Source organism: Musca domestica, unplaced genomic scaffold, assembly GCF_030504385.1.
Source record: "Musca domestica strain aabys unplaced genomic scaffold, Musca_domestica.polishedcontigs.V.1.1 5, whole genome shotgun sequence".
Taxonomy (NCBI): domain Eukaryota; kingdom Metazoa; phylum Arthropoda; class Insecta; order Diptera; family Muscidae; genus Musca; species Musca domestica.
Window position 1 is genome coordinate 13,053,335 of NW_026712346.1, and position 144,179 is coordinate 13,197,513.

At 35.9% G+C, this 144,179-nt stretch overlaps 6 protein-coding genes and 1 long non-coding RNA gene across 7 annotated transcripts in view; 3 read left to right on the forward strand and 4 right to left on the reverse strand.

Annotated features, from left to right (window-relative positions):
* LOC101890872 (protein daughterless) overlaps positions 1-10,398 on the reverse strand; it is a 12,107-nt gene extending 1,709 nt beyond the window's left edge. Inside the window, exons 1-2 of the mRNA XM_005177992.4 lie at positions 9,274-10,398; positions 1-3,725 (exon numbers count right to left, since the gene is read on the reverse strand). The exon at positions 1-3,725 is cut by the window's left edge and continues 1,709 nt beyond it. Of these exons, the coding sequence (XP_005178049.2) occupies positions 1,457-3,589 (2,133 nt within the window). The 5' untranslated portion in view covers positions 3,590-3,725; positions 9,274-10,398 and the 3' untranslated portion in view covers positions 1-1,456. The remainder of the gene's footprint in view (positions 3,726-9,273) is intronic.
* A 5,559-nt stretch (positions 10,399-15,957) lies between these two features.
* Positions 15,958-17,522, forward strand: LOC101891913 (active regulator of SIRT1). The gene is made up of 3 exons (XM_005177997.3): positions 15,958-16,130; positions 16,196-16,395; positions 17,312-17,522. The coding sequence occupies exons 1-3, from the start codon at positions 16,076-16,078 to the stop codon at positions 17,429-17,431; spliced, it is 375 nt and encodes a 124-aa protein (XP_005178054.1). The 5' UTR covers positions 15,958-16,075; the 3' UTR covers positions 17,432-17,522.
* A 9,574-nt stretch (positions 17,523-27,096) lies between these two features.
* On the reverse strand, positions 27,097-28,440 carry LOC131804825 (uncharacterized). Its single transcript, XR_009343301.1, has 4 exons — positions 27,756-28,440; positions 27,517-27,634; positions 27,302-27,451; positions 27,097-27,235 (listed from the first exon to the last, which is right to left on the reverse strand). It is a non-coding gene; the product is annotated as an uncharacterized LOC131804825 (long non-coding RNA).
* Positions 28,441-28,662: 222 nt separating this feature from the next.
* LOC101891214 (histone-lysine N-methyltransferase set1) lies at positions 28,663-78,552 on the forward strand. Its single transcript, XM_005177993.4, has 10 exons — positions 28,663-28,823; positions 44,834-45,306; positions 45,375-45,702; positions 45,781-46,712; positions 46,783-47,431; positions 47,496-47,584; positions 71,952-72,069; positions 72,131-72,522; positions 77,549-77,823; positions 77,897-78,552. Exons 2-10 carry the CDS (start codon positions 44,845-44,847, stop codon positions 77,958-77,960), a joined length of 3,309 nt encoding a protein of 1,102 aa, XP_005178050.2. The 5' UTR covers positions 28,663-28,823; positions 44,834-44,844; the 3' UTR covers positions 77,961-78,552.
* A 7,696-nt stretch (positions 78,553-86,248) lies between these two features.
* Positions 86,249-90,788, forward strand: LOC101891391 (tetraspanin-6). Its single transcript, XM_005177994.4, has 5 exons — positions 86,249-86,490; positions 86,551-86,739; positions 86,849-87,019; positions 90,394-90,513; positions 90,575-90,788. Exons 1-5 carry the CDS (start codon positions 86,395-86,397, stop codon positions 90,728-90,730), a joined length of 732 nt encoding a protein of 243 aa, XP_005178051.1. The 5' UTR covers positions 86,249-86,394; the 3' UTR covers positions 90,731-90,788.
* Positions 90,789-97,156: 6,368 nt separating this feature from the next.
* Positions 97,157-137,198, reverse strand: LOC101892089 (G-protein coupled receptor Mth2). The gene is made up of 7 exons (XM_005177998.4): positions 135,589-137,198; positions 112,882-113,066; positions 112,553-112,808; positions 112,288-112,366; positions 98,150-98,328; positions 97,701-98,087; positions 97,157-97,634 (listed from the first exon to the last, which is right to left on the reverse strand). The coding sequence occupies exons 1-7, from the start codon at positions 136,532-136,534 to the stop codon at positions 97,483-97,485; spliced, it is 2,184 nt and encodes a 727-aa protein (XP_005178055.1). The 5' UTR covers positions 136,535-137,198; the 3' UTR covers positions 97,157-97,482.
* LOC131804930 (uncharacterized) lies at positions 133,464-135,579 on the reverse strand. Its single transcript, XM_059128162.1, has 2 exons — positions 133,670-135,579; positions 133,464-133,590 (listed from the first exon to the last, which is right to left on the reverse strand). Exon 1 carries the CDS (start codon positions 134,798-134,800, stop codon positions 133,754-133,756), a length of 1,047 nt encoding a protein of 348 aa, XP_058984145.1. The 5' UTR covers positions 134,801-135,579; the 3' UTR covers positions 133,464-133,590; positions 133,670-133,753.
* Positions 137,199-144,179: the final 6,981 nt, after the last annotated feature.

Genomic DNA, 144,179 nt, shown 5'->3' on the forward strand with positions numbered 1-144,179 from the left:
ACTATAAATATCTATATATAGTATTTTTGTATATAATTTAGCTTAATAATTTGTGTCGATTTATTTGTGTAATAATGAATATTTTATTTATTTGATTACATTCTTTCAAGGACCTTAACATTATTTCCTTATTTTTATTATTTTAATTATTACAACAAACAATTCCTTTTTATGTACGGATGCGTGTATATGGCCCTTTACTTAATTTTAGATAAAACCATCTCTTGCCGAGATAGGTTTTAATCCAATCTCACATTTTATACTAACTGGTTGGGGGTAGACGTTAACTCTGCACCGAACTTCAAATTGTATATGATTACAATTGGCATCTTTAATATGCGACGACAATTTTGTGCTTGGCAGAAATGTTTTCTTTTTTCATTTCAATGCTTGAAATTAGTACAAGTATGTGCTACGCACGCTTACTTTGGCTAAAATATCGAATAACATCGAACCGAGAGGGTTGCAAAATGTTGGTATCTAAGACCAAATTATGGTGATAGCACTTAGTTGTATTTAGATCTCGCGCATTGAAATGAGTCGGTTACCGATTATAAACCACCATTTAACAAAAAAAAAATATATATATGAACAAAGACTTTAATGCATACCTAACAAAAATTGAAAGGTAATATGTAAGACATCACACAGGGTTGCGCGACAATATGCACGAATAAACAACAAATGACATCCAAAAGGGATACACAATCGCAGAAGGCATGAATGACTTACGGAGCATATGAAGAATTTCAGTGAATCAAAAAGAATTATAGATTTAACCTACCGAGCTCTTCCACATTTATCTAGCGACACGTGCCGCGTACCCTTCATTCTATGCTATAGAGAGCTATTGAATGTTAATAATGATTGATCTCTACTTTATACACAATTCGAACATGAATCTTAAACATAGTCGGATGGTGGCATAAGAAGGAGTTTGTCTAGGGGCAAAGAAGAAAACTAAACCAAACTAATAAAAAAGAAAGAATATCGTAAAGTAAAAAATAGGACACATTACAGTTCTAAAACCGAATTCGGAGAATAGATTTCTTTATAGCTATTTACAATTTATGCGATACCATGACGGCGGGACATCCAAAGTAACAGTGTACATACAAGTGTATGCAGTAGGCAAGGAAGGACATCACTTTTTTATGGCTGCCTACAGTTGGTGCTGATGATGCATTAGAAGATGTGGTGACGGAGGTGGTGGGTGTTGTTGCTGCTGCTGCTGCTGTTGATGATGGGGGTTTGACATGGCACCGGACTGTGCCTGTGGATGACGTCGTCGAAACAAACTCAGATTACTCATCAGATGTTGCTCCAGATCAGATCCGGAGGACTGATGTCGGGATTGATGCGGCTGTGTATTCAGCTGCTGGTGGCTGGTTTGATGTGCGGCGATATCTGTTGGCAGAAGGGAAGTGGGCGGATCGTTTAGACTGCTATGCGCCTGCTATTGTGAATGGGGCGCGGGATTGTGGCTTTGTAAATGAGGCGGCAGTTGTACACCTGGTTGTTGCGCTTGCAGAGGTGGCTGACCTACGGGTGGGAGACCGCTTTGGGCTGTCGGTGGTAATTGTGGTGGCGGTTGCCCGTAAACTCCCGGTGGGGGTTGGGGTAACATATGATGTTGGGCCGCCAACTTTGGCCCATCTTCGGCCTTCTCCTCTTCTCTCCGCTTGAGGCAGGCAGCTTTGGGATTCAAGTTGCGTTCCCTCACCTGCTGCTCCAGTGTCATAATTACTTCGACGGCCATATTTAGTATTCCCAGCTTGGTCTGAGGCTTATCGGATTTTAGGTGTGTCATACACATACGGCCGAGTTCTTTCAGCGCCTCGTTTATGTCCCGTATACGAATACGTTCGCGTGCATTATTCGCTTGACGCCTTTCTTTCTCTCTCATGGCTTTCACAGCGGGCTCTGCGTCATCATCATCATCCGCCGATGAGCAATAACGTCGTGGTCGCTTCGTGCCTTTTCCGGATAGAGGTCCCTGTCCATGCTGAGAACCTTCCATTGAGCTGCTGGGCTTCGTGTCTGTTACATCGAGCATGTTATTCATTGCTGACGTGGATGGAGCACCACTGGAAGCAGCAGAGGCAGCTGCGCCGGCTGATTGTTCTTTTCGTTTCTTTCCTTTTGTCGTACCGGCGGAACCCGATGTACCACTTCCGCTCACATTTGTGGATGTGCGTTCCATCTTTATCTGGGGGGCTAGTCCTCCTACAACGCCTGCCACATTTTGCACGGACGACGGACCCGCCGACATCACGTCGTGTGTTGTGTTAAGCACTGAGGGTCCGGGACCGGCACCGGCCGAAACCATACCGTGTCCGGACGGGGATGTTGGCACAAACGAAGACAATCCATCCATATTGTCCATAGCGGAGAGCGTCGCACTTACGCCGCTTAAAAGCTCGGGTTCACAATGATTGCGCAGCACATGTAGAGCGTCGTCTAGGGAATGTAGACCGGATAACCCCATATCAGATGCGTAGTTGCCGCTAGCACCGCCGCTTACAGTACTGCTGCTACTGGGACCGGCACCGTTCAGAACATTGTGGCCCCAACCCGAGCCGGGTGGGCCCGATTGTCCGACTCCACTTTTATCGACCATCATTGTCTGGCCCACTAGACCGCTTTGGGTAAGAGGAGGAGGCGAATTCACAGGGGTTGAGGGATTTGAACTAAAACTGCTGATGGACTGATCGGCTGGAGTTGATGACATATACATGTGTTGGCGCATTCCACTATTTGGACCATTTGTTCCTGACACACCACCTCCAACGCTGGATGTGGAGGAGGGTTTCGGTCCAATATTGACACCACCGCTAGACACCCCCACTCCACCCACAGCGAAAGCATCATTTTGAATTGCAGGACTATGGGGTGCGGCGTGAAGACCGCCCAAAGGATGATGGTTAGGATGTGGACCCGGCGTCGACATAGAACTGTGTGGAGTACTATGCGGCTGTGGTGAGTTATATAGAGCAGGAGAGTGTGCAGCTTGATTCCCACCGATTTGTTGTATATTATTTGTATTACTGCCGCGAAAAGAACTCATAGGAGGCAGCAGAGTTGGCGCTGGACTGTGCATGCCCACGTGACCAGGATCCATTTGGAGGCCGCCCATAGCTGTATTTGGACCCATATGATGTGCGTCAGGATCATGATGTTGAGGAGGACCTCCCAAATGATGACTGCTCATGGGCCCATTATTTTGATATCCTGTCTGGCCGCCGTATGCACCAGTTCCACCTACTGGCGACCCATACCAACCTCCACTTCCACCGGCGTTTCCACCATTACCGATTCCGCCATCAAAATATTGATCTACTGGTGCATTCCCCGAATATCGCATGCCACTGCCGGAGGCTCCCTCGTGTATCGGATTAAAGTCGTCTCCACCGTACATTCCATTCTCCATGCCACCAAGTCCTCCATATGCCGATTGATAGCCACCATTGCGATCCCCGGGTCCACCGACATTAGCTCCGGCACCTGTTGGTTGCTTATTTGCTATTTTATTGAAACAGTTCTGAAAGACTTCATACAAATGCATAGGTTCGTCATCGCTGGTGGCCATATTGAGTGTGGAATAGAGGCAACAAGAGTTTCGTTCTGAAGATCCCAGTTATTTTGGCACTGGCAGTTGCCACCTCTTAATGTATTTTGATCCTGCCTCCGGTTATATTGATTTCTCCTTGAAGTTGATTACGAATCTGGAATAGAAAAGAGCATCACAGATTAAATTTGTTTAATTGTTTTTGAAAAGGATTAAAAGAATCAGAAGAGAGTTTCTGAACTTCGGGTATTAAAGTGTTTATAGGAAAAACAAGTAAAAAAGCTGTAAGTTCGGCCGGGCCGATCTTCGAATACCCTCCACCATTTGGAACGATTTTGGCAATTTTTAAAAAAATAAAATAAAATTTTAAAAATACCAAATGTAGCCGTTATATTAGGGTCTACACAACGACGTAGACCTGTATAGGCAACTTCTGTCATAAACCATTACAATATTAAAATGCGAAACTTGAATAAAAAAATTAGGTGAATAATGTAGCTAAAATCATTAAAATTCCGAATATAGGGAGGTACCGTTATATTGGGGCTATACGAAGACGTGATCCAGCACAGACCATTTTCTGTCATAGGCTGTAGTATCCATTACGAATGGACCTACATCACTCATTTTCAATACCAAAAATCCTGCAGACATAATTCACGTTGGAGTAAAATGTTATCAACCTACTTAATTTCGTTCGGAAGCTAGAGTGATTTCCACAGACGAATAGACGGACGGGCATCGCTATACGAAGACGTGGTCCTGCATAAGTAATTTGTGTCATAGGCTGTAGTAACTGTTTCGAACTTAATATACGAAATTTAGAAAAAACAAGTAAAAGAACATTAAGTCCGGCCAAACTTTTAATACCCTCCACCTTAGGGTAAAGGAAACATTAGAAGAAATGTGGCAAAAACCATCAAAATACCGAATATCGGAGGGTACCGTTATATGGGGATATACCAAATCATGGACCTATAATTACAATGACTCGCCATACGAACTGGGACCCATTATGATCTACAACCACCAAATTTTCAGAGATATTCGTAAAAAATGTGTCAAAAATCATCAAAATACCGAATATTGGGAGGTACCGTTATATGAGGACTATACCAGAACGTGGACCTATACATACAATGTTTCGCCACACGAACTAGGACCCATTATGACTCACAAATACCAATTTTTAGACAAATCAGTGAAAAAAATGTGGCAAAAACCATCAAAATACCGAATATCGGGAGGTACCGTTATATGGGGGCTATACCAAATCATGGACCCATACATGCAATGTTTAGCCACCGGAGCTAGAACCCATTATGACCTACAAATACCAATTTTCAGACAAATACGTGAAAAAAATGTGGCAAAAATAATTAAAATACCGAATATCGGGAGGTACCTTTATATGGGGGCTATACCAAAACGTGGACCTATACATGCAATGTTTTGCCACACGTACAGGGACCCGTTATGACCTACAAATACCAATTTTCAGACAAATCCGTGAAAAAATGTGGCATAAATCATCAAAATACCGAATATCGGGAGGTACCGTTATATGGGGACTATACCAGAACGTGGACATCGTTAAATCGACTTAGAATATATATATACTGTATGGGGTCTACGACGAATATTTAAGGATGTTACAAACGGAATGACAAATTTAATATACCCTCCTTTCCAAGGTGGAGGGTATAAAAATAGTCAGTAAATAAATTAATATAATTTACATTGGATCGGGTTTGGGATTCGAATGAGTGTTAGCTGATAGAAAAGAATAACCACATCTTCAGCAAAAATAATCTCATGTTGTTTCCAAACCTTGTGATTGAATGCTCCTTATTGCAGGCTATTGTCATAAAGACTACAATAATAATGACAAGGAAGATCAATGACTTTTATTTAGAATATGTATAATTATTATGAGTCGTTCAAATATTCAGTCAATTTTTTTTTTTTTTTTGAGTTTGCGAACAGTAAATAAGAGACTTCTCGTCGTAAGTGTGCAGTAGTCCTAAGAGATCATAGCAATCTAAATAATTTATACTTGTACACCCTACGCTCCTTTGTTATTTTACGAAGAATCCAGCCGATGACTTAAGCAACATAAAAAGGCGTTCTATGTGTTCCCACATTAAATAGAGCCAGAGTTTTTTTTGATTAAAAGAATTTAACAATCTGTTTGTCGTTGGTAAAACTTATTCAATGACAAGAAAGTGATATACAAATTGAATTGCGTGGCGCAAGTTTGACCATATTTTTAGTCCATTATATTAAGGTATTATATAAACATAATTAAAATAACAGCAGTATATTCGGATGACCACAATCGAGCATACCTACCAGTAAGAGATACACGTTTACATTGGAAATTTGTGTAAAGTAAACCATAACAACCATGATCGTTATTGATTGTGTGTTGCGGCAAATATCACTGCTATCGGGTGTATATTAAGACTTTACATACAAAGTGGCTGCTATATTAGAATCTGACTCGATTGTAAATAAATTAAAAAAGAGTTTGTCGTTGAGTCGCAGCTGTTTCATCCCAATCGAACCGTAAATGCAACGAACATGCCTAAATCTAATCAGAAAGTGGACATATGGTGGACAGAAATCCCCACCCAGACCTGTCAGTAAGGACCTGCATAATCTAGAAAGAGAGGTCCAGCGATATAAGAGAAAGAGAGCCCCATGAAGCCTATCAAGCGGGTTTGAATAGCATTCATACTAATGGAGCCACAGACGTAGTTAACAATTAAAGTATGAATGCCATCCGCGGAGTCCACCCCACATCCATTACAGCCTAAGGGTAGTTTTGGCCTAAATACGTTCAGGATGGTGCAGCCGTCTCAATTCATATTGGGCACGAATTGACGAAGACGTACGGAACGCCTGCCCTGCGAGTGATACAGGCCCGCACAATACGCCGCATCTGTTCAATTGTCCAGCCAAGACTATCCAACTCCGTCCAGAGGATCTCTGGATACAGCCCATAAAGGTAGCAGAATTCCTAGAATACCTGGACATCGAAGAAGAACCGGATTAACAGTCTATAAACAAACATACTTATAATAAAATACACATAACGAACACAGTTTCGATTAGACAGCCGTAACATCAATCTAAATAAAATCTGTGCGTGGCACTACGGAAAACTTAATCGTCTGTAGCATACAGTCAACATTTTAAAGGTGTATTGGTGTATTTTAAGGTGTATTGGATTCTTGGTTCGCATTCAAAGCATACATCGTTTTGGAAGTCAATTATAATTGGATGCCCATTGTCAAAATAGAACTAAAAGCAGCACATATTTCAATATTTCATTCCAAATAATGCCCTTCTATCTTGAAAGACTTATTTATATATAAATTGAAGAAAAAATAATAATATTATACTGACTTATCTTGTATTCATTGTACATGGCAGATATTCATTCTTTGTAGGAAATATCAGCATATGCTGTTCAACGCTTGTATCGACGATATTACCAAATTCATACGTGTCTGCGAAATCAACTAAAGCTAGAAAAATTAGTTTGGATATATAAAAGTAATACACTGGTACAACTTTTCTCCCACTAGCTAGAAAATCTCCTTAATACTAGTTCTTTGCAATTGTAAAAAAGATTGTGGTGTCAAGTGCTACGGTATAAAAGTCGGGTAAATGTGATGATCAAATAATAAGGAAAAACGAAGGCAGGATTCCAGCGCGACTCTGACATCCATCTATGATATGTTACTAAATATGCCATGTCATGATACCAAGCTGCGCATGTATCATCACCTTAACTTTGTGCAATTTACTAAGGACAGTTATGGTCAAATATCAAGTTAAGGACAGTAGAAGAATATTCATGTGAATTCAATTGACTCAGTAATTGACATCCAACGAAAGGAAGAAAAAGAAATCTAGGAAACAAAGAATATGATAATGTTTAAGTTTAAAATAGCCTACAAAATTAATTTATTTTAATTAGATAGCAACATATCTCTAAAGGGCGGAAAACTATGGAACTTTTCTCATTCCTCTCTCATCTTAACTCAAATTCAGTTTTCTTCCCTTTACCCATAATTTTACATCAAAAGGGCTACACAACGAATTAAATAAGATGGGATAATGTCAAAGAAGGGATGCTCTTGTTGATGACACCATCCATGGAAGTTTGGGCGAGGAAACTACTAGTTGTAATGTATGGGCTTTGTGGAGTGAGTTGGGTTTAGTACGTATAGCTAGGTATGAAATGTTAGAGTTATTAAGCTTTCCACTTTCTATTAGGCCTACGACATTCCACAACTAGAGTAATGCTTGAATTCCGAGGGCGATACTCATACGATCCCGCTTCCTGCGCGATATATTATTCAATCAACCCCATAAGCATTCAGACACGGATCATCTATAATTTCACAAAAAGGAGTTAAACATACGTTTCTATCCTTTCTACTTTTCTACAAAGGTCTATCCGTTTTCTCTCTATCTCAACTTTTATTCCTTTTATTTCAGAATAGAATTAGTTCCATATAGAGGCATTCTGGAATATACAATGATTGGTTTGAACGCAATGCAATTGACGTTTCAAAAATTGAATGTACATTAAGACCATTTCAGTATCCGTTATAAAGAGTTCGTCGAAGAAAATTCACATGATGTATGCTATGATTTATAATAAAATATTTATGAAAATATACAATAAATTTAAAAAATATATGTATTCGATATGACGCATATCCCTTCTAACACCCCTTGACTGGAGAGGTATGTCCAACATTTGTTCGTTTGGAAAACTATCGCAATATTAAAACGATTCTAGTAAATTTGTAACAACATATTCTACAATTGACCACTCCACCGGTGTTTAGTTTTTTCCAACGTCATCCATCAATATGCACAAAATATAAATATTATAAACAGATTAAATGTAAGTGTACAATATGGATCATTCAATCTTTAAACATTTGTGATCAGCACATTACTTCCACTCCTAAGTCGAAGTCCAGAACAGTAGTAGTGGTTCACAGATTTACTTTCGGGTAAAGCTGAAAATACAAAGAATATATCGGTTCGTATCAAACCGAATATGCTTATCAAAGCAAATCGTTAGATACCACTTTTAAGAAAATGCAAATCCTTTTGTCAGCGAGAAAAGTTCGCGGCGGGACACTTCGAGGGCCAAGGGAGTTCATGCAACACACAATAAATAATTAGAAAATGTTGCTAACAAAAGAAAAACCAGTAGAACCAGAAACGACGGATGGATGGTAAGTGTAAAAATAAACCAACAAAACAAACTTGTTGCTAACAACAAAAACAATAACGAAAAACAACACACGAACCAATCGAGATATAAAAATAAAATCACTTTTTACGAAAGGGAATTACAACGAAATCGACAGTGATGAAAATGTGTGTAAATTAAGATGAAATAATTAACAAAAAAGGAAAGAAAAGCAGCACAGCAGCACAGCACACACAATATGAAAAGGAAACAAATTCAAATAAAAATCTTTGATGCAGATTTACAACAATAAGAAACAAGACAAAATTCACACATAAACAGTATATACACCTCACATGCATACACACACACACGCACACACCCGAGTCTTGTTATTGTTGTTCGCTAACCCACCAGCAGCAGCAGCAGCAAGCGCTGTGAGTGAACCACTAAGAAGAAGTAAGAAAGGAACAAAACTTACATTGAGAGAAGGGCAAGAGGTGCTGCAGCGCCCTCGTTTATTCAACTGCCGCTCGCCAACTCGCTCGTTCCTTTAGAGTGCACTTCGCCACCTCCCTCTGTATAATGAAATGCACACAAGACTAGATGTTTTGAGGGGGTGATCAATTACAGGATACGTGTCGTTCGGCGCAATTAGGCCTTTTCACTTGCATGTGATTAAATTGATTGTCTAAGACGCTCGTTCAAAGGTGGACAAGTCGATTCGTGACACTTATCTCCTCGATTATGTATTTCTTTTTGTTCTTTCTGTTTTGTTTTACATATGGATTTCTGTTATTCTTTTCTTTATGTGAAACTAAATCCAAAGCAAGTAGACGTTGTCACTCGCCTTCGTTGTTGTTGCTTTGCTTTTCCTTGTTACCACACTGCACACTGTCATTAGATTTTCTCGATTATACGATGAACGATCACGCACGATTAGTAGTTATGTTGTGCTTTTTTATTATGTTTTTTTTTTTTCTTTTTTGTATATTTTCTTTTGGTGTATTCGTTAGTTACTGCGTTAGCTGTGTGGATAGACGACTATTTGTCTCCCTTTTCTTGTGGTGGTACACTTTTGGTCAACAAGCTAAGCCTGTATTTTCGTGGCTGGCCACAACTTGTTATTTTCAGTGCTTCATCAGCTCCTCGATGCTGGTTTTTCACTTTTTTCTTGAGGTGGTTTAGGCCAGCCAGCCAGTCAGCCCAGCACTCTGCTTCTTCTTGTTTTACACAACTCACTCACACTTTACGTACTCGGATACACTCTGTTCTGTTAATAAAAGACAAAAAGCAACGAATCCACGAATCGCTCACACTACTACACACGCACATACACTATACACTTCTGTTTTGGGAAACGACTTTTCATGAAAATTTTTATTTTATTTCAAAATAAGTTTTGTGGCATCATTACGTAATTCCTTCTGTTTCCACACATTTTCCAAGGGCTTGTTTAGCGATTTCTCATAGTTTGGGACAGAAATTTATTGATTGTCCTACGAAAATTTATAAAATTGTTGCAATGAAAATCTCCTGTTTCGTGTGATATTGTAAACTTTGACAAAGAAGCAGAAAGCGAAAACGGGGTAGAAGAGGAAGAAAAAAAGGAAAATGGCGGCGTACAATGTTTGCAGGGTTCTAGAGATCGATTATCGAGTTAACTATGTTTTACGAAAAGAAAAGAAGAAGAAAACACGAAATCGATTTATTTAAAAGCCGCCAGCAAACACAAGTGCATGGTGTCAAAATTAAAGATACATTGCGTTGAATACGGAAATACAAATATTTATATATTCCAGAAACTGAAAGAATCTACCAGTTTAGTACTTTATTTAATTATATCATATTTAGTTGTCATAAAGGTAGTCTGTTCCAAAAACTTAAGAATGTAAAAATGTATAAAATTTGGTCCAGACCTGCAAGAATCTACTAGTTTTGCAAGTTTCTTCGATATCATAAATCGGGAAATCGGTTATCGTAGTAAAAAGTTGTACATTCTTGGTCTGTTCCAGAACCTGCAAGAATCTATTAGGGTAAAAATACATAAAAAGCTTAAAGTCATGGCTAGGCATATTAATGTCAAATTATATTTATTTATTTCTTCTATCCAATGCTAATTTATTTATTTTTTTATTTATTTATTTTCAATTAGTACAGAAACCTAGCCGACAGGGCCCTGGACGGTTCAAAAAACTTCTATACATGACTACTCTAAATTAATTATAATATCCTTAATCCTAAAAGAATTACTTAAAATTAAACACTAAAACAAATTAACAAAAAATGAATAAAATTAACAATTGATTGATGGTTCCAAGAACTCCTATACATGACTATAATGGAAAACGACGACAGGATTTTAGTGTGGCTCTGTAATCCCTTTGTGAAATGTCACAAAATAAGCCTAGCCATGACTTCAAGCTTCTTATGTAATTAGCCCTTTAGTTTTGCAAATTTCGCCGATATCATTAAGGGAAAATTGGTTACCGAAGTAAAGACTCTTACATTCGTACAGTTCTAGAACTTACCAACAATGTAGGATAAGTTAGGAAAATACTCTGTTCCAAAAGCTGTAAGATTCTACTGGCTTGGCCATTTTTTCAATATAATAAAGAAAAAATCAGTTATTTTAGTGAAAAGTTTTATATTCTCACAGTTCTGGAGAATATGTAAAGAGAAAGTACATAAAAGACATTTTTGACTGGCCTAAGTCATCGGCTAGCATCTTCGTTTGTTTTTTTTTGTTTTCTCCGAATATATTATAATTTCATTATTTCCCTATATAAAACAGTAACTAGGAAAATACGGCTTTATCGACGCTGAAAGTCTCTATTTTATCGATGACGAGAATACGCACAATTATTATTATCTTTTTACTCCTTTTGCCACGGAAGAATAATAGGTGTGTTTGGTTATCTTAAAATTTGTAACAATTGTTGAAGTCGTCTGTTAACACAAAACATCCGCAAGAAAGAGAGGTTTAAGAAAACAAATATGACAGTTCTTCCACTGAGTGTTTAAAAATTATTCCTGGAAAAATTTCTTCTTGAATTACTTGCTATTTGGACAAGAAATTTAAGAACTTCTTTATTTTGGCAAAATTAATCTCTGTCTATGACGCCCAAATTGTTTTGTTTTCTCAAACAAGCTGATTCCTTGCAAGTTTTTGCAGGGATTCCGTCTGTTTGAATAAAACTATTTACTTTTTCAGAAAGAAGTTGCTGGACAATTCCTGCATGAAAAGGTAAAGCAGGTTCGTAATACGGGTCGGAGGATATAGCAACTTCCTGTCAAAACTATTCAAGCATGGCTAGATGCAAGCATGTTACAATAAGGAGGTAGAACAGCTTCGTAAAACTACAGAAATACAGCCCTGAGGCTGTGTCCGTTTCCTGTCAGACTCATTCAAAATTATATACAACAGTTTGTTTTCATATTTTTCCTCATTTTTAATATGAGTTAAATAACGCGAAAAAAGAATGAAATGCCTGAATTTTCTCTCAAAAATATGATCCAAACTGTTCAATCTTTCAATTTCATGGCTAAACTGGTTAATAGCTTTAACGTACGAGCCGCAATGTACGTGTTTTATAATCATTGGTTTTGAAAATGTTTTGTTTTCGTTTTTCAAAACAATAAATACATACACAAAATCGGCAGTAGTCGGGCACACTTAGAAAAAAATTTTAATCAGCTGGTAGCTCAACTTTATGCCATGTTTACGTTAGAACTTTTTGTAGGGTTAACCATGGTACAATAAATTCAAGGTAGGGCAGAACTACCATATGATTTAAATTTTTTTATTTTTCTGGCTTAATATGTCAACTTCATTTGCTTATGTGTGTGTCTTCTTTTCAATAATAAAAAATTGTTCAGAAAATATTCAAATTCGGGTGTTTTCAAAATGCTTATTGCAACGAATGCATCGACAAAATCTACAGTTTTTGTCGCGAAATAAACCATAAGAGATATATAGAACATGATATTGAAAAGAAATTTTGAGCATTCATTCAGTTTTCGCGGTTTTAAATTATTTATTCAAAATCAATGCAACAAGTTGTTTGCTTTTTTATTGTTTTGATAGTAATTCTGACATTACAAGCCAAACAGGTAGACCTCTATACTTGCAATTTTTTCAAAGTTGACCTACCTTCTCTTCATTGTACCATGGGGTTAACCTACTTTGAGAGGATTTATTTGAAGTAAAAATAATGGATATGACAATTTAAATCCAAACCCAGTGGGTTAACCCTCATGTATATAAACGTACTATTACCTTTTTATTGTACATTGCATGGTAGAAAAATTCAGGTAGATGCATCAACGCTTGGAAGCATTGATATGTCAAAAATTTTTAAATTTCTTTTCAAATATAAGTAGATTTTTATATGTTTTCTTATACGACACAAATCGTGGGTTGTAAAGATATGCATTTTTCAACAATTTTTACAAATTTAAATAATTTTTCATTCAACATTTATAATTCCAAAATTGGTTTGACAGTTCATTGTCCCAGCAGCTGCGTCGATGTGTCTACCTATATTCTTCTACCATGGTACAGTGGATGCAAGCATGGTACAGTGAAGACAAGGTAGGTAGTCAGGATTACTAACAAAACAATTAAAAACCAAACAACTTGTTGCATTGATTTTGAATAAATATTTGAAAACTGAACGAAAGGTCAAAATTTATTTTCAAAATCATGTTCTATATATCTCCAAAGGTTTCTTTCGCTACAAAAAACTGTAGATTTTGCAGATGCATACGTACATTCCTAAACAATTTTTTTATTATTGAAAAGAATACGCACACATAAACAAATAAAGTTGACATATTAAGTCAAGAGACTAAAAAAATTAAGATCATATGGTGTCATAGTTTTATTTTGATTTTATTGTATCATGGATGCAACAAGATGTTCCCATTTATTTGATAATTTTTAAAAGGGATTAATCAATCATGGTACAATGATTGCAAGTATAGAGGTCTACCTGTTTGGCTTGTAATGTCAGAATTACTATCAAAACAATAAAAAAGCAAACAACTTGTTGCATTGATTTTGAATAAATAATTTAAAACCGCGAAAACTGAATGATAGTTCAAAATTTCTTTTCAAAATCATATTCTATATATCTCTTATGGTTTATTTCGCGACAAAAACTGTAGATTTTGTCGATGCATATGTTGTAATAAGCATTTTGAAAACACCCGAATTTGAATATTTTCTGAAAAAAAATTTTATTATTGAAAAGAATACGCACACATAAACAAATTAAGTTGACATATTAAGCCAGAAAAATAAAAAAATTGAAATCATATGGTAGTTCTGCCCATGGTACAATGAAGAGAAGGTAGGTCAACTTTGAAAAAATTGCAAGTATAGAGATCTACCTGTTTGGCTTATAATGTCAGAAATAGTATCAAAACAATAACAAAATCAAACAACTTGTTGCATTTATTTTGAATAAATAATTGAAAACCGCGAAAACTAAATGAAAGGTCAACACTTATTTTCAAAACCAGGTTCTATATATCTCTAAAGGATTATTTCGCTACAAAAACTCTAGATTTTGTCGATGCATACGATGAAATAAACATTTTGAAAACATCCGAAGTTGAATGTTTTCTGAACATTTTTTATGTTATTGAAAAGAAAACGCATACATAAACAAATAAAGATGACATATTAAGCCAAGAAAATAAAAAAATTGAAATCATATGGTATCATAGCCCTACCTTGAATTCATTGTACCATGGGTACAATGAAGAGAAGGTAGGTCAACTTTGAAAAAAATGCAAGTACAGAGGTCTACCTGTTTGGCTTGTAATGTCAGAATTAGTATCAAAACAATAAAAAATCAAACAACTTGTTGCATTTATTTTGAATAAATAATTGAAAACTGAATGAAAGGTTAACACTTCTTTTCAAAATCATGTACTATATATCTCAAAAGGATTATTTCGCTACAAAAACTCTAGATTTTGTCAATGCATACGTTGAAATAAACATTTTGAAAACACCCTATTTTGAATGTTTTCTGGACAATTTTTTTGTTATTGAAAAGAAAACACATACATAAACAAGTATAGATGACATATTAAGCCAAGAAAATAAAAAAAATGAAATCATATGGTATCATAGCCCTACCTTGATATCATTGTACCATGCAGCAATCTACGTTTTTTACACAATTGTTTTGAGATAATATCTTTTATTTTTCAAGGAAGTGTGTATTTTTTAGGGAAGTGTCGAAAATACAATAGTTTGGCATGTAATGCCAGGGAAATAAAATAAATTAAAATCGATTGGTTTCAGTGCCGTACCTTGATTTCATTGTACCATCGTTGAACCATTTTACGCATTAAATATCGGAAAACAACAACAGAAGGCGTGAATTGGCTCACCGCGTGCTTTCTATTTAGATCTTAATGATTTTTAAAGTGATCTTATCGACGCATAACGGTTTCTAGGGCCTTATGCTAGGAACACAATTGGAGCGAACGACGAATTTTTTCGCGGCGTATGTTCGTCGTCAAAAATAAAACACATATGTGTATATGGAAGTGCACACAATCACGGCACCGGCGAAAATTTCGTCGGTCGCCGCGAACTCAATTAGCTTTATTTCTATTTCATACGCCGGCGACCGGCGAACAAAACAGTACAAGGTGGCCATACTTGTACGAATTTTATGTGTTTTAGTAAATAAAGTTACTTTTTACTTTAAAATTTGTTATGGTCACTCTACTATCTGTTACTCGTATAAAAAAAACATAATTAATTTGTTTATTTATTTGTGTACTTGCGCCTGAGTGAAGATGGATATCAGTGAATTTATAATAGAGAAGATGGACATAAGTGAAATTATAATAGAGAACGTAAAGAATTATGTGTTCTTGTATAATTCATTGTAGTCAACAAATGAGCAAAAAGTAAACAACTTCATCAGCTGTTTTATAATTTCGTCGGTATTGTGTTCCATACGACGAATTTTCGCGGCTCATTTTGTCGCCGCGTAGGGCGAAATTCGTCGTTCGCTCCAATTGTGTTCCTAGCATTAATTTTAGTTAATAGGCCTTTATTCGTCACAAATCGATTTATAGAGGACTGTTATCTTTTTCTCTTTTACTCTTCAAAATCACATTTTGTTTTGATTCGCTGTTTCACATTTTTACGCCGTTGTTTTTGTTAGGGGCATTGTATTGCTTTAAGTCACATTGCACTTAGTTAAACACATTTTTCAACAAAATAAACTAAATAATATCAATTAAAAACTAAAATGTCATTGAAGCTATTGAAGCAAAGTGTGGATATCGTTCAAGAGGAACTGCAAGGTTTGAATAAAATATTTAATTTGTGGTGGTGTAGCTGTTGTGAAGACAATATTTTGAAATTACAGGCAGTAAACAAAACAAAACTTCGGGCAAGAGAAGTGGTTCTTATAATATTAAAGCGGAAGACAAAAAATTTAAGCCATATAAAAAGAACATACAGGAGGTAAAGAGCGATCTCAAAACCAAAGACAAAAAATCAGAAGAAAATATTAAGAGGCTTCTGGCGCTGTCTATGAACACCATTAACATCAAAGACGCGGAAAAGGTGAGAAAACTCATTCCACTTATTAATGGTCTAACGTATTTGTTAAAATTCGGTATGTGTAGTTCGTAGTGAGTTCTAACTCCGTTTGCGGCACATAGACTATATGTTTCCGATCTCGATATTCATATTCAGTTTCTAATGATTTTAGTCACATTTTCGGTTTCATTGTTTCAAATTTGGCATATAGAGTTTTTAATGGTTTCTATCTATACATATCGTTATTCGAAATCGAAATAGAAATCGGCATTTGAAACTCAGAAAAAATAACAGGCAATCTAGCGGAAAATGGTCACGTTTTAGCATTTCTAAGACTTTAACTGTATTCTGCGACCGATTTCCTTGGCAATGGCACTATTTTCCTCAAGTCGTCATGTGGGTGGGGTTTGATATCATTATAAAATGCACGAATTCATTTATATAATTATTTAATTTGTTTACGTTCTATAGATTAAAATTTGCTTTGAAAACGTCGAATCATTTTTTTAATAAAAAATATGATATTTTATTAAATATATTTTTTCTTCCTTACAAAAAAATCGGTAAGCCGTCTATAGGAACATGTGCCGACTAATGCTAAAAAAACACACAAATTGAATAAAATACCCAAAAGATTCAAACTTTGTTTAATAGCTCGAAAACTGAACAAAATTTTAAATCTGAAAAATCGAAAATCATAAAATGGTACACCACGGCTACACTTCCCATACATTTTTTACAATATCTTGATAAGAGTGAGCAAATATGCTTACCCGACGCAAAAAACTTGCTTACCTTCTAAAATCAGATATAAAATGTTGAGCCTCCTGATAGATTCCACTGAAGCATACAAACCTTATTAATATCTAGCTACAATTCCGAGATAATTTGAAAAGAATTCGTAAAAACTCCATGTAAACATTTTTTTTTTTAATTTCAGATTGTCCAGAGAGCGCACAAAGGACGTTATGTTAAGAAGATCATACCTAAAGTAAAACAGGAGTCTATTTTCACCGAAGAAGATTTCCGTAAATTTGAAGAGGAATATTTCAATTCATAGCACTGCAATTGCTAATGTGTTTTATAATATTTTAGAAAATTTTACGAAAATTTGTTTAATAATAAAACTAAGATACTATAGAATTCTGTTATACTTTCATTTTTTATTTATTTTTGAGCTGACTTAGTTGAGAGCGTTTTCCAAGTCGTGGAACAACAACACATACCGTCTTGCATTGCCAAAGTTATACCTTTCATACATCATACTGGGGGTAAATTCTCTCATTCGATATCGAAAAAATGTCGATCGATATTTATGTACAAAGCTTGATGGCTAGCTACCTTCAACTTCAAGAGTACCCTCTCTAAATCGAAAAGATCGACAAAACGAAAAGCAAACATTAATCAATGATTTCGATGTAATGTATAATTCGAATTAAACTGATTACTCAAGAGATTTTTCAGTAGAACCCCCATTGGGTTTGAGCAATCTACACAATTTCTTGTTACTGCGACAATATTTGAAGAAAAACTTCTCCAACTTATACTGCTTCTTCTTTAATTTTACCTAAATTCGAAATTTCTTGTAGAATTGTGATAAGACATTTTAAGGAACGTCGATCAAAGCATTGCATCTTAAATCCAACGTTATGCCATGTTTACGTTAGAACTTTTTGTAGGGTTAACCTACTTTGAGAGGATTTATTTGAAGTAAAAGTAATGGACATAACAATTTAAATCCAAATCCAGTGGGTTAACCCTCATATATATAAACGTACTATTACTGAAGTAATATCTAGTCAACAATTATAATTGTAACAACAAAATAGATTATACACCTTTTGTGCATCAAATAATGGAATTAAATTATCAAAACGACATATGTAATTCTGTAATCCCTCATCCTATAGTGTACTTCTGAAGTTTTTTTGTTACCTGAATGAATATCAGAAGTTATCCATTCTTTGTCACTGACAGAACAACATTTGCTATAAAAAAAAAAAAAAAAAACAAAACAAAATATGTTTGCAGTCTGAGGAGGAGATACTGGAATCAATGAAAGTAGTTTTACTGATTTCCAAAGAAAATTGTACGAGATTAATACAGATTGACAAATGTTCATCCATTTTCTATGTAAGATTAGTAATAGTATGTTTATGTTGAAAAGGATTTAGAAAACCCAGTCGGTTTGAATTGTAATTTCCATTGCATATACCTCAAATGAATCTTCATAGCGAAGGTTGACCCGAAAAAAAGGTCCTAGACCAGTAATACCATTTAACAACTAAGTTTGATGTCAAAAAACATAATTGGGATTGGAACCTAAAGAGAGTCAAATCTCGATAGTGCAAATACTACTAAATTTATCGACAAAATGTTGTTAAAAGTAGTCTTCTTGGCCGACCTTATAAAATCATGGTTTCATATTATACAGTTAGTAACACGAAACGCAATTAAGTAAAAAACTGTTAAATCCGGCTGGGTCAGACTCTTAATACCTTCCACCATTTTGAAGGAACTTGAAAAACTGCCAAAAAAATCCGTCGAAAAATACTGCTCACAGGAAAACCGTTATATGGGGACTATACGATGTATCATTCAATCACATGTTTACAATTTTTTCCAAATTATACCCTTAACATCACAAAATCTATATTCAACAAGCAAAAAAGTATCGGTCGGTTTTGCCGACAGATGGATACCCTCAGTGAGATCTTGGGTTTATGAAAATATTGGGATGTGTGAAATTTTAAGGCAATCGTATTTTTCGTCACATTTTATAAGACTTATAATTATTCAAAATTTTTGCCCTTTGTGGGGGAGGCACTTGACGGAATGGACCGATATTATCAATTTGCATACCTGACCTAGCACTGACGCTAATATTAGGATTTGCAAAGTTGGAGCAAACCCGGATTATTGCTTCCCTTTCTGTGCAGAAAAAATATATATTTTTTTTAGAATACCGACCTTGTGTGGGGGATGTACCAGAAGGAGTGGGCCGATACATTCCATCTTAAAACCAGACCTTGGGTTAATATAAATATTGGGATGTGTGAAATTTGAAGACAATCTTACATCACACTTTATGAGAGTTGAAATTATTCAAAATGTTGACCATTTGTGGGGGAGGTACTTGATGGAGTGGACCGATATTGTCCATTTTCACACCTAACCTAGCACTGACGTAAATATAAGGATTTGAAAAGTTGGAGCAAAATCGGATTATCCTTTCTCTTTCTGTGCAAAAAACATATTTTTTGAAAATATCGACCTTTTGTGGGGGAGGTACCAGAAGGAGTGGACCCAAATTGTCCATCTCCGAACTCGATCTAAGTTTGACAAAAATATTACGATGTACCAAGTTTGGACCAAATCGGATACTCGTCATCGTGCGCACCAGCCAGGATAAAAATCCATTGTATATACACAAAATCAGAGATGGGTACTGTTTTTTAAGCTGTGAAATTTGACAAGTTAATTTACAGAAAATGCAGTGCTGGAAAGGCTTCTTTGAAATGAGGTTACCTTTATTTCATTGTACCATGGGCTGTAACATGGTAAAGTTAAGAAGGTAAAGTCATTTCAAATATGCATTCCCATCTCTGTCTTTTCTGTAATTTACCTTGTCACATTTCACTACATAAAATCAGGTTCCCATCTCTGATTTGTGTATGCACAATGGATTGTTGTCGAATGAATAATTTTTGAAAAAATTGTAAACATATGATTGCATGACCATGGGCTGTAGTATCCATTACGAAATTTGCATCAAGCTGGAAACAATTCCGGTGAATAATGCCGCTAATATCATCAAAATATCGAATAAAGGGAGGTGCCATTATATATCGTTTATATGAAGATGTGGACCGACATAGATACTTGTAGTACCCATTACGAGTCGCTAAAATGATCGAAATAGCGAATGTCAGAGGGTATCGTTATATAGGGGCTATACGATATATAGACAATTTTCTTCCAGGACGTAACGTACTTAGAAGGAACTCCTTGTTTGGAATTTCAGGCAATTCCATTGAAAAGAATTGAACATTTTAGCTTGCTATCTTAAAATTTTACGCTGATCAAGAATATATATACTTTTTAAGGTCTAAAATTGTTATTTCGATTAGTTACAAACGCAATGACGAACTTAATATATCCTCAATACTGTATGGTGGAGGGTATGGATGGTCAATAGCTGTGTCTGGTTTCCCTAAAATTTGTAACAGTTGTTGCTAATTTGTTACAATAAGTCTTTTGTTGTCACAAAAGTTCTGCAAAAGAGAGCAGCTTGAGAGAACCACTTTTCGCTGAGAGTTTGAAAATTCTTGCTGAACAAATTTCTTATTGCAATCACTTGCAACCAGCGAACGAAAACAAACAAAACGATTAACGTACACCTCTCACGAAGACACAAACTTTTTTCAATCGTTTTGTACGCCAAACAAAACAAAACCACAAAAATGTTAATGCCAAAAGTACACAAACAATACGATTGTCTTAATGTACTTCGGAATCAACGAATCGCCGGGAAACGTTTGTTGTACGAAATGATGACGATTAATGAATAAAAAGGAATAATTTTAACATTAATTAGTTTGTACATTATTTGTATTGAGTTAAAAAACATGGAAACGTTTGCAATGAGTATTGTACTGTTTCGTTTCCAATGTTTCGTTTCCATATAACGAGCGCCATCTTGTAATTTATAGTGAGACTAAGAATAGTAAGGATGTAAATAAATTAGTATATTTTTAGGAGCACAATATTAATTTCTACCGGTGTGTAATGGAAATATAAACAAGGGAATACCGACTGTGATGTTTTCATCTTTTGGCTGATGAATAATTCAAAAATTATTCATTTGACAAAATCTTATTGCCAAAATTTGTATTTATAAATCCATTGTACATACACAAATCAGAAATGGGAACCTGGGGCTGGATTCTTGTTCTATGAAAATATGAAATGAAAAATATTTCCTTGAAAATATTTTTCATTTGACATTTCCTTCCTCTATAAAAGTTTTGATTTCACATTTTCATAGAACAAGGATTGAGGCCCTGTTTTTATGTAGTGAAATGTGACAAGGTAAATTACAGAAAATGCAGAGATGGGACTGCTTATTTGAAATGACTTTACCTTCTTAATTTTGCCATGGCTCTCTTAAATCATCAACAAATGAGTGTTAAATCTTTATTTTTACATGTTTTTTTTATCAATACGATTTATAAATAATCTTGGACACCATTAATGCTAAAAGACAGTTGAAATGAATCGTTTAATACCTACAAAGAAAAATAGAATTTTGGTTTTCTCTTAACTGATCTCTTTTTTTTGGACAGCGACACCAGTGGATGCCCGTGTACACCATTGCTTTAAACCAGTACTGCTAGAGAACTTAAAATTATTCGAAGACCGTTTTTTGGCGAACTTTCAAGATTTCATTGTATTTTTATTTAAGGGTGTATTTTTGGATAAAAACTAGCCAAATGTAGCATTTGTTAGATTACAAAGGATTAAATAAAACAAACTACCAGAAGAGTCGATTATCGTAGTAAAAATGTTTTCATTCTTGCGTAATGAACTGTACACACTAATTTCGAACGTACTCAGTGAGAACATTGCCGCGTCTATACATAGACAAATGAAAATATAGACAACGAAATGCTCTCACCGTTTATCTTCGAAAAAAATCGGATCAGCAGATGTCATCCATATCATAGACAAATGAAAATATAGACAACGAAATGCTCTCACCGTTTATCTTCGAAAAAAATCGGAACAGCAGATGTCGTCCATATCGTTTCAGGGGTTTGAGTGGGAATTTTGAAGTCACTCAATTCAAAAATGTTAAAAATAACAAAAACTGTAGGATATTTGTCAGCTGAAAATTATTTCATAATAAAAGAAATGTGAAAAGTACGTGATGACATCGAAAAATATGGGAATATTCCAGTGAAATTCTTGAAAAACGATAAAATGTGTTTTCGAAGTCGAGTGGCTTGAACGCGTAAATCAGCATGTTGACTATGCAAAACATGATGAGAGCCATCTGGAAAAAAAGACAAAACTAACTTTTAGTTGTCTATATCTTCATTTGTCTATGTCCATATCGTTTCAGGGGTTTGAGTGGGAATTTTGAAGTCACTCAATTCAAAAATGTTAAAAATAACAAAAACTGTAGGATATTTGTCAGCTGAAAATTATTTCATAATAAAAGAAATGTGAAAAGTACGTAATGACATCAAAAATATGGGAACATTCTAGTGAAATTCTTGAAAAACGATAAAATGTGTTTTCGAAGTCGAGTGGCTTGAACGCGTAAATCAGCATGTTGACTATGCAAAACATGATGAGAGCCACCTGGAAAAAAAGACAAAACTAACTTTTCGTTGTCTATATCTTCATTTGTCTATGGTCTATATCTCCATAAGCCAAAACACTCTAATCTCCGAGGAATACTTAGAAAAATTCCATACTTTTATTATTTTTTATTTGAATATGGTTTTAACGTATCACTCAAACATTGCAAGACATCTACAGTCCAATATGAATCCACGAATATCGGAGGGAATTCTATTTTCACGAAAGCCTTTCTCTCTCTCAATGAAATAATTTGCGAATGTGGAATGTGGCAAATTTGAAGTGCTTTTGTTTTTTATTTTTTTTACAATAATAAACATGTACATGCAAAGGCTATAATCGTGCGAAGCCGACCATGTGATACCCTACAACACTACAACATGTCAGAAGCCCCCTTATGTCCAAATACATTTTGGAATATTTCTCTCTTGAAATTATGTGATAGAGCATTGCCCAGATATTACCCTTTGACAAGGGGCATTTGCCCAATATTTACGCACTCCGTCGTGTTGATAGTTGTTGTGGTCCATTTTACAGCTAAGTGTAATCCAATGGTCATATAAATTGCAACACATCTTCCTTGTCCTTAACTCTCTCCAGATTTTGACTCATCTATATGATTTGCTTGTCTACGATATTTGGCTATATTCGTCAAAGAAAGCAGAATGACTTAGCCAGAAGTTCGCGTTTTGTGTATTTTGGATTTCGCCTGTAAGTTTTTTTTTTTCAGCGTTTCGGTACAATGGAAATGTTGGTATTTTTTCACACAAAAGTAGTTGCCCATCCAACCCACTGTCTTACTAACTAACTTCATGTGAGATTTCGTGTCCTTTGTTTCTATTTGTGACCTTTATAACGGCTGCAAAATCAGAGACATTTTTAGTTATTGGTCCATTTCAACCCCTAAATATATGGCGGACATCTTTAAAAACAATAGGCCTAGCCCTTCTGAGCCTTTCGTGAGGATCGGACTATAAATGCAATCTGTATATAATAACCCCAACCTGTGTTGAAAGGTGAAAAAATTACAAAATGTACATTTCAATATTATAAGTCAAATTGAAAAAATCGCTGCCATAAAAATATCACAAAATACTACAAAATCTATATTAACATCATTATTTGCATATTTTTATGTGATTTTTTTAGATATATAGATTTTATTCTTTTGTGTCAAGAGGGCATTCTGAATTGACAAAATCGGTCCGGCCGTTTTTGAGATATAAGCATTCTAGCAAACATCCCTTTCATTGGTATATACACATTGCATATATTTAGCTATATGTATCCGATATATTAACTATCGCTATCTACGTAACGGTCAGAACTGACCTTTTCGTCTATTTGTGATTTCCCGGAATCAATCGGAATCACGGTTTAATGGAAAATTTGACTTGTATTTAACACAAATGTTATGGTCTATTTCACTCACTAAATATTACCCGATGGCCATTCAAATTAGAAGGATTCTGCCCAGCCCTAAGTTCTAGCCCCATGCTAACTTCCGCGTCGATTGGTCTATAATTGTGACCTGTAGAGCAACTGCAAAATCAGGAAATTTTTCTGTTTTTGGTCCACTCCACTCTTAAATATTACGCGATCATTTCCAAAAGCAATACGCTTCAATTCTGACCATAACCTCCATTTTAAATTTCGTGAAGATCGGGTCATAATTGCGACCTGTAGCGTGATCACAAATTTACATGGGCAGACGGACGGACGAGATATGAAGATCCATTTATACTTCCTTCCTATGTGGGAGCCAATATTTCGAAGTGTTACATAATTTTGCACAACCACGCATGCTTTAACCTAACCTACATAATTGTTGGTCCAATTAAACTTATAGTACCCCCATCACATATTGTTGTAGGGTATAAAAATAAAACGACTAAAATAAACAAATTTATTTAAAATGAAAATGTTGAATGTTGCTAGGTCTGGGGAACAACATAGACGTTTTTTAAAATACAGTCTTACACGGTCAGTTCCACCAGTGTCTTGGTTGCTTTTCAAATCAAATAAAATACAAAAATAATTGAAAAAACACTAAGAACATAGATGGTCTGTCAGAAATTCTGACGTATATGACATACTTTTCCTACGTATCATACATACGTCGAAAAAGTCGTAAACTAAGACAAATAATAAGTGTTTTTCACTGAAACGTGGTAGTTGAATGCAGAGGCCAAAAATATGATGGGACATTCCATTGTTGCCTCAATTCAATAGATGGCGTTGGTAGTCGAAATATATGTTATTACACCATATCGTGATATAGGCATCATGTTATAATGTAACATAGCGGGCACTTGAAGATGATTTTCACTGATTTTTATCGATTAAATGTACTCCACCCCTCCAAATGCTCTGGAATACGCTTTTGAGTCCATATCTTTCATATATGTTGCATTTCTCCGCAGTTTAACATTTTTCGCGATATCGGAATAACATATTTTTGTAAATTTTGGAATTGGAACAAAACTCCAGCTTGAGGTTTTATGCTCTCTGCCGTAACTTTGCCAGTTTGGAAGACTTACACAAGGAAACTATCTTCATTAAGATCGGCGAGGTTTCAATAATACGACCTAAACGCTTATCAGCCAACATGGGATGTATTATGTGGGATATTACAGTATTTTGAAAGTTTGACAGAAGAAATAAGTTACAAACGTTAGTAAGACTAAGAGGGCGCCCATATTTTCTTAGCCACCACCAAGCGAGGACGGAATGCCAAAAGTCACGATAGGCAATGAACTGATGGTTCTTCAATGACAATGTTTTATATCGGTTTTCCTATCTCGTCAAGATGAGTCGATTTGATTTTGTGTAGCGTCATTTCACCAATCGCTTCACGAATATTGTCCCTAATGCCTCAATTGTCTATGGCTTGCCGGCGTTGCACTTATCTTTGACGGCACCCCATATATAATAGTTCAACGGTGTCAAGTCATAGCTTCAAGGTGGTCAACCGAAAACAGGGTGTCGAGTCTAACTTCGGCTGTGTGGCACCTAGTGCCGTCCCGTTGGAACCAAATGTTGCCAATATCCTCCTCTTCAATTTTTGTGATCAAAAATTCGTTCAACATCGCCAGATAACGTTAGGGCCACTCTTTGCTCGTTTTCTAAGAAAAATGACCCAATTATGTCTCTGAACCTAAAACCGCACCAAACACTGACTTGTTTTGGGTGCATCGGCTTTCACTATATGTATGTGTGCGGTTTTTCTGTGCCCCAATTGTGACAATTTTACGTTAGATGGAGGACCCTGAAATACGAGTAGACCACAACTTTTTTTGTGAAAAATATCAAAATGATTGATATTTTGAAATGATTTTAAAAGTAGTACCTATGCGTTTTGTTCAGTCTGGTCACAAGTCTAGTCTATAGCCTTTGCTTGCTAATTTTGCAATACTTTGCATCAATTAGTTACCAAAATGACTTGAGAATAATATCGTTATAAGGCTAAACCACAAACCAAAATGGCTTGAGAATAATGTTATGAAAAGCTTAAGAACATACATGAAAAAATCTTGAGAAAATATTGAAAAATATTTGTCTAATAATTTTAGAATAATTGAAATTGAACCCTTAAGATGAGAATACATAAAATGTGTTTTTTTGACTGGCTTAAATCATCGGCTGCCTTCTTCGGAAAAGAACAAGAAAGCGTATGGCCAAATATACTTAAAAAAATCTTGAGAAAATATTGACAAATTGCCAAATTCGTTCCAAATGGTGGAGGGTGTTCAAAGTTCGGACCGACCGAACTTACAGTTTTATAACTTGTTTATATTAACATGTGTCTGTCATGGTAGAAACATTTGTTCAAAATACATTTTGTCTAGTCTTTAGGTCTTTCTCTTGTTCTTTTACGAAGAAGCCAGCCAAAAAAGTGTTTTATATATTCTCAGCTCTATGACCAAATATTACCCGCTAGCAACATGAACTAGTTCGGCATCGGAAACTCGTCGATTCTCAGAGTTACAGTAACTAGTTCCACTTAAGACCCCTCACAGTGCAAACAACTGTAAACTTTAACATGGGGATGTCATACGAGGTAACCAATTGGCTCCCTTTGCATTACCTGTACATGGTACTTTACTACTTCCAGGTTTACAGTCATATACCAGTGACAAAAGACTAACCCTTACCAAGTTCCAAGTACACAGCCACAGACTAGTGTCAGCAGACTACCTTTTAACTAGTTCTATGTATACAGTTATGTACTAGTGTCATTTGACTATCCCTTATCTAGTATAAGCAGACCAATTTTAAACTGGTTTCCCATGAACTAGTTCAGTACCAATTATTGTTAGTGAAATTCTAATTTTTAGTTTTAATTCATTTTTTTATTGCAAAGAAATGAATACAAATATACCTTACTCTATAAAACTTGAACAAAAATAAATTTAATTTAATATTTATAAAAGTACTTGTATTGCTTTTCGCAGTTGTGTTTCAGGGGTGTCCGAATATTCTGTAACTGGTATTGAATCTGCAAAAAATAATGTTTAATGTATGAAAATGTAGAATATAAAAATAATGTTTATATACACCTTACCTAAAATAACGCTGTATATATTACTTAGGGACTTCAAACTTTTTTCCATGGTTTCCCTCAATATTATACTCGTAGTAATATTTGAACCGATAACATTTTTAAACATTTCGATATTTCCTCTCCTTTTATAATTGATGCTATAATCTTTACCTAAAAATTAACAAAAATTGTATATAATCTATGTTTGTTCAGCAATACATTTATAAAATACTTACATATATGTATTGATTCTCAATATTTTTCATAAGTGATGGGGAACCTATTCGTCACTTTGAGATCGTAGCACCATCACCTTCAACTCAGCTAAAGCATCAGCTAAAATTTTGATTTGACCTATAGTGAAAACAAACAAATTAGTAATTTGTAACAATTCTGAGAAGAATGCTATAATTTTACCTTGAATTACTTTTATTATTATTTTATTACTATTATTACTTTTACTACTCATTCTTACCTTTTTATTTGTTATTTTCAACACCCTATAACTTATTTGCACAGAAAAATGATACTTCACTTCACAACGATCAGAATAAGAATGCTTTTTCCAAACAAAACGCACTTGCATTCCTCAAGAATAACGGTGCATTGTTTTTTTTATTGTAATCTAAAAAAAAAAAAACTATTCAAAGTGGTTCTTGTTCGTAGAAATCTCATTCAAATGTTCGTTTGGTTTTTTCGTGGTGGTTTTTATTTATGCACAACTGTCGCTTCTTTGCATTACTTGGGGACGAAAAGGTGTCAATTGGTTACCTTTGCATTGCTTGGGGACACATTTGGTACTAGTCCGGCTTATATCTAGTATAGGACTGGTGAAATTGAGTTAAATGGAATTTTCATTGCCAGCGGGTAATAATAATATTGTTCTCACACTGTATTATAGTTTTCTTTATTTTTGGTCTGTTGGGTTGTATCACATAAAATTTACCTCTAACGATAATCGTGACAAGAACGGACAATCATTCACCACTGGGTTAAGCGAATCAATCAACTTCATACAGCCTCCATAGAGAGATTTTTCTCCCAGCAGCTGGACATAATACCACTGGCATATTGGCCGATTTGATTTATATACTCTGGTTCTCCCTCTTCTCTCTGTTTACGTAGTGGGGCCGATAAAAAAAGTAAACAAGACGCCGGCTACAATATCGGTGAACAGCTGTATTTGTTGGCCACATTCACGTGGTACGAGGTGCAGCAGACGTCCGTCGTTCCAGCAGTCATGCGCACTACCAAATGTCAAACGAACCCCTAAAATGTACGGCTATGCTTCGCAAATCAGTTACACTAGATTCGTCGTGGCTCGGTGGTCATCGCATTCAAGTCGATAGCGCGTAACGGCAAATGACGATTCGCCTCGTCCTGTTAGCAATTTTGAAAGAAAAAAAATCCTAGCAAGAAAAATAACAAGAACAAGAATATCGTTCCATCGTTCCACTCCCCAAAGTAGAGACAGATTTTTCTCATTGCAGTGAACTGTGAGGCGAAACGACTCAATAAAAATCCAAAATCAGTGATAATTTAGGTAAAAAAGAAATACATCTTCATTTTGGAAGTATACTCCCACACTTCTGGACCCATAATCCAGGAGCTATAAAAATACACGACAGGAATGGGTGTATGTGCGACCGTTATGTATGGCCTGATGTGCGTGTGTCGAAAGAAAAATGGAAAAAATAATTACTTGTACACGGTGGTTGCCATCCATCGCCTTGGGTGACTGTATGTCAGTCTCCAAAGGGGTGGAATATTTTCACAATTACAAAGTGGTTTGTTTGCTGCTATTCCTTTGGTGGCATTTAAAGTGAAGTTGTGGTATCGATTTTTTCCGTCATTTTTTCCTTTCAAAAACATTTGAATTCTTTTGCAAATTTGTTTATATGTTGTGATTTGAATGGAAAATGAAATCGTATAGAAATGTTCAAATATTTACCATTGGAATACATATATATACAACCACATATATTTATATATATATACAATGGTATATCTGTTTGTATGTATGTGACGGTGTCGTTCCCATGGCATACCTATTGTACATACAAACTGACAAACAAATCTCTAAACAATCATCCGCACCGAAATACTTGGTAAAAATAGAATTTCAGAACGAAAAGTGTAGTGTAAAGATGTTCCGCGATGAGTTCAATCAACTGTGGCATACATAAGCATAATATTATCAGTACGGAGCACATAGAACCGCAGAGAACCTGCTGCAATCACCTGTGAACCGACTGACTGATCAATTACCATCCGCAAATTGCTATTTGAAATAGGTATTTGGATTTGAAAGCAAAAATTGCTTCGAAATTGTGTGTGTGTGAGTGTGTGTTTTTGCATATCTCCCCACAATGACAGCGCTGAAACGGCTGCATGGTGGATGGATGGGAGGAAAACCAGTGTGGTGAGAAACGAACAGCGCATGCGCCCAAATTCGTAAAAAGTTACAACAAACAACAATCACTGACGAACCAAAAAAAAAAAAAAATCAATTTACCTTCCATTGATTGCAAATACGCCAACTTCGTCCAAGGATAAGAAACTCATTAATAGTTGCCTGCATTGTTAAGTAATAACAAATGTAACAACACTTGCAAAAAGTTATGTGGAAACTGTAGAGAGTTTATAAAACCATTTTGTGAAAACCGAATAACAGTGACACCAATTCAGACTCACACACACACACACACACACTTACACGCCAATAAATGTATAACCAATGAATCCAAAATATTTTTGCACACACGCACGCACACATGTATATAGATATGTACATGTTGACACATCCATCAAATGTTGAAAGTGCTCTATTTCAGCGGAACTTACAATGAGTGTTTAATGCATCCATAGAAATAGTGTTCCACATTTGCCGTTTGCCCAACGACATGGGTTTGTAACTGTGATGAAAACCAGAAAACACAACACCAGTGATGTCATAGCTGGGCTAGAACTTTCATCGTCTGCGAAAAAATAAGCCGCTCTGAATGTAATCATCAATTAAAATTGTACATTTGCACTTTGTCCCAGCGACGCTAAGGTCCACCCCTATTTCTACCTCTGTAACTTTGCATATGTGTCGGTTGATAAGATCCGCAGGCCGTCACAAGGACTTTTTCATTTATTGTTGTGGTTGTTGGATGTTTTTGATTAATTAGTTCAGTGCTATCTGTTGCTCAACGCCCATTCTAGTGCAATCCCAGCAATGAATACTTAAAGTGATATCCTTCATCTCAACATCTGTATGTACTGTGGAGGACCTCATTAAAGTGTTATTCCATGGAGTTTCATATGAAAGGTTTAAAATACGACTGCAAACTGCCGTTTCGGTTGATAATGAAAATAAAATTCCCTTCCCTTAGATATTTGAAAAGAAAAAAAAAAATAAATAAAAACATTTAATACACTCCACCTTAGGGTAATGGAAACATTAGAACCAATTATGACTACTAATACCAACATTTGTGGGAAAATGTGGCAAAAATCAATATCGGGAGGTACCGCTATATAGAGCTATACAAAAACTAGGGTCTATACATACAATGTTTCGCCAACGGAGCTAGAACTCATTATGATCAACAAATACCAATTTTTAGACAAATCCATGAAAAAATGTGGCAAAAATCATAAAAATACCGAATATCGTGAGATACCGTTATATGGGGAAATACCAAAGCGTGGATCTATACATGCAATGTTTCGCCACATGAACTAGGACCCACTATGACCTACAAATACCAAATTTCAGACAAATCCGTGAAACAATGTAGCAAAATCGTCAAAATACCGAATCTCGGGAGGTACCGCTATATGGGGGCTATACCAAAGCGTGGACCCATACATACAATATTTCGACACACGAACTAGGACCCATTATGACCTACAAATACCAACTTTTAAAAAAATCATTGGGTATAAATCTTCTCCTGCAAAACTGTAGCAAGCAAAAAGATGGATAGATTAAAGCTACCTCACACAGTGCATTGGCATAACAATTACAAGGTGGAAGTAAAACTCAACAATACCCCGAATGGTATTTTTCTAATAAATTATTTTTGCAGAATTATGCATGTGAAAATCATGAATAAATATTCCTCAAATATTCAATCCTAGTGCTTTGCTCTGAACGTATAATTGGCCGATGCAGTTGGAAATCTTAAGGAATCATGGTAGAATTATTTCTGTGTTGAATTGAAATCAAAATACTCATCTGCATTGCAAAAAAGCTATGGACAAAGGCAATCCGATATTTTTATACCATCCACCGTACATAGTATGGAGGGTATATTAAGTTTGTCATTCCATTTGCAATTCATCGAAATAATAATTTTAAACCCAACAAAGTATATGTATTCTTCTAAGACGACTTAGCCCTTTCCGTCCGTCCGTCTGTTGTAATCAAGCTACAGTCAAACGATCTGTCTTTTGTCTGCAGGCAGGTCAATTTCGAAGATGGGCTATATCGGTCCATGATATCGTATAGCCCCCATATAACGGTGCCCCCCGATTTTCGATATTTTGATGATTTTTGCGACTTTATTCACCGGAATTGTTTCAAATTTCTTATATAAAGTTCGGAAAAGTTACTACAGCCTATGACACAAATTACTTACGCAGGACTACGCCTTCTTATAACCCCATATAACGGGTTTCATTTGAGCGGTATTTTCCGACAGATTTTTTTTTTTGAAAATTTTCAAGTTTCTGCCAAATGGCTGAGGGTATAAAACGTTAGGCCCGGCCAAATGTCATCTATATTTGCTTATGTGTGTGTATTCTTTTCAATAATAAACCAGTAAGGAAAGCTCAAAAGTCGGGCGGGGCCGACTATATGATACCCTACACCACTATGCATATTTAGTAGAGCTCTCGTAAAAAGGTTTATACAGAGCATTTCAGAGCTCTATGAGATATTTGGTACAAAATCAAAATCTATCTAATTCTATCGTGCATTTTACGAACTATAGCTATATGTGAACCGATTTTCACCAAGTTTGATGTATTTGATTCTAGGCTGGATTCGGTCAGATTTGCCAAAACCCAGGACATTTGGGCTGATATTGGACATTTGGTGCGCAATCAACACGAAATTGGATGAAGATATATATAGGAGGTATATCCAAATCTGAACCGATATTTATAAAACTGAAAAAGAAGATATTTCTTGGCTGCATCTGATACCAAATATTATTCTTGTATCGTACATTTTTCGAATTTAAGGGACTTAAAGTACAAATCGGATGAAAGGTATATATAGGAGCTATAGCTGTATCCGACCGATTTTCACTAAATTTGATGTACCAATATTAGCCATTTGCTGCACATTTAATCCGAAATCGGATGAAGATATATTTGGGAGCTATAGCTATATCTGAAACGACTTTTACTAAAATTGGTGTCCTTGCTTCTAGGCTGAATTTGGCCAGATATGCCAAAATTCATGCCATTTCGGTTGATATTGGCCATTTGTTGCACAATTAACTCGAAATCGAATGAAGATACATATGGGTGCTATATCCAAATCTGAACAGATTTTGAGAAAATTAAAAGCGACTACTTTTGGGCTTTATCTGATATCTGGTACCAAATATCATTCCTGTGAAGAGTATGCTATGCTATACTATATCCAAATCTGAACAGATTTTTATAAAATCAAAATCGACTATTTTTGGGCTTTATCTGATATCTGGTACCAAATATCATTCCTGTGAAGAGTATATTACGAATGTAAGGGACTTAAAGAGCAAATCGGATGAAACATATACATGGAGCTAGATCTATATCTGAACCGATTTTTACTAAAATATGTGTACTTGCTTATAGGCTGGTTTCGGTCGGATTTGCCAAAATTCATGCCATTTGGGCTGATATTGGCCATTTGATGCACAATTAACACGAAATCGGATGAAGATATATATGGGAGGCATATCCAAATCGGAACAGATTTTAATAAAATTAAAATCAACTATTTTTGGGCTTTATCTGATAACTGGTACCAAATATCATTTCTGTGGAGTCCATATTACGAATGTGAGGGATTTAAAGACGAAATCGGATGAAACATATATATGGGAGCTATAGCTATATCTGAACCGATTTTTACTAAAATTGGTGTACTTGCTTCTAAGCTGGTTTCGGTCGGATTTGCCAAAATTGATGCTATTACGGCCATTTGGTGGTCAATAACCCGAAATCGGATGAAGATATATATGGGAGCTATATCCAAATCTGAACCGATTTCGATAAAATTTAAAACAGCTATTCCTGTGCTCCATCTAATACCTGGTACCAAATATCACGGTTGTGGAGTTAACATTACGAATGTAAGGGACTAAAACACTAAATCGGATGAAACATATATATGGTTGCTATATCTATATCTGAACCGATTTTCACTAAATTTGATATACTTGCTTCTAGGCTGAATTTGGTCCGATGTACTAAAATTCAGTCCATTTGGGCTTATATCGGCCATTTGGAGCACAATTAACCCGAAATCGGATGAAGATATATATGGGAGCTATATCCAAATCTGAACCGATTTCGATAAAATTACAAACAGCTATTTCTGGGCTGTACCTTATATCTGGTACCAAATATCACGGTTGTGGAGTTAACATTACGAATGTAAGGGACTAAAACACTAAATCGGATGAAACATATATATGGTTGCCATATCTATATCTGAACCGATTTTCACTAAATTTGATATACTTGCTTCTAGGCTGAATTTGGTCCGATGTACTAAAATTCAGTCCATTTGGGCTTATATCGGCCATTTGGAGCACAATTAACCCGAAATCGGATGAAGATATATATGGGAGCTATATCCAAATCTGAACCGATTTTCAAATTCCAAATTTGTTGTATTTACTTTAAGGCTAATCTCGGTCACATGTGCCAAAATTCGGGCCATTTGGGCTGATATTGGCCATTTGGTGGTCAATTAACCCGAAATCGGATGAAGATATATATGGGAGCTATATCCAAATCTGAACCGATTTCGATAAAATTTAAAACAGCTATTTCTGTGCTCCATCTAATACCTGGTACCAAATATCACGGTTGTGGAGTGCATAGTAGGAATGTGAGGGACTTAAAGATCAAATCGGATGAAAGATATATATGGGAGCTATAGCTATATCTGAACCGATTTTCTCCAAATTTGATATACTTGCTTCTAGGACGAACCCGGTTGGGTGTGCCAAAATTCAGGTAATTTCCACTGATAGTGGACATTTGGTGCACATTTAACCCGAAATCGGATGAAGATATATATGGGAGCTATATCTAAATTTGATCCGATTCTCACCAATTTCAATAGGGTTCGTCCTTGGGCCAAAAAAATATTGTTTGGAAAATTTCATCTCAATCGGATAATAAATGCGACCTGCATTTTGTTCACAAGAATACATGGACAGACGGACGGACGGACGGACGGACGGACGGACAGACGGACGGACATGCATAAATCGACTCAGAAAGTGATTCTATGAAGGTTCTCAAAAGTAACTATGGGTCTATCTCGTTTCCTTCTCCATGTTACAAACAAATGCACAAAGACATAATACCCTTACCACTATGTGGTGTAGGGTATAAAAATGACAAATTCAATTCAAATTCGGGCGTTTTCAAAATGCATCTTGCATCTACAATATCTACAGTTTTTGTAGCGAAATAAACATTTGGAGATGTATAGAACATAATTTTGAAAATAAATGTTAAAATGTTTTGAAAAGAAATGTTGACCTTTCATTCAGGTTTCGCGGTTTTCAATAATTTATTCAAAATCAATGCAACAAGTTGTTTGGTTTTTATTGTTTTGATAGTAATTCTGATATTACAAGCCAAACAGGTAGACCGCTATACTTGCAATTGTTTACACCCAAGGTGTATGCATGGTACAATGATATCAAGGTAGGGCTGTGATACCATATGATTTTAATTTTTTTATTTTCATGGCTTAATATTTTTTTTATGTATGTGTTTTCTTTTCAATAACAAAAAAAATTGTTTGGAAAATATTCAAATTCGGGTGCTTTCAAAATGTTTATTTCAACGTATACATCGACAAAATCTAGAGTTTTTTGTAGCGAAATAATCCTTTAGAGATATATAGAACATGGTTTTGAAATGTGTTGACCTTTCATTCAGTTTTCGCGGTTTTAAATTATTTATTCAAAATCAATGCAACAAGTTGTTTGCTTTTTTATTGTTTTGATAGTAATTGTGACATTACAAGCCAAACAGGTAGACCTCTACACTTGCAATTTTTTCAAAGTTGACCTACCTTCTCTTCATTGTACCATGGGTAAATGCATCAACTACAATAACTAATTTAAGTGTTTGTTTTCTCTTTCGAGACGAGCTTAATGATCTGAAATTTGCAGTGAAAAGGAAAGCCAGATAGACACTATCACACACTCACCACTATGCGACGCGTTTCGCCGTTGGTTAAGCGGCTCATCAGGCATATTTGATGTGGATGATGGCTTACAAGGGCCGTTCTCTGGAAAGTAGTATATATTTCGAACTTATTGCAAATTAGCATATGCGTTTACAATAACAATATTATGTTGCTTTTACGCATGGTAGAAGAATACATGTAGATGCATCAACGGTTGGAAACATTGAACATTGAAATGTTTTGTCAATAATAAGTGGATTTTTATATGTTTTTCTTTACGACGCGAATCGGAGGTTGTTATAGTAAGCATTTTTAAAACAATTTTCACAAAATTTCAATAAATTTTCATTCAACATTTTCAATTCCAAAATCGGTTTGACAGTTCATTGTCCCAGCAGCTGTGTTGATGCGACTACCTGTATTCTTCTACGTATGCCTCATCCTGAGGAAAATGAAAGTTTATTATATGTCCTGCGATATATCAAAATAAACATCCCAAAAAGAACCAGTCTGAGGCCGTAACGAGTGTCTTTAAATTGGCGAAGTATTTTTGTGGGTTAAACCTAAATCAAATGCGATTTCCAATGATCCGTTGCAATGATCGGGCTGGATTCTCATCGGTTCCTACATAACATGTGGTCCTTCTATGTCTCAGGGTTACTGTCGTACCCTCATTAAAGGGTACAATAAACCTATTGCCCAGTCTGCTAGCGTTAAAAGCTCCAAAAGCAAAAACAACAACAAACACAGTTGGGTCACACAATTGTGATATGCCTAGTCTAGCAGCAGTTTAAGCATATACGCACCAGCTGCCGAATCCATACATTGAGTTACAATATACATAACCATTCGGATTAGATTTATGTGATCAATCAAGGTCATAGGAATCGTAACAGCCCGATTTATATGTCCACCACTTCGATAGCCCACAATGGTTATTTCTATGAAACGCTGAAGTTAAATGAATAGTCTCTTAATGTCCCATCCTTGGGATAGGTACACGAGTCAATAGAAAAAAAAAATTAATTCCGCCCAAGTTGGTTCCTAAAGGAATCAGTTTGCAGTTCTATATGTTCCAAAGTCCTTTTACATGTTAATACCTTCGGATAAGAAACTGCTTCAAACAAACTAAGAAATTGAACTTTTGATTGACAACTTAGTTTACAAAAAAATAAATAAATAAATAAAAACCATATGATTGTCAATTGCACCTTATTTACAAGGTGTCGCAGTAAATCGAACTTCTGTCTTCTTTTGCTGTCAAAACAAATTGTTTTAATTAGAAATATATAATAAATAATTGTTTTTGTTTTGTTTCGACAAAAAGATACGAGCTTACCGTTTTAATTTTTAAACTGACTTTATTGATCGACTTTGACCCAAGGTGTTATTACAAGGTGACACAGTAAGACTATCTGGTCTTTTCAAATTGTTATCAAAACACAACTTTTTAATTAAAAATATGCAAAACCTATTTCTATTTTGACAAAAATATTCATTTACAGCATCGAAATTTAAAGATTCCACAACATACTTTAGTATTTTCTTTTTTGATGGAATCCACGCGGAACTACTTTTGACAGCAAGAGAAGACCACTTCCTGTCAGAAATATTCAAAATTATATGCAACAAATTGTTTTCATTTATCTGATATTATACCTTATTTTAAAAATGAGTTGAAAGCGCGAAGATCAATTCCATGGCAAAACCCATGGTAGAATAAGGAAGGTAAAGTCATGCAATCAACATCATCTTGTCAACATTTATATTTAGAAATCCATTGTGTACATAGAAATCAGAGATGGAAACATGGTACAATGAATTCAAGGTAGGGCAGAACTACCATATGATTTCAATTTTTTATTTTCTTGGCTTAATATGTCATCTTTATTTGTTTATGTATGTGTTTTCTTTTCAATAATAAAAAAATTGTTCAGAAAATATTCAAATTCGGGTGTTTTCAAAATGTTTATTTCAACGTATGCATCTACAAAATCTAGAGTTTTTGTAGCGAAATAATCCTATAGAGATATGTAGTACATGATCTTGAAAAGAAGTTTTGACCTTTCATTCAGTTATCGCGTTTTTCAATTATTTATTCAAAACAAATGCAACAAGTTGTTTGATTTTTTATTGTTTTGATACTAATTCTGACATTACAAGCCAAACAGGTAGACCTCTATACTTGCAATTTTTTCAAAGTTGACCTACCTTCTCTTCATTGTACCATGGATGGAAACATGTTTTTTTATTCAGTGAAATTTGACAAGATAAATTACGGAAAATGCAGAGATGGATATGCTCATTTGAAATGACCTATGCTCCTTAATTTTACCATGGGCAAAACTGGTTATTTTCCAAAAAATGAAATATATATACACAAAATTGGCAGAAGTCGGGCACATTTCGAAAATATTGTAATCAGCTGGTAGATCTACTTTACCTTTTTATTGTACCATGCATGGTGGTGTGGTAGAAAACATCTACCTTCTAAATTTATTTTGTTCTTTTGATGTTTCCTTTTCTGTCAAAACATTTACACAGTTTGGATATGTTTGAAATTATTTCAAATTCAGTCGCAACTAAAATGTATACAATACATCGACGTTGACATTGTCATTCTATAATGACTTCGATATTGTGGTATTCGATATTCATGCTTTGCAGTTTTTATTCAATTTAAAACTTTGGTCATGGTATAGTTATTACAGGTAACAGCAAGTCTCAGCTGATTTGACTCTATAGTAATACCAGTGTCAAACTCGATATGGCGTTTTGTGATTTAATGCCATTTCTTCATATACAATAGGCATGCCCTTTTTTAATAAAATTTCACTGTAGGGCAATGTGAACATATTTTTTGTCTAACAGTAGAAAAAATCGCCGTTATACTTAACAAAACGCCAAAGGTGATGGTTCGGAAACTTTTTTTGCGGTTAACCAACAGCGACACCACGTTAGATAATATATTCGTATATTTCATGTTTTCTAAAATTGCAAAATGTAGAATACCTTATGTATGTATGTTGTTTGGGTTCAACTTGAAAGGGATGTTGCCTTTACCACGGTCTTCTAGCGATAGCTTAAAGTGTTGAGAGATTAGAGCCAACAGCTTAAAACTTTACATTCAGGGTAATGATGTAAAAACCATGGTAGAATGAAGAAGGTAAAGTCATGCAATCATATGTTTACAATTTTTTTCAAAATTGTCCATTTGATAACATCTCATTGTCAAAATGATTTTGACAAACATAAATTCAAATTCAAAATAAAAACTTAAATTTTGAATTTGAAAATATGAACAAAATGTTTTCTTTGCTAAAAAATCAATTCAAATCCGAAGAAGAACATAAATTATGGCGGTCAAGCATGTGGCTATTATAATTTTTGTGACAGGCATAGTAAAATTTTCCAAACGGAGGTGCATCCCATCTTTACATCAGATTTTGAGTATGCAGACGTACTAGGGTGAGCAATGTTTGAAAAGAATAGGATTATTATTTAACTTTTTGTCCAAATATATATATATATATATATATATATATATATATATATATATATATATATATATATATATATATATATATATATATATATACTAGCTGAACCCGGTGCGCTTCGCTACCCCTTTTGATTTTATATGCATTCAAAATTTTATTTACGAATATATGTTGGATAAAGAAAAACAAATTTAAAAATTAAACAAAAAATATTGCACTAATTTAATGCGTTAATAAACAAAATCATTACAAAAGCAGTACATACACGAAGGGTTTGTCCTTCGGATTTATTTATTTCATTGCAAATATCAAGCGTGCAGGAAACTGCAATTTTTTTAAGTAGAGTGGCATTTCTATTACAATTAGTGAATTCGAGATAGCAACATACTTCGCTGTAATAAGCGTATTTCAAATAAATTGTTGTGTTGTTTTTTAGTGTTAGCCTAAGGCGTTGTGGGTCAATGGTTCTTATTAAAATCATATCCCAATCTGATCCGATTTAAATATAATTTTAAAAAAATTACTTTTACACCAAACTCCGCGTGTTTCATATTTCATTGAAATTGGTGCGTCAAATATGTGAAATCGGCCGAGAATATATATATGGGAGCTATATCCAAATCTTAACTAATTTCCAATTAATTTATCACATTTATTATTATAACCAAATTCCGCCACACATTCTGAATTTCATTGGAATCGGTCATATATATCGTGTTTGGTGCATAATATGTATGAAATCGGCCGAAATATATATGTTAGCTATATCCAAACCTCAACTGATTTCAATATAATTTGGCAATTTTTGCTGGTGCCAGATTTTGTCTCTCTCGCTTTGGGTGCATCAAATATGTGAAATCGGCTGAGTATATATCTGGGAGCTATTATCAAATCTGGCGTATTTGAATATAATTTGTCAAATTTATTTTTGTACCAAATTTAGCCACTCATGCCGAATTTCATTGGAATCGGAAATACGTATCGTGTTTTGTGCATCAAATATGTGAAATCGGCGGAAAATAGCTATATCCAAATCTGAACCGATTTTAATATAATTTGACTAATTTATTTTCTAATCAAAATCCCGTTACTTATTCTAAATTTCTTTTGAATCGAACATACATATCGTGTATGGTGCATCAAATACATGGAATCAGTCGAAAATATACATGGGAGCTATATCCAAATCTGAACCGATTTCAATATAATTTGACAAATTAATTTTTGCTCCCAATTCCGTTACTTATTTTAAATTTCATTACAATTGGAAATACATATCGTGTTTGGTCCACCAAATACATGAAATCGGCCGAAAATGTATATGGGAGCTATATCCAAATCTGAACCGATTTCAATATAATTTGACAAATTTATTTTCGGATCAAATCCCGTCACACATTCCAAATTTCATTGGAATCGAACATTCATATTGTGTTTGAGGCATCAAATGAACGAAATCGGTTGAAAATATATATGGGAGCTATATCCAAATCTGAACCGATTACAATATAATTTGGCAAACTTATTTTTGTTCCAAATTCCGTTACATATTCCAAATTTGGAGACTGTATCTTCAACCAATCAATAGATATGTGCATATAAAATCTGAATTTTTGGGAGGTACCTCCGATTCTGATGCTATATCTCCAGTTCCAAGTGGAAATTCAAAAATGTATATAGCCTATGTTACTTTCAGGCGATGTTGCAGTATATATGGAAATTTTCAGGAAAATCTATTCAGCGTTATATGCATTAAAAAATTTTATTTACGAATATATGTTGGTTAAAAAAAAAACAAATTTAAAAATTAAAAAAAAAAAATATTGCACTACTTTAATGCGTAAATAAACAAAAACATTAGAAAAGCAGTAAAATGAGATACATACACGAAGGGTTTGTCCTTCGGATTTATTTATTTCATAGCAAATACCAAGCGTTCAGTAAACTGCAATCTTTTGAAGTTGAGTGGCATTTCTATTGCAATTGGTGAATTCGAGATTGCAACATACTTCGCCGTAATAAGGGTATTTCAAATCAATTGTTGTGTTGTTTTTTAGTGTTAGCCTAAGGCGTTGTGGATCAATTATTCTTATTAAAATCATATCCCAATCTGATCCGATTTAAATATAATTTTAAACAAAATTACTTTTACACCAAACTCCGCGTGTTTCATATTTCATTGAAATTGGTGCGTCAAATATGTGAAATCGGCCGGGAATATATATGGGAGCTATATCCAAATCTTAACTAATTTCCAATTAATTTGTCATATTTATTATTGTAACCAAATTCCGCCACACATTCTGAATTTCATTGGTGTCGGTTATACATATCATGTTTGGTTATGGTTATCGGTTATACATAACATGTATGAAATCGGCCGAAATATATATGTTAGCTATACCCAAACCTCAACTGATTTCAATATAATTCGGCAATTTTTTCTGGTGCCAGATTTCGTCTCTCTCGCTTTGGGTGCATCAAATATGTGAAATCGGCTGAGTATATATATGGGAGCTATAATCAAATCTGAACGTATTTGAATATAATTTGTCAAATTTATTTTTGTACCAAATTTAGCCACTCATGCCGAATTTCATTGGAATCGGAAATACGTATTGTGTTTTGTGCATCAAATATGTGAAATCGGCGGAAAATATATATGGGAGATATATCCAAATCTGAACCGATTTTAATATAATTTGACTAATTTATTTTCTAATCAAAATCCCGTTACATATTCCAAATTTCTTTTGAATCAAACATAAATATCGTGTATGGTGCATAAAATACATGAAATCGGTCGAAAATATATATGAGAGCTATATCCAAATCTGAACCGATTTTAATATATTTTGACAAATGTATATTTGTTTTAATTTCCGCTAAACATTCCAAATTTCATTGAAATTAGAGATATATAGCGTGTTTGGTGCATCCAATACATGAAATCGGTCGAAAATATATATGGGAGCTATATCCAAATCTGAACCGATTTCAATTTAATTTGACAAATTCATTTTGGCTCCCAATTTTGTTGCTTATTTTAAATTTCATTAAAATTTGAAATACATATCGTGTTTGGTCCACCAAATACATGAAATCGGCCGAAAATGTATATGGGAGCTATATCCAAATCTGAACCGATTTCAATATAATTTGGGAAATCAATTTTTTAGATAAAATCTATCACACGTTTCAAATTTCATTGAAATTGGGGATACATAGCGTGTTTGGTGCATCAAATGCTTGAAATCGCTCGAAAATATATATGGGAGCTATATCCAAATCTGAACCGATTACAATATAATTTGGCAAACTTATTTTTGTTCCAAATTCCGTTACGCGTTCCAAATTTGGAGACTGTATCTTTAACCGATCAATAGATATGTGCATATAAAATCCAAATTTTTGGGAGGTACCTCCGATTGTGATGATATATCTCCAGTTCCAAGTGAAAATTCAAAAATGTATATAGCCTATGTTACTTTCAGGCGATGTTGCAGTATATATGGAAATTTTCAGGAAAATCTATTCAGCGGTTTTCGAGTCCATAAATTACAAACAAACATACAAACATTTTCCTCTTATATATATATATATATATATATATATATATATATATATATATATATATATATATATATATAAGAGGAAAATGTTTGTATGTTTGTTTGTTTTTTTGTATATATATATATATATATATATATATATATATATATATATATATAAAAGAGGAAAATGTTTGTTTGTTTTTTTGTATATATATATATATATATATATATATATATATATATATATATATATATATATATATATATATATATATATATATATATATATATATATATATATATATATATATATATATATATATATATATATATATATATATATATATATATTTATATATATCTTTGCAGGCAGTATGTGCTATTGGTTTTAAAAATTTGATACTCTCTTTAAGTACCTGGCCTTTGAATGGGACTTCAAATTCTCCAATGGAATTTGTCCAACACACCCTGCGCGAACAGAAGTTTGTCTTAATATTATTATCGTTTAAGTTGCAGCCCTTCTGTTCTTGAGGTTTTTCCGATATGGCTTGCTAAAACAGGCTACGCGAATCATAGTTTAGAAATAATGAATGAATGAATGAATAATGAAATAATGAATATATATATATATATATATATATATATATAAAAGAGGAAAATGTTTGTTTGTTTTTTTGTATATATATATATATATATATATATATATATATATATATATATATATATATATATATATATATATATATATATATATATATATATATATATATATATATATATATTTATATTTATATATATCTTTGCACGCAGTATGTGCTATTGGTTTTAAAAATTTGATACTCTCTTTAAGTACCTGGCCTTTGAATGGGACTTCAAATTCTCCAATGGAATTTGTCCAACACCCCCTGCGCGAACACAAGTTTGTCTTCATATTATTATCGTTTAAGTTGCAGCCCTTCTGTTCTTGAGGTTTTTCCGATATGGCTTGCTAAAACAGGCTACGCGAATCATAGTTTAGAAATAATGAAGACTGCGATTTGGGAATCTACCCAGTAGTTTTAATCAAGAAAAAAAGGTCGCCTTTTGGTAAAAATACTAACTTGTTGGGCTAATCATGGATGGAGTCGACTAATATCTTTAACCACTCCGAGTATTTGCCACAAATTATTTCACAAAATTTATTGAATATATGAATGGATTATAAATGTAAATAAACAAGTCTTGTTTTTGTTGTGACAGTTCATTTGAAAGATTTATTTGACAAACTCAGTTACAGAAAATGCAAAGATGGGAATTCTTATTTGAAATGACTTTACCTTCTTTGATTCTACCATGGTGAATACATTAAAATTACATATTTTTAGAAATATTCTTCTGCATTTTCAATTAAATAATCCAAATTCCAAAAATGCATATTTTTGAAACTAAAATAATTTATTGAAAATTAATTATTTTGTTTACATTTTTGGACATATAATTCTGTCACTTGTATTACTTACAAAAACAAATTTTTATGCGGTTGTGTCAATTTTGTGTCTGTATTTATTGTTTTGAAAAATAAAACATTTTCAAAATCAATGATTGGAAGAAACTTAAATTGCGGGGCGTGCATTAATGATAGATACCAGATTCGCCATGGAATTGAAAGATTGAGCATTTAGGATCACATTTTGAGAGAACATGCAGGCATTTCATTCATCTTTCGCGCTATTTGACTCACTTTAAAAAATTAACAAAAAATATCAAATAAATGAGAACAACTTCTTGCATTTAATTTTGAATAATTCTAACAGGAGGCGGGCTTAGCCTCAGAACTGTATTTCTGTAGTTTTACGAAGCTGTTCTACCTCCTTATTGTACCATGCTGTTACCTGTATTTTTCTGCCATGACCTTTAGTTTTAAAATTGGTAAATAATCAAAACAAATGGTTGCCATAAGACTCTACTACAGGTTCGAAATTAAACTTCCTTTCTGGTTGTGCCATATTAGAGGTCTACTTTTTTGGCTTGCTTTATAAACTATACGAAAATCGGATCATAATTAAAAGTTTAATGTTTTTCTTTTTTTCGTTTTCAGACTAAACCGTTATGCGAGTTCCCGATATATCAGCAACAGCTGGTTACGCTGCAAACGTATTCAATCCTATCGGCATTCAAAGAGACACCACTAGCACAAACGCCTTCATTTCAGCACTGGGAAACGATCACAATAAATTCGAGAATATATCGGCAGGGACAGGAACCGGACACTATTACCGGGAGCCGACTAACACAAATTATGCGTCAACAGCAGATGAATTTGTGCAGAAGGCTCTAAGCTCAACACCGACTGAGTATTCAGCAGCGCAGGGCCTAAACGATAATCTGTCACATTATTGTTGCGGAGAGATACCGAAAAATCTAACGAATCTCCAGTCATCGGAGCAATCCGATGAGTGCTATGACAAAGAAGCCAATACCAGTGGCAACACCTACAAAAGCTTTAAAGAGATATTCAACACAAACAAGAGCTTCTATGAGGATTGTGTTCGAGACTTTGAGAATATAAATGTAGGTGTCAGCATCGGCTGCCCCTATCGAATTGTCGCTAATCACGTTTTCTCCTCCTCTCGTTGCAGCTCCTTAAAAATGTTGTAGATCAAGCCAATGACACCGATGTCGTTGGCCATACGTCACATGTGATTCGGTCGCACGAAAACCAGAACAGCAATAACGAATGTGCCCTGTACAGTAGTAAGAACTCCTTTGACAATGACTTTAATCAATATAGCGTTACGAAGTGTGAACACTTGGAACAGCAACAGAACCGTTGTAGGACTCCACCTAAAGGCACTCAAGCACCGGTAGACGAGTGTCTGCAGCTGCCCGATGATAATGACTACGACGATCATTCCATGATCGATTTGTGCAGTGAGACCAAATCAAACTATGACAGTGACGAGAAAGGTAGGTCGACGAGTCTGCCGGTTACGTTCGTTTCATTAGATAGTGGATTTTCCCTTTCTTTTTTTTTTCCAATTTCAGACGAAGAATTTCTGACGTCAGCATCATCGTCAACGATATCCTTGCACACTCAAAAACATTCCTTTTTCCCCAGAGGCATTATCAATCCCAATTACCCGGGATTCCAGCACCTGGCCCATACGCTGTCGGAACATTTTGTGACGAGTTCTCCATCGGAGTCCTTCGAGAGTGATATGTCAGAATATGAGATGGACCTGAGTGCGGATAGTTTCGACAGCCTGACCGAGGACAGATCGCAGATAGAGTTGAACAACTTCAATAATAACACCACACAGTCTATAACCATGAACCCGGATGGATATCCCAATCATCGCCACGAAAATTTCGATTATATCCACGAAGAAGAGGGCGATATGTATTTGGTGGATTGTGACAAGGGTCATCGACCATCTTTAAACGATGACGAGCCCAATCGCAACAGCCAACAGTCGGACAATAATCCCTTCAATCTTACCGACTTGCAGGACGGAGTGCAAAGCAAGTTGACACTGTTAGAAGCGGAGCAGAATAATACGACTCAAAAAGACCAGGTGCCAGTGTCAATAACACCCGATATTCTGATAAAGAACCCCCACCACCACCATCATCACCATCATCACAACCCCCAGAACCACCAACAACAAATTGAGACTCAGTTCAAGAAGGAAAACCGACCCGATTTGCTGAGAGGTGTCAGTCCACACAGCATTAAGGAGTCGATGCATCAATCGGAGCCACCTCTAACGGTGGACATACACCCTCAAAGCCACAACGGCTTCAATGCTCGCCATGCCGAGATGAAGGACGAAATGTCATTCGGCCTTACCCCCGTCGATATTATCGGAGACTTTGGTCAGGAAGTTGAAAGGGAGTTTGGGCTGCTAGTCAGTGGCTATCGACGTTTGGTCGATACCCAGGATAATACGCTTACCCTAATGGAAGATGGTGAAAAGGTAAGATTTTGGGACAATGAAACGCCCAATTTCCAATTATAATTCCAAGATTAAATGATGTGACTTTCAGATATCAGATGCCGCATTGTCCCAGGCAAAGGATCACATTGATTCCAGTAAATATTTAGATGCCTTCAATAAGCAAACGGAGGAGAATCGTAATCGCACTACTACTTTACCAGATCTGGCCGATGACAATGCTGTTGACATTCCAATGCCCACACAGAATGACGACGACGATTCCAAGCAGATGGCGGGAGACTCCAGCATGGAACAACAATTGTCGTCCTCCAATCCCTCGGAGAATCGTCGAAAGCCCAAATACCAAAAATCTTCCTATGACGATCGCCAATTGCCACCGGTGGCCATCGAGTATAAACGTTGTCAGCAGAGCTCGCGATCTGCCAAAAAGCCCACTACTCACAACGACAAAACGACGACGAAAATCCAGAAGATAACACATTCCAAGCCAAGCATTGCCAGTCGCATTCTGCATCCGAAGCGAAACGGGGCCAAACACGACAAGTCGGACAGCAGTTCCAATCGCAAACGAGAGGAGGCCGAACTGCACAAATATCAGCAGCTGATCAGCGACAAAGAGGAGATTCTAAGCAATAGCAAATATGCGAAGCTCTCATCGTGGGCCCAGCATCTGAAGAACTCGGTCAAAGATCGAGGCTCCCGCAACAGTACGGATTTGATATCGCCAAGCGCATTGGGTAAGATGTGCTGAGTTGAGAGTGTGTGCGTAATCGCTGACTTATCAATATTATATCATTCTAGAACTCTTTGATGCCTATAAAATCGGAACGGAAATCGATATGGAACAGCTGCAACAACATCTGAAAATGGCAAAGGAGATAGAACGACAGGTTTGTATTATCAATGATAATAATTCTCATGTGTAGACAATGTATTTCCCCGGTCTTGGCTACCAAATCTTGTATTCGATCTCAAGTTCTCGGTTAGTTATACATAGGTCTGCATTATCAATAGCTCTAATGGAACTAATTATACTTGAACTTGCCACACCCCAATAATGTTCTAAATACACGTCGATATGATATCCAAAAATTATTTTTGTAGTTTTTCCTTATGCAAAACCACAGCGTAATTGTGGTGGCTCAGTATCGGTAGTCATTCTTGTACCAGAACTCCTTTTTGTGATATTCCCCAACCTTTGCCTCGATGTAGTTTTTCACACAAAATGTTGTATAAAATCGTTGAGCTTTATAATAAAACTACATCAACTTTCAAAGTTTTTGGTCTTCATGCCCTCGAGTGCACTTAGGCCTCGAATATTTAAAGTATTGGTCTTCTCAGTTTGACATTTCCTCCTCCACACACAGAGGGAGTTCTTGATTTGGTCTAAAAATGGTACATCGCATGGCATAATTACAGAAGATAGAACGAAGCTACCTTTTAAATACAATTCTTATCTTTCTCAGTGAAAAACATTTACACAGCTTTTATGTGTGTGTGTATTGTTTTGAATAAAAAATTAAAAAAATTGAAATTATTTCAAATTCAGTTGCAGAAGAAATGCATACATGGCAGAATTACAAGGTAACCCTAATGATGTAACTAAACCTTAGGCGTTTTCCAACAAAAGCTTTGCTTAATTCAGTGGCGGTAAACCAATTGGTAATTCCCTCCAATATTTGGTAACTGCGAACTAGACACTTAACTTTCAGGCTTGCACCTCATTTTACCGCCATAACCAATCCCCGGACGGAACTTAATCTTTATTTGGTAGATACAGCAAAATGAACATTATTTTACGGTACAAGAATCGAATTCCCAGATGTACTCGTAAAACTGTTAACATTTTGTTGTTTGAATCGTTTATTTAAAAAATCGGAATGTTTTATTGGTGATTCTAGTTTTCTGTAAAAATCTGTACAGTTTGAAACAAACGCAGTTGGAATTTAACCGAAGACATGTCGAAATTAAGGCCATGCTCAATTTAGATGCGACTCCCCTATGAAGTTGTTAACCGTTTCAATATTTGTTAAATCCAAAATTAAGCACACAAGCTTCCATGTTTATACCACATTTTGAGACGTAACTTCTTTATACAGATACAAAGGTCCTCGTATTCCCGGATAGAATTAAACAAGCTCCAAAGACTTTGCTTTAAAGGATTTGTAAGCCGCAGAATCGCCAATGAGATACTTTCTCGTTGGGATCCTTGTCAAAATTGTGACTGCACCAAATATGCCTTATTCGGAGGGTAACTAGCCGAAATTAGAATTGAATTTGGGTGGAAAATAAGATAGGGGGAATTCGAATGGCAATTTTTTCCCACATATACATTCGATTGGGAGATTGCTCACAAAGAATGTTTTGCCAAAATTATATAATGAATTTGGATAAAAATGATACGCACAGCGTTGAGCCATGCAAAATATTACAATTCACAACAACTTACAAGTTCAAAATGCAATGTTCTGATTGGTGTAGACCAATTTGCCTCAAATTTTATATGTCAAGTAAATTCGCTTTGCTAACACTTTTGACAAATCAAGTTTCCAAAAAAGTTGCTTTGTTTTTATTTTCGTCTACATGATCCAAGGTAGATTTAACAGGTAACCGCATCGGCGAATTGCTACAACAAAGCAACTTTTGTGGTACCCTCAAAATTGTCAAAATTGGCATCTAAGGCGAAAAACATACATTCGCCATGACATTTAAAGTTTTCGGCAAATTTGTTTCAACCAATCAGAAACAAGGTGATTGTTTACATTTTATGCTGTGCGTGAAATTAAGCCAAGTATTAATCCGACTCTTGGGGACCATTGCAACAGCCATAAGTTGATAGTTAGCCCCCGAAATGTTTATAGAAGCCCACAACTGTAGTATCCTCTACGTCATCGACAAATACCACTCATATTCCAGCCAATGTTGGTAACCGGAGGTTACACCGACTCCAGCACATGGCACAACAGTAGCAAATGTTCCCGATCAAATGGTTTTAAAGAAAGAACATAGCACCAATATCGTCACCAGTAAAAGCCCTTTAAGAAGCAGCCGCCGGCTCATCTGAGCCACTTGGAAATGTCCACGATAAATTACATTTCAAGGCCAGTGCTGAACATAATCTCAACAACTAGGATTTAAATAAAATTGCACCACATGCCATGGATTCAATCGTCGGAACACTTTTCATTTTCTTTTTAATTTTTTTACTGGCAATTCACCCTAAACTTGCTCTTAAATTTTGAAATATTATTAAAAAGTACTTTTAGTGAAGAAGACATAAACAAACTTGATTTGACATTTAAAGGTGCTGTCAGCTGGGGTGATGCGACTATCTAGTAGTTCTACCTTGGAGCTGTCAATTAAATTTGAATTCGCTGCAAACAAAACAAACGTCAAAACAAAGGAAATAAGGAAGATTTGCAAAAATAAAGAGGTGCCAGGGAAGAGTTATTTTTTTTCTTCCCCAAGGATGAAAATATGAGGGAAAATGAGTACACTTTGTCAAGTAAAGTTTACACCCACATCACATGTGTGTTCGAACCACTTCAACATGGAGCTTGTGGTAAAATCCGGAAACAACTAAAGATTGTTGTCTATCGCTGTCCTAGGATATCGACTACCACTGAAGCACATCAGTAATACTTGCAATTTGAGATGAGGGGTTCTGGGACTATATTATTAATTTATTATTTTATTTATATTTTGAAAATACAGCACAGATTTTTACAATTCAAGGCGAAAAAAAAAATAGTTTCGCCTCAAGTCTGTTTTTAGATTAATTCGCTCGAGGAAGACCTTATAATTGGGCCATGTTCGCTTATGGCATTTTTACCAGGTTAAATTTTGATATAAACTGTATTGTCTTATCATCTTAGATACACTTTTGTGGATTAACCCCAACATTTCATTCAAATTTTGTCACTAAAGGGCAGCAAATGTGACATATTTCTCTATTTATGCCATGGCGAGAAAACGCTCGTCATGTTATGCCCTGTTTGATCAAACGCATAGCAGTACGTGACATGCAACTAAATGCTGGATGTCTCGTCTCGCATATAATTTTGAATGAGTATGACAGGAAGCGGGAATAGCATCAGGGCTGTATTTCTGTAGTTTTACGAAGAATGGTTAAGGAATTATGCAGTCAGCCCAAAATGCCCTATGGAAATAATTGTTTAACTTAATTTTCGCCAATTTAACCATAACCGTATTTCTGATCCTGTGTATCCCGATTAGAACAATATACATTTTGTCAGGGAGAAACCCGTACTTCCTGTGGCATGGTGTCCCGAAAATTCCCAAATTTCACTTTCTCTTCATTATTTCTAAAACTTAAGTTCGCGTAGGTGGTTTTCGACACATTTCAGATGAGAAGATTTCAAGTCTCATTCGAAGGTCGGCTACTTAAAAAGTGTCAAATTTTAGAAAACAGTAACGCATATTGTGTGCAAAGATTGAAATGTATTATTTAATTGCTTCAAAGTATTAGAATTTATTTTGCATCAGTACTCGGTCAGGTGTGAAAAGGGACAATATCGGCCCGATGCTTCCAGTACCTTCAAAGGTTCACAATTTTGTATAATCTCTCATAAAATGTGAGAAAGATCCCAATTGTCTTCAAGTTTCGTAGATTCCAATATTTCTACAAACAAAAAATCAGACATGAAGAACGGATAGAATAACAATGACGCACATAAAAGGCGAATTTAAAAGCGCTCCCTAGAACTTCTATCAATACAAGATCTAGTGTGAAGATGGGATACAACGGTCAACTCCTTCTAGTTCCTCCGCAACATATGAATGCATGACTTTACCTTCTTAATTCTACCATGGATCGAACCTTAGACAGTGGCACACATGAATCAAAATGGGGAATGTTGTTGGTTACCATTGCCGATTATAAGGTCGACAAATAAGACCAGCTGATACATACATTTACTGTCAACATAATTTAAATTCGCCTGACAACTGCAATAGACGTAAATGTTACTTGTCTGTTTTGTCAAAAATATTTAAATTAATTTGAAAACAATTGAACATTTGGAAACTGTAAATTTCTAACTTCTCCTTACTGGTATTTTTGGGATTATTACAAACTTCTAAGATTTGTCCAAACTTTGACCTTCAGCGAAAATAGAAATATGGTCCTCATCACCTGGCACCTCCCCAAAAACGTGCCAATTTTTTGTAATCGCGAGTGGTAAAAGACTATATCCGTTCACTCCGTTGATATCTCTCCTGAATATTTGTACCCCCAGACTTATGATTATACAAAGAACAAGCCTGTTCGGACATAAAACTGTTCAGACAAGTTGTGTATATTCGGGATCCATCCTGCAACAGCAATCTTTATGACATTTCTGAAAATTAAAACCAGTAAAGAAAGTCCTAAAGTCGGGCGGGCCGACTTTATGATACCTTACACCAGTTTGCTAATTTAGTAGAGCTCCACATAACAATTAAAAGCTATGATGAGCTATCATATAATTTAAAGTTTAAAGGACTAAATATGCCGAAGCATTTGTATCTTTTAAATTCGGACCTGTATTGCCCATTTGGTGCAAAATTCATTTTAAAACAAATAAAGATATATATGGGAGCTATATCCAAATCTGAACCGATCTCGATTAAATTTGGCAAAGACATTTCTGAGCTGTATTTGATATTTCCCTGAATATCGTTGTTACGAATTGCGTATTACGGCTGTGGGTAATAAATACAAAAAAAAATCGGATGAACAATATATATGGGAGCTATAGCTATATCTGAACCGATCTTCACCAAATTTGGCATACTACCTTCTGGACTCAATTCGGTCGTATGTGCCAAATTCCATCCCATGTATAGACGGACGGACGGACAGACGGACTGACATGCATAAATCAACTCAGAATGTGATTCTATAAAGACACTCAAAAGTGACTATGGGTCTGTCTCGATTCCTTCTCCATGTTACAAACAAATGCACAAAGACATAATACCCTTACCACTATGTGGTGTAGGGTATAAGCAATGCTGAAGCCGCTGCATCTTGGTTTGATTGTAGCAGCGAGGGACATTTGAAGTAAAAGATGTCCAATCGTTGTTATCTCTGCATCATCCTTACACAGTATGCAGTATTGGGAACGTTCGCAACGTTGATTTCTTCATATTTAGCAGCGAAGATTTGCTTTACAAGAAGATATCCGGCCATATTAGTTTTGATGTCTTACAATTTGGTTTTGTGGTGCGCCATTTTTTTATACCCTCCAACATTTTATGGAGGGTATATTAGCTTTTTCATTCCGTTTGTAACACCTCGAAACATTCATAACAGACCCTACAAAGTATATATATTCTGGATCAGCGTTAAATTCTAAGATGATTTAGATAGGCTATATCTGTCCACGATATCATATAACCCCCATATAACGGCAACCCCGATGGCCGGTATTTTGATGTTCATATCCAAGTTTTTCAATGAAATTGTCTGAAAATAAACACAAGGAGTTCGTTATATGCACTTTACACCTTGGAAGAGAATTGTCTAAATAGGTCCGCGACATCGTATAGCCCCCATACAACGGTACCACTATATTCGGTATTTTGATGATTTTATTGACTTTTTCACCGAAGTTGTTTCAAATTTCGTATTTGGAGTTCGTAATGGATACCACAGCTTATAACAAAAAATTGCGTATGCATGCCCACGTCTTTGTATAGCCCCGATATGACTGTTCCTTCCAATATTCGGTATTTTGACAATTTAAAGGTACAATATTCACCGAAATTGTTTGAGATTAGGTACTACAACCTGTGACAGGAAATTCTCTATTCAGCTCTATGTCTTCGTATGGTCCCCATACCTCCATATATGAGGTATTTTGATGATTTTAGCTACATAATTCACAGGATTTTTTTTAAGTTTCGTATTCGAATATTGTTATGGCCTATGAAAAATGTTGCCTATAGACCCCATTATAAGGACTATTTTCGGTATTTTTAAGATTTTAATAGAATTTTTCGGTTTTTATTTTAATTTCCAAACTCGTTCCAAATGGTGGAGGGTATTCAAAGTTCGGCCGGCCGAACTTCCTGCGTTTTACTTGTTTTCTGTGTTTTCCTTTTCTTTTGTTCTTTAACAAATGATGAATTTTTTTCTACATAATTTGTTTGAAATCTCGAAATTTGTTAGAACTGCTAGAATATAAAAAAACTTTTTACTACGATACCCGATGATATCTCAAAAAATGCAAAAATAGTATATTCTTGCCGATTCTGGAACAGAGCAGACAGTAAGGAAAACAATCGGAAGAATATGTATGTGGTTGTGAAATGCAACTCACACAACGCATACAAAGTTTTCCCCTGGACTAAATGATGTATAGACAGAGGGAAGTGGTGTTTTCTTTTCCCATCATAGGACGTCGTAATAGGTCCAATAATTCATCATTTAGACGACAATCTGCGTACTCGACTTCGAATAAAAGAAAGAATCTTTTGTCTACAAATCCATATGTTTGTAAATTTGAAGATGTCATCCTACATTGTACAGTTCATATATGGCCAAGCACTGGATATCAATAAATTACTAATTTTCTCTCAAACCCCTATGAACGGTATGAACGGCATCTGCCAAAGCGTATTTTTTGATGATAATATAAAATAACGTTTCAAAAGACATAGAACAGGGAAAGCGAACAGATCAAGAGTCTCGGTTAACTTCGGCAAGAAGTGTTATGAACATGGCAAATTTTGAATGAATGCTGGTTTTGAATGAAGGTTTTTGCCATGTTAACCTCCATTACATGGATTTATTTGACGAAACATTCTATACATTTATGAATTAAGGGGAACTCCTCCACCATTGGGTAAAGAAAACGTTTTTATATAAAAGTATCTGGATTCAAACGTGTTCCACTTTAAACTACAAATACCAGTAAGACCGTTAGACCTAAAAAATCTATAATGTGGGTGAGGCCGTTATTTGGGGGCCACACCTAAACGGCAATCTATATAGACAATTTTATACTACAAGGATTGTTATGTATTGCGAGTTTTAAATACCAAATTTGAAACAATTTGGTGGGTAAATGTGACTAGGATCATCAAATGCCGAATATCGGGAGATACCGTTATATAGCGGCTATACCGAAACGTGCACCCATATATCTCATTTTCAGTGCCAACCATCCTAGAATTTTGCTTTGCGTCAAATAATGTGGACTGTATCGTGCTTTCAACAGACTGAAGGACATCGTTAAATCGACTTCGAATTTTTTCAAGGTGGAGGGTACAAAAACGAAACGAGGCTTTTGTTCGGTGTGGAAGGCATAGGATAAAAACATAATATTTTAAGTAAATTTTGAACATTTAAATGTGCCTTTAATCAAGAGCTTAAGAACTTAAACTAATCGTTTAGCTGCAACCTAATACCTTTAACAAACTGAGTGAGATGAAAAAACTGCAACTAACTTCAGACTGCTGTCATTTCTAAGCCACATTGTGTCTTGTAACATCGCTCCTAACCGTGATACTGGTAGCGTAGCCCGACGTCAAGGAAGTGGACGGAAAAAAACAGCAACATCAGCAGAAATGGTTCGAAAAGTAAAGAAGCGACTTGATCGAAAATCGTGTCGCAGTGGCCGAAAAATGGCTCGTGAGCAGAACATATCGCAATACCCCATTCGGCAAATATTGAAAAATGAGTTCGGGGCATAGCCATTGAAATTCCAAAAAGTGCAAGAACATACACCGTTTTCTCCGATGAGTAAACATTCGTTGTCCAGCAGTTTGTAACCAAACAAAATTATCGTGTTTACTTGCCAAAGAGGTTAGCTGAAAATGTGCACCTTCGGTTGGCCACCAGAACTCAAGCGCAGGCCATGGTGATGGTATGGGCTGCCATAACAGCCGATGGTCGCTCTCCGCTCGTATTAATCGGCCGTGGCATCATAGTAAATGCCGAACATTATCGCGGAAATATTCTAGAGGGTGTATTAAAGCCTTATTAAAGCGTGTGACGGTTTCATTGGCCGTTTGAATGGCCATATGGCGTTTGACTTTGTTGCCGTTTTTTATCTCACGCTGTATATTTGCGAGATAGCGTTCTACTCCATTCGATTCCAAAACATATAATTTCGACCCAATCCGATGGAAAATATGGCAAATACATTAAGAATTTCTCGACATGATTTATTCTACCGATTAATATTTCAAAATATCAAATTACAGCCACTTTCTGTGAAGAATGCGGCCAAGGCCTTTTATAATAAATTTTAAATAATTATAACATTTGATTTTGGATATTGTTGTCGTAACTTTCAAAGGCCGAAAGCCAGGATATGGGGGCAACACCAAATTGTGGACCGAATCGAAATGTTTCTGCGGGAATAGTTTGTAGGCTTTGAGAAAGTACTGGTAACGCAATCGAAAGCTTCAACATGCTTTAAATTGCAAAAATAACATTTTTAAAATGTATACCAAATAAAACAAGTAAAAAAGCTGTAAGTTCGGCCGGGCCGAACTTTAAATACCCTCCACCATTTGGTACAAATTTGGCAATTTCCAAAAAATAAAACCAGTTAAAAATTCTGTTAAAATCTTAAAAATACCGAATGCTTATACGACGACGTGGGCCTGCATAGGCAACTTTTGTCATAAATTATTACAATATTTAAATGCGAAACTTGAAGAAAAATATGTTTATAATGTAGCTAAAATCGTCAAAATACCGAATATGGGGGGTACTGTTATATGGGGGCTATACGAAGACGTGGACCTGCACAGACAATTTTCTGGCATGGGCTGAAGTATCCATTACGAACTTCACATACGAAATTTGAAACAATCCCTGTAAATAACGTCGCTAAAATCATTAAAATACCGAATATCGGGGGGTACCGTTATATGGGGGCTATATGAAGACGTGGACCTACATGGCTCATTCTTTGACTTTGGATGAAGTATCCATTACGAACTTCAAATACCAAATTTGAAACGATTCCGGTAAACAATGTCGCTAAAATCATCAAAATACCGAATATCAGGGGGTACCGTTATATGGGGGCTATATGAAGACGTGGACCTACATGGCTCGTTTTTTGATTTTGGATGTAGTATCCATTACGAACTTCAAATACCAAATTTGAAACGATTCCGGTAAACAATGTCGCTAAAATCATCAAAAAACCGAATATAGGGGGGTACCGTTATATGGGGGCTACAGGAAGACGTGGACCTGCACAGACAATTTTCTGGCATGGGCTGAAGTATCCATTACGAACTTCACATACGAAATTTGAAACAATCCCTGTAAATAACGTCGCTAAAATCATCAAAATACCGAATATCGGGAGGTACCGTTATATGGGGGCTATATGATAACTTGGACCTACATGGCCCATTTACGAACTTAACCTGCCTACTGGGAAAAAATACATGTGTGCAAAATTTTAGCCTTCTATCTCAATTTGTTCGAAAGATAGCGTGATTACAACAGACAGACAGACAGACGGACAGACAGACAGACAGACAGACAGACATGGCTAAATCGTCTTAGAATTTTACGCTGATCAAGAATATATATACTTTGTTGGGTCTGACATGAATATTTCGAGGAGTTACAAACGGAATGACAAAATTAATATACCCTCCATAGTATGGTGGAGGGTATAAAATACCAAAGCGAATTTACAAGGTGACACACTTAGGCCAGGACAGATAGACTGAGGCGTAGTTTTTCATACTGATTAAGAATATATACTTTTCAGAGTCTTAAATACGAACGGCATGACAATGCTATACCCTCCTCCGTACTACGGTGGAGGATATACAATTATATTTTCCATACCCACTTTAACATGCCACTACGCGGCGATGTGATCTAATGTTAAACCGTATGTTCGTCACAATACCACCAACCGTACAAAGACGTGTGCTCTCCCCAGCTATAACACATTCAGATGATAATTTTTCTACATTTTTTGTTTTCAGCTTAATATGATGTACGACATTACTTTCGTTTATAGCCAAGTTAATTCGACTCATATGCAAGCAGTTGTATGCCTAGGTGTGTGTGTGTGTGTGTGTGCGCGTGTGCTCTCGTCAGCAACATAGTACTTCGGCTAGTGTTAGGTTTTGCTGCAGTACACGGTGAAGACTAACTGGCTCCAGCCACAACAACAACAACAATTTGGCATTTTCATTTTGGTTAGTCAACCAACTAACCAACCAACCAAATAGATCAGCTTTGGAAGCAATTCCTAATTTACTCAGACGTTCACTCTAAAGCTGCCGTCACGCTCATTCAATCCGTATGTACGGGATAAAATAAATAAAGCTCTCGTATTTGGTTATTTCAACGCTCTACTCTACGGCTGCTCGCCAGGTCTTTTACTGTTTTCTTCTCCATCATCATCATCAACATTATATTTTGGTTGTAAAATTCGTGTCCAATTGCATTGCGGACGAGCGAATTAATGTTCCAGTCAGTAGCAATTCGAGATTCAAGCCAAAACAACTGTCGGTGCTGCGATTTCGGCGCGGAGTAAAACAGAAATTCGGTCATAAACAAACATTTCGTGCTTCGTACGATTAATAAACACATCGTTGAATTGTGGCTTGCAGGTTGTTGATTCATACTTGAACAACAGGAACAACAACAACAATAACAATTGAAAAATTACAGGCACACAAAGAACAACAACACAACGGCGCACTTTACACTCGGTGGTGGTATTACAATCGAAAATTGACTTCATTACACAATTGGCCCCATAGCGCACCTTTTCACCCACCGTCCGTCCGTCCCTTGGGTCAGTATAGAAATGAGAAATAAACGAATGGTCTGAAAAGAGTAGCATTGCCGCTTTGTTGTATCCCAGCCAGCCACCAGCCAGTAAATGAGCGTGTAATATCGCGTACTCTCAATTAAATGAATGCCCAAAAGGAAAACATCAAAATAAATTTCGACATTTCGACAAAGTTAAAATTAAATTTCGGCAAATAAATGTCAAAGATGAGCTTAACATGCTAAATAAACTGAAGTGCGGAGCGTCTTTGCGAAAGATTAAAGTGATTATTTTAGGCGAACTGTGATATTCATATGTATTTGTTGTAAAATTCGTTGAGGTTGTCGGAACACACGCAATCATATGATTTGACCATGACCACCATCACCATTCCCCACAAGAGCAACAACAATGGGAGTGCCAGCAGAGGAAGCAGCCACAATGACGTGCCACCACAAGACGCTTTGGCAAATGTTGGCGATTCGCTAAAATATCACCCGCGTCGGCATTACAAAAAGGATTCCCGATTCGTCTTCGATTTGTATACGCTGTGTTACGATGAGAACGAGAGTGTCGACACAGTGGAATTGTTCACATCGATTGTCAATAATACGGCGGGCAATTGGATGGAAGAGGTACGGAAATGTGAAAACACCAGGTTTTACATTAGTTGTGTTCGATAACCTAAGAACTCTTGTTTTTTTAATTGTTACAAAATGTGGTTCCATAACCTAAAAGTCCAGTACAGTGAGAGCGAGTGCAGAGAGTAATTTTGACAATTTAGTTGTTGAGAGTTTGCAATTGTCTAGCATCTGATGTGGAGATGTTGATAAATATCTTCCACGCATCGGACTTTTTTGCACATTCATCTTGCAATTGAGACCACAGACAATGTAGGGGCGACTCATCCAAAGCCTGTATACAATTTCTAATGACCAGCGGACTGCTGGACAGTAAGATATAATCATTAAGTTCTATTGGGAGAGTTCAAGCGTTGTTCATATGAAAATTTAGAATATAACAGTGTTGGCTGGTTTGTTCGGGATACCGTAGTATTTTGTCGTTGCAGGTTGAACGAAAGCATAACAAGGGGAGAAAGATGTAAATGTTTATAAGTGCGGTTGTAAGATTTAGAAGACTTTCCAAAAGAATTTTAGTTTTATTTAATTCTTTGGTTCCTCTTCTATTGACCTTACGATCTCGTCACTTAGGTAAAAAAATGTTTTTTGTCATAGAAGTTATTTTTAAAATAACTTCTGGGGAGAATATCCCAGACAAAAAACAAGGGAACTGATGAGGATTGGTGGCTCTTTCCGAAACCTAGGTATTCCCTGCCTTACTCCCTGGTAAACATTACCATCGTTCCCCACTAATAAACAAACGTTGTTTTTATAAAAACAACAATGAAGGGATAAAGCCTGATCATTTTGCAACAACAAAATTTAGAATATAGTAAAAATACAAGATTTAATAATCGTTAAGTTGAAACAACAAAAAATGACTACACATTCTGTCTCCAATTACTGCGGATGTTGTCTTCGATGTAAACCAAAAACTCTTAGCAAACAATTTCGCTCTTTACGCTCTTTTACTAGAGTTTTGCGTAAAAATGAAAGAAAATTGTAAAAAAGTAAAGAGGGAGCAATCAGCTGACTGATAAAAACAAAACAATTTCTTGAAAACCATTTGCAAGAATTATTACGAATTTACGTTGGACAAATGATATCCTCCATACTGAGGGAATTGAACCAATTGAGAGTATGTCTAGGTGGGGGGAAATGGGACTAAACTATATAAAATCAAAATTTTCTGCCAGGAAGGTTTTACTTCACAAAATACTCGCAAGTCATGGCCATTGAGATACGGGGTATTGTATGGGTACTGGGTACGTGTCCAACGTAACTTAATTGTAACAATTTCATTGAAGAAGGATTAGATATCCTCTAGGAACTTAAACAATTAAATCACTAACAATTTCCAAGTACTTGAATTGGGGTTGTACCATAATATGGCGCCTATAAAGAAACATTGCCGTTTCGGAGAAGGAAACGAGCAGTTATGCAGCAGTGGGAGTCGCGAAAAAGTGACGTCTCTCGCAGAAAAATACCTTGTCAAATTTCCCAGTATTGAAAACAGATTCCCATCTCTGACTTGTGTATATGTAATGGATTTATAAAGTTACATTTTGACAATGAAATTTATTCAAAAGAAAATTTTTGAAAAAAAAGAACTTTAAACATATGATTGCATGACTTTACCCTCTTAATTCTACCATGACTAAATGCGTGGTATAGTTCACGGTAAAGGAATACAGGTAGATGCATCAACGCTTGGGAACATTAATATGTCAATATTTTAAAATGCTTTTTTAACAAGTCGAAGGTTGTTATGATAGGCATTTTTTTAAACAATTTTTAGACACTTGAATAATTTTTCTTTCAGAAATTGGCTTGACAGTTCATTGTCCCATTATCGTGTCGATGCTATCATTCAGGGGAATGATATGAAAGCATTAAAATTAAATATTTGAGGAACAATTCTTCTGCATTTTAAAACTAATAATCAGAATTCCGAAAATGAACACCATGGTAGAATGAAGAAGGTAAAGTCATGTAATCATACGTTCACATTTTTTTTAAACGTTTCATTTGACAACACCTCATTGCCAAAATTTATACTGTATGCATACGCATATCAGAGATGGGAACCTAATTTCTATGCAGTGAAATTCGACAAGGTATATTTCAGAAAATGGAGAGATGGATACGATAATTTGAAATTACTTTACCTTCTTAATTTTACCATGATGAACACTTTTGAAATTAAAATAATTTATTGAAAATTAATTGTTTTCTTTATATTTTTGGACATATAAGGTGTGTCTGGTTACCCTAAAATTTGTAACAATTGTTACAAATTGTTACTGGAACGTTACGTCTGTTAACCCGAAAGTTCTGCAACAGAGAGCGGTTGGAGAGAGAAATTTTGACAGTTCTTTCAGTGAGAGTTTGCAAATTCTTGCTGGACAAATTTCTTCTTCAATCTCTTGCAACTCTTCTTCTTCTCATTCGTCGACATTCAATCAGATGTTTTCTATTGTTTATTTATTTCTTTTTGTGATTTTAATTTGAAAATATTGTTTTGGAATTAGCAAGACTAATTGTTTTTGGAGAACAACTTTATAAAATGTGAAAAACATAAATATTAATATGTAATAATAAAAAATAAAAGACTATTTCCAACATTTTTAGACAAATGCCACTAGCAATAGGTTTAAAGGATTCCGCGGAACACATCAAATCTATCTTCCTTTTATTGCTCATATTTTTATTTTATTGTCAATTTCCTTTTTATTTATAAAACTTATGAAATTGGTGGTGGTTCCTTTCGTTTAATTATTTTAATGGCGGGCAAATTGGTTTGTTTTGACAAATCAGCTGATTAGTTGCAAGCTTCTGCAGGAACACCGTCTGTTTACTTTTCGCATTTTCCTTGCAAAAGAGAATAAAACTACCTTACTCTCTCAGAAAGATGTTGCTGGACAATTCCTGCAGGGAAAGTAACCAGACACACCTATAATTTCGACATCTATTACGTTTGTTGAACAACAACACTTGCTGTTACCTGTATTATTCTACCATGAACTTAACTTGACCGATTGTCATTAATTACATTTGGGTAAGCCGTTAGTGGTGAGAAATTGCTCTGCAGTCTAACCTGAAATGGCTCAGCTCCGAAAGGTTCATGTGCTCATGATGACAGTCCCAATCTGAACTCGTTCGGGGGATATAGAATTAGAAAAGACAAATTATAATCGAATTGTTCGGAAAATAGGGTGATGTCAAGCAACAAATTGCGCATAAATACGTTCATGTACAATAGCTTACCCATATTGTACCATATAAGTGGTTAATGGCCCAAACATTACTGGTTTTTTTATTTGAAACATATATTCCTATATTAAAAACATGGGTTATTCTCGGGCAGTGCTAAACGGGTAGTTTCCTACACTACTATTCTATGAGGTGAAGAAACTTCAGATCTAGACCGCTTTGGTACTCGTTAACGAATCTTTTAAAGTACCACTTGATCTCTAAAAACCTTCTTTTTTCATGTTCCTCTCTATAATTTCGCCTGTTACAGTTTATGAACATCCTCAATTGGAGTCATTACTCCTGCTCCAAATACCAACTTGTTGCAAGTAAAAACTTGAAAGTTGTATAAACGGCGAATACCCCATTACAATGTATTGCCAACAAACTACCTTCTGCACTATATACCAAAAGGTTAAAAATAATATTCATTATTCGTTAACTAATTGCAAATCAAAATAACGCACATTCATTATTACCAAGTAATGTGTTTCATCATTACCGAGTACAAAACCGAAGGTTCTGAGTTCGAAACTCGACGTCGGCAATCTCAGAAAAAGAAAGTATTAAAATACGATGAGTTAGTTAATGGTGCAGAGCATGGCAGAAGAATACAGGTAGATGCATCAACGCTTGGGAGCATTGATATGTCAAAAAAATTTAAATGTTTTTTCAAATATAAGTAGATTTTTATATGTTTTCTTATACTACGTCATTCGGAGGCTATTACAATTTGCGTTTTTCAACAATTTTTACAAATTTAAATAATTTTTCATTCAACATTTTTAATTCCAAAATTGGTTTGACAGTTCATTGTCCCAGCAGCTGTGTCGACGCGTCTACCTATATTCTTCTACCATGGTGCAGAGGTAAAGTACTTTTAACAAGCCTTTATGTTTATGACACAATGAGTGGCGTATTGAAATACAAATCATAAGAGCAGTTTACCAAAACAAAAATGTAGAAAAGTGGATTCTAAAATTATGTTCTAATTATTTGTTGACTTTAAATCGACCACTTATTTCGGGAAGCATGTCTTTATAAAAATAATGGGATAGTAGGCTGGTCTGTAAGTAGTTACGACTGCAAAAAATCGTTTAAGAATCTCATCTTTTGATAACAGCTAATAATAGGTTTGGTAATGACTCTTTCGGGAAATTGTTAGTGCCCAAGATAATAGCAACTTTATGCGATTCCAAGCTGGTACACTGGGGTTATCTTTTAATCGAGATAAAATGTATGCTGTTCAAAAATATATGTTTTGAACATATTTTACTAGGCCTCAGAAGTATATTTCTGGACATTCGCAATAGAATGGCAACATTCATTTAACATTTATGTGAGGAATTGACGAATATCGGGTTATTGGTGTAAATAATAGTTCTGTCTGTTTACTTTTACTGCAAGAATTGCCCAGCGACTTCTACCTTTAGAGAATTAGGTAGTTTTATTTTGTTTCGTAAGGAAACTGAAAAATAGTAAATAGAAATAAAAACTGTAAAAAACTGCAAGCTATCTGCTCATTTGTCAAAAATTTGTCCGTCATAAAAAGAAACAAAGAAACCCAACTTTGTATTTTATTAAAAATAAAAATGGAAATTACCCAAAAATATAATTTTTTTTGTCAAGAATATGCAAACTCCCTTTTGTGTTTACAAACTACATCCGATTACAATTTGTTACATTTGTTTATACCCTCCACCGTAGTAAGGAGGGTATATTAACTGTGTCCTTCCACTTGTAAATCTTCGAAATACTCGTGATAAACCCTACAAAGTATAAGTATTCTTGGTCAGGGTAGAATTCTAAGACGATTTAGCTATGTCCGTGTGTTTGTTGTAATCACTCTGTATTTCCATTCAGATAGAAGGTTAAAATACATTACACATGTAGAAGGTATAGGCAGAATAAGTTAGTAAATAGGTAACTGACTTGCTCATTAAATAATTATTAATTGTTATTTTTACTTGTTTGGTAACCCGACAGGCCTAATATGTAATCAATTTCACTAACAATAGATCAAAGTCCATCCTCTTGATAAGCTTACGTCCGGGTGCAATCAACATATTTGTCAAGCAAATATTGGCAATAGATTTGGTCCAGGTTGAGAGAATTCCTTGTCTTCATCACATGACCTATAGTCGGATTCTCTACTTGGAACAATGAAGACAGGGTAGGCTAAGTTAAAAAAAAACTTGAATGTAAAGATACCTACCTGTATGGATTGCAATGTTAGAATTACTATCAAAACAAAAGCAACAAGTTGTTTATTTTTAAAGAAATGAATGAATTAATAAACAAACAAAAAAAAAAAAAAACGCGAAAATTGAATGAATCTCAAGATTTCTTTTCAAAAAGTGTAAATCTTGTCCATACATACGTTGTAATACGCATTTTGGTTACAACCCTGGCCGACCAGAAGGCAAATTCTCAAAAAATACAACTTTACCACCTACATTTATTATTGTGGCGAAAAAGTGGACAATTCGCTTTGACGTTGCGGCGAATCTCTGTTTGTTGAAAATATCTTTATTTTTGTTAAATGTAAACCAAAAACAAGTCATGTTTCAAGTCTTTCAAGGATGAATTCTACTCATTCGCAAAATCCTAGGTCATATTTGTCGTCCTGGTTTCTTAATTTTATAATTGTGTCCCGCAGAAACCCATACCTCCACTTACCATACTTTTGTTCTAAACGTAAAAGTTATGTAATTGTACGGTGTTTGGCTGGAAAATCATTGACATCCGTCTTTTAAATCAATGGAATAGTGCTCTTGAACATGGGAAATCAAGACAAAAACAGATGGCTAGATTGCAGAAAAAAAAACAAGTAAAAAGCTGTAAGTTCGACCGTGTCGATTTTTGAATAGCCTCCACCATTTAGAAAGAATTTGGCAATTTTCAAAAAAGAAAAATAAAATCCGTTTAAATTCTATTAAAACTTAAAAATACCGAATGTAGCCGTTATGTTAGGGTCTATACGACGACGTGGACCTGCACTGACAATTTTTTGTCATAGGTGAATTTTGGTGAATAATGGCGCTAAATTAGTCAAAATACCGACAAAAGGGAGGTACCATTATATGGGGGATATGCCAAAACGTGGACCTACATAACTCATTTCAATACCAAAAGTTCTGCAGACATAATACACATTTGAGTAAAATTTTATCAACCTACTTCATTTCGTTCGGAAGCTAGAGTGATTTCCACTGACGGACGGACATCGCTAAATCGACATAGAATTTTATACTGATGAAAAATATATATACGATGTGGGAATGACATACTTAATATACCCTCCATACTATGGTGGAGCGAATAAAAAACCGTATAGAGTGCTAGGGAAAGATTTATTTAGAAGTGTTTCGATATTACTGTAACTACATCATACATTTCTGATTCCACATAGACATGGAGGTAAGTGTTTGGGTTCTCTGATTTCCCATTATATCAAGTCTCTTGGTGGAAAGTTTTGGGCGATGCCATAGCAAGTGCTCGATGGCGCCTTCTTTTCACTGTATTGCACTACATCGTCTTACGTTATTCCATACCTTTCTCTGGGAGTTTTGTTATATGTTGCAGTGGTTTCTCATTTAGAATTGCAATATTCTTAAAATTCACTTGTAGAAGTGGGGTCCTGTTGATCGCTGATTGATCTTTTCATCGTTACCGACAATCCGAATAATATAGTAAACATAGGCAAAATATTTTAGATTAAACAAGTAATAAAGCATTAAGTTCGGCCGGGCCGAACCCCTTGAATACCCTCCACCATTTGGAACGAATTAAAAAAATTAAAAAAAAAATAAAATCCATTAAAAATTCTTTTAAAATCTTTAAAATATCTAATAAAGAAAGGTGCCGATATATGGGGGGATATACGATATTGTGGACCTATAAAGGCAAATCTATGTCTGCGTGTAAAGTACTTACAAGGAACTCCTTGTGTGGATTTTCAGATAATTCCATTGGAAAAAGTGGCTAAAATCATCAAAATACCGATACTATATTGTGGACCTATATAGACAATTCCGTTTCAGGGGTAAAGTGCTCACAAAGAACTCCGTGTGTGGATTTTCAGACAATACGATTGGAAAATGTGGCTCAAATCATCAAAATACCGAATATCGCGGGGTACCGTTATATGGGAGCTACACGTTATCGTTAACCTATATAGAGAAATCTCTGTCGGGGGATAAAGTGCTCACAAAGAACCCCTTGTGTACAAAGAACCCCTTATGACCATTCCGTTGAAAAATATGGCTAAAAACATTAAAATACCGAATATCGGGGGTACTGTTATATGAGGGCTATACGATATCGTGGACCTATATAGATAATTCTCTGCCGAGGTATAAAGTACCCACAAGGAACTCCTTGTGTGGATTTTCAGACAATTCCGATGAAAAATGTGGGTAAAATCAAAAAAAAAAATGCCGAATATCGTGGGGTACCGTTATATGGGGGATATACGATATCGTGGACCTGTATAAACAATTCTCTCTCAGGGGGTGAAGTATTCACAAGGAACTACTTGTGTGTATTTTAAGACAATTCCATTGAAAAGTGTGGCTAACATCATCAAAATACCGAGTAGGGGGGGGGGGGGGTACAGTTATATGGGGGATATACGATATCGTGGACCTATATAGAAAATTCTTTTTGAGGGGGTAAAATGCCCACAAAGGACTCCTTTTGTGGAATTTCAGACAATTCCATTGAAAAATGTGGATAAAATCATCAAAATACCAAATATCGGGGGTACCGTAATATAGGGGCCTATACGATATCGTGGGCCTATATAGATAATTCTCTGCCGAGGTATAAAGTACCCACAAGGAACTCCTTGTGTGGATTTTCAGACAATTCCGTTGAAAAAAGTGGGTAAATTCATCAAAATACCGAATATCGGGGGGTACCGTTATATGAGGGATATACGATATCGTGGACCTGTATAGACAATTCTCTCTCAGGGGGTAAAACACTCACAAGAAACTACTTGTGTGGATTTTAAGACAATTCCATTGAAAAAAATGGGGGATATACGATATCGTGGACCTATATAGACAATTATTTTTGAGGGGGTAAAATGCCCACAAAGGACTCCTTTTGTGGAATTTCAGACAATTCCATTGAAAAATGTGGCTAACATCATCAAAATACCGAATATCGGGGGTACCGTTATGTGGGGGCTATACGATATCGTGGACCGATATAGCCCATCTTCGAACTTGACCTGCCTGCAGACAAAAGAGAGATCTGTGCAAAATTTTAGCTTCCTATCTTAATTCGTTTAGACTGTAGCGTGATTACAACAGACGGACAGACGGACGGACAGGGCTAAATCGTCTTAGAATTTTACGCTGATCAAGAATATATATACTTTGTTGGGTCTAAAATGATTATTTCGATGAGTTACAAACGGAATGACGAACTTAATATACCCTCCATACTTTTTTGGTGGAGGGTATAAAAACCGTCGCTATTTTGACTTCACACCATTTGTCTTATTAAAATGATCTGCACATACTTTCAATATGGTTGGAAAATAGATGTTTTTCATGATCCTTTCATGGCAAAATTAAGAAAGTAAATTCGTTTCAAAAAAGACTATCCGTCTCTGTATTTTGTGTACTTTGATTTGTCAAATTTCACTGAATAAAAAACAGGTTCCCATCTCTGATTTATGTGATACAATGAATTTATGAAATATGAATAACTTTTTAAAAAAATTTTAACATATGATCGCATTTTTACATATTTGAAAATTCTCAGGATTTATTATGATCCACGTTACAAAAAACAGCAAACCACAATGTCTTGATTGAGTTTTGTATTTCTTATTTTGTTTGACATATGTTGTAATTGTAAAGCGAATTCAAATTATGTTGACAGTGAATGAAGGTATTAGGTATTGGTCTTACTTGTCGACCTTATAATTGATCCATCGTGACAACTGAATTTGAATATTTTCTCAATAATTTTCATATATGGTCTGTTCCAGAACTGCAAGAATGTAAAAGTTTTTACTATGATAACCGAATTTCCCCTAATGATATCGAAAAAAATTGCATAACTAGAAGATTCTTGCAGGTACTGGAACAGAGCAATAATTGAATAGGAACACACACAAGCACAAATTAGTCTGACATTTTAAGGCAAATGATAATTAAGATCGATTGGTTTCTTGATTTCATTGCACTACGAGTAGTCCCAAATTTAATTGAACAGTGTACATTCATAATTTTGTGTTTTAAAGTTACCAATATTGGTCGGTAACTCAAACTTTGCAATCCTTTTTTTTGTGTATATGCAATTTTCAACTACTAATACCTATGAAGATTTCGGAGCAATAGATTTCGGTGTCCAATCTGTTCCATAGGCGTGTCAGAGGGTTCTTCGACCAGGCTACAGATTTAGATTCGTATCATTTAAGGCGTTGTTATTCCATAGATTTTTCGCAGTTGTTTCACTTTGTCGCATCGAATTTTATCTAGATACTTTTATGTAACAGGTAGCATGGATTACGAGTCATTTGACAGGAAATCATTGTGTTCAGACACATTGAACAATATACTCTGCTCCACCCTAATGTACCTGTGTAAGTGCAGATATGCACATGTGCATCCTGTACGATATTGATCACATGCAATTCTTTTCATAAAGTATTCGCAGCAGCCCAATACCAGGAACAAGTATTTAAATGTCTTTCATATGGTTTACTTTTCCCTGATCGCTTTTACCTACGACGGCGAAACAATGAAGACCGCTTAACAGAACAATTCCAACCCTAATCCAAATGAGGCTCTAAGAGTAACCTTTATTGCATTTCGGACATCTGTTTGGGTGGGTAAGAGCTGTCTGGCCGAGCCTGGCGATGTATGTATGTATGTATGTATGTGTGGATGAGTGTGTGAGAGAATGTGCAGCACAACTTGTGTCTACTGCTGCGTCTTGGAAGAAAAATTTGTGGGAGGTAGAAAACACATCTACATACTTCATTGTCGTTGAAACAAAACAAGTCCATACGTGGTATTGGTTTTTCCTTAGTTTACTTTTTCATAGTTTTTGCTGTTATTCCAGTATTGAGACCTCAAACGCAGATAGTACAGATAAGACAAGACAGAGCCAAAAAATGGCAACCCTGTGAAAATACCTCTGTTGTAATGATATCACCGCTGAAGCAATCTGCAAATTTTTGGAAAGGTCTACGGAATAGAATTTGATACCACATTTTTGGATTTTCAAACTTTTATTCGTTTCTATAGTTATGGTTTTTATATTAACGTGCCTCTGTCATGAGCTGTTACTCTGAGTACTGGAGACACAAACCATTTGCTCAAAATGCATTTTGTCCAGTCTTTACCATTTTTTTGGTCTTTCAGATAGTGAGATGGTTCAGATGGTGGTACTGTGCTCATTATAGGAGTTTTCTTTCGAGATTTGTATAAAATTTATTAAAATACACTAATATCTCCTCACTTTTTATACCCTCCACCATACTATGGAGGGTATATTAATTTTGTCATTCCGTTTGTAACTCCTCGAAATATTCATGTCAGACCCAACAAAGTATATATATTCTTGATCAGCGTAAAATTCTAAGACGATTTAGCCATGTCCGTCTGTCTGTCTGTGTGTCTGTCTGTCTGTCTGTCTGTCCGTCTGTCTGTCTGTCTGTCTGTCTGTCTGTTGTAATCACGCTATCTTTCGAACAAATTGAGATAGAAGGCTAAAATTTTGTACACATGTATTTTTTCCCAGTAGGCAGGTTAAGTTCGTAAATGGGCCATGTAGGTCCAAGTTATCATGTAGCCCCCATATAACGGTACCTCCCGATATTCGGTATTTTGATGATTTTAGCGACATTATTCACCGGAATTATTTCAAATTTGGCATTTGAAGTTTGTAATGGATGCTACAGCCTAAGACAGAAAATTATCTGTGCAGGTCCACGTCTTCCTGTAGCCCCCATATAACGGTACCCCCCGATATTCGGTTTTTTGATGATTTTAGCGACATTGTTTACCGAAATCGTTTCAAATTTGGTATTTGAAGTTCGTAATGGATACTACATCCTAAATCAAAAAATGAGCCATGTAGGTCCACGTCTTCATATAGCCCCCATATAACGGTACCCCCGATATTCGGTTTTTTGATGATTTTAGCGACATTGTTTACCGAAATCGTTTCAAATTTGGTATTTGAAGTTCGTAATGGATACTTCATCCAAAGTCAAAGAATGAGCCATGTAGGTCCACGTCTTCATATAGCCCCCATATAACGGTACCCCCCGATATTCGGTATTTTAATGATTTTAGCGACATTATTTACAGGGATTGTTTCAGATTTCGTATGTGAAGTTCGTAATGGATACTTCAGCCCATGCCAGAAAATTGTCTGTGCAGGTCCACGTCTTCGTATAGCCCCCATATAACGGTACCCCCCATATTCGGTATTTTGACGATTTTAGCTACATTATAAACAGATTTTTCTTCAAGTTTCGCATTAAAATGTTGTAATAATTTATGACAAAAGTTGCCTATGCAGGCTCACGTCGTCGTATAAGCATTCGGTATTTTTAAGATTTTAACAGAATTTTTAACGGGTTTTAATTTTGGAAATTGCCAAATTTGTACCAAATGGTGGAGGGTATTAAAAGTTCGGCCCGGCCGAACTTACAGCTTTTTTACTTGTTTTGTCTGACATCTATAGTCGTCCTCGTTATTATTCTCAGCATTTGGGAAAAGATATAAAATTCCCGATTTCGGTAAATTTGAGAAACTAATTCGTTTTTAAAAGTAAATCAATGAACAATGTGTGCGGAATTTCTCCCGATATCTTCTACTGTACGTAAGTGTGTGTGTGTGTGTTTGTATTTTTTTGATTGGAACATCTGCTCTTTATTTATGGGAAGATATGCTGTTTATTCTCTCACTCACACACACACACACGCAGGCCTTCTACTCCTTGTCTAAGATCAGGGTTGGACAGAAGCATCAGGCAAACATGTTCATCATAGATAGGGTGTTTGAGTGTTCTGACGATGAAGCGCCGATCGAACGCTTCAAGCAAGGATAAAAAAAACTGATGAGAACACTTACGTGACGGTCAATCAGTGTCGAACTGTCGGTGGGGTGACACACTCACATCTGTAGGAGAGGTTTTCTTTTGAGCGTATTTTTTCTTTTTTGTAAAGTGTTTTTTTTTTTCTCTCAACATCCCTGTGATATTTTTGCATCAAAGATGTTCGAAAAGTTCATATTCGATTTGAAATTCAATTTATTGCCAAATTTAAATCGGCGCCTGCTGTACAAATACAAGACTTGTTCACAAAATGAGGGCGACTGTGTCGATGGAATGTTTCCGAGAGTGTATAGCCAAAGCAAATTCACCAATATCGAATTGACTCTGTTCACCAACGATGCATCCTTTTGCGATGCGGAGTTCCTGTACAACATTGTTGACAAATTCCTAAGGGTGACCGATCCCAATGTAGAGGAATCCAAGAGATATAGTGTAAGAGATTTAGGGAATGCAAATGAATGGATATAGAACTCATAATACGCAGCTAACACACCTAATTAATTCTATTTGTTCTCCTCCCGCAGAGACGCAATGATCGGGAAGAAATACGGCGCCGTTTGGCCATGGGAGCTGAGGAAAACTGCAATGAGCACCAGGAGAGATCACCATGGAAATCGGGCACCCAATCACGCTTACAGAGCGGTATGAATGAGAGATGCATCTCTGTTGGGGACCAAATTAATTTAATGTGTTTCTCTTACAGATTTTTCTCGCATTACCGGCATGTCATCGGACACAGAAAGCCATAGTTCAGATTCGGAGACTTGTCCCAAGCTATCGAAGTCTAAAACACAGTACAGCATTCACAATTTTGGCGGTACACCGGTAGCGGTTGCCTCTGTGACCAGTAAAGTGACAGATAACACTCAATTACATCCATATCACGGCCGACCACTGTCGATCAGCTGTTCCAACAACACCATCAACAACAATGCTGGAGGCAAGCAAACACCAACACAAAAGGAACATGACATGTCGGCCATATACAGCAACGAGGATCTGGAGTGTGATTTCTTTACCAAACAGGCCAAATTACAAATTGAAGCGCGAATGGCCCTGGCACAGGCCAAAGAAATGGCCCATATGCAAATGGAGGTAAGTTGAGTGGGTATTCATGTGGGGTATCTCTTGGGAATACAAGTTGATTAAACAACAGATAAACTATGGATAAAACTTGTAATCAAATTATGAATTAACGGCACGGAAACACCAGGAACCTTAAAACCAATCCACAGACATTTTAGCTTTAAGTTCACTGAAAGAAAGTTGAGAATCTATAAAATACAGTTTTACGAACATAATGTTACCGAGGGTGTCATACGGGGACAACCACTTCGGAAGCACTTTCGTACTGCATTCCATTATATATTAGATTTCCGCGAAGTCCGATACAAGGATGGTGAAGACCATCCCGTTTTAGACGAAACACATCTATTAATTTATAATTGAGACATTTCCATGCTATTTCATTAGTGAACAGTGTTTAAAGCGTATTTTCAAAATCCATACTTCAAATCAGGTTATATAGGAGTCGAAATAATATAAAATATTACCCAAAACCAATTTAATAAAGGAGCGAAGTCAGCGCTTATCAATATATCACATTATCAAAATATGCCATACATGCTACAATACTCGTTCGACCAAATTTGTTCAGTAATAAGTTATTAGAACGAGAGCATCATCACCCGCCAAATTCCCAAAAAGCTGATCTACTTCGGCTACTGAAAAGGATTTCAAGTAAAGTGTATAAACCAAAAATAAAAGTTGTCAATTCTTATACTTCAAAGATCAATCCTATGTCTTGAACACTCATGACAGTATAGCGGAAAGAAAAAATAGTTTTTAGGGGGAAGAAGGCTGAAGAAAATGTGGCATTTACCTCATAAAACGTCCATTTTTCCCATAGAACTTGCTTTTCTTCTTTGTTGTCTGTTTGCGGATATACTTAATTACACATCTTCTATATCTATAAAAGAGGAAAATGTTTGTATGTTTGTTTGTTTGTAATTTATGGACTCGAAAACCGCTGAATAGATTTTCCTGAAAATTTCCATATATACTGCAACATCGCCTGAAAGTAACATAGGCTATATACATTTTTGAATTTCCACTTGGAACTGGAGATATCGCATCAGAATCGGAGGTACCTCCCAAAAATTTAGATTTTATATGCACATATCTATTGATTGGTTGAAGATACAGTCTCCAAATTTGGAATACGTAACGGAATTTGGAACAAAAATAAGTTTGCCAAATTATATTGTAATCGGTTCAGATTTGGATATAGCTCCCATATATATTTTCGACCGATTTCGTTCATTTGATGCCTCAAACACAATATGAATGTTCGATTCCAATGAAATTTGGAATGTGTGACGGGATTTAATCCGAAAATAAATCTGTCAAATTATATTGAAATCGGTTCAGATTTGGATATAGCTCCCATATACATTTTCGGCCGATTTCATGTATTTGGTGGACCAAACACGATATGTATTTCCAATTGTAATGAAATTTAAAATAAGTAACGGAATTGGGAGCCAAAATGAATTTGTCAAATTAAATTGAAATCGGTCCAGATTTGGATATAAATCCCATATATATATTTTCGACCGATTTCATGTATTTGATGCACCAAACACGCTATGTATCTCTAATTTCAATGAAATTTGGAATGTGTAGCGGAAATTAAAACAAATATACATTTGTCAAATTATATTAAAATCGGTTCAGATTTGGATATAGCTCCCATATATATTTTCCGCCGATTTCACATATTTCATGCACAAAACACGATACGTATTTCCGATTCCAATGAAATTCGGCATGAGTGGCTAAATTTGGTACAAAAATAAATTTGACAAATTATAATCAAATACGCTCAGATTTGATTATAGCTCCCATATATATACTCAGCCAATTTCACATATTTGATGCACCCAAAGCGAGAGAGACAAAATCTGGCACGAGAAAAAATTGCCAAACTATATTGAAATCAGTTGAGGTTTGGATATAGCTAACATATCTATTTCGGCCGATTTCATATATGTTATGCACCAAACATGATATATATGACCGATACCAATGAAATTCAGAATGTGGCGGAATTTGGTTACAATAATAAATATGACAAATTAATTGGAAATTAGTTAAGATTTGGATATAGCTCCCATGTATATATTATCGGCCGATTTATTATATTTAAAGCGGATCAGATTGGGATATGATTATAATAAGAACCATTGACCCACAACGCCTTAGGCTAACACTAAAAAACAACACAACAATTGATTTGAAATACGCTTATTACGGCGAAGTATGATGCTATCTCGAATTCACTAATTGCAATAGAAATGCCACTCAACTTCAAAAGATTGCAGTTTACTGCACGCTTGGTATTTGCTATGAAATAAATAAATCCGAAGGACAAACCCTTCGTTTTGGTTATTTACGCATTAAAGTAGTGCAATATTTTTTTTTTAATTTTTAAATTTGTTTTTTTTTTTTAACCAACATATGTTCGTAAATAAAATTTTGAATGCATATTAAAAAAAGAATAGGGGTAGCGAAGCGCACCGGGTTCAGCTAGTTATTTTATAAAAGGAAATATCCTAAAATGTGAAATGGTCCCACGACTTTTCTCTCCATATTTATAAGTTCCCTGCAATGGGTGTAAATCATAACTAATAATAAAATACAAAATGAATCACCGATTTTCGTGAAAAAGTTAGTTGTGGTGCCTCCCATATTGTAATATTTGTATCAATATTTCTTCAGATAGAAGCTATGGACCTATTTTTCTCGTATAATGCAACCGGCGTCTATTGATCTATTCTCCTTTCAAACGTGTGTTTTATTAGTTGCCATGGCATGGAACAGAAGGTTGCCAATACCAGCAGTTGACAAAGTGGATGGTGATAAAATAGACTCTTAGTGGCCAAAGAATAACTACTTATTTTGGCAGATATGTAAATATAATTGGCAGTAGGTTGATTTCTAAGTGAAGGGTGTCCCAGCTAGAACGACAATTTTAAATTTTAACATATATTTAACAAGTAGAAAAGCAGCGGATCAAATTTTGAATATCCTCTACCATTTCCAAAAATTTTGGAAATTTTCAAAAAGAAAATTCTGTTAAAAATCATAAAAATACCGTATATAGGGAGGTACAGTTATATGGGGGCTATACGAAGACCTGGACCTGTATAGACAATTTTCTGTCACAGATTGAAGTACTCATAACGAACTAGAAATAGGAAATTTGAAACAGTTCCGGTGAATAATGTCGGAACAAGCATCAAAATACAAAATATGGGGAGATATTGTTGGACAATTCCAAAAGTCCTGCAGACCAAACAGATATCTGAGTAGAATTTTATCAACCTCTTCAATTTGTTCGAAATCTTTAGTTATTTCCACAGACGGACGGACACCGTTAAATCGACATTATGCTAATCAAGAATATATACACATTGTGGGGTATAAAATGTATATTTCGAGGTGTTAAAAACGGAATGACAAACTTAATATACAGAATGTAAAGAAGACAGAATGAGGTTAGGTATGGAACAAGATATCGTGCAGATGTCCGGCGCTGATTTGCAGGCACGCGCTCGAATTTTTTCAAAGACTGTTTCGCACAAATGCCGCGTCATTTCTTAAATACAGCGTCCAATTCCATAATATATGCCTTGATTCATCGTCGTCTAATTCGCATAAGCCAGCAACTTAAAAAAACCCTAAAAAATCTAAATGTATTAAATTGCACGATCTGGGCAATTCTGGTCTTCAAAACGTGAAATAAGACGACCGGGAAATGACATGTGGCGTTTTTTTGAAACCATAAGCCCTCCACATTAATTTCTTAAATTCTAGGCAAGAGAGAACGATACCGAACACAACGAACTCGTTGAGGATGAAATTGCTTCTCGTGAACCACTCGAGGATTTTCCTTGCCCCAAAGACTACAATTCTCCCAAGTGGCGAAGCCGTCAAGATGGAAATGGCCCTTGTCATTGAAGGCAAAATTAGCAAAATTAGCATTTTCATGTTGTCTCTTCAATGCTCAATTATCGAACTCCCTTCGCCGCCCATGGTCAGATGGCCTCAGTGCCTTAGTCAGTTGAGCTTTGTAAGCATGGAGATGTAAATTTTTCATCTAAATTCGCTGTATAGTGAATTCGGAGCACCAATTTGTTGGGCCCGGGGCCGAATTAGTGGTGGATGGAGTTTGAGCGACATCGTTACATACATCTGCGTCGATCGAACTTGTCGAAGGCTCATTGTTGCCTTTACATCACTTACAGACCGAGTTTCGACAAATTTATCCATTAATCTCTTAACAGTTTACCCTTTTGGAACATTATTGTAATTCCACATTGATCTCAACTATGGAAGTGGGTTGTTCATTCGTGTGTCTATTTTTACTAACCTCGCACCTTCTACTAGCAAACAAAAACAATTGCTCAAATGTCAAACAACGACACTTCGAATGGCGCCAAATTAAAAAAAATGTATTCCAATTGGGACACCCTTTAGTTTTGATTGCAAAAAATTAATTCAACATCCATTATTTGGTAATGGGTTAGTTATCCTTAACCAAATGCGAATGCGAGAAAAAATGCAAGTCCAAAGCGTAATCCAGTTCAAAAGTTCAAATAATAAGGGATAGATTAAAGGGTATCAGTTTAGGGAAAATCGTAACGTTTGGTTAATTCGGACATTAAACCATTTTCGCATAAATATTAAAATTTTAGAAACCCTTATTAATTGTTTGCAAGACTATTGCGTGTATGACACAAAATTCAAATTTCTTCACTTAAGCCCTGTTGATATGGACAGACTGGAAGTGGAATAAATTTGAATATTTCGAAAGATCGGAAATTGAAGAATACGTTCGATATGGACCAGAAGAATTCGTGATTTTAAGAATAGCCTATGCTTGAACTTTTCGTTTACGAGTTAAAAATATTATTTCGAATTACATTAACGATTTTACCAACATAATTTTCAGTTATTATATTATTGTTATTATATAACAAGATTTACTGGTGGTATTTTTCTTAAAAATTGTTATCTCCCTAATTAAACCCTTCATTCTTGTTTTTATTTTATTTAGATTGAACGTCAAAATCAATCCGTTTCACCAATAACCGCCATCATACGAGGCTCCTTGGAGAAAGTCGGTGTGCGAATGACACCGGATAAACGTCGGGTGTCACGACAAATGTTGACCGAAATGAACATAGCCCAACTGCAGATTCTGGTCAACAGTCTGCACACACACATTGAGGAACTTAACGAAACGCTTGTTAACTATCTTATGGAGCGCGACGACTTACACGACAGTCAGGACGCAATGCTAGTCGACATAGAGGAACTCACACGCTACATGTAAGTTTGGTTTAAACCAACGTTCGACATTGCAGGGCATGAAATAAGCTGTCTACTGTCTTTTCAATTTCAGCGGAGCAAAAGAACATATCGCCCAGCAGGAACGGATATCAGCACTAAATAAATTTTCAAAATAAAAACAAACGTGCACACACACACACACAGTTGTTTTAGTGGCGTAGAAAAAAAAAAGAAAAACAAGATCGATCGGTCACAAGGACGACGAAGGCGATACAAGTTAATAATAATTCTATTACGAAAATTTAATTATATATCTAAAAAAAACAAAATGAAACTCTTAGATAAAGGCAATGTTTATTAAGTTTATTAATTTAATTATACCCCAAAGGATTCTTACATAACTCTTACTTCAGCCAAGTATAAACAAACCCACATACATACATATATACACTGCATACTTACGTACACATATGCTATACATATATATATATAATTATATATAGGTACATAACATAAAAAACAAACTCTTACATATATGAACATATTTACGATAATTTAAAATTACAAAAACAAAACATAACAAAAACAGACAATTCTCAAAACGGCAACAACCACAACAAAAACAAAAAAAAGAAATTAAATGAAATGAAATATAAAAAAGAGACAAAATTATTATTACTATTATTATTAGAGTGTTCTGCAATGCATCTCTCTTTAAATAAAATTTAAACGAGTTACATTCAAAATTAACGCAAATCTAAAGGAAAATATGTGTTTTATTCAAAAGCCGGTACGGTGTGTTTTAAGGCGATATGTTAGACCCTACGCCAGACTGTGGTACAGGGTATTATGTCATTGTGTCTGAGTCGATTTATTCATGTCCGTCCGTCTGTCTAAATGTTTTTGTAAACCAACTACAGGTCGCATTTATTGTCTGATTGAAATTAAACTTTCTAAAAATCCTATAGCAATTGGTGATAAGCGGTGCAAATTTGAATATATATCTCCCATATATATCTTCGTCCGATTTCAATTTGATTGTGCGCCAAATATGAAATATTCGTCCAAATAGGATCTATTTTAGCACATCCGACTAAATTCAGCCTAGAAACATGTACTATAAATTTGGAGAAAATCGCTTCAGATATAGCTATAACTCCTACACATATGTGTTTTAACCGATTTGGTGCTTAAGTCCCTCACATGTGTAATTATCGTTGGTAACAGGTATCAGATAAAGCTCAGACACAACTGTTTCAAATTTTGTCAAGATCAGTTCCGATTTGGATATAACTCCCTTATATAAGCCGTAATATGCACTCTGTAACAACAATATTTGGGAAAATATATCAAATATAACTCGGAAATAACCTTGCTAAATTTTATCGAGATCGGTTAATATTTGGATATAACTCTCATATATATATTCGTCCGATTTGCCTTTTATTGTGCACCAAACGTGTAATATTAGCCCAAATGGAATGGAATTTGGTACTTACAACCAAATCGAGTCTAGAAACCAGTATGTCACATTTGGTTGAAATCGCTTCAGATATAGCTATAGATCCCATACATATTGTTCATCCGATTTGTTGAATTTGCCCTGCATGGCCGATATTCGGGGAAATATATCAAATACAGCTCAGAAATACCTTCGCCAAATTGTATCGAGATCGTTCCAGATTTAGATATACCTTTCATATATAATACAAGCCCGAATTGAAAAGGCGCAAGTGCCTCGACAAATTTAGTAGAAATCGATTCAGAGGAGTATATTCCTCCCATATATTAGTTCCTTTGGACTTTTAATTATTACTATAATAATAGTTGGTATGTTTTAATTCTCACAAATTCCCCACTAAAACTTTTATTTGTTATGTGAAGCTCTACTAAATGTGCAAAGTGGTGTAGCCTATTATAAAGTCGGCCCCGCCCGTCTTTAAGACTTTCTTTACTGGTTATATATAATTCTTATCGAAGTCGTATCACGCACTATAAAGCAATGTTATTTGGTTCTAGAGGTACAAAGGCCTCTGTCAAATTTCTTGAAAATCGACTCAGAGTTGGATACAGTTTGTGACTACTCTAAAGCCATTCGAAATAAGGTTCATGGTTAGGGGAGCTCAACTAAGTACGCACAGAGGTTTAAGGTATCATATAGTCGGCCCCGCCCGACTTTTAACCTTTCCTTACTGTTTTTTTTTTTATTAATTTTCGTAAGTCTATAGATTACAAAATCCTTACAAGCTAAATCGATATATACAATAGAGACTCTGTTCAAGTGCAAGGTTATTTCTCGTTTTAGAAACTAGCGACTCTTTGATAGATCAATTAAAATATAAAATTTATAAAAAGACGATCATTATTGGCTTATTTTGTGGCCTTATAATTTACTAGGTAAACCCGGTGCGCTTCGCTACCCCTTTTGATTTTTTTTTGCATTTAAAATTATATATACAAATATTTAATGGTTTAAAAAAAAAATAATAAAACAAATTCAAAAATTTTAAAAACGTAATTTTTGTAATAATTGAATGCGTAAACTAACAAATCGCTCGGTCTACCAACGCGTGAACATGCCATGAACAGCTGACCATGAGAAAAGCAGGAACATGCCAAGTTTAGCCCGCATACACGAAGGGTTTGCCATTCGGATTTATTAATTTCATAGCAATTGCCAAGCTTACAGGAAACTGCAATCTTTTGAAGTTGAGTGGCATTTCTGTTGCTATTACAGAATTCGAGGTAGCAACATACTTCCCCGTAATAATTGTATCCTCCATTAAATTATTGTGTAGTTTTTTACTGTTAACCTTATACCATTGCAAAGGCGGTATGGTACAAAATCATATCCCAATCTGAACTGATTTCAATATAATTTGACAAAATTTATTTTTGGACGAAAATTCCGTCACCGACACCTTACATATTTCATTGAAATTGGAGATACATAGCGTGTTTGAAATTGGCCTAAAATATATATATATATATATATATATATATATATATATATATATATATATATATATATATATATATATATATATATATATATATATATATATATATATATATCAAATTTCGTCTCTCAATCCGAATCTCATTGAAATCGAACATGCATATGGTGTTTGGTGCATAAAATACATGGAATCTGTCAAAATATATATATGGGAGTTATACCAAAACCTCAACCGATTTTGGTATAATGTTAAAAATTTATTTTTGTACTCCAGACTGCTGTCATTTCTAAGCCACTCCTCCGGCAGCTGTTAAAATTATTCCGGTGACAGCTCATTATATTGTTTACAAGCAAACATAAGCATTTTGGTGATAATTTTTCCTAAAAAAGTTATTCGTGATGGTATTCAAGCGTGATAGTGTGATGTCTTTTCATTTGGCTGTAAAACCACAAATCTCGTAGCCCGACGTCAAGGAAGTGGACGGAGGAAAACAGTAACATCAGCAGAAATGGTTCGAAAAGTAAAGATGCATCTGGATCGAAACCCGCGTCGTAGTGGCCGAAAAATGGCTCGTGAACTGAACATATCGCAATATTCCGGGGTAAAGTCATTGACAGAAAGAAAATAGACTCAGAAGAGCTAAAGAATTGCTTCGCTTGGACGAAAGTGGTGAACTGCCGAATTTGGTTTTCTCCAATGAGAAAACATTCGTTGTCCAGCATTTTGTAAACAAATAAAATGATCGTGTTTACTTGCCAAAGAGGTCAGAACTCATGTGCCGGCCATGGTGATGGTGTGGGCCGATATAACAGGCGATGGTCTCCGCTCGTATTAATCGACCGTGGCATAAGAACAAATGCAATCATGAATATTATCGCGAAAATACACTGGAGGGTGTATTGAAGCCTTGGGCACCCAAACATTTTGGCCGCAGACCTTGGGCATTCCAACAGGACTCAGGACCATCGCACTCATCACGCGCACCCAAGAACGGTTACAAAATGAGGTTTCTCGCTTCAATGGCCACCAAAATCTCCAGATACCAATCCGTTGGACTATTGTGTCTAGAGTATTTTGAAAAGCAAGGTTGGCACTAAAAAATACCAAAGTGTCGATCAATTGAAGCAAACGCTCCGCCGGGAATTGGCCAAAATACCGCAGAGCAATGTTATTTTAAAATTTGATGCTATTTTCGACTTTTTTTGCTTTCATTCAAAACAATTTAAAAAAAAATTAAAAATTATGGTGTTTGACTTTGTTGCAGTTTTTTTATCTCACCCTGTAAATAGGATGTGTTTCGGCACATCCAAGCGAATTCAGCCCAGAAGCAAGTATATCCAATTTGGTGAAAATCGTTTCAGATATAACTATAGCTCGCATATTCGTAATATGCACTCCTCAACAATGATTTTATGAACCAGATACCTTATAGCGCTCAGAAATACCTTTGCCAAATTTTATCGAGATCGGTTCAGATTTGGATATAGCTCCCATACATATCTTCTTCCTATTTCACGATATATAACCATCCAATAGGATGGATTTTGTTGAAGATCGGTTCAGTCACAATTGCCTCCGTCTTATTTAGCGGAAACCGATTCACAGTGGGATATACGTTTCACTCTAAACTGCTCTAAAGTCATAATGGGCATTCAAAAATGATTGTCTCGTCATAAATTCCCTATATCATCGTTAATTTATATTGCGGATAGCTCTACTTAATGACCATAGCGGTGTAGGGTGTCTTTACTGGTTCAATTTGACTTTTTATATTCAACTCAATTCAATTCAATTCAATTCTATATTCAATTCATATTGAAAAAGTGAAGCAAATCAAAATAGAGCCTACCGCGTCTTCATATTAATTGAAAGTTGGACCTTTTATTTTCGTATGGCAAAATTTCTTCCGATAAGAATTCAATCTATTTATATAACGTGGGAACCTGGGAAACTGAAAATACTAGTTAGTTTATAAATGATATCAAAGTATCTGTAGGCATCGATACACGGAAAACGGTACACTAACGTAGTTATGTAATTCTTAGATAGTTTTAGAATAATTTGCTTAAAAAATCTCATCTCAAAACTGGATATTAGAGTTCATTGTTTCGGAAATTGTGGTGGAACTAGATGGGTATGGGAACTATGTATTTTCATGTTCTGCTTTCAAAAATCTATTTTAGATATTCCTCTTTTCATAAGGGGCGGGACTTATGTCAAGAACGATTTTTAAAGAGTGCTTCACTTCCCTCAAAAGGAAATAAACACTTAAAACTTGTAATTTTTGCAAGCTTCGCATGCATGTTTCAAAATTGTTTATAAATATAATTCTCATAAAAAACGACCATGGAAAGGAGGGTAATTTCGATTGTAACACCTCTAAATATTCGCCGGAGACCCCATAAAGTTCATATATTCATGATCAGCATAAAACTCTAAATCCATTCCATTACACGATACCCGTCTGTCTGTTAAAATTAAGACACGGCCCACATTTTTTACGTAGAGCTTGGCAATTGGGCACAGTTGTATTGTATTTCGTCCATGATAATTAGTGTTAAAAATGGTCGGCCCACGTTTTAGTATTGTGGGGGCATTCGGCATTCTAATGATTTTGGCCACATTTTCCGCGTTATTGTCCCAGATTTGATATTTAAGACGTGCAGTAAATAACAATCCTCGAATTTAAGAAAGTTCCAAAAAGAAAAAAATGTGTATGAAATTTTTTCAATGGCTACGTAACTAAGCCGAATTGTCGATCAGCCAAACGCTATGCAAGAGCTACCAATGCATCTAGAAAAAAGTCACAGTTTGGTGCGATAGATCCTACTATTTCAAAGATGCTGCGAATCGTAATGTAACGGTGAATGTTGAGCGCTACCGTGGTGTGATGTCCAACTTTTTTTCCCCGAATATTGAATCCAGATATTTAGTTTGATCGGGCCAACAATTACGTAACACTTACGGATCTTCCTATCTCGCCGAGCTGAGTCGATCTAGCTATGTATGTCGGTCCGTCTGTCCATGTTAATTTGTAAACAAGCTGCAGGTCGCATTTATGGCCCGATCCTCACGAAATTGAAAATGAAGGTGGGGTTAGGGTCAGAATAGAACCCTATTGTTTTTGAAGATGATTGCAAAATATTTAGGGGTTGAAATGGACCAAAAAATGTTCTGATTTTGCAGTTGCTCTATAGGCCACAATTATGAACACATCGACGAGGAAATTTACATGGAGTTAGAGTTTTGGACTGGACAGTAGCCTACCAATTTAGGCATCGGACAATATTTAACGGGTAAAATCGCTGAAAAATATACCAATAAATGAGTGAATATTTTTTGTTCCAGTTTTTTCAATTTTTGTCATATTTTTTATCGCACGCGATTATTTCAATTTGACTTACTATTTTGAATTGAAAATCTTCCAAATTTTAACACCCCTCAACGCTACGCTTTGAGGGTATCATTGCATGTCGCAATTATCGTCCGATTGTTCTTAAGATGTACATTAATGGGTTCAATTGGACTAAAAAATCTAAATTTTTCTAATTTTGTAGTCGCTCTATAGGCCACAATTGAGAACTAATCGACACGGAATTTCGCATCGGAAGAGAGTTATGGACTGGGAAGAAGTTTGGCATTTTAGATGACTATTGGATTATATTTAACTATAAAATGGACCACAACTTTCGTGTTAAATTGCTTTGAATACAACACGACGGAGTGCGAAAATATTGGCCAAATTCTCCGAGTCAAAACCCTAAGGGTAACATCTGGCCAGGGATATTTGACATTATTTCAAAAACGAAATCTTTCAAAATGGATTTGGATATAAGGAGACTTCGAACATATTTCAGTGTTGTAGGGTATCACATGGTCGGCCCCGCACGACTAAAGCCTTTGCTTACTCCTTTTTATACTCTCCACCATCGTATGGAGGGTATATTAAGTTTGTCATTCCGTTTGTAACATCTCGAAATACACATTTTAGACCACACAAAGTATATATACTCTTGATCAGCATAAAATTCTATGTCGATTTAGCGATGTCCGTCACTCTAGCTTCCAAACGAATTGAAGTAGATTGATAAAATTTTGCTCAAATGTATGTTATGTCTGCAGGACTTTTGGTATTGAAAATGGACCATGTAGGTCCACGTCTTCGTATAGCCCCCCCTCCCGATATTCGGTATTTTGATTTTATCGACATTATAACCGATTTGACAAATGTTACTTACACAGGTTCATTTCGTCGTATAGACCCTAATATAATAGCTACATTCGGTATTTTTAAGATTTTAACAGAAGTTTTAACGGATTTTATTGTCTTTGAGAATTGCCAAATTCGTTCCAAATGGTGGAGGTTATTCAAAGTTCGGCCCGGCCGAACTTACAGCTTTTTTACTTGTTTTTAAATGTTTTCTTTACCTCATTAAAATATCAATGCCTATATAAATATTTATCCCTTTCAACTGACCTACTTGGAATTAAACTAATATAAATGTTCAATGCACCTCTTCGTTTGATATTTTTATCAATTTAAACTTTGGTTACAAGCAATATCTATCAATCAGCAGTCGAACAAGAGGATTCATTCGGACAGCGTTCTTAGTTCATTCCAAAAATAGCCGTAGTATTAATGTCCTACCTTATCACCTCTCACCAAACCGAAAAGTAAACACAAGAGAAATCAGCGAATTTTTTGTATTTCGTGTTTGTTGTTTTAGTTATTTTTAAAACGAGAATGACACACACACACACATGCATACATACTATTTACATAGATATGGACATGCGAGTGTGTTGATTTGTTTACAAACATGTTGTCTGTTATCCCACGTTGTGAATTTTAAATGAACATTCAAATGGGTCGCATTCTTTTTATACCCTTCACCATTCAATGGAGGGTATATTAACTTTGTCATTCCGTTTGTAACTCCTCGAAATATTCATAATGGACGCTATATAATTTGGATCAGCGTAAAATTATATTTTCCGGAAGTTTTTGAAAATGTTCAAGTTCTTTTCGAATGGTGGAGGGTATTAAAAGTTCGACCCGGGCGAACTAAGCTAAATTTTTACTTGTTATGTTTAGAATCATATTATAGCTTGGTAGTGGTGTAAAGGCCATGAGTTTATGTAATTTAGAAACAATATTGGAAAAAGCAAACAAAAAAATTCATGATCAATTAAAAATTTCGGACGAGATGCCTTTGTTGTGACCTATGTTATTTTAGTCAGAAAAATTTAGTATTCTGTTTGATTGTTTAGTAATAAAATATGTCCAAAGATCAGTATCATGATGCATGCATACGGCAATCACCCTCTCCGACGGTCGAATCTGGCAGACCGTATCTCATGCTTTGTTTACAAATTCGAAAATATTTTAATAGGTATTCGCGTGGATTTCCGATTTGAAAAATTAGCCACATTGGTGTAGATTCATTTGAATGCACCGCGAAATGCATGCAGAGAACAAACGCCACTGTTCTTATCGGAAGTGTTGTTGAGCAGATTACCATTGATCAGACCCAATGAGTGGCTTCATTCAATGCAGTTGCAGCTGGACGAAAACAGTCTTTGAGTGCGTCTCGATCGGTCCGAAGTGCCGTTGTATTTCAAGTCGTTTTGTAAAGTAAAATTATTGACAATGCCAATAAAAACGTACACCAGAGAGGGGGACGGTCGCTTCATTTCATATCCCTGTGTCAGGGCTTTACTCTTACTTTTCAATGTGGCTTTTTGGGTAAATATTTAGAAAAAAATAATGAAAATTATTTCAAAATCATTGATTTCCTTCGAGCAGTTATCTGGATTGTCGCTAATATGGATTGGTGTTTGGCTGCAGACAGACTACGAGAAATATGTGAAGATCAATCCTTCGTATTCGGATATTGCACCCCTGATTCTCATTATCATTGGCGCCATTATTGTCTTTGTCAGTTCCCTTGCCTGTTCCTGCATTGTGAAGATCGACTCGGCCATGCTGGTGTTCGTAAGTACATATTGATCGTAACTTGCCGTATATTGAACTGCCGGTAATCTGGTTGTCAATGCAATTTTAAACGCTTCTTCTTTTCGGGTCTATTTCATTGGGTCATCAGTATGGCGGCTTTCTGATAATGGCACTGTTTTCGTTAATCTCGCTTTCAATTTATGTCCACACCTACAAGGGCGAATTATTGGATGGGGTGTCCGATGCCATTTCGAAGGAGATTAAAACCTACAACGATGAAAGAAATACAACAGCAAGCATGGACTTGATTCAAAAGAATGTAAGTAAATTCCAAATTTAGATGTAAGAAGTATTCGCATTTAAACAGTTTTATTAAACAATTATAAATTGTATTATTGTAGTTGGGATAGAAGCTAACCGCTAACATAAAATCCGTATGTTAAATGGGAAAGAAAAGTGGGCTACATAAATTTTTAAAATTCCACTTCGAACTAGATATATAGCATCAGAATCTGAGATACCTCCAAACAAATTAGACATATATGCACATATCTATTGATCGATTACAGATGAAGTCTCCAAATTTGGAACGTGTAACGGAATTTGGAACAAGAATAAATTTGAAATCGGTTCAGATTTGGATATAGATTCCATATATATTCTTGGCCGATTTCAGCTATTGGATGCACGGAACACGTTACATTTTTCCACTTTCAATAAAATTGTAAAATTATATTGAAATCGGTACAGATTTGGATATGCTTATATACCTATCGCATGATTTCGTGTATTTGATGCACCAAACATGCTATGTATATGTCAAATTTCAATGAAGTTTGGCATGTCTGATAGAATTTGGCTAACTAGGCTAACAGTAAAAAAAAACTACACAATAACTTATTTGAGGATACGAATACTACGGGGGAGGATTTAGGTTGGTACGTATTGCTACATAGAATCCATCCAATAGCTATAAAAAGGCCGTTTAACTTGAAAAGATTGCAGTTTCGTACGGTTTGCATGTACGGTTGGCATTTGCTATGACAATTAACAAATCTTTTTATACCCTACAACACTATGTGTTGGGGGTATTATAAGTTTGATTAGGCCAAAAATTATGTAACACTTCGAAATATTGATTTCCCACATAGGAAAGTATATATGGATCTTCCTATCTTGCCGAGCTGAGTCGATCTAGCTATGTATGTCCGTCCGTCTGTCCATGTTAATTTGTAATCACTCTACAGGTCGCAATTATGGCCCAATCTTCACGAAATTTAGAATGGATGTGGGGTTATGTTCAAAATAGAACCCTATTTCTTTTGGAGATGATCGCATAATATTTAGGGGTCGAAATGGACCAAAAACTGAAAAATTTCTTGGTTTTGTAGTTGCTCTACAGGCCGCAATTATGGACCAATCGACGCAAAAATTAGCATGGGGCTAGAGCTTCGGGCTGGGTAGAAGCCAATTTTGATGGTCATCGGGTAATATTTAGTGGGTGAAAAAGACTATACATTTGTGTTAAATAAAAGTCAAATTTCCATTAAACCGCGAATATTTTTAGTCCCGGCGAAATCAAAAATAGACGAACAGGTCAATTCTGACCGTTACGTAGATGCTGATAGTAAATATATCGGATATATATAGCGAAATATATACAATGTGTATATACAAAGAAAAGGAATGTTAGATGGAATGCTTATATCTCAAGAATGGCTGGACCGATGTTGACAAATTTTGCCAATTCAGAACGCGCTCTCTTAAGTCAAAAATGATGTTAATATAGATTTTGTAGTATTTTGTGACATTTTTTAATTTTTTCATATTTTTTATCGCATGCGATTGTTTTCATTTGACTTATAATATTAAGGTATACATTTTGTAATATTTTTCCACCTTACAATACAGGTTTGGGATATTATATACAGATTGCAATTATCGTCCGATCCCCACAAAAAGGGTAGGGTTAGGCTCAGAAGGGCTAGGCTTATTGTTTTCAAAGATGTCCGCAATATATTTAGGGGTTAAAATGGACCAAGAACTAAAATGTTCCCGATTTTGCAGCCGTTATAAAGGTCACAAATAGAAACTAATGAACACGAAATCTCGCATGAAGTTAGAGTTTAGGACAACGGGTAGAATGAACCACTACTTTTGTCTGAAAAATACCAACATTACTTACAGGCGATAGCCGAAATACACAAAATGCGAACTTCTGCCTTTTTTTGCTGATTTCGTTGGCGAATATAGCCAAATATCCTAGACGAGCAAATCATATAGATGAGTCTAAGTTTAGAAATACAGTGGGACCTCTTGCTTTTGGTGATGATCGCACAATATTCAAAAACAGGGAAAATTTCCTGATCACACAATTGAGCCAATCGACACGCCTGAGAAGAAAGTTAGGGACAGGGAAGAAGTCTAGCATTATGTATGACCATTGGATTATATTTAGCCGTAAAATGGACCACAAAAACCAACAGCACGACGGAGTGCGTAAATATAGGGAAAATGTCCCTGGTCAAAATGCTAAGTGTAATATCTGGGCAGTGCTCCGTGACATAATTTCAAATGCGAAATCGTCCAAAATGGATTTGGGCATAAGGGGGCTTCTAACATATTGTAGTGTTGTAGGGTATCACATGGTCGGCCCCGCACGACTATAGCCTTTGCTTACTTGTTAAATTCTTAAATTTGTTTTATTTTAAAAGCCAGACAGTATTTGCATATAAAATATTGAATGCATAGCGACCCGGTTCATATATATAATTGAACTCTCTTATTCTGTGTGCATTTTTTATACCCTCCGCCATATATAGCATGGAGGGTATATTAAGTTCGTCAATCCGTATTCTTGATCAGCGTAAAATACTAAGACGATTAAGACTTGTCTGTCCGTCCGTGGTCATCACACTAGAGTCAAAACGAATAAAGATAGGAAGCAAACATTTTGTGCAGATCTGTCTTTTGTCTGCAGGCAGGTCATATACCCTCCGGTACCCTCCGGTACCCTCCGGTACCCTCCGGTATCCTCCGATATTCGGTATTTTGATATATTTATGCACATTTTTCAGTGGAATTATCTGAAATTCTGCAAAAGGAGTTCTTTTTTGAATACTTTATCGTATACAACAGAACCAATGATATTCGCTATTTTGATGATTTTAGCGACATTTTTTTTAATTATCTGTTACTTGTTCTAGTTTTTCAGGGATGTGACAGTTTTCTTACACAAAAGTAAAAGAGTGGTAAATTCGGAACATTTAACACCCTCCACCATGATATATACAATATCAAAATGGGTACCTATATCAAAAACATTTTTGTAAGGCAGTTAGACACGCCTAAGAAACTTCAAATACAAAACTTCAGGCAATTCCGTTGATAAATTGGGGAAGAACCATTCGAATTCCGAATGTAGAGAGATATCGTTATACCACAATGTGGGCCTATATTAACTGATTTTTGCAATGAGGTTAGGAACCCGTAAACACCTTTAAATACCAAATTCCATTGAAAAATGTGCCGAAATCGTCGAAAAGTTTTAAATATGGGGACAATTCCACACCTATATTACCTGGTTTTTAACTTGATCTAGGACCACACCCCAACGCATATTTCGTTCTCGTTGATTCATTTTGTTTTACATGACTTAAACTGACATTTTGCGAATTTTTGTTTTAATTGCAGTTACATTGTTGTGGCAATGATAGTTTCCTGGATTGGCCACAACCATCTGTGCCGAATTCCTGCTACAAACGCCATCGCCTCGAAGCGACAAGAGTTGACGCTAGCAGGCTTTATGAAGTGGTAAGTACATGCTTACACGCCCATCCTTTTCCATTTAAAAATGGCGATTTTTAATTTGCAGGGATGTTTTTACAAGTTGAGAAGTTCCATCAATGACAAATTCACAACGATTGGAGTGTCGACGTCGGTAATAGCGCTTTTTCCTTTCTTCGGTTCACTGTTGTCCTTTGGCCTCTCCATGATGCATCAAAAAGGAGGCTATGAAATAATTATTTGATAAGACTTACTTAAAAAAAAAAACAACAAAACATTTTAATAAAACAATGCCAAATGTAGTTGTTATCCTTCCTGGACGTTTATTTTTAAAAAGGCAGACATTTGTAAAGCATTTATTTTTTTTATTAATTATTAATAATGATTTCGACTGACAATATTTAAATCAATGACGCTGGCTTTAAATACGATGAGTTTCTTATTAGTGTAAAGTTCATGCCGTAACACAATGTAATAATAAAATAAATTTTAGTTCCATATTGAATTCCCCATTGACATCAGTTTGCAATGAAATGAAGTGAACGCCAAAATTAGGTTCAATTTTATTCAGCGTAATCACTTTTAGCCACTTAAACAAAATGTATCGCAAAACGTATTGATTGTACAAATACAATGAAATCTGTAACTGTTTTACAGTTAAATGTCGAGTTCTATGAAATGAAAAGAGTTTTGAACCAATATTATGCGATATGTGCGATAGCCCAATAATTGGCACAAATTGTTACAAAAATATTGTGCTATAACTCAAAAGTCTAATAAAAATGAGCGAGTGAAGAGAGCAATTGTGCCGGTTCGGCCGCTGAGGCAGAGGTGTCTAATTTTTATGGGGATTTAAAAGCAGGTAATAATCTATATATTTTAACGTTCTCAGATAATAATCGTTAAACATTGCATTATAATGTCGAATAACCAATATTTCAAATTTAATTCTGATTCGATTTAGTCAGCAATTTAAAAGTGTAAAGCACTCATTTTGCGGAACAGCAGTCTCCCTCATAGACAAATGAAAATATAGATAACGAAATGCTCCAACCGTTTATCTTCGAAAAAAATCGAATCAGCAGATGTCGTCTATATCGTTTCAGGGGTTTGAGTGGGAATATTGAAGTCACTCAATTCTAAAACGTTAAAAATAAGAAAAACTGTAGGATATTTGCCAGTTGATAGTTGTTCCATAATAAAAGAAATGTGAAAAGTACGTGATGACATCGAAAAATTCCTAAATAATCAAGTAAAATTCTTGAAAAACGATAAAATGTGTTTTCGGAGTCGAGTGGGTTGAACGCGTAAATCAGCATGTTGACTATGCAAAACATGATGAGAGCCACCTGGATAAAAATACAAAACTAACTTTTCGTTGTCTATATCTTCTTTTGTCTATGTCTCCCTGCTGGGTTTTGTATAACTTTTTTTATGTGAGAGAAAGAGAAATTATTCTCTCAGTACAAATTGCTGAGTAATTTTTACCTGTAATGTTCTATAATAAGTTTCGACACAATTTCTGTCGGTAATTTAGAATTTCAGAACAAAAAGAGTTCCATTTTTGACAATTGACAATGGTATTGGTTGGAGAATCCAGATATATCTACTCAGAATTTTTAGAAAATCTATTCCAGAATCTGCAAGAATCTACTAGTTTTGTATTTTTTTTCGATATCATATCGATATCGGTTATCGTGGTAGATATTTTTACATTTATGCAGTTCTGGAACAGAACATTTACGTCAGCGAGGAATTTTTGGAGGTGTTACATATGGAACGACAAATTGAAATTTTATTATACCCTCCACCATTAACTTTTTCATTCCGATTGTAACTCCTCGAAATATGTTTGAAATATCCTTAGAAAGTACAGGGTGAGATGAAAAAACTGCAACCAACTTTACACTGCTGCCATTTCTAAGCCACACGTCCGACAGCTGTTAAAATCATTCCAGTGACAGCTCATTATATTTTTTACAAGCGTTAAGAGCATTTTGTTGAGAATTTTCCAGAAAAGAAGTTATTCGTGATGGAATTCAAGCTTGATAGTGTGATTTCTTTATATTTGGCTGGAAAACCACAAGTGGCTATCGTTAGAGCACTCCAGCAATTGAATGTGAATAAATCTTTTGTGTCTCGTACCATCGCTCCTAACCGTGATACTGGTAGCGTAGCCCGACGTCAAGGAAGTGGACGGAAGAAAACAGCAACATCAGCAGAAATGGTTGGAAAAGTAAAGAAGCGACTTGATCGAAACCTGCGTCGCAGTGGCCGAAAAATGGCTCGTGAGCTGAACATATCGCAATATTCCATTCGGCAAATATTGAAAAATCAGCTCGGGATAAAGCCATTGAAATTCCAAAAAGTGCAAGGAGCTAAAGAGTTGCTTCGCTTGGCCGAGAGTGGTGAACTGCCGAATTTGGTTTTGTCCGATGGAAAAACATTCGTTGTCCAGAAGTTTGTAAACAGACAAAATGATCGTGTTTACTTGCCAAAGAGGTCAGCGGAAAATGTGCATCTTCGGTTGGCCACCAGAACTCAAGCGACAGTCATGGTGATCGTGTGGGCCGCCATAACAGCCGATGATCGCTTCGCCGGAAATGTGACGGTTTTATTAGCCGTTTGAAGGCCATAATTCGTGCCAAAGGTGACCAATTCGAACAAATCTAAACTTATTTTAAAATTTGATACTATTTCCGACATTTTTTGCTTTTACTCAATAAAATTAAAAAAAAAAAAAAATGAAAAATTATGGCGTTTGACTTTGTTGCAGTTTTTTTATCTCACCCTGTATATAAATTCTGGATTAGCGCAAAATTCCAAGTCGACTTAATGATGTCCGATGTCTGTTGTAATCACGCTATTTTTTGAATGGATTGAGATAGAAGGCCAGTAGCCAGGTAAATAAACCATGTTAGCCCCCATATAACGGTACCTCCAAACATTCGGTATTTTGGTGATTTTGGCGACATTTTTTGCCGGAATTGTTTTAAATTTCTTTTTTGAAGATCTTAATGGGTAGTACAAAAATATATGCAGGTCCACTTCTTCGTATGGTCCCCAAATAACGATACCTCCCGATGAAATTAGCGACATTATTCAACGGAATTGTTACATCCTATGACAAAAAATTTCGTATGCAGTTCCACGTCTTCATTATTATGTACCTTATTATGGTTTTGACTGTTTTTTTTTTAATTTTAACTTCCTTCCAAATTACCTTCATTTTTACTAGTTTTAATTTCAGATATTATGTTTGAATTTCATCAAATCTAATTTATTGTTCAGGAATCGAATTGAAATATTCGATTTGAAATGCGTAGACTTCATTTATTATTCCGAGTTTACATTTGACTATTAGAATAGTTCATCTGGAATTCAGAATTTTTGAAATATTTCTTAAATATTTGTAACTTCAATATTGTGTTTTGACAGCAAAACAAGTAAACTTCCACCATTGGGTAAAGGAAACATTTTTATGTAAAAGTATCTGAATTCAACCTTTTCAAAAAGAACTAAAAAGTGAGTGGGCCGTTATTGGGGGCCATACCAAAACGGGTACCTATATAGACAACTTCTTCAATGTCAAATTTGTGGGTAAATGTGACTAGGATTATCAAAATGCCGAATATCGGTGTGTATCGTTATATGTGCGCTATAGGAAAACATGAACATAGATAATCAATGCTCTGCCAGCGGAGCGAGAACCCATTAAAAACTACAAATACCAATTTTTAGATAAATCGGTGAAAAACTGTGGCAAAAATGATCCAAATACCGTTGTATGGGGGCTATACGAAAACGTGGACCGATATATCTCATTTTCAATACCAACCATCCTACCATTTTGTGCTCTGCGTCATATAATGTTTTCAAAGACAGACAGATGGACATCGTTAAATCGTCTTAGAATTGTATGCTGGTCATTAATATTTTATGGGCCTACGACGAATATTTCGAGATGTTACAAACGAAATGACATTAATTTTAATTTGTCTACCCTCTACTATAACATGCAGGGTATATTACGTTTGTAACTTATCGAAATAATCATTTCAGACCCAACAAAGTGTATATATCCGATATAGAAATGTCCGCCAGTCCGTCTGTTGTAGTCGAGTTCGAAGATGAGCTATACCAATCAACTTTTTCGTATAAGCCCCATTCAACGGTACCTCCTCATTTTAAGCATTTCTACGACTTTCGACACATTTTTCGGAACGAAATCTTCTTGAATTTTCACCGAATTTGACATAATTGTTTCTAGGCTCAATTTTGTCGTAATTGCCAAATTCCATCCCATCTGGGCTAATATTGCACGTTTGGTGCACAATAAATGGCAAATCGGACAAAGATATATATATGGGATCTATATCTTAATTTGGACCGACTATCTTCAATTTCAGTGGGGTTCGTCCTTGGGTCAAACAAATGACTTGTGCAAAATTTCATCTGGATCGGGCAATAAATGCGACATGTACTTTGTTTATAAAAATACATGGACAGACGGACATGCATAAATCGACTCTGAAATATGCAGATTATCTCGTTTTCTTTTTGCCTGTTACAAACAACTGCACAAAGACATAATACCCTAACCACCACATCACTAAAAATAGAAAATGGAGATTTACCGATTTTGCCTCAAAAAATGACGATATTTTCACGATCTACACAAATAGTCTAACATTTTAATTGAAAGCGGCATTTTAGTACCAAAGTCATCTAAACGAAATAAATAAAAGATACAAATCGGTTGTCAAAGATAAAATTTCTTGCAGTTCCGGAACTGAGCAATTATTTCAAGAGGAATCAACCGAAATTCTTTATTTAATTTTGTAATAAAGCAAATAATTGGTCTGTTCCAGAACTGCAAGAATTTAAAAGTTTTTTCTATGATAACCGATTTCGCCTTTATGATATTGAAGAAAATTGCAAAACTAGTAGATTCTTGCAAGTTCTGAAACAGAGCTAACATGTTGTAATTTAACTCGTTGTTGCTAAATAGTTAGGCTTAATCCCATGATTGATGTTTTAATAAAAAACAAGTAAAAAAGCTGTAAGTTCAGCCGGGCCGAACTTTTAATACCCTCCACCATTTCCAAAAAAAAAAAAAAAAAAATAAATAAATAAAATCCGTTAAAAATTCTGTTAAAATCTTAAAAATACCGAATGCCTATAGGACGACGTGGACCTGCATAGCCAACTTTTGTCATAAGTTATTACAATATTTTAATGCGAAACTTGAAGAAAAATCTGATTATAATGTAGTTAAAATCATCAAAACACCGAATAAAGGGGGTACCGTTATATGGGGGATATACGAAGACGTGGACCTGCACAGACAATTTTCTGGCATGGGCTGAAGTATCCATTACGAACTTCACATGCGAAATTTGAAACAATCCCGTTAAATAATGTCGCTAAAATCATCAAAATACCGAATATCGGGGGGTACGGTATATGGGGGCTATATGATAACTTAGAGCTACATGGCCCATTTACGAACTTAACCTGCCTACTGGCAAAATATACATGTGTGCAAAATTTTAGCCTTCTATCTCAATTCGTTCGAAAGATAGCATGATTACAACAGACAGACGGACAGACGGACATGGCTAAATCGTCTTAGAATTTTAAGCTGATCAAGAATATATATACTTTGTTGGTTCTGACATGAGTATTTCGAGGAGTTACAAACGGAATGACAAAATAATATACCCTTCATAGTATGGTGCAGGGTATAAAAACGTTTATTTTTTAGTGGAGAAAGATGGTAAGGCAGAGAATATCATGGTTTCGGAAAGAGCCATCAATCCTCGTCAAAGAATTAAATTTAACTAAACTTATATATATCGACCTATTGAATATCCATGAAGCGCTAAAACCGCAAAATGACCATCCGATCCCTTTCAAACTTGGCACATCTCAATATTATTTTGATTATCAAAACAATCATAAAATGCGAAATAAGCATCGAATACTTTTCAAATTTCACACATCGAAACAATTCTAATAAGACAAAATCTGGTGTGAAGATGGATTATATTTATTTGTCGGTAACTCAAAAAATGGGTTAGAGAATCCCAATACTGGTTCAACAATCATTCCTATAGAATTGTAATTAAGTATTCGATTTTCTTTAAATTGTGCACATCCGAATATTTTTGTCAGTATTTGGTGGATTGAATTACTTCGCTCTCTGCATCTGCCACCTCACGCTCATTGTAACATTTTCTGAAAATTACCACACATCTCAGGAAATAACCAATATAGTCCAAATGTGGCACGACGCAATATTTATATCATATTTTTTTAGGACCAATACGAAATGGACAATATTGCCCCATGGCCCATTGCGATTTTCAAAAATGGACATGCGATCTTTTTTTTTTTAAATTTTTGTTGGCAGCCCTGTTTGAGAGGCATACATGTAATTTACGATAAACTCGTAGTGAGCTTACATAAAAAATCTTTACCCGTGAAAACCGTTTTATACGACCAATCACAATAAATTCAACGTATATTTTCAACATTTATTGTGATTGGTCAATTATAAAGTAATTCCGGATAAAGATTTGCACATAAACGTACTCCAAGTTTGTCTTACTCGTGTTTGACTATATGTATATACTAAATACGTGTTTCATTTTAACTTTTGTATTTTTTTTATTAAAAGTTTTGAATCGATATTGGATGAGCTCCTATCTTAAAAGCAAATGAAACCTGATTTTAACTTATTTTAAGAGAGAGAGAGGGATAGGTGGAGTGAGATATAACATGAAGCAATGGGTGTAAAAATGGACATATGTATGAGTTTAACAATCAATCAATTATTTTGTAAAGGAAATATGAAAATGCTTTTTAAAATTATTAAAACGAAATACATCAAGGATCTATATTAATATGCGACTTAGAAATCATGAGAGGTATATATGCATGTACGAGTATGTGGTTTTCACTATTTACAAAAGCGTTGCGCGGTAGAGACATTCACATTGTCGGCACGCGTCGCGCTGCATTTGGGCTCAACAGTGACGCATTGCCGTCAATGGCGTTGAGGCGATTCATCGATATATTGTTGTGGGTATATGTGGACATGGTTCCGGTCGGGCCATTCCTTACAGAATCTGCTGTTCTCAGACCTATAAGAAATAAACCATATATAAACTATAACATCGATCAGTGTAAATTGGTTGCCATCCACTCACCGATTCTCTCCAACACCGAGTGCCATACACGCTTCTTGAACACGAATATAAAGAATACCGAGACTCCCAGCAGGACATTGAATGAATCACTTATAGCCCAAAAAAATATCTTTTTGTGATCATAGAAGAGTATGCTGAGCAACTCCAGGAACCATGTTATGCCCATGACGACAAACAGTTTTGTGTTCATCGCAAACCGGGCCTTGTCCACAAAGAAACGTCGGCGCATTATTGGCTTTTCCACATTTGAACTTTGCATTCGGAAAATTTCGCGCTTGACACGATTGCAATAGCGAAGGGTAAGAATGAAAAGGATCAGATTTATCAGGAAAAGTATACCAACGGGACCAGAGAAAAATAATAAATTCGCAGAACCAGCTGAATCGTCTGATGGAAAATAGAAACACACAATTTAAAATAAATACGATGGGCATATTTACGTTACTTACATGTGAACCAACATCGACCGTGTCCGAAATTCGGTCGAAAATTTTCGCTTAGAACCTCAGTTTTGGTTAGAGTCACTGTCACGACCGTAATCACCGTTGGCAAGCCCCATCCATAGAGGGAGTATAGTAGGAAGCGTTTGTTTTGGTTGCTCTTGAAGTTGTGCTTCTTCTTTGCTGACCTTAAATTAAAAAATGTTTTCTTAGTAGAGCTGTAAAAAATAATTTTGAATGAGTTACGGACTATATTGATGATGATTGATATTGAGAATGGGATATATCGGTTCACGTTTTGGTATAGCCGCCATATAACGGTACCTCCCGACATTCGGTATTTTTATGTTTTTGGCCACATTTTTTAATGGATTTGTCTATAAATTGGTATTAGTAGTTTATAATGGGTTTTAGCTTCGGTAGCAGAACATTAAATATTTAGGTCCACATTTTCCTATAGCGTACATATGACGATACCCACCGATATTCCATATTTTGATAATCCTAGTCACACTGTTTCAAATTTGGTATTTAAAAAGATTTGGTAGATGACAATTCTTAAAGTATACAATGCATATAAAGGTTCCCGTTTGGTATGTCCCTCATATAACGGCCTCACCCTCTTTATGTTTTTTATACCCTCCTTCTATGTCGATTTAGCGATGTCCATCCGTCTATCCGTCTCTCGGTCTGTGGAAATCACTCTAGCTTTCGAACGAATTGAAATAGATTGATAACATTTTACTCAAATGTATATTATGTCTGCAGGACTTTTGGTATTGAAAATGGGGTCATGTAGTTCCACGTTTTGGTATAGTCCCCATACATGTACAGGTACCGTTACCTCCCGATATTCGGTATTTTGATGATTTTTGCGACAATATTCATCTGAATTGTTTCAAATTTGGTATTTGAAGTTCGTCTGTGCAGGTCCACGTCTTCGTATAGCCCCCATATAATGGTACCTCTGGATATTCGGTTCTTTGTTGATTTTAGCGATGTTATTCACAGGAATTGTTTAAAATTTGGTATTTGAAGTTCATAATGGATACTACTGCCTATGACAGAAAATTGTCTGTGCAGGTACACGTCTTCGTATAGCCCCCATTCAACGGTACCCCCCGATATTCGCTATTTTGATGATTTTAGCTACATTATTCACCGACTTTTTTGTAAGTTTCGCATTTGAATATTGTAATGGCTTATGACAAAAGTTATTAACGCAGGACCATCTCGTTGTATAGACCCTAATGTAACAGCTAAATTCGGCATATTTAAGATTTTAACAGAATTTTTAACGGATTTAATTGGTTTTGAGAATTGCCAAATTCGTTGCAAATGGTGGAGGTGGAGAAACTTACAGGTTTTTTACTTCTTTTTTTTGACAAGTTTAACAGCATTATCCAAACGGTCTTACTGGCATTTGTAGTTTAATGCGGAACACATTTAAATCCAACGATGATTTACAACGACTTGTTTTTATACATTACAACACTAGGGGGGGGGGGGTATTACCTGTGTTGTTTTATGTGAGCACCTACCTTGCGGTCTATCTCACAGTCGTCTAAGCACTGGGTGAATACAATGCGTCTACCAAGGCCCCCACACAAGTGAGTACCAATTCGCTCGCCCGGTTTGTAATGCAACTCCACATTCGAGCAACACACTCTCCCCGCGATTTGGGTTTAAACCACAGCCACCGCGATGCTCCCACAAGGGGGCCAATACCAACTGCCCTTGGATCTAGCTACTACCAGTTGAACTCCCTGGACTGGTCACCCACCAACAGAAAAACAGTAGAGAACACGCACTCAAGGCACGACAATTAACATGTTGTCCTCACGGACTGGACAATGGGTCCACTGGGACCGCGGCAACGGACTACACAACACAAACAATAAACAGGACTACCCTCACGGATAGGCTACACAACATACATAGAGGAACACCAACACTCGTCCCAAAGATCCAAAGACCAAAACCGGCCCAACGGCCCACCGTCCACTATATGCGAGGACCTCCTCCACTAAGTCTTGTTCTTCTACTAAATACTTCACGCGCAAAATTATTTAAACATCTAAAGATTCGATCGTCTTCAAGGACCCTATTGAAATCCCACCCGGCCCCTCCATACGTAATACCAATATTGGCTAAACATCGAATGTCATTATAGTAATGGCATTCCGTCAGTACATGCACCCAGTCCTCGGTCATCCTACACCCACATAAAACCGTCTGGACAAGACCTCTCTTATGCAAACATGCATTGAGAGAGCCGTTCCCCGTCTTTATGAAACCAGTACTTAAGCTGAAGCGAAAGTCTGAACGGGCCAGTACGAACGTTGCCTAACGAATAAATTCGTACGTCGCCCTTCCCTTGTCACTGTTCGTCCACCTTTTCCTCACCTATTAACAACACATTCACGAAGGAGTGCCTTGTACCGCCTAATATCCCCATCTACCAGATCAGAAGGGCTAAGCCAGTCCTAATCCTCAGCCAGCTGCAAACCGCGCTTCAGCTTATACAGAATAGCCCTACTTCTCACGGCGCCAAGCATCACACAGGCAAATACGCTAGCATGACGACCCGCTGACACGACAGGAGCTTTTTCTGACCCAACACAGACGCACCGGTTTTGTACCACACAAGAGCCCCATAAGTTGCGCAAGCAACAAACAGGCCACCATATATGACACGCACGGAACGCCTACTCAAGCTCCAATTAGACCGCAAAACACGCCTGACCATTCCCACCACTCTAGTTAGATTCTCATTAATATGATCAAAGAGTACCAGGAAATTATGACTATCCTTCATATGAATACCTAAATACTTAATCGTACTTGAATACCTTATGCCACGTTAACCAGCTCGAATAAACGGAGGTCGACTATGAGCAAGCCTGCCTTTTAGCATCATCAACGATGTATTGTCATTCGTAACATCAACGGCAACTCGATCACTCCACGCTTGAACTATACGCACGATCACCAAAGGTCTCCAGCTCGAGGAGAATCTCACCTTCAACCATAATAAGCAGGTCATCTGCGTAGGAACAAACCTTGATGGACGCCGAGAGCTCCCACTGCATAGGATCCATCATGAGGTACCAAATAAATGGGCCACAGATGGACAACTGAGGGCAATCACGTTGGACATACTTCCAGACCGAAGCTCTGGATCCCATAACAAGCCTTCCTATCATGAAAGTAATGAAAGAAAAGACCAATTTCCCGACAACCGATCGCTAACAACCTCGTGAGCACGCTATTCCACAAAAAGAAGTCAAATGCACCCTTAAAGTCGACAAAAATGCCGACGACATACTTGGCATTTGACCCGCTCAGGCTATTCTACACATGCATCCACGCATCCACCCTCGGTAAACCCGAATTGATGCGGCGATGTACCTTCGGAGTGGCATTCCTTAAGCCTAGACACTATAATCCTCTCCAGCACTTTTCCAAGGACTGGAAGTAAACTAGTGCCCCGATACGAGCGATGATCACTCCTTATTCTATCTGAGGCACGCGGGAAGTACCCTTGGCTCATACAGCGGCGAAACACTGACTCGATATACTCAGATATGACCTTCCAGATGGCTTTATACATCCATCAAGTCATACCGTCGATACCAGCCGACTTTTTGCTTATAATCCGGCAGATACTATCCGAATCTCCTGACCTTTCTACTAGCGGAGGCTCAGCTAGCTCTGAGTCTCCGAACTGGGAAAGAATGATCCCAAAAAAGCCCTACGCTTTCGCCCCACCCCGAGGTCAATGTCGTAGAACTGCTACGCAATGCCTGTAGGTCGCCCTGACTACTTGACCCACCATGCCGGCACACACGGTATACTTTACGACAGGGACGCGCGGTATACTTTACAATAAGGTCTTTATTGTCCTGGATAAATCTTGACCAACTGTCTTCTTTACTCCTAGACAGCTCGTCCTTGTACGTCCTAAGGAGAGCAAGGATCTCAGCTTTATGCCTTTGAAATTTCTTCCTAAGGCGACTGTCTCTCCTCCACATCAGACTTAGCTCACAGGTCCACCATTTGACTTTACTCATCCACTCGTTCAACTTGCTAACCTGGTCATCTACGGTCAGTGCCCTAAAGTCCGCTAATGGCATAGCAGCTCCCTAACACGGTACGCATAAATGTCCCAGTTCACGTCTCGTTCCTTCCAAGCCCTGAAACGCTTTGTTCCCTGCATTCGTTCCCGCGGCGTGACCACAAGCTCAATGAGGCTATGATCACTAACACCCCAGTCATCAACAACACGCCAGCAAAATTGGTAAGCAGTCGTTGCTGCCCCGTTCGCAGCCGTCACGTCAATGTCGCTAACTCCCGAGGACCCATCAAAGGTATACAGATTCGAGGGCTCATTCAAAACTCCACGCCCCTCGGCTCCTGAATCAACGCGAAGGTTACACCCATACGGAGAAGCGACTGACCAAATTCATGTATGACGCTCGTAGACCTCCGGCAGTTGTATTGATGAATCCTCATCAATGTCTCGCATTCGCCATAGCAGTCAAGGCAGCGTAGACTGGACACGCCGAGGACAACATAAGATACCCTGCTGGGAGACCCTTTAGGTCGCAATTCCTGAATCGAATGGGATTCGTGCACTCCACACCCATGTGTCCCGATCCCGCATCTTCTACACACATCCGCTCGCATACGACATTCCCTGATGCGGGTCCTGCCTGCGCACGATGAAGCGAAACCACTTCACACACGCTCCTTCAGCACTCAATTTGTCAGCCACCCTGTCAGTACATTCCAGGATCACGTTCACCTTGCAATCTGCTCCTTCAGCCTTTCATGGACCCCTGGCCAAACGGACACTCTTCTTGAAGGATTCAAGGGGACAGTTCATCCACGAAGTTCCTCTCATACAACTCCTGCATGAAATCATCGGTGGATATCTCCGCATGCACACGCTGCGCCACAATCGTCGGGCCGAGTCTGTCTTTAACCAACACCTCTTACCCGAAATCAGCCAACTTCGTATTCTCCGCAATTTTCTGCCGCTCAGTACTCAGAGTACGCCCCCATCCCTGGTCTCCTTCACTTCGTCAACCCTCACCTTTAAAGTGGGACCCACCTCCTCCACCTTGTTGACTACCTCCTTACTGGATGTCCCTTTCTTGCTCTTGACAACAACCGACCACGTCTCAGGGACAGGGCGCACTCCACCCCTCGCAGCCATACCCTCATATGCTTCGATCTCTCCCCTGAGTCTCTCATTTTCAACAATGGCCCTCATCAGCATATCCTCGTACTTACTAGCCAGCGAATAACTTCCCGCATCGTTTCGGCACTGCACTGCGTCTCACACATTAATCCAGAAAAGTGTCTGTAACGCTCTTCATCTCCAATACTGACACACCACCCATCGACCTAGAAGCTCTTCTCTAATTCGTCAGCTCTCTCAACAGAGCAGTTCTTTGGTCCTTCAGTATTTATTTTCACTTCAGGAATTATCTTCCAGACAGAGGACTTCCTAAAGATTAAGCTGATAGTCAACCTGCTGTTAAATGTATAGTAGACTTGTAGAATGTCGAGTTGGAGATTGCTCACAAATAAAAAATTGCCAAAATCATAAAATGATTTTGGATAAAAATGATACGCACAGCGTTGATAAAGTCCATTAAAATCTTCTGTGGCAATTAGGGGACCATGCTAAATATTACAATTCACAACAACTCACAACTGCTATGCAAAAATCAAATTTTTATAATTTTAATGAAATAAAACCAAATTGGTAATGTTTCAAAATTTAATGTTCTGCTTGGTGCAAACCATGGTAGAAATACCAATTTGCCTCAATTTTTATATGTCAAGTAAATCCACTTTGCTTACAATTTTGACATATTAAGTGTCCAAAAAAAATAGCTTTGTTGTAATTTTCACCTATGTTGCCACCTGGTATTTCTACCAAGGAAAAGGGTATTTTTGTTTACTGACGTACATACGTTAACCAAAAATTCTATTTGTCTGCCATTTGACTTGTAAATGGTATAAAAATAAGTTTGCTAAACAGGCTATAAATGTTTTTGAAAAATCCAAAACACAAAAGGAATTGCTAGTACGAGCGAAAATTCCGCAAAAACACGTGCCGAATACTAACAGTAACATCGGAAGAGATTATGAAAATGATATAATTACGGAATATGCCATATGAAGACTGCTCCGCCAGTACCATTTAAGGGTTTTAAATGCCAAACTTTAGGGTTGAAGTGTCAAACTTCCTTGGAAAATGTGGCAAAAATCATAAAAATACTAAATATGGAGATGTAGCGGTGGGTGTACGTTGGCTATTCTATGTAATCAAATTCCAATCGAAATTGCCTACAATTCTGTTGTAAAATGCGAAAATCCATCATTTGTATTCATAACTTTTCGTTTCTATTTAACGACATTTGGATGCCACTTAAGCCGCACTCATATATATATATATATATATCCCCCACCGCGATATCCAATGGCACTAATTGCCTACGAATACATTCATTAAACATCATATCACTTTTTGATGGGCAATTGAAACGGTCGTCAGAGCAGGAGACCCACCGTACAAAAATAAATCGAACACAAAGTTATTAATTACCCCAGTGACGTTACTGCTTCGCCCCTCTCCCTTCATTTGAGAATTGCCACTAGACATATCATCGACACGGCGCTGTTTATTTTGAAATAATCGATGATTGCAGGCGTCCAACAACAGATCAAATGTTGACGACTTTGTGGCAGCTGATGACAAAGTGCCACAATAATGTTAAGTGTTCGCGTCAAATGTATATTTTAATGACCGACCAATAAACTAATGGCTCAAATGCCTGACATAATTGTCCTTATTATGTACTGGGCTTGGCGGGATACCAAAACGTCTGTTCTTATTTTTGGATATGAAATAAAAAAGGAAAACTTTACCAAATTAAATACGACAAGTATAAATACCTAATTCCTTATTGATCCCGAAGATGGATGAGTATTTAAAGGAGTGGAGTGTTCGTGCCATCAAATATGACTTAAAATATTTTCCACAGTTAATAATAGTTTCTAGTCCATTATTAGGAACATGTGTAAAGGAGAAGTCAAACGCAAAAATAATAATTCATCGATTAATATCTGGAGCCAATGCAGGAGGCACATTTGGCTCTCACTTTCCCAAACACAGGGGGCAGGAATCAGTTTGAGTAGATGTTACTCAATTTTCCACTCAGCTACATTAGCAATGTTGCATCTTCGATTGTCTCATAGAGCATAGACTAATGAAAGTATATGTAGACAACGAAAAGTTAGTTTTTCTCTTTGCATAGTCAGCATTCTTATTTACGCGGTCGACCTACTCGACTTCGAAAACACATTCCATCGTTCCTCAAGAATTTCACCACATTACTTCCGTATTTTTCGATGCCATCACACAGTTTTCTCTTATCTTTTATTATGGAACAATTTTTAAATGACACATATACCATTGTTTATGTTATTTTTAATATTTTAGAATCGCGTGACTTCTCACTCAAACCCCTGAAACGATGCAGATGACATCGGATGATCCGATTTTTTTTTTTCAAAGATAAACGGTCTATGCGTAGAGTAGATTTATAGAGCATATCTCCACCAGCTTGTAAACCAAGTCTCTTGTTGCCGAAAGACTAAAGACAAATTAGCCTAAGAAACTGTTATAATTGGAAGGCGTCGCACAGTAGGGCGAGGTCCCCAAAAACGGAGATTAATTCAGGAAAGCATTCTATCGCTTTGAAATTTTGCTCAGAAATTTATATTACGCCTAGTATGTTTGGTATTAAAAATGGGACATATCGCCCACGTTTCGGCAAGGCCCCCATATAGCTGATTTTAGGTATTTTGAGTGTTTTGATCACAATTTTTAACCAAATCATGTGTAACTTGACATTTAGAGTTTGCTGAAAAATGTTAAGATTGCTCAATTATTTGGCATAGACTACATATTACTGTACCTCCTAATTTTCGATATTTTGAAGGTTTCGAATGGAATTTTAAACCTATTCACGAGTTACTTGACATTTTGAGTTCAGAACTGACAGAATCTCTCTCTGCTTAATTTTGTTGACCATATATAACGGCACTTCCAAATTGTACGTATTTTGAGAATCGATCTCTACAAAATGTTGTGAAGGAAAGTCCACTTTTATATTCACCCTATATAATGGTACTTCCTATTTTTAGGTATTTTGAGGGTTTCAGACAGAGTTTTTTATAAACTTATTATTTGGTTTTTCATTTCTCAGTGGATAAAAAATAAAAAATTGCCAATATAAAACCACTCATAACATGGGTCTCTATATGGTCTAATGGGTTTAGATCCTCCAAATCATAGATAAATTCAAAGGAAGCATTTCGTTGCTCCCATTCATGTTTTTTTTTTTAATTTTCATATCAGCAACAAATAACAAAATTGAGTTAAGCCAGAATAAATAATTCATCCTTTGAAAAAACTTTCTTAAATCTGAAGAGCCGGGACCGACTAAATGATACCCTACACCACTATGCATATTTAGTACAGCTCTCGTAAAATAAAGGTTTATATTGGGTATTTCTGATCTCTATTAGATATTTGGTACAAAATATGATTATGGTAGAGTGCATATTCCGAAAGTTGGAGATTTAAACACCAAATCGGATGAAACATATGAATGGGAGCAAATTTGAAATTCTTGCACAAAACCTAAAATCGGACGAAGATATATAGGGAAGCTACACTGGTGGCCAAAACTAAAGCAACTTAAATCGCAAAGACAATAAATGTCCTGTAACTTTTACAAAAATGAACAAATCGTAATTATTTTTCCAGTTTTAAATGAGGGGTTTAATTCACTTTCAAGAAACTAAAAATAAAAATACAAAAATAAGTTTGAACGAAAAATAATATGTGGAAAACTAAAATGACCCAATTTTTGCTTGGTCAAAACTAAAGCAACTTTTGATTTTTATACCCTACACCACATAGTGGTAAGGGTATTATGTCTTTGTGCATTTGTTTGTAACATGGAGAAGGAAACGAGATAGACCCATAGTTACTTTTGAGAACCTTCATAGAATCACTTTCTGAGTCGATTTATGCATGTCAGTCCGTCTGTCCGTCCGTCCGTCCGTCCGTCTGTCCATGTATTCTTGTGAACAAAATGCAGGTCGCATTTATTATCCGATTGAGATGAAATCTTCCAAACAATATTTTTTTGGCCCAAGGACGAACCCTGTTGAAATTGGTGAGAATCGGATCAAATTTAGATATAGCTCCCATATATATCTTCTTCCGATTTCGGGTTAAATGAGCACCAAATGTTCACTATCAGTCCAAATTACCTGCATTTTGGCACACCCAACCGAGTTCGGCCTAGAAGCAAGTATATCAAATTTGGAGAAAATCGGTTCAGATATAGCTATAGCTCCCATATATATCTTTCATCCGATTTGATCTTTAAGTCCCTAACATTCTTACTATGCACTCCACAACCGTGATATTTGGTACCAGGTATTAGATGAAGCACAGAAATAGCTGTTTTAAATTTTATCGAAATCGGTTCAGATTTGGATATAGCTCCCATATATATCTTCATCCGATTTCGGGTTAATTGACCACCAAATGGCCAATATCAGCCCAAATGGCCCGAATTTTGGCACATATGACCGAGATTAGCCTTAAAGCAAATACAACAAATTTGGAGAAAATCGGTTCAGAAACAGCTATAGCTCCCATATATATGTTTTATCCGATTTGTTTAAGCCTCTCACATTCGTAATATGCACTCCACAAGAATGATATTTGGTACCAGATATAAGATACAGCCCAGAAATAGCTGTTTGTAATTTTATCGAAATCGGTTCAGATTTGGATATAGCTCCCATATATATCTTCATCCGATTTCGGGTTAATTGTGCACCAAATGGCCGATATAAGTCCAAATGGACTGAATTTTAGTACATCGGACCAAATTCAGCCTAGAAGCAAGTATATCAAATTTAGTGAAAATCGGTTCAGATATAGATATAGCAACCATATATATGTTTCATCGATTTAGTGTTTTAGTCCCATACATTCGTAATATTCACTCCACAACCGTGATATTTGGTACCAGGTATTAGATGGAGCACAGGAACAGCTGTTTTAAATTTTATCGAAATCGGTTCAGATTTGGATATAGCTCCCATATATATCTTCGTCCGATTTCGGGTTAAATGTGCACTAAATGGTCAATATCAGCCCAAATCACCTGAATTTTCGTACATAAGACCGAATTCAGTCTAGAAGCTAATACGTAAAATTTGGAGAAACCCGGTTCAGAGATAGCTATAGAATTAGATAGAATTAGATAGATTTTGATTTTGTACCAAATATCTCATAGAGCTCTGAAATGCCCTGTATAAACCTTTTTACGAGAGCTCTACTAAATATGCATAGTGGTGTAGGGTATCATATAGCTTTCCTTACTGGTTTATTTTAAAATAATTAAATTTTGGCTAGTAGTCGATAGCATAACCATTATTTTTGATAGCAGCTGCACACCTACGAGGCATTGAATCTATAACACGCTCAATTTGATCCTTGGGTGTGCTTTCCCAGGCACCCCGAATTCTTTAGAAAATGTTGTGCTTATTTATTTCCGAATCTCTCTTGATCTTCCTATCTACGATACTCCAAAGGCTTTCTAAGGAGTTTAGGTCAGGTGATTGTGCCGGCCATAACAAAACATGAATTTTTGACTCCCGCAACCAATATTTGACAAGTTTTGATACAAGTTTGGGATCATTGTCATGCTGAAACACACAAATCAGCCCAATATTTTACTCAGCGTAAGGGAACAACGTGATGTCCAACACATCTTTGTAAACAAACGGATCCACAACTTCCTTTATTTTATGGATAGACCCAAGTCCATAGAAAGAAAAATAGCGCCACGCCATTTTTGACCCTCCCCCATGCTTCACTGTACCTTTGCAACACTGCGGCTTGAGTCCTTCATTTTTTGGTCTTCTCACCGTAAAATTTTTCACGTCTGAGCCTTTAATATTAAACGTAGACTCATCCCAGAAATAATGTTTTTTCCATTGAGCTTGATTCCACTTAATATTATCGTTTCCGAAATCCTTTTTGATTTTTTCAGATATAAATGGTTTTTTGATGTCTTACGGGCACGCAGACCAGCTGCCACTACTCGTCTACGCACTGATCTCGAGCTTATATCCAATGATTGCTCTCTCACCAATCCTGTTGAACTCTTAAATGGTTGTTTTTTATTTCTCTCACAATTTGTGGATCAGTATGGGCTGAAGTTCTTCACGGCCTTCATGGACTGTTACTACTGATCCAGTTTCAAAAAACCGACTTAGTGCACAGACATAATTATGAAATCACATAAATATTTATGAAATATTTCTCGGAAATCATTTTCTGTGATATGTTGTTTTGATAATCACTGATAATTTGCTGTTTTATTCAGGTACAGTATTTGCTTCTAGCCATTTTAAAATTTTTTTTGGCAGTACTTAAAAAACGAAAAGAAAAACACATACTGTTGTAAAAAACTTCTCAAAAAGGATTTATGACAAGCGAAATTGTCGAAGGAAGCAAAAAGCGATAAATATCACAGTAAAAACCACTGAAATTGCAGCGGTTATATGAATGTACAACAGAGTTGCTTTTGTTTTGTCCAAGCCAAAATCGGGTTAATTGACTTTACCAAACATAATTTTTTATATAAAAATGAATTTTGGTTTTATGTTTTAGGTTTTTAAAAAGTGAATAAAGTACCTAATTTAAAACAAGAAAAACTTTCTCATTTTCTTAATTTTTGAAAAAGTTACAGGGCATTCATTCTCCTTGTAATTTCAGTTGCTTTAGTTTTGGCCACCAGTGTATATCCAAATCATAAAATTTGAGTCATGTATTGCTAAGCTGAATCTAACATCTGGTACTAAATATCATTTTGTGGGGTGTATATTACGAAAGTGAGGGACTTAAACCCCAAATCGGATGAAACATATATATGGAAGCTATAGCTATATCTGAACCGATTTCCACCAAATTTAAAGTACTTATTTCTATACTAAATTCCGTCGGAAGTGCCAAAATTCACACCATTTGGACTGATATTAGCCATATGGTGCACAAGAAATCTAAAGTCGGATGAAGATATAAATGGGAGCTATATCCAAATCTGAACCGAACTTGATAAAATTTGATCTATGAATTGCTAGGTTGTATCTGATATCTGGTGCTAAATATCAGTCTTGTGGAGTGCGATTTTCACAAATTTCGATAGGGTTCGTCCTTGAGCTAAACAAATGTTATTTAGAAAATTTCATCGCAATCGAATAATAAATGCGACCTGCATATTGTTTATGAAAGTACATGTGATTCTATGCTGATCATCAAAAGGAACTATGGGTCTATCTCGTTTCCTTCTCCATGTTACAAACAAATGCAAAGACATAATACCCTTACCACTATGTGGTGTAGGGTATAAAAATGGCTGGCAATTAAGCCTTCCTATCTGAAATAGACCAGAACCTTATCAGCATATTTAAAAAAAAAAACATTTAAAAGATTTTTAAAAAATCATGGCTATGGTGTTCCTCCCTTAAATCTCTGTCATTGTCTTAAATTGGATCATCAGTCAAAGTTAAAGGTGGGGAAGGTAAACTCACCACTAATTTTTAAAGAGACTGCATTATTTTTATATATTTTAGAAACGCAAGGGAAACTGATTTAAAAAAAAAAACAACAAAAACAAAAAACAAACAAAGCAGAGAACTAAATCGAAGTACGTTCACCGCGAAATCAGTTGACTATTTTCACATTTTTTTAAATTAAATAAAAGTTTAAATTAAATAATTATGAAAGATGACATTCCATACTGAAATACAATATTAAAATTTTAAGAACTTCTCGATGTTATTTTTTTAAACCACATATACTTTGCGGATATGGCGAAAATACGGTCACATAAAGACAATTTTTCTCCTTCTTCTTGCGAAAAAGTGAAATATTTCTCCACTTTGCCACTGTGTAATTGGAAAACTAAACAACGTAAGACTTTGAAATTTTCGGTACTGAAGTAGAATTTAGTGTTCTATAATAGTTTGAGAACATTTATTTTTCAATTTATCTCCGTGTTTTGTGATTTCACCTCTCTGTGCGTCGGCTCCGCGCTAGTGATCAATTTGCAGTATGGTACTAGTGGAGGGAAATCCGTTGAAACTGCTCTCTCCACAATGAGACTTTTGAGACTTTTTAAATGCCTGTAGCAATGAGAAACTTGAATTTTACAAACGATTCGTTTCGAGTTGAACTGGTAAACTGTAAGCAGGATAATCAATTCCAGCATTGAAGAAACAGTTGGCAGTTGAATTACAGAGAGCTTAAAAATTCTTACAGGGAAAATAGTCAAAATTAAAATGCGGGAAGGTAGTAACCAAAACCAAGTATCGCTAAGTCGTACCCATAGCGATAGTGCTGTCAACTTTAATTCAGATATTTCATTCATAATTTTGCGTTTAAATTTTACCGATTTTTGTGGGCAACCTAAAAAATGACTTAGAAAGTCCCACTACAACGTTTGGCCTGTTACAGAACCTGAATGAATCTACATAAAGCTAAAATCAGTTATCGTAATAAAAACGTTTACATTCTTCCAGTTCTGGAACAGAGCTCTTGTGTACTATCAATAGAACAATATTTGTGGAATTATAAACCACAAATATTGTTCTGCTGATAGTACACGTCATTCTCTTGTTAAGGAAATGTCTTTTCCTCAAATATTTTAAAAATGTAATCTATTTCGATTAATGAAACAATATTCTATTGAACGACGTTTGAAAATTTATTTGAATATTAAAACCTAATATGAATTTGAGAAAGCTTTCACAAATATACGATAATAAGTATTTTGCAGTAAATCGATTGTTTACGCATTCGACGCCGCAACTCATAGATAATACTACACTTTGTGGCCATTGCACCAGGCCAGTGGTCTGAACACTTAATCAGTATTGGTCGGCAATAAAAAGGGAAGTTAATTTAATTAATAACCAAATGTGTATTGGCAGCTAATCGAATGCGAATTGATATTAATATTTATCTATCTTACCCGAATGTCTGCCAGATATCAAAACAGGTGACGTTCATCCAAGAAAAGGCGGCCATCAGACAGAAATAAATAAAGAATCCTATTAAGAAAAAAAAAACAACAACAAACCAATATTTTTTGTTATTTTTTGAAACTTAGAATGCAGATAACTTAGAGTGCAGTTTCATGAACTGATCTGACTCAGTGCATTCAAAGGTGAAAGAGTTATAAACATTAAGGTTGTCTGAATTCAAGTTCCTTCTTCTCTTAAATACGAACAACTTACCCGATGCAAAACAAACCGTATCGTTCGGAGTTGGCATCAGTTGACCCAGAGCTATTCCCAGATAGGCTGTAAACAGGCTGCTAACGAGACAAATCAATATTTTGCCAGGCAGATTCCTGAGTCGGGCAATCGAGAGGTAGACCACCAACGTCGCCGCATAGAATCCGCACGATATCAAGAGGCCAATGGTGTACAGTCTAAAGCGTATCCGATCATTGCCCACAACTTTCGAATCGAAGCAAAGAAATGTGTACAACTAATGTAGGGTTTTTATTCGTATCAAAATCACAAGAATCCGATAGTCATGAGGTGTGTGTATGTGTGTTTACCTTTTGGTCGGCCCACGTTGCATTGCGGATCTTCTCCACGCAGTACTGATTGTTGGTGTAGTGTTTCTTTGTGGACGCCACCAGGAGCGAGCCATCCCGTTCGCTAATAGTATGGGCTTCATCGGCGTACGCTTCGGGGTCCAAGCGATACTTTCGACAGTCTAAGCTGCGCAATACGCCAAATACTGAAAGTATAGAAATAGAATAGAAAATTGTGACTATCTGAAGAATATCACACCATGTCAAGTTGCAGATGCAAAGACATGTCAAGTTGCAGATGTTACAAATACAACTAATTGCCTTTGCAACTGTTGCCCTTCTTCCAGAAATAGTTAGAGTGGCTATCAGAATACGCCAAGAATCAAAACCTTCCACCGTTAGGTTTATTTGGATTTATTTGTGACATAAGTCACCCTCTATCCTATAGCCAACCTCATATCAAAATGTATAAGTTCAGCTCTATTCGTTCACTTATATCAAATTTAGTACTTTTCGTACACTTTATAGTTCAAATCCAATTTCACCTCCTTACTTTATTATATCTTTCACTTTTCCTACACAAAATTTAGTATCACTTTCCAAATTAGTCTCCCTATTCACACGCTCCGCAGTGATTCTAATACCAGAATTTATAATTCCAGTTTAGTACTGTTCGTGCACCTCTTGTATGCACTTCCAGAACGACCTTATTCTGTATTAAAATTTCACCTTCGCTCATTTATTCAACCAAATCCATATTGTACAAAATTTAGTACCATTTAGTATAGTTCTTACACTAAGTACACATTACCGAAACTACATCCGTATATCAACCCTACTTACCCTCATTCTTCCTAGCATGAACAGTTGCCGACTCCCCTAGTGGATTTCTTTGCACAAACCTCTTCCAACTGAGACCGCTGACAATGTAGGTGCGACTCATACAAAGGCTGTATACAATTTCAATTTACATTTACACAACGATGGCCTAGGCTGTCATACGAATCCGAAATCTACTGACAATGTAAGCGAATGTTGGATGGGTCAAAATCAAACGATATTGTAAGCGAAGTTTGGATGGATCTCAGTGATAGTTGTCTTTAACAGCAGACATTAACTTACCGAAAATTGCAATATGTAACAGTTTAAATACCTTAAAGAGGAAGAGGAAGCGGAAGCTGTGTTATTAAACAATAAGTTAATAATAGGTGTGTCTGGTTGCTCTAAAATTTGTAACAATTTTTACAAATTGTTACTGGAAGTCGTCTGTTAACCCGAAAGTTCTGCAAAAGAGAGCAGCTGGAGAGAGAAATTTTTACAGTTCTATCTGTGAGAGTTTGCAAATTCTTGCTCGACAATTTTTTTTGCAATCACTTGCAACTCTTCTTCTTCTCATTCATCGACATTCAATCAGATGTTTTCGATTGTTTTGTTTATTTATTTTTGTGCTTTCAATTTGAAAATATTTTTTGGAATAAGCAAGACTAATTGTTTTCGGAGTACAACTTTACAAAATATGAAAAACGTTAATATTAATATGTAATGAGAAAATAAAAGGCAATTTCCAATATTTTTAGACAAACGCCATTAGCAACACATTGAAAGGATTTCGGGGAACACATCAAATATATATTTCTTTTTTACTCATATTTTTACTTTATTGCAAATTTCCTTTTTATTTTTAAAACTCAAAATTGGACTCAAGGACAAATTGGTTTGTTTTGACAAATCGGCTGATTAGTTGCAATCTTCTGCAAGAATACCGTCTGTTTACTTTTCGCATTTCTTTTGCAAAAGAGAATAAAACTACCTTACTCTCTCAGAAAGATGTTGCTGGACAATTCCTGCAGGAAAAGTAACCGGACACACCTTATATAAAAGAGTATTGTACAGGGTGAGATGAAAAACTGCAACAAAGTCAAACGCCATAATTTTTATTTATTTTTTTTAATTTTATTGAATGAAAGCAAAATATTTCGGAAATAGCGTTAAATTTTAGAATAAGTTTAGATTTGTTCGAATTGCACACCTTTGGAACGAATTATGACCTTCAAACGGCCAATGAAACCGTCACACGCTGACCGAATTTTGCTCTGCGGTATTTCGGCCCATTCCCGGCGAAGCGCTTGCTTGAGGCGATTGACACTGGTATTTTTTAGTGCCAACCTTGCCTTCCAAAAAAACTCCAGACACATAGGTCCAACGGATTGGTATCCGGAGATTTTGGTGGCAATTGTCCGCTGGAAATGAAGCGAGGAACCTCATTTTGTAACCATTCTTGGGTGGCGCGTGCTGAGTGCGATGTCGCTGAGTCCTGTTGCTATATCTAAGGTCTGCGGCCAAAATGTTTGCTTGCCCAAGGCTTAATCAATTGCAATCAATCGGAATCGAATGCGATAATAAGATGTGATAGTCTTTCAAGAAATTGGAAATTTCATGGATGATCTAAACACATCTAAATTCGCCACCACTTTACCAGAGAATTGGTTAAAGTCAATTATATAAAGATATCCTGTATAAAACAGGAGATATGGTGGCAGATATAATGACCAAAGCATCGACAGCTTCAAAGCATATCCACTGTTGCAGTTTACTTGAAATCAAAGATCAATCTAGTGGACTCTCATATGTCAGTCTCTGCAGATTTTGAACCATTTTCAAGCTTCGAGAATCATTTTCGACATTAGGAACTTCAGTGTTTCTATTCCCAATTTATGATCCAATGGTCTGTAATGTAGCAATTTAGTTTCGTATTGGATTAGTCATACGACAATTGTAGGTCCACGATTTCAATTAAGCCCCATACATCAGAGTTGGTTCAATTAGGAAGGAAGGCATAGGTAACGCCTTGTGGTGCACAAGTTCAATCAAATGTACAATTCAATTTGATAAGTCTAGTTGCCTGCAACCAAAATTCTAAACAAAATTCCACTTCTGTCCCTTTCAAAACCAGTAAAGTTTTTCTTGAGCTATGAACGTAGTAACTAACATCTCTTTGTTTTATATATATTTACGACTATTTCCGAAGAGGATATATAAATGTCAAATTAGGGTTCATTTGGTTGAAGAACGTAAGGAGATAACATCATAATCGAGTATCAATATATGCCATTTTTAACATCAATCATTTTGGTAATAATATAACAAGTTAAACAGATTCAACCGGTTTTGTGACAGAGGTATACCCTCAAATCTATGTCCTTTTATTAAAATATATTTTGACTTGGGTTACGACTTTTTAAATTATTGACCCTTTATCGGGATGATACCGAAGGTGTGGACCTTTATTTTCCATTTCGCATCTGACATAAGTCTAATATAAATATTACTATTATTATGTCCACCTTTTTTAAGGTAGTTGTGCATATTTTTTTTTTTTTTTTCAAAAATTTTACCTTGCATCGCACAGTGGTCGAGGTCGTATGGGAACAGCGGCCAAAAATACTTTCAGTGCAGATATCAATATGAATCTTTGGTTATGGTACCTTGATGGGATAAAAATAAAAAATGTGACAAAATGGATATGGTCGATGCATGTTTTGGCATTGTCCCCTTACAACGTACCTCCCGAATAAGGGTTATTTGCCCAATTCTTGTCACATTTTTACACCAGATTGTAATGTTATTTGACATTTTACGTTCTATGGAGTTAAAAAATAATCTTACTGAAAATTATTTGGAACAGCCCGCCTTCAGGTAGAGTCCTCCTGTAAAGGTACCTCCAAAAATAGAAGCATTTTTTATACAAATCAAGCCCAAGTTTGATTTGTAAACAAAATAAAATAACAATTTAATGTAAAATTAAATCAAAGTTAAATTTTGCACAAATAATTTGTTTGACTTAAGGCCCTATTGAAATTGGAGATAATCGGTCAAAATTTAGGTATAGCTCCCATATATATTCATCCAATTTGCCCTATATTGCGCACTGAACTTGTAATATCAGCCCAAATAGTATGATTTTTAGACCTGAAAATAAGTATGCCAAATTTGATCGAAATCGGTTCAGATTATATATAGCTCCCATATATATTGTTCATCCGATTTGTTATTTTTGTCCTCCGCAGCCGTAATATGCACTCTGTAACAACAATATTTGGGGAAATATATCAAATATAACTCAGAAATACCCTTTCTAAATTTTATCGAGATCTGCTAAAATTTGGATATGGCTCAAATATATATCTTCGTCCGATTTGCCTTTTATTGTGCACCTAACGTGTAATATTAGCCCAAATCAAATATATCTATCTAATTTAAAGTTAATTGTGCACCAAATGGATAATATAAGCCCGAATTGAAAAGGCGCAAATGCCTCGACAAATTTAGTAGAAATCCATTCCTTTGGACATTTAATTATTACCATAATCATAGTTGGTATGATTTAATTCTCACAAATTCCCCATAAAACCTTTATTCGTTATGTGACGCTCTACTAAATATGCAAAGTGGTGTAGGGTATCATGAAGTCGGCCCGCCCGACTTTAAGACTTTCTTTACTTGTTATTGTTTGGTAACGTTCCCTGTCCCGTTATAAAAGGGTCAGAGCTCAGAAGAAGACGGTTAAAAAGATCTGTGTTTGTTGAAACACGAGATTTTTTTCGGATATGATTTAGTCGAAACTTTTTATATCTTTGTTTCCAGACTCCACGACCTCCTCCTAAAATTATCTAATCGTTATATTAACCAATTTATAATGTCGGGTGCATGTATTAAAATTTTATGAACTGTGAGTGGAAGATAGTGCCATGGATGTATATTCTATGTCACTATCACCATATAGCTGACAAAATTTCAGCGAAGTCACTTCAGTATATTGGGCATAACGTACACATCTGACAAAATCTGAAAGTTAAATTAGCACTTTTAGAATCTTAGGGCCATTACTAATGGCGTGAAAAAAATCACATTGGAGGATTCAGGGGCGAAAACAATTAAAACTTTAACTGAAATGTAATTTTATTTTCAAAATTAATAATAAAGGCAACTCAGAACACTCCCATCTTCTATATTATACACATATACTAAACACACAAATTACTACACTAAAAATAAGTCAATACCTTGCTTTTCAATAATAATGCCATGATTTGTCATTTTAAAATGGAATTTATTTTGTAATACAGTTCTATTTTTACTCCACTGTTTCTCTGATCCCACTGAAAAAAAGCAACTAACTACATTATCTCTTTTTTGGTGCTATTTTTGAAGTGGGCCGTTAGAATGAAGGCAAGATTATTATGCTTTCTAAAAAGCTTAACCCCTTAAGAGTTCATTTGTACACATTTGATTTTCATTTTTTGAATTTTGGCCAATGGCAGCGACCACTGTGCATCGGTAAGGTACGAGCAAGAGTGGACTGATGTATTCGATTTTCACACTTTATCTAATACTGATAAAATACTCAGATGTGAAAAATTAGCTATTTCCTGTATTATGCGATTGATTGTTAATCAAAATATTTATATTTTGTGGAAGAGGCACCAGATGGAGTGGACCGACATATTCCTTATTTACATTAGATCTATGGTTGAAATAAATCTTGAGAAAATCACTGAATCGTATCACATGTCACGAAAGTTGTAATTATACAAAATCTTTACCCTTTGTGGGGGAGGTATCAGATATAATGGACCTATGAGTACTATATTCACACAAGATTTAATGTAGTTGGAAATAATGAATATTTACTTTGAATGTTATGAGGCTTGTGACCATTCAAAACGTTGATCACTTGTGGGGGAGGTATCAAAACGTTTGGATCGAAAAATCCCATATCCATATCTGTTCTCGGGTGTAGCGAAACATTGACATACACTTATTTTAAAGAGAATCACTGGCTTGTTTCGCATGGTATAAGAGCTTTAAGTACTCAAAATGTTGACTCGCCAGATCTTATGTTGATAAAAAAAATATTGGGATGTGCGAAATTTGAAAACAATCGGGCTCTTATTTCACTTTTTATAAGAGTTTTGAATATTCAATATTTTGACCCATTGTAGGGGAGGTACTTGATGGAATGGGCCAATATTAGGATTTCCAATATTAGGATTGGATAATCCTTTCTTGTTCTATAAAGTAGATTTTTTTCTGTGAAAATGTTGACCATTTGTGGGGGAGGTAACAGGTCAAAGTTTCATAACAATATTACGATATACTTCGGATATTCCCATAGAGAGTTATCGTGTGCACCATCCAGCCAGACGGGCGGACGGACATCCCTAGAATGTCTCCAAATGCCTCGTGCCTCCGTAATTTCGATGGGGAACGTTTTGGCCGTATCAAATGATACATACCCTCTCTAGCCATTTGGCTGAGGGTATGAAAATAGAGCAATAGCAAAACTGCTTAACAGATTTTTCTAAAAATTTTCACATATACTACAACATCGCCTGAATGTAACATGGGCTACATAAATTTTTGAAATTGGAACTGGAGATATAGAATCCGAATCGGAGGTACCTCCAAAAAATTTAGTTGTTGTATGGACATATCTATTGATTGTGGTACAAAAAAATTTTGGCAAATTATATTGAAAGCAGTTTAGTTTTGAATATAGCTCTCACATATATTTTCGGCCCAATGAAATTCGGAATGAGTAACGGAATTCGGTACAAAAATAAGTTTGCCAAATTATATTTAAATCGATTGAAGTTTGGATATACATAGCTCCCATATATATTTTCCGTCAATTTCATGTATTTGATGCACCAACTTCCGTCACACATTCCATACTTCATTGACATATGTATTTGGTCTAAAGTTTATTTTGTCAAATTATATTAAAATCGGTTCAGATTTAGATTTTATTTTATTAGGAAACATAGATCCCACGCCTTTGCAATGGTATTAGGCTAATAGTAAAAACACTACACAACAATGTATTTGAGGCTACGATTATTACAGGAAAGTAAGTAGGTTCAGTTGTACTTCTACCTCGAATCCCTCTTATAATCATGCAGTTCAACTTCAAAAAATGCAATTTCCAGTACCATTGGCATTTGCTATGACAATTAGTAAATCACAAGGACAAACTCTTCGCGTATGCGGACTAAATTTTGCATGTTCCTGCTTTTCTCATGGTCAGGTGTGCTTGGCGCGCTGGTAGAACGAGCGATTTGTTTGTGAACGTTATCCGTTCTTTAAATTCTTGAGTTTGTGTTTTTTTAACCACAAAATATTCGTGTATAAAGATTTGAATGAATATAAAATCAAAAAGGGCAGCAAGCGCCCTGTGTTCAACTAGGAGGGTATAAAAATCGAGTCACTAAGTGAGTATGATTATGCCTTTCTCTGCGCATTGTGAAGTTACCAGACTGTATATATGTCACATCATATGGTGTTATCTATGTCAGTTTAAGGATTAGGACAAAATATATCTGGCATATAAAAAAGTACATCAATACAGTATTTTAAAAAAATGTTTTCGCACAAACAAATGAAGTCAAACAATCAAGGCAATTTGAAATTGAAATTAGTTTAAATTTTCCTAAAGCACTTGAATACCAGTATAGATGAGACATGGTGCCATTTTATTGAGAATAAATAAGAATTATTGCACTGAATCTTTTTGGCGATAAAGTAATAAATATTTTTTTTCAACAACCTTATTACTTTGATGTTGCCACAATATTTTAGCAGAATAATTTGAGAAGTTTCCTTCAAAAGATGATATGTCATGGATTATATTTTTATACCCTACACCACAAGGTGGTCAGGGTATTATGTCTTTGTGCATTTGTTTGTAACAGGGAAAAGGAAACGAGATAGGCCCATCGTTGCTTTTGATGATCTGCATAGAATCACATTCTGAGTCGATTTATGCATGTCCGTCCGTCCGTCTGTCCGTCCATCTGTCCATGTATTTTTGTAAACAAAGTACAGTTCGCATTTATTGCCCTATCCAGATGAAATTTTGCACAAATCATTTGTTTGGCCCAAGGACGAACCCAATTGAAATTGGAGATAATCGGTAAAAATTTAGATATAGCTCCCATATATATCTTCGTCCGATTTGCCTTTTATTGTGCACCAAACGTGTAATATCAGTCCGAATAGTATGTAATTTTGCACGTACAACCAAATTAGGCCTGAAAATAAGTATGCCAAATTTGATCGAAATCGGTTCAGATATAGCTATAGCTCCCAAATATTGTTCATCCGATTTGTTATATTTTTCCTTCGCAGCCGTAATATGCACTCTGTAACAACAATATTTGGGGAAATATATCAAATACATTTCAGAAATACATTTGCTAAATTTTATCGAGATCGGTTCAGATTTGGATATAGCTCCCATATATAACTTCGTCCGATTTACCTTTTATTGTACACCAAACTTCTAATATTTGCCCAAATTGGATGAAATTTGGCACTTGCGACCGAATTGAGTCTAAAAGCTAGTATATCAAAAGTGGTGAAGATCGGCTCCGATATAGCTATAGCTCCCATATATACTGTTCATCCGATTTGTTATATTTGTTACCCATAGCCGTAATACACACTCAAATACAACTCAGAAATATCTTTGCCAAATTTTATCGAGATCGGTTCAAATTAATTTTGCACCAAATGGGCAATACAAATCCGAATTTAAAAGATACAAATGCTTCGGCATATTTAGTCCTTTGAATTTAAAATTATAATCATCTAGCAGCTCTACTAAATTAGCAAAGTGGTGTAGGTTATCATAAAGTCGGCCCCGACCGACTTTAAGACTTTCTTTACTGGTTTGATTTTCTTTTTAACAGGGCCCATAGTTAAAAAGAAAATCACAAATTCAAGATATATTTTTCAAAAGTGTATTCGTTTCAATCGATTTAAAAGTTAAACACACAGATTTTGTGTTTTTCTTTCGCCATACATAAACTGGTCCATAGAAAACTGACATAAAAACCCTACATCGCTATCGGTTAAATGGTAAAACATGTAAAAATCTAAACTGCCGTGGTCCATGTAAACACTTAGTTGACAAACTGTACAAACAGTTATTGTGGCTCAGACACAACAAACAAAACTGATTGCCATTAAATGGTGTTAATTGGCAGGCACAACATTTGAATTTCGCTTTTGAGGGGGTGATTTTTAGCGAAATAGGGAAGCGAGAAAGCAGCAAATCGCTCACCAATTTGTTGTTCAAATAAAATGCAAATCATTTTAAATAGAAAATAGCCAATCGATTTGTTTACCAAACGTATTGTGCGACGTCAGCTTATAATACCAATCAACAGAGGGTATTAAATATGTGCGAACTTATCTTTCATTCTGCAATGCACAATATTGTATTGTTACAGAAATTGTCGTGAGTTTTTATTGATGCAAATTTTATTGTGTGCGTTAATTAATATGAACTTGCTAACTTATCCGGAATAACACACTTGTAACTTTTGGTTAAAAAGGCATATATTATTTGAGTCAGTAAGAAAGGTGTTCAGATTTGTTTAAGGAGATTCGAGTCTTTATAAGCATGGAAGGGGAAATCCAACATTGCGAAGTTTTCATTTCTTAGATCGAATTTGAAGACGGTACACCACCCCATCCGCCCATAAATTGGCAAGAATTAAAAAAATCTCATGTTTCTAAAATAAAACTAAAGAAATCCTGTACGTGGTTTAATGTGCTAAAAATTTGGTGGTCACAAGTTCCCAATGCATCACTACCAGTAAAAATACCAACAACAATAAACTGCATACCTTCTGCACTGTTTATTTATTTTACTTATGGAACTCAATATTTCTAAATCCACGACTCATTATTAGTTTTGAGGCTCAGCCGTTGATCGCCTTCGACCTCGAACAGGGTGTGTCAAAGTCTTTAATCAATATTTCAATTTTTAAATTTTTTATAAAAATTCTAATTTTTCCATTTTTTTATTTCTATACAGTCATTACTATCAGTATTCAAAATCTGTGAATATTGAGAGCGTCGACAGTGTTAATCGCATTAAAAGAGTTGAATTTTCAATTAATTCTGAATGTGTATGTGTTAAGACATACATTCCATTTTACAATTTCAAATGCTGGAAAGCGTGGGGACGTATTCTGACACCCGACTTCCATTGGGTTTTTAATAGGATTCGATCGTAAATATAGCAGATGTGTTTGTTCGAGAGTAATTGGTAATGAACCATATTGGACTACCTTAAGTAATGGCTTCGTTTAAAAGGAAGTAAAAAGGAAATTTGTTTGGTAGCCATATAACAGTACCCCCATATTCGGTATTTTGATGATTTTAGCCACATTTTTCAATGGAATTGTCTGAAATTTTTCACAAGGAGTTCTTTATGAGTACTTTACCCCCGGGAAGAGAATTGTCTAAATAGTTCCACGTTTCAGTATAGCGCCCATATAACGGTACCCCCAGAAAGTCGGTATTTTCATGATTTTTGCTGCATTATTCACCGGAGTAGTTTCAAATTTCGTATGTAAAGTACGGAACACTTACTACAGCCTATGACACAAATTACTTATGCAGAATCATGTGTTCGTATAGCCCCCATAAAACGGCTTTCATTTGAACGGTATTTTCCGACGAAATTTTTTTGAAATCTTTCAAGTTTCTTACAAAGGGTGAATGGAAAAAAACGTCAGCCAATTACTCAAGCGATGTATTTATCACTTAAGCCGTTTGACTTAAGTTTCGATAAGAAAAAAAAAATGGCGCTAAAATAAAGGTAGTCTCATATCTTAAATCGGAAGAGGCAACCCTTTTTCTCGTATTCGTCCTTGGACCAAATTTTCACATTCGATATCGAAATCTATTATCGTAGTAAACAATTTTACAGCCGTACAGCTCTGCAACAGATCAAATGCCATTTTCCTCCACTAAGAAATATAAGTTATTTTTATAATAAGAACAATAATGTGAAGGAGTGGGAACAGTCTGATTTTGTTCCTATTTGTCCGCAAATTTGTCGATTTTTTGAAACAAATGAATGTACCCATTTCGAGCTTCCAATAGCAACAATCCCGGCGAAAACTGTACACAAATCATCAAAATACGAAATATCCAAAACTTGGATATTTTTCTGCAAGAATGTTTTCTACACACTGGGGACACATACATCCAATTAACAGCAAATTCGGACTGAAATTGTGACTAAAACAATCAAAAACATTAAATCTGCTGGTACAGTTATATGGGATCTATACCAAAACGTGCACATATATAACTCGTTTGCAATACCAAAAGTCCTGCAGACCTAAAACACATCTGAGTAAAATTTTATCAATTAACTTCTATTCGTTCGGAAGCTTGAGTGGTTTCCACAGACGGGCGGACGAACATCGCTAAATCGACATAGAATCTCGAAGTGTTGCGAACGAAATGTCAATCTTAATATACCCTCCATACTACAGTGTAGGGTTTAAAAATTAACAAAATTGGAAACTGGAATGGAAACAAAGATAAAATATATAAAAGCTTCTCGGAAAAAGGGATTGTTATCTATTGCAAGTCTTAATGGCCGAATTTGAAAAAAATCAATGAGTAAATGAGACCAGGATTATCAAAATACCGAATATCACTGGCTACCATTATATGGCGGCTATAGGAAAACACGGACCTAGATATTCCATATTTTGCTACTGGAACAAAGCCCCATTATGAACTACAAATATAAATTTTTAGACGAATCCGTGGATAATATGAAAAAATATCGAATATCGTGAGGTACCGTTATATGAGGACTATACGAAAGCGTGGACGATATATTTCATTTTTAATACCAACCACCCAACGGGTGAGACAAAAAAAAAACTGCAACCAACCTCAGACTACTATCATTTCTGTCACTCGTCCTACAGCTGTTAAAATTACTCCAGTGACAGCTCATTATATTGTTTACAAGCGTACAAAAGCATTTTTTATGAGAATTTTCCAGAAAAAATTATTCGTGATGGAATTTAAGCGTGATAGGGTGATTTCTTTATATATGGCTTGAAAACCAAAGAGCACTCCAGCATTTAAATGTGAATAAATCTTTTGCGTCTCGTACCATCGCTCGTTACCGATATACTGGTGACGTAGCCCGACGTCGTGGAAGTGAACGGTAGAAAACAGCAACATCAGCAGAAATGGTTCGAAAAGTAAATTAGCGGCTTGATCGAAACCCACGTTACAGTGGCCAAAAAATGGTTAGTGAGCTGAACACATCGCAATATTCCATTCGGCAAATATTGAGAAATGAGTTCGGGGTAAAGCCATTGAAATTCCAAGAAGTGCAAGAACTTACACCGCAACAGAAGGAAAATAGGCTCAAAAGAGCTAAAAAGTTGCTTCGCATGGCCGCAATGTGGTGAACTGTCGAATTTGGTTTTCTCCGATGAGAAAACCTTCGGTTGGCCATCAGAACTCAAGCGCATGCCATGGTTAAGGTGTGGGCCGCATTAACAGCCGATGGTCGCTCTCCGCTCGTATTAATCGACCGTGGCATCAGAATAAATGCCGAATGTTATCGTGAAAATATTCTGGAGTGTGTATTAAAGCCTTGGGCACGCAAACATTTTCGCCGCAGACCTTGGACATTCCAACAGGACTCAGCACCACCGCACCAAGCACGCGCCACCCAAGAGTGGTTACAAAATGAGGTTTTTCGCTTTTCCAGCGGACAATGGCCACCAAAATCTCCGGATACAAATCCGTTGGTATTTTGGAAAGAAAGCAACACCAAAGTGTCGATCACCTCAAGCAAAGCGCTTCACCGGGAATGGGTCAAAACAACAACATTCTGGCAGCATGTGACGGTTTCATTGGCCGTTTGAAGGCCATAATTCGTACTAAAGGTGACCAATTCGAACAAATCTAAACTTATTCTAAAATTTTATGCATTTTCCGACTTTTTTGCCTTTATTCAATAAAAAAAGCAAGTAAAAAACAATTAATTTCGGCCGGGCCAAATTTTTAATACCCTCCACCTAAGGGTAATGGAAACATTAGAGCCCATTATGACCCACATGTACCAATTTTTAGACATATTCATGGTAAAATGTGCCAAAAATCATCAAAATAACGAATATCGGGAGGTACCGTTATATGGGGACAATACCAAAACATGGAAATATAATTACAATGATTCGACACACGTACTGGGACCCATTATGACCTACAACTACCAATTTTCAGAGAAATTCGTAAAAAAATGTGTCAAAAATCATCACCAATCATCACCTTTACCAAAACGTGGACTTATACATACAATGTTTCGCCACACGAACTAGGACCCATTATGACCTACAACTACCAATTTTTAGACAAATCAGTGAAAAAATGTGGCAAAAACCATCAAAATACCGAATATCGGGAGGTACCGTTATATGGGGGCTATACCAAATCGTGGACTCATATATGCAATGTTTCGCCACCGGAGCTGGAACCCATTATGACCAACAAATACCAATTTTTAGACAAATCCGTGAAAAATGTGGCAAAAATAATCAAAATTCCGAATATCGGGAGGTACCTTTATATTGGGGCTATACCAAAGCGTGGACTTATACATGCAATGTCTCGCCACACGAACTGAGCTCCGTTATGACCTACAAATACCAATTTTCAGACAAATCCGTGAAAAAATGTGGCATAAATCATGAAAATACCGAATATCGGGAGGTACCGTTATATGGGGACTATTCCAAAACGTGGACCGATACATCTCATTTTCAATACCAACCATCCTAGACACACTAAAAATTCCTTTGCTAAATTTTGGCGCTCTACATCAAATAATGTGGGCTGTATCGTGATTTCAACAGACAGACGGACAGACAAGCGGACAGACAGACGGACATCGTTAAATCGACTTAGAATTTTATGCTGATTATGAATATATATACTTTATGGGGTCTATGACGAATATTTAAGGATGTTACAAACGGAATGACAAAATTAATATTAAAAAAAAAATTATTAAAAATTAAAAAATAAAATAAAAAAAATAATAAAATAAAAATTTAAATTATGGCGTTTGACTTTGTTGCAGTTTTTTATCTCACCCTGTATACCATTTGATACGGCCAAAACGTGCCTCATCGAAATAACGGGTTTAGACCCTAGGTCTCTTTGGACCAAATCTGATTCAGGACATTTAGAGTCGATCTAGCGATGTCTGTCAGTCCGTCCGTCTGTCTGTCTGGCTGGTGCGCACTATAACTCTCGAAGGGAGTATCCGATTTGATCCAAACATACTACATCGTAATATAATTATCAAATTTAGAACCAATTCGGAGATGGGCAATATCGGTCCACTCCTTCCGGTACCTCCCCCACAAAATTAAAAAAAAAATAAATATATTACTGCAAAGAAAGAGAAAGGATGGCGCGATTTTGCTCCAATTTTGGAAATCCATTGGTGCTAGGTCAGGTGCGAAAATGGACAATATCGATCCACTCCATCAAGTACCTTGAATACTTGAATACTTCGATTGTCTTCAAATTACACACATTACAATATTTTTTTAACCCAAGGTTTGGTGTGAAGATGGAATATATCGGACCACTAGTTCTGGTACCTCTCCCACAAAAGGGTTAATATTCAAAATATCCCTTAAGCGCATAAAACGAAATTAACATCCAATTGCATTCAGACTTGGCCCATTTCAATATTTCTATTAACTCAAAATATGTTATACAGATGTTAGATATCGACCATTCCTTCTAATACCTCCCCCACAATGGGTCAAAGTTTTGAATAAGGATACCGACTATAAAATCCAAAATAAGCATCCTGTGCTCATATTTCACACATCCCATTATTTCTACTAACACAAGATCTGCTGTTAAGATCAATTAATCAGCCCACTCCTTCTGGTACCTCTCCCACAGGTGTGGTGTCACCTCACGCACACTTTAGCATTTTCTAAAAATTATCACATATCTCATGTAAGGTGAAGGAAGTAAAAATATAGTCCAAACTTGAAACACATCGCAATATATATATCATACTAGCAGACCCGGACCGCGTTGCTGGCCCGTAGTATTAGGGTATAATGCAAATTTTTTAAGAACCTAATATTAGATGTAAGGTTAAGCTTTTTAAAGCTTTTAAAAAGACCTAAAATTTGATATAAACGTTGGCTTACAACCATTATATAAGTATACAGAAAGATGTATATACTTTTGGGAAGATTGATATGTCAACATTTTAAAGGTTTTTTTTTTTTTTCAAAAATAAGTAGATTTGTATATGTTTTCCTATACGAAACCAAACGGAAGTTGTAATGTTATGCAGTTTTTATTTTTTTTTTTTTTATAAATTTTAATAGATTTTTATTCAAAAATGTAATTTCTAAAAATGGTTTGACAGTTCATTGTTCCAGTAGCTGAGTCGACGCGACTACCTATATTCTTCTACCATGATTTTAACTGCAGTCAATTTACAAATTTGAGGGTTATTCATGGTTAACGCTTATCGATGTTTTCCTTATTTTGTGGTTTATTGTTGTACTCTTTCCAACACATTTGTTTAAGGCACACAATATTTATGACGAATGAAGGAATCTTTGCATGTACACTTGTATTTATGATTTTTGGTGATTTAAGCGACATTATTCACCAAAAATATTTCAAATTTTGGTATTTGATGTTCATAATAGTATCATAATAGTCATTGACCGTGCTAATGACAGAAAATTGTTAGTGCAGGTCCACGTTTTCATATGGCCCCCATATAACGGCACCTCCCGATACTCGGTATTTTAATGATTTTAGCGACATTATTTACTGGAATTGTTTCAAATTTTGTATCTGAAGTTCATAATTGATACTGCAGTCAATGACAGAAAATTATCTGTGCAGGTTCACGTCTTCGTATGGCCCCCATATAACGGCACCTCCCGATATTCGGTATTTTGATGATTTTAGCTACATTATTCACTGAAATTGTTTCAAAATTGGTATTAGAATTTCGTAACGGATACTACAGCCTATGACGGAAAATTGTCTGTGCAGGTCCACGTTTTGGTATAGCCTCCATATAATGGTACCTCCCTATCTTTGGCATTTTGATGATTTTAGCGACATTATTCACCGGAATTGTTTCAAATTTGGATTTGAAGTTCGTAATGGATACTACAAACAAGCGAAAATTTGAGTCAGATCGGCTAAGCAGTTCTTAGCAGATGTATTACTATACTTTTTTAAACTTTATACATGTAGCTTTAAATAAGTATGTATGGCCAGTTCCTCTGACCCTAAACAGAGGGAGAGTCCATAGTACGTCATATACTAACAACGAAACTGATATCTCCATTATTATGGCAAATATTAAGATTTTAGGTAAATCGAAAAAATGTGCGCAAACGTAGGCATGGCCATTTTTTCTTTACATAGAAACCTAACTCGGGGTAGGACAAAATAAATAAAAAAATATATTTCCAAATCGGTCTAGCCGTTCTCAATTGATTCAATTACAAACAAACAACAATTCATTTGTATTATAGATTAAAAAGAAGGCGTGGTCAGTTCCTCAGCCCCCAAGTAAGTACTTAGTGTTGGATGGAAAGCCAACAGTATCATAATTTTGGAAAATATAAGGATTTTAGATAAATCGAAATAGTGGGCGTGAAAGTAGGCGTGGTCAATATTATTTTCTTTTAAAACCTAACTCGGGTTACGATGAACGTTTGTACAAAAAATTATGCAAATCGAACCAGTCGCTCTTACCTGATTTCATTACCAACGAACAACAATTGATTTTTATATGTATAGATTTTTTTAGGTCCGATTCGAAATGGACAATACTGGCTTATCCATCGGAACGCATTCTATAGAAGGTCAGCACTTTAAATAATCATAACAGAAGTCATAATATATTTAAACAATCGAACATTAACTGAGGGTATACATCTGTCGGCAAAACCGACTGATACTTTTTATACCCTACAACTCTACAGGGTTGCCCATATTCGACGGACCCATGTTTTATGTATGCGACTTGTGTGCGGTGGAGCGCCGTCTTGTTGAAACCAGAACTGCCTCATACGCTTTCGACGAATAATTGGCATCACAAAATTGGTCATCATGTCGTGATAACGCTCCTGATTGATGATAACAGCATGGCCATTTTTTTTTTTTGGATGTTCTTGGGGACCTCTCAATACTGGCTCGTACGGCAGCCATATTCCCGACCGATCGCCTTGGTCGACTTTTATATGACCTCTTCGGATTAGAAAGAGCCTTACTAGTCGAAAATTTTTTAATGGTGTTCTTAGAAGGCGCACTTCTCACATTTTTAATGTTTTAAAAGCACGTTGAGTTTTCACAATTGACTTCTTCTGTTGAATGTAAATTTCAAGTATTTCAGAGCGCTCGCGTGGCGTGTATTGGTTCATGGTAACAATCTGCTTGGACTGACGCTTCAAACGCGGTATGTCATTAAGCGATGTGACATTTCTGTCAAAAGTTATGGAGTTGCCAGATGGGTCCGTCGAATATGGGCAACCCTGTATGTGTTGGGGGTATTATAAGCTTGGTTGGGGCAAAAATTATGTAACACCTCGAAATAGTGGTTTCCCAAATAGGAAAGTATGCATGAATCTTCCTATCTCACCGAACTGAGTAAAACTAGCAATTTATGTCCGCCCGTCCGCCCGTCTGTCCATGTTAATTTGTCCTGATCACACAATTGAAACCAATCGACACGGAATTTTGCCTGTGAAGATAGTTGAGGATAGCGAAGAAGTCTAGCAGTTTGGATTATGTATACTTAGCTCTAAAATGGACCACAACAACTAACAACACGGCGGAGTGCATACGAAATTTGAAAAAATTCCCGTGAATAACGTTGTAAAATAGGGGATATATGATATCGTGGACCTATATAGACATTTCTCTTGCAGAGGGGTAATGTACTCACAAGGGACTCCTTTTGTGGATTTTAAGACAATTCCATTAAAACATTTGGCTGAAATCATCAAAATACCGAATATCGGGGGAACCTTTGTATAGGGGCTATACGATATCGTGGATCTATTTAGACAATTCTCTTCTAGGGCATAAAGTTCTCACAAGGAACTGTGAGAATTTTCCGACAATTCTATTGAAAAATGTGACTAAAATCATCAAAATACAGAATATAGCGGGGTACCGTTATATGGGGGCTATACGATCGTGGATCGATATAATCGAACTTGACTGCAGACAAAAGACAGATCTTTGCAAAATTTTAGCTTTCTATCTCAATTTGTAGCGTGATTAGAATAGATGGACAGACGGACGGACGTTTTATAATTTTACGCAGATCAAGAATATATATACTTTGTTGGATCTAAAATTATTATTTCGTTGAGTTACAAACGGAATGACGAACTCAATATACCCTCCATACTATGTATGGTGAAGGGTATAAAAAATGGGAACTCCGCCTTGGGATGGAGGGTATATTAACTTTGTCATTCCGTTTGTAACATCCCCAAATATTCATCGTAGACCCCATAAGGAATATATATTCATAATCAGCATAAAATTCCAAGTCGATTTAACGATGTCCGTCTGTCTGCCGGTTGAAATCTCGATACAGTCCACATTATTTGACGTAGACCTTCAACATTTGGTAGAACAATTTGTATTGTGTTTAGGATTGGTATTGAAAATTAGATATTTCGTTTTTTTTTCACGTTTTGGTATAGCCGCCATATAACGGTACCCCCCGATATATGATATTTTGATGGATTTGTTTAAAAACTGGTATATATAGGTCATAATGGGTTCTAGCTTCACAGGTGGAACATAGCATGTATAGGTCCACGTTTTCGTATAGCCCTCATATAACGGTACCTCCCGATATTCGGTAGTTTGATGATTTTCGCCACATCTTTTCCACCGATTTGTCTAAAAATTGGTATTTGTAGGGTATAATGGGTTCTAGCTAGTGTGGCGAAACATTGTGTGTATAGGTCCACGTTTTTTGTAAAGCCCCATATCACGGTACCTCCCGATATTCGGTATTTTTATAAAAAATTGGTATTTACAGTTAATAATGGGTTCTAGCCCCACATTTTCCTAAAGCACACATATAACTATACCCACCGATATTGATAATCCTAGTCACATTTACCCACATAATTGTCTCAAATTTGGTATTTTTGAAGATTTGATAGATGACAATCCTTGAAGTATAAAATTGCCTATAGAGCTTCCCGTTTTGGTATAGCCCCATATGACGGCATCACTCACTTTATGGGTTTTTGATAAATTTAACTGCATTGTCCAAACGGTCTTACTGGTATATGAAGTTTAGAGTGAAACATGCTTGAATTCAGATACTTTTATATAAAAATGTTTCCTTTACGCTAAGGTGGAGGGTATTGAATGTTCGGTCCGGCCGAACTTAATGCTTTTTTACTTATTGACATTTGAACAGTTGCTATATTTGCTAGTAGAAGATTCGAAGTTAGTGAAAATATCAGCGAAGGGAGTTCGTTTATTGGGTATTGGAGAGACATCATGAAAATGTCGATCTTCAGTCACGACGAGGACTGAAGCCTTAAAAGTGGAAATTGAACGATGCGTCAATGAAATATGGCAGTATTTATGAAAAACGGTCATTGGCAATTTCATTAAAAGATCGTGTGTGTGCCAGCAAAGCCCGGCGACCATGTGCACAATATCTTATTCCATTCATAACCTCATTCTGTCTACATTACCATACAATAAAGTAACAATTACTTTTTTAAATACCTGTGTTTTATTTAAAATTTAGAGAAAAAAACATTAATTTCGGGCGGACCGAACTTTCAATACCCTCCACCTTAGCGTAAAGGAAACATTTTTATATAAAAGTATCTGGATTCATGCGTGTTTCACTTTAAACTTCATATACCAGTAAGACATTTTGCATAATGCAGTTAAATTTATAAAAAAACCATAGAGTGAGTCCGTTATATGGGGCCATGCCAAAACGGGAAGCTCTATAGACGTTCGCACAACTTTTACACGACAAACAGCTGATTTCCGTTCCACTAAAATCCATCAGAACGAAAATTTGCACGAAAATCAAATCGAAAGAAAACGTAAGCGTTTCAGTGTAATTTTGCGTTCCACTATCTTTTTTCTTTCGTACGCATGCGAACACAAATGTCAAAATCAGTCACTTGTATGTTTACTCTCGTATGATAACAATTAAGGAAAATTATTTTAACAAAAACATTGCTTGATTGAAAATGGAAACAAAAATGTAAGTAAAAATAATAAATGCAATTTAATATGTGAACAACAAATATATTTTTTTATTTCTTCAATTCCAGCACGAAAAAATCATCAACTACACAGCTGGGCACTAGTTGAGTATATGTTCGCCAGAGGAGTCCCAATTTTTGGAAGCAGCAGGCAATCCCTTGAAGACCACTGGAAGAAATTAGTTTTGAACCTCCTCCACATCATCCATAAAAATAGGGCTACAGAAATATTAATTTTTTAAGAGCACAAATAGTTTGAACACAATCACTAGATATTTTATTTTGTTTGTTTATTTACAATTTGTTTGTTTACAACTGAACTGTCAGTTGAGACAGAGCCACTGCTGCTTTTTCGCGTTTAAATTAGACATTTGGCGTTTTTCTTGCCTTATTTCGCGATTAATTTTTCCTTGAGAAATGGTTGTTTATCGGCCTTTTTATTTGATTTATAAATAATAAGATTTTTTCGAGCTTTAGGCCATTTTCGGATTTATTTTATTGATTACAATAATATGTTCCCAATATTTCGCAATTATCAAATTGCATCTTCAGGGGCAATCTATTTTTGAAAACATAATTATTAGTATCACAGCATTTTGTTATGGGCACAATTATTTTCCAAAAAAGAGATTTCTTACATTTACATAAAATAGTCAGATTTACTTAACAGCTAATGTAGTTTTTACTACCATTGTCTGGTGTTATTATTGCACTGATTATTTCTACGTATTGCACGATCTCTTCTTTGTCAAGTGTCGATAACAATAAGCTGCATTATCGGTGTCGCTTTTGTAATTGATCTTTTTGTTTGTTGGTATGTTATTTATATGCAGCATCTCCAATGTTAACCTTCTGTTGTAGTTATTCTCCGCCTGTAATACTCGTATTTTGTCAAAGTTTGGTATGTGGTTGTTAAGTTTACAGTGTTCCGCAAGTGCTGTTTTTTGAATATTGTTTTGGCTCCTTAATTTAATGTCTGATTTATGTCCCGATATTCTAGTTTTTAATTTGTTTTTTGTGGTACCAACATATATTTTTCCACATTTTTCGTCTGTTGTTCCATCACATTCAATGCTATATATTACATTGTGTCTCTCACTTAACGGAATTCTACTTTTGGTATTAGTAAATAAACTTTTTAGTGTATTGTTTGTCCGTGTTGCTATTTGCAGTTTATCCTTGTCATATAAATCGGAATTTTGGAATCTCTCAGATAATCCAGGAATATAAATCATTGATTTGTAATATTTTTCTTGAGATTTGTCCTTAGATTTCGGTATATTATATTCATTTATTAATTTTTCAATTAATAATTTTGGAAAACAGTTTTTGGACAGTATTTTTCGTATTTTGTTTTTATTAGTTTCGTGGAATTTATGGTCGCTAATATTCAATATTCTGTTTATAAGATTTCTACCTGTGTTAATAATCATTTGTTTTGGATGTTTCGAGTGGAAATTTAATATGCGACTCGATGCCGTCGGTTTTTGATACCAGTTCATTTCTATTTTATTGTCCTTTCTCATTACAAGTGTGTCCAGATATGGGATGGAACCATTATGCTCCTTTTCAATGGTAAATTTAATATTTTTGTTGAAATTATTGAAAGTCGTCAATGTTTCTTGTATTGCATTTTCCCCAACAATCATAAATAAATCGTCTACATACTTTGTCAATATCACAGGTTTCGTCTTTTTCCAAAAAATATTTAGCAACACTGAATCACGTAAAGCTATGCGAAAGAAAGAACGAAAGTTAGTGGAACACATTCTTTTACGAAGTAGCCTTCGTTCGCACAAAGTTTCTTTCGAGATCGTGGAACAGGCTCTTAGTCTTCTATATCAATTCATTGGAAAGATAGCGTGATTACAACAGACAGGCAGACTGACATCGCTAGATCGTCTTAGAAGTTTACGCTGATCCAGAATATATATACTTTGTAGGGTCTATAATGAATATTTCGAGGAGTTACAAACGAATGACAAAGTTAATATACCCTCCATAAAAAATCGCGTTCTTGTCGGGACACCCTTTATATTGGAACTATGTGAGCAAGTGTTGATATTTGCATACCAAACCCATGCAGCATATCATTGGGAATGCGATTTCAAAAAAATCGAGATTCGTTATGGTGTAGCAAAAACACGACAAGCTTTAAAACATGTTTGTGGTGATTTAAATTAAATTGAAATTTCATCTGAGTTAATTTGTTGCTGTCTTGCCAACCTTTGAACCAAAACAACCAACACATCTTACCTTCACTACCCAGTGGTTTAAGAGCTCTCGCACGAAGATTTTCGGAACTAAAATACAAAATATTTTCGTCTGTGTTGATTAGTTCACTACGCGAGAATGCTCATGTGGCGATTGTTTTCGGTCTCTAGAGTAAACAAATATTCAAATACAATAAACAATTCCCAAACATCAAATTCGATTCGTTGTTAAATCATTTTGCCGAACACTATTTATACAAACGCTAATTGTAAGAACAACAAAAACAATTGGTATGTCATAAGTAAGGGACAACATCGAAAATCGACGATCCAATCCAACTTACCTGGTGGCTTAGTAAAATTCCCACTTATATCGAGACTTTCAAAGCTGTGAAACGTGGTATCCGACTCGTCTCGTTTGCAGTACGAAGTCGCATTGCCTTTGGTGAACATCTCACCGTCATTACAACAACGCCTGATGCAGGGCATTCGGTGGCACGTCGATGCGATGTCATCACAGGTCCGAACCAAAAACTCCTGATCGATCACATAGGGGGCGTTTTCGATGGCCTCAACACAATACTGAGAAGATTCGAATATTTTGTTCAACGCCCGAAGGTATATGCGTCCGTTGCTAAGGGAAAACTTAAACTGTGTCAGTTTATACTCGACGAGGACTTTGTCGCGGGGACAGTCGATGGTGTTGTCATTGAAAACAACGGCAGTCTTGAAAAATGGCTGATACAACTGAAAGTTCACAGGATCCGGGCTTTGCACGCACTTGCGTTGGCCGGCATCGTATATGAAATTGTGGGGGCAACATTTCTGAGCAAAAGATATTGTTCGCCATTGCTGATCCTCACGGGGACATGATACAGTCACAAGTTCGTCCCGCACAGCCATCACACAGGCATCTGCAGCAATCTCCACATTGCGATTCCTAGCAAATTTGTTAAATACCGGACTACTACACTCTGGTGTACTGGAATTAGTCACATGGTCTTCGCCATGCCGAATTCCCAAACCGTAAACTGGAGAAGAATTTTCGAAAATTAGGATTTCTTCTTTCTGGCCAGAGGGTAGTTGTGTCGAATTCGCAATAAAGAGCTGCGGAACGCACACATACTTAGCGGATTCCTGCAAATCACTTGTGATCCTGGCCAACTTCCAGTCGGCGCTGGAACAACATAGGGGCACAGTTGTGAGATCGATACCATCAGTCGCTGTTACTGCTACTGCTACCGTTCGTTTGCCAGCAATGAGTAATGCACAGATTATTGGGAAAAACATTGATCGGGAGCGAAATACTTGTCTTCTGTGGCTAGTGATGGACTGCTATGCAGATTTCGTTGGCAAACAATCTTCCCGAAAATATACGCAAGGTAGCCAATGACGTCTCTGTGATTGGTATGAGATCGATACCATTTAACATTTTTTCGAAATACCACCTACTCCAACGCCATCGGTATCAACATCAGCGGTAACGACACCATCAATTCTAACAACACACCGGGCACGACGATAGTGACGAAACTCCTTCCCCAAACTGGCCGATAGATAAGACTCGCGATCGCAGCGTGGAAATGATCGTAACTTTGTTGGTGTTTTCAATCAGCTACCTACGGATATGTAATCTAATCAAAGGCGTAACAAAAAAAATTGATTCTTTTTGCGAGCGTTTTGTTTTGTTTGGATTCGAGCGGCGGGTCCGGGGGAATCTCTGTTTCACATTCACGCACGGATTCGATAGATATTTTCTATAGAAATACTTAGAAATTTATAAAAATAAACAAAGTGCCGATTATTGATGGCAATGATGGCAAACAATTGGTCTTCTTTTTTCCTTTTCTTTTGGATATAAACAAAAGTTCACAGGCCCGCTACAACTGACCCCAATGCTCGAAGTTCGTCCGTTCGGTTAAGGTTCTCGCAAACAACTGACTGCAAAATTGAAAATGTTTTGGGAAATTAGGAGAAGTGCTAAGTGTTCAGCAATGCTCACTTCCCAGTAGTGAGTGGGTCGGTCGGTCGGTTGTTTATGAATGAATGAATGAATGTACATGCAGACAGACGGACTGAGCGTTCAAAAAGTAGTTGTCGGTGGTGGCGTATTGCCATGTACAAATAACACCTTTTCGCCTTCGTCGCTGCTCTCAATTAATAAAGAACAACATTTGAGATAAGTACTCCTCTCAAGACTATTGTATTTCCTATCGCTGTTGTCCGGCACGGTGCGAATTTCCGCGAGAGAGTGATGACATTTGGTGGCATGGAATTGTCCCCCATGAGAACATAAATCGCTCTTGGGTATTGCAAAAAAGATAGGTACTGGGAATTTTAATCTTGTGTGCATTATGTTTGTGATAAATATGTCTAGATGAGTGTTGTATTGTGTTAGGGATGCGCTCATTTAATTAAATAAGGATTGTCTTTAATAAATGACTATAATACGCAAAGTATTCGAATCATCCTTTAATAGTTAAGAGTAGGAAGTGGTTGTGCTGTTAAATGTGTGCGTGTGTCTGTTGGTGTAGGTGTGCAGTTTTCACGAAAATAATGAAAAGTCTTTTAAATGAGTCTCCACATGCGGTTTTTGTACCCTCCACCTTGAAAAAGAGGGTATATTAACTTTGTCATTCCGTTTGTCACATCCCTAAATATTTGTCGTAGATCCTATAAAGTATATATATACATTCATAATCAGCATAAAATTCTAAGTCCGTCTGTCTGTTGAAGTCACGATGCAGCATTATTTGATTTAGAGGATTTGTCTAAAAATTGGCATTTGTAGTTCGCAATGGGTCCCACCTCCAGTAGCGGAACATTGTACATTTAGGTCCACGTTTTCGTATAGCCCCACATAATGGTACCTGCCGATATTCGATATTTTAATGGTTTTAGTCATATTTTTTAGGGATTTAGCCAAAAATGGGTACGATGGCGGAACATTTCACATATAGGTACAAGTTTTCGTATAGCCCCATATAACGGTATCTCCCGATTTTCGGTATTTTGATGTAGACTTTGTAGTTCCTAATGTGTTCTAGCTCCAGTGGTGGAACATTGTACATATAGGTCCCCGTTTTCGTATAGCCGCCATAAATCGGTACCTGCCGATATTCGGTATTTTACCCACGAAATTGTTTCAAATTTGTTATTTTATAAGATTTGGTAGATAATAATCCTTAAAGTATAAAATTGTCTATATAGGTTCCCATTGTGAGATGGTCCCCATTCAATGGCCTCATCTACTTTATAGGGATAAACAAAGAGCAGTTGACTTATTCTTGGTATTTCTTAGCCTTTTGCATGATTACTTCGAAGATTGAATATCTCTCATACTCTATTTGTCTACCAACCAACTACTACTTATGTAAACAACTTCTCAAAGTTTCAAAATTTAAGCAAACGTAACTCTCATCAAATCTATTCCGGAGCAATTTCTTGTACCACGAGAAGAAACAAGTAAAAAAGCAGTAAGTTCGGCCGGGCCGAACTTTGAATACCCTCCACCATTTGGAACGAATTAGAAAATTTTCAAAAAAATAAAATCCAATAAAAATTCTTTTAAAATCTTTAAAATATCTAATATAGGAAGGTGCCGATATATGGGGGATATACGATATTGTGGACCTATAAAGACAAATCTATGTCTTGTATGGATTTTCAGATAATTCCATTGGAAAAAGTGGCTAAAATCATCAAAATACCGAATATAGGGGAGTACCGTTATATGGGGGCTATACGATATTGTGGACCTATATAGATGATTCTATGCCGAGGTATAAAGTACCCACACGGAACTCCTTGTGTGTATTTTCAGACAATTCCGTTGAAAAATGTGGGTAAAATCATCAAAATACCGAATATCGGGGGGTACCGTTATATGGGGGCTATACGATATTGTGGATCTATACAGATAATTCTCTGCCGAGGTATAAAGTACCCACAAGGAACTCCTTGTGTGGATTTTTAGACAATTCCGTTGAAAAATGTGGGTAAAATCATCAAAATACCGAATATCGGGGGGTACCGTTATATGGGGGATATACGATATCGTGGACCTATATAGATAATTCTCTGCCTAGGTATAAAGTACCCACAAGGAACTACTTGTGTGGATTTTCAGACAATTCCATTGAAAAATGTGGCTAACATCATCAAAATACCGAATATCGGGGGTACCGTTATATGGGGGCTATACGATATCGTGGACCTATATAGACAATTCTTTTTGAGGAGGTAAAATGCCCTCCTTTTGTGGAATTTCAGACAATTCCATTGAAAAATGTGGCAAAAATCATCAAAATACCGAATACCGTGGGGGTACCATTACATGAGGGCTATACGATATCATGGACCTGTATGGACATTTCTCTGCCGAGGTATAAAGTACCCACAAGGAACTCCTTGTGTGCATTTTCAGACAATTCCGTTGAAAAATGTGGGTAAAATCATCAAAATACCGAATATCGGGGGTACCGTTATATGGGGGCTATACGATATTGTGGACCTATGTAGATAATTCTCTGCCGAGGTATAAAGTACCCACAAGGAACTCCTTGTGTGGATTTTCAGACAATTCCGTTGAAAAATGTGGGTAAAATCATCAAAATACCGAATATCGGTGGTACCGTTACATGAGGGCTATACGATATTGTGGACTATATAGATAATTCTCTACCGAGGTATAAAGTACCCACAAGGAACTCCTTGTGTGGATTTTCAGACAATTCCGTTGAAAAATGTGGGTAAAATCATCAAAATACCGAATATCGGGGGGTACCGTTATATGGGGGATGTACGATATTGTGGACCTATACAAATAATTCTCTGTCGAGGTATAAAGTACCCACAAGGAACTACTTGTGTGGATTTTCAGACAATTCCATTGAAAAATGTGGCTAACATCATCAAAATACCGAATATCGGGGGTACCGTTATATGGGGGCTATACGATATCGTGGACCGATATAGCCCATCTTCGAACTTGACCTGCCTGCAGACAAAAGAGAGATCTGTGCAAAATTTTAGCTTCCTATCTTAATTCGTTTAGACTGTAGCGTGATTACAACAGACGGACAGACGGACGGACGGACAGACGGACGGACAGGTCTTAGAATTTTACGCTGATCAAGAATATATATACTTTGTTGGGTCTAAAATGATTATTTCGATGAGTTACAAACGGAATGACGAACTTAATATACCCTCCATACCTTTTTTGGTGGAGGGTATAAAAAGCATCAAGGGCGGCTGGCACGGACTTTAAACACCCTCCACCATGAGGTAAGGGAAACCTTTATGAAAATGTTTATGACAATTTTTACTACAATGGTTGATATCTATAATGAGTTTTAAATACGAATTTTTTAACAGATCCGTTGAAAAAAGTGGGTAAAATCAATTGGGCGCAGTATTCTTTGGACCGAATCCGTTTCAGGACTTTGGAGTCCATCTAGAGGTGTCCGTCTGTCGGTCTAGCTGGCTGGACACGATAACTCTCAAAGGGAGCATCCGATTTGATTCAAACTTAATATTATTGTCAAAAAATATGTTTGTCAAACTTAGATCGATTTCGGACAGGGGCAATATAGGTACTTTTCTCCTGGTACCTTCGCCACAACATTTTCACAGAAAATTATTTTCCGTATATAACAAGAACCTATAATCCAATTTTATTCAACTTTGAAAATCCCAATATTTGTATGATTGCTAAGACAGGCTCGAAAATGGATATTATCGACCCACTTCATCAGTACCTCCCCCACAACGGGTCAAATGTTTGAATAAGTATAACTCTTATAATATACGAAATAAGCATCCAATTCTCTTCAAATGTCACGCATCCCAATATTTCTATCAACACATAATCAGGTGAGAAGATTTGATATATCGGTCCACTCCTTCTGTTACCTCCCTCACAATGGGGTCAAACTTTTGAATAACTATAAAGCTCATAAAACGGAAATGAGAATCCGAATATTTTAAAACTTAGCACATCCCAATATTTCTACTAAAGCAAGACCTGGAGTGAAGATGGGATATATCAGGCCACTCCTTCCTTCGAAATTATATTGAAATCGGTTCAGATTTGGATATAGCTCCCATATATATTTTCGTCCGATTTCACATATTTTATGCACCAAACACTGTATGTACCTCCAATTTCAATGAAATATGGAAGGGTTGACGGAATTTAGTGTAAATATAAATTTTGTCAAATTATATTGACATCGTTTCAGATTGGAATATGATTTTATTAAGAAGCATTGACCCACAACGCCTTTGCAATGGTATAAGGCTAACAGTAAACAAGTAAGAAAAACTGTAACTTCGGCCGGGCCGAACTTTGAATGCCCTACATCATTTGGGATGAATTTGGCAATTTTCAAAAAAAAAAAATCCGTTAAAAATTGTGTTAAAATCTTAAAAGTACCGAATGTACCTGCACAGACAACCTTCTGTCATAGGCTGTAGCATGCATTACGAACTTCAAATCCCAAATTTGAACCAATTCCGGCGAATAATATCTTTTAAATCATCAAAGTACCGAATATCGGGAGGTACCGTTATATGGGGGCTGTACAAAACGTGAACTACATGGTCCATTTTCAATACCAAAAGTCCTGCAGAAATAATATACATTTGAGTAAAATTTTATCAATCTACTTTATTTCGTTCGGAAGCTAAAGTGATTTCCACAGACTGGCAGACGGATAGACGGACGGACGTGGTCCATTTTCAATACCAAAAGTCCTGCAGAAATAATATACATTTGAGTAAAATTTTATCAATCTACTTTATTTCGTTCGGAAGCTAAAGTGATTTCCACAGACTGGCAGACGGATAGACGGACGGACATCGCTAAATCGAAGTAGAATTTTATGCTGATCAAGAATATATATACTTTGTTGGGTCTAAAATGTATATTTCGAGTTGTTATAAACGGAATGACAAACTTAATATACCCTCAGAACAATGATTGAGGGTATAAAAACTACACAAACAATTAATTGAAAGTATGATTATTACTGGGAGGTATGTTGCTACCTCGAATTCTTTAATTGCAACAGAAATGCCTTTCAACTTCAGAAGATTGCAGTTTTTGGCACGCTTGGCATTTGCTATGAAATTAATAAATCCGAAGGACAATCTCTTCGTGTATGCGGACTAAATCCTGGCATGTTCACATATTGGAAGACCGAGCTATTTGTTTGTTTACGCATTAAAGTATTACAATAAGAACGTTCCTAAAATTTTTGAATATGTTTTTTTCACCAATAAATATTCAAATATAATTTTGAATGCATATAAAAGTGAAATCACGATGCAGCCCAAATTATTTGATTTAGAGGATTTGTCTAAAAATTGGCATTTGTAGTTCGCAATGAGTCCCACCTCCAATAGCGGAACATTGTACATTTAGGTCCGCGTTTTCGTATAGCCTCCATAAAACGGTACCTGCCGATATTCGGTATTTTACCCACGAAATTGTTTCAAATTTGGTATTTTATATGATTTGGTAGATAATAATCCTTGAAGTATAAAATTGTCTATATAGGTTCCCGTTTTGGCATGGTCTCCATTTAACGGCCTCACCCACTTTATAGGGATAAACAAATAGCTGTTGACGTATTCTTCATATTTCTTAACCTTTTGCATTATAAGTTCGAAGATTGGATATCTCTCATACTCTATTTTGTTCACCTTTTGCAAATCCTAATATTTGTATGAGTCCTAAGACAGGTTCAAAAATTAATATTATCGACCCACTTCATCATGTACCTCCCCCACAACGGTGCAAAGGTTTGAATAATTATAACTCTTATAAAATACGAAATAAGCATCCAATTTATCTTCCAATGTCACGCATCCCAATATTTCTGTCAACACATAATCAGGTGAGAAGATTTAATATATCGGTCCACTCCTTCTGGTACCTCCCTCACAAAAGGGGTCAAGCTTCTGAATAACCAAAACGTTTATAAATACGATATTTCTATTAACACAAGATCTGGTGTGAAGATGATAGATTTTGGCCCACACTTCTGGTATCTCCCCACTAAATTGTCACAATTTTAAATATTTATATTTCTTATAATTCAAGAAAACAATTCAGCGATTCTTTTAAAACCTGGTAAACTGAGGTCTGATGTGAATATAGAATTCGTCGGCTCACACCTTATGGTACCTCCCCCACAAAAGGTATACATTTTGATTAATTATTCGAAATAAATGTTAAATGCTCATTCCAATATTTCTTCAGTATTAGATGAAGTGGAATACTTCGGTCCATTATATCTGATACATCGCGCACATTTCTTAATTTTCCAAAAATTATTACATTTTTATATGAAGTAGTCGATATAGTCCAAATCTGGCACATTTAAATCAGACTTAGGTCAGACACGAAGTGGACAGCATTGGCCCACTCCATTGGAACCATATAATGTAAGTCAATATATATTTAAAAACAGGTAAAAAAGCAGTAAGTTCGGCCGGGCTGAACTTTGAATACCCTCCACCATTTGGAACGAATTAGAAAATTTTCAAAAAAATAAAATCCAATAAAAATTCTTTTAAAATCTTTAAAATATCTAATATAGGAAGGTGCCGATATATGGGGGATATACGATATTGTGGACCTATAAAGACAAATCTATGTCTGCGTGTAAAGTACTCACAAGGAACACCTTGTATGGATTTTCAGATAATTTCATTGGAAAAAGTGGCTAAAATCATCAAAATACCGAATATAGGGGAGTACCGTTATATGGGGGATATACGATATTGTGGACCTATATAGACAATTCTGTTTCAGGGGTAAAGTGCTCACAAAGAACTCCGTGTGTGGATTTTCAGACAATACGATTGGAAAATGTGGCTAAAATCATCAAAATACCGAATATCGCGGGGTACCGTTATATGGGAG

What these genes read in the sequence shown, in the direction of transcription:
- LOC101891913 (XM_005177997.3), top strand. Translation starts at nt 16,076, where the DNA reads ATGTCATTGAAGCTATTGAAGCAAAGTGTGGATATCGTTCAAGAGGAA. An exon ending in CGTTCAAGAGGAACTGCAAG is followed by an intron (nt 16,131 to 16,195) that starts GTTTGAATAAAA and finishes TTGAAATTACAG; the next exon opens with GCAGTAAACAAAACAAAACT. An exon ending in ACATCAAAGACGCGGAAAAG is followed by an intron (nt 16,396 to 17,311) that starts GTGAGAAAACTC and finishes TTTTAATTTCAG; the next exon opens with ATTGTCCAGAGAGCGCACAA.
- LOC101891214 (XM_005177993.4), top strand. Translation starts at nt 44,845, where the DNA reads ATGCGAGTTCCCGATATATCAGCAACAGCTGGTTACGCTGCAAACGTA. An exon ending in GAGACTTTGAGAATATAAAT is followed by an intron (nt 45,307 to 45,374) that starts GTAGGTGTCAGC and finishes CTCTCGTTGCAG; the next exon opens with CTCCTTAAAAATGTTGTAGA. An exon ending in TGGCCCATATGCAAATGGAG is followed by an intron (nt 72,523 to 77,548) that starts GTAAGTTGAGTG and finishes TATTTTATTTAG; the next exon opens with ATTGAACGTCAAAATCAATC.
- LOC101891391 (XM_005177994.4), top strand. Translation starts at nt 86,395, where the DNA reads ATGCCAATAAAAACGTACACCAGAGAGGGGGACGGTCGCTTCATTTCA. An exon ending in TTTTCAATGTGGCTTTTTGG is followed by an intron (nt 86,491 to 86,550) that starts GTAAATATTTAG and finishes TCCTTCGAGCAG; the next exon opens with TTATCTGGATTGTCGCTAAT. An exon ending in TGGACTTGATTCAAAAGAAT is followed by an intron (nt 87,020 to 90,393) that starts GTAAGTAAATTC and finishes TTTTAATTGCAG; the next exon opens with TTACATTGTTGTGGCAATGA.
- LOC131804930 (XM_059128162.1), bottom strand. Translation starts at nt 134,800, where the DNA reads ATGTGTTCCACTAACTTTCGTTCTTTCTTTCGCATAGCTTTACGTGAT.
- LOC101892089 (XM_005177998.4), bottom strand. Translation starts at nt 136,534, where the DNA reads ATGTTTTTCCCAATAATCTGTGCATTACTCATTGCTGGCAAACGAACG. An exon ending in CGGTCGATGTTGGTTCACAT is followed by an intron (nt 98,088 to 98,149) that starts GTAAGTAACGTA and finishes ATTTTCCATCAG; the next exon opens with ACGATTCAGCTGGTTCTGCG. An exon ending in CTCGGTGTTGGAGAGAATCG is followed by an intron (nt 97,635 to 97,700) that starts GTGAGTGGATGG and finishes TATTTCTTATAG; the next exon opens with GTCTGAGAACAGCAGATTCT.